Source organism: Staurois parvus, unplaced genomic scaffold, assembly GCF_062004578.1.
Source record: "Staurois parvus isolate SC_StPar_1 unplaced genomic scaffold, SC_StPar_1.0 ptg000048l, whole genome shotgun sequence".
NCBI classification, from domain to species: domain Eukaryota; kingdom Metazoa; phylum Chordata; class Amphibia; order Anura; family Ranidae; genus Staurois; species Staurois parvus.
Window position 1 is genome coordinate 15,423,687 of NW_028317844.1, and position 144,179 is coordinate 15,567,865.

At 41.4% G+C, this 144,179-nt stretch overlaps 1 protein-coding gene and 1 pseudogene across 1 annotated transcript; both read left to right on the forward strand.

The window, feature by feature from the left end:
* Positions 1 to 21,708: 21,708 nt before the first annotated feature.
* FBXL4 (F-box and leucine rich repeat protein 4) lies at positions 21,709 to 107,878 on the forward strand. Its single transcript, XM_089665238.1, has 8 exons — positions 21,709 to 21,846; positions 37,785 to 38,380; positions 42,060 to 42,405; positions 66,452 to 66,696; positions 79,966 to 80,179; positions 97,347 to 97,418; positions 101,301 to 101,613; positions 103,306 to 107,878. The coding sequence occupies exons 2-8, from the start codon at positions 37,869 to 37,871 to the stop codon at positions 103,467 to 103,469; spliced, it is 1,866 nt and encodes a 621-aa protein (XP_089521364.1). The 5' UTR covers positions 21,709 to 21,846; positions 37,785 to 37,868; the 3' UTR covers positions 103,470 to 107,878.
* Positions 26,211 to 26,367, forward strand: LOC149470363 (U2 spliceosomal RNA; annotated as a pseudogene).
* Positions 107,879 to 144,179: the final 36,301 nt, after the last annotated feature.

Genomic DNA, 144,179 nt, shown 5'->3' on the forward strand with positions numbered 1-144,179 from the left:
CACAGGGCCCCCAGGAGGAGCGGCAGGCACAGGGCCCCCAGGCGGGGCGGCAGGCACTGGACCCCCAGGCGGGGCGGCAGGCACCGGGTCATCAGGCACGACAGTGGGCATCGGGTCACCAGGCATCAGGTCATTTGGCTCGCCAGAGGGCACCGCGTCATCTGGCAAGGCAGTGGGCACCGAGTCACCAGGCACGACAGTGGGCTCCGAGTCAACTGGCATGACCGCGGGCACTGGGTCAGACATTGGATCGTCTGGCTCGACAGCGGGCATCGGGTCACCAGGCATCAGGTCATTTGGCTCGACAGCGGGCACCGCGTCATCTGGCAAGGCAGTGGGCACCGAGTCACCAGGCACGACAGTGGGCCTTGAGTCAATTGGCACGACAGCGAGCACCGGGTCATCTGGCGCCGGATCGTCTGGCTCGACAGCGGGCATCGGGTCACCAGGCATGACAGCGGGCACTGGGTCATCAGGCATTGGATCGTCTGGCTCGACAGCAGGCATCGGGTCACCAGGCATGACAGCGGGCACTGGGTCATCAGGCATTGGATCGTCTGGCTCGACAGCGGGCATCGGGTCACCAGGCATGACAGCGGGCACCGGGTCATCAGGTACCGGATCGTCTGGATCGACAGCGGGCACCGGGTCATCTGGTGTTGGATCGTCTGGCTCGACAGCGGGCACTGGGTCATCAGGCATTGGATCGTCTGGCTCGACAGCGGGCATCGGGTCAGCAGGTATGACAGCAGGCACCGGGTCATCAGGTACCGGATCGTCTGGCTCGACAGCGGGCATCGGGTCACCAGGCATGACAGCGGGCACTGGGTCATCAGGCATGATAGGATCATCAGGCTGGGTACAGACATCAGGCTGGGTAGAGACATCAGGCCGAAGTGCAGGTGCCGAGGCACCAGGCTGAACCATGGAAGGCAGGTTCTCAGACGGTAGGCTCACTGGTTTGGATACTGGCAGGATGGTACTGGTTGGAAAGAATTTTCGCTTTTTTCTGGTTTTAACTACTGGAGCACTGCAAGTAAACGCAGGTCTGCAAACGAATGGAGCAGCTGAGGACAGAGAAGAGCTGGAAGATGGAACAGAGGAGGGAGCAGCCGCCACAGAGGACCTCTCCACAGGGCCAAAGAAAGGATAGGTGCAGCGATGGAAGCAGGGGACTGGTATGTGGTAGTTAGCAGAGTATACTGGGCCGTCAGGGGGGGTGCTGTCGGGGATGCAGGAAGAGTGCCTTGAGCAGAGGAATGACGTTGCAAGCTGACTGAGGCTGGGTGCAACAACTCTGACCATGTCTGCAGTATGGGTTGAACAAAGCTGAGCTTACACAAAGCCTGTCTGGTCAAAGACTGCACTGCGTTTATACAATCCCTTAATACCTGTGGTGAACATGCAGCATAATGCTCCAAGAAGCAATCCACATCATCCTCTAATAACCACACCAGGGACTCTACCTGGTCTGCACTAAATGGTGGCAAAAAGTCATTCCTGCTTTCAGGGGTACCAGATGAAGCCAACTCTACACAAACCTGAATCAAAGGTTGCACCTCAGAGAACTCTGTGCCCTGATCTACTAGAACATGAGCGATCCGTATACATTCTAGCAGTTGATCCTGGGTATACTCCCTCAGAGTCTGATAAGCATATTCTCTGTCATCAAAAACCAGCAGCGACAAATACACAACCTCATCAAGATCCATCCTTCCCAGCAACAAGCCAAGATGGCTTCCCTGTGCAGCCACTTCTGGTCAGGATTGGCCTTGGTGTAATGTCAGGGCTCCAGGTATGACCAGAGGTATGTGAACTGACGCAGGGAAACGCAGGCTTCAGATATGTTATAAACAATATAATTTATTAATACTAACAATACAAAACGCAGTGCAATACTAAAACATAAACACAGTGCAAACGAACCAAACCAAGATACAGGGGCCCATGGGAAAAACACACACCAAGGCACAGACTGCAGGTCTGGCCATCCCTAAAATACACCTGCAATCAGCCTCAGGTGTTTGGCTGACTGCAGGGTTGAGTCTCTGATTGCTGAGAGCACCCGCTGGCCAGCCCTGGTACTGCAGCCCACAAGGCAGGTGAGTCCCATTATTATTGGCAAGTCCATTCCTGACACAGCCCCATACCTTGAGACTCCTCCTGAGAGTACTCGTCTACAGAGGATTTCCGATCCTAATTAGCTTTCTCCTCCTCTTCTTCCTCATCTTGAGGGCTATACTCTGTTACTTAATCCCCCAACAAAAAGGGAGGGAGCATCCACGCTTGTTGCCCAGACATTTCAAACCAGTGAGGAACCTTTTGCGCTGGTCATGAAAACCAGAAATGGCTGCTGAAAATTCCTCCCTCGACACAAAGGAACTGAAGGATTTTGCTCCTGAAACAGTAGAATTGCCAGATATGGGCATGTATTCAGAGATAATCCGACCACTACAGAAGCCATTACAGGGTAAACTGTGCAAGGGGTCCACCCTACCTAATAGAGGGTTAGATTAGATAGATTAAGAAGCATACTCCATCATCCTCCCCTCCTCACTTCTCTGCTTGAATAATGCCATGGTTTCCTGAAGGTCAGTAGGCCTGTAACTCCAAAATGGGAGTGGTCACCCAGCTGAGAGGCATGTCTGCTATGGCCAGACACCTAAGTTGCAAGTCACCCTCTGAACAACAAATGTTCCAAAGCACTGGTGCTGCCACACTGTAGGCGTGCTGTAGCTGTGCAGAGGCTGCATTGGAATAATGCAGGGCTTGCGCTGGAGCTGTGTCAGTACTGTGTAGCACAAACAGAAAATTTCCCAGCACACTTATCAGCTAGCCTGCAATAAAACCAAATTAGCCCTGTTTAACATTGCATGTTAAAACAGAGGTTTTAGTTGCACACATTTGCAAATATATGTGAAACCCACAGTGCCTCACCAAGGCTCCTCTCTATACTGTGGTCCTAACTCTATAGTTTTGACAGTCTCCAAGTTGGAGCATATATTGCAGTGAATAAAGAGCAGGTTTGCCTGGAAGTATCCAAGTTATCCCCATATCAAGTTCAACTGTACAGATAAGTTGCAACCACCCCAATCTATAACTAGCATTTACAGTAAGGTGCATATGGAAGGAGCCTTGTACATTATAAACAACAGAAAAATACCCAGCACACTTACCAGCTAACCTGCAATAAAACCAAATTAACCCTGTCTAACAGTTTGTGTTAAAACAGAGGTTTTAGTTGCACATATTTGCAAATATAAGTGAAAGCCACAGTGCCTCGCCAAGGCTCCTCTGTATACTGTGTCATGGTCCTAACTCTATAGTTTTGAGAGTCTCCATGTAGGAACACATAGCAGTGGATAAATTAAGGGCAGGTTTGTTTGGAGGTAGCCCAAATCTCCTTAAAGGCACAGGGACACACTGGACACTCAACAAGAGCACAACGGTTGCCGAAGGTATCCAGTGCATACTTTTTAAAATTAATATTGTGTAATAGCATACTACTGAACTAAAAGTTTCCTACCCAACTTAAATATCATTTGGGAATCACTCGATTATCACTTTTCTCACCCTCTGGTGCAAACACAAAGATACTGTACTGAAAAACTGATAAATTGCTAAACAACTTTCACATTACATTCAACTATGGCCTATTCAAACAGAACAAATATATGGGCATTTTCATTTTTGGGGGGAATGGCTATGCAAATGTAGCATAAATCGACCCCATAGTGTACCATTAAATAAGTGGATGATAAATTGACAATAAGACAATTTTGGTATCATCTATTTTTCAATCTTCCCTGTTTGCTGTTACTTGTCATGGGCGAATGACTGCCTAGCTCTACATAGAAGACAGTCAAGCAAAAAAAACATCTTTTAGAGAATAGTTTGCCCTATTACTGCTAAAATCATATATTGTTTATTTGGCAAAAAGCCAGAAACACTTTTTAGGCACAGGGTGAGCGATATCCTGGAATTAACATGATATCTTTTAAATTCTGCTCAAACAGCTTGAATCAACTCTGCAGCAAGGCAATGAGTTCAAAAGCTGTTGCATCATGTCCAGATAACCATGGTGGGATTTACTAGGGACACATTTTCAGGAAACACGACATGACAGAATCATAAACAGGACCATAGGCAGATCCAAAACATAAATGGATAAAGCATTCCTTCCCTGAGATCTGTTTCTTGTCATAGTAAGAGAATTCTAATGTCGTATCCTTGTGCACACCATAAACTGACTTGAGAGTTGATCCTAACCTCCGCCTGACAACAGTAGGGTCCATTGGTTCGAATACCAACCACGGCACTACCTGCCTGGAGTTTGCATGTTCTCCTTGTGCTTGCATGGGTGTCCTCCGGGTACTCTGATTTCCTCCCACACTCAAAGACATGCTGGTGGGCTAATTGGACCCTGTCTAAATTGACCCTAGTATGTATGAATGTGAATTAGGGACCTTAGACTGTATGTTCATTGAGGGTTAGGGACTGATGTGAATGTACAATATATACAGCTGGTAAAATAAGTATTGAACACATCACCATTGTTCTCAGTAAATATATTTCTAAAGGTGCTATTGACATGAAAATGTCATTACATGTCAGTAACAACCCATGCAATCCATACATACAAAGAAACCAAAACAAATAAGTTCAGAAATTATGTTATTAATTTATTTAATACTTCTTACAAAATCCTTTTTGGTAATGACAGCTTCAAGATGCCTCATGTATGGAGAAACTAGTCAGATGCATTGCTCAGGAGTGATTTTGTCCCATTCTTCCACACAGTCTTCAAATCTTGAAGGTTCCTTGAGCCTCTTCTATGAACTCTGATCTTTAGTTCTTTCCATAGATTTTGTATTTGATTCAAGTCAGGTGATTGGCTGGGCCATTATAGCAGCTTTATTTTGTTTTTGTAAACCAATTGAGAATTTTCTTGGCTTTGTGTTTGGGATCATTGTCTTGCAAATGTCCACCGTTGTTTCAGCTTCATCATCCTGGTAGATGACAGCAGATGTTTACCAAGAATGTTTTGGTGTATTTTTCCATTCACCCTTCCTTCAACGAAATGAAGTTTGCCAGTACCGTATGCTGAAAAACAGCCCTACACCATGATGTCCCCACCTCCAAACCTCACTGCTGGTATGGTGTTTTTGGGTTGATGTGCAGTGCCATTTGACCTCCAAACATGGTATGTATTATGGCATTCAAAGAGTTCAATTTTGGTCTCATCTGACCAGACTATATTCTCCTAGTATTTCACAGACTTGTCTAAATGTTGGGCAAAAAACTTTACATGAGCTTCAGCATGCTTTTTCTTCAGCAATGGAGTCTTGCGTTGTGAGCATGCATACAGGCCATGGTTGAGTGCATTACTTATTGTTTTCTTTGAAACAACTGTACCTGCTAATTCCAGGTCTTTGGTGGTCCTTGGCTATTGGACAACTCTTCTGATAATTCTGTTCACTCCTCTTTCAGAAATCTTGCAAAAAGCACCTGGTCATGCCTGGTTTATGGTGAAATGATGTTCTCTCCACTTCCAGATTATGGCCCCAACAGTGCTCACTGGAACATTTAGAAGTTTAGAAATCCTTCTGTAACCAATGACATCAGTATAGTTTGCAACAATAAGGTTGCAAAGGTCTTGAGAGAGCTCTTTGCTGTTATCCATCATGAGATGTTTCTTGTGTGACACCTTGGTAATGAGACACGTTTTTATAGGCCAGTTGAGACTGAACCAGCTGATATTAACTTGCACTGACAGGGGGCACGATTGCTTTCGAATAATAGATTTCAGCCGGTGTCTTGACTTTCCATGCCTTTTTGCACTTCCCTTTATTCCCTTCCCTTTTTTCATGTGTTCAATACTTTATCCCTGTGTCAATCCATTTTATTACACATAACTTAAGTTCTGAATTTATTTATTTTGGTTTCTTTGTGTGTATGGATTGAATGGGTTGTTACCAACACAAGGTGAAAATTTTACGTCAGTAACACCTTTAGAAATATATTTACTGAGAAAAATGGTGACATGTTTAATACTTATTTAACCCACTGTATATATGTAAAACACTGTGTAATTTGATGGTACTATATAAATACCTGTGATAAATAAATAAACCTTCCACTACTAATACCTTCCACACTATTCTGTAGCGTATCTCTTTATAATAATCCCTTAATGTCCAAACAACTCCACAGCAGATATAACTTTTTACCAAACATAGTTTTGAGCAAATATACCACACAAAGTGAAGTTGCTTCTTATGCCTACAGCTTATTTGAATGAAGAAAGCAACCCAGAAGTGAAAGGGGAGGATGAAGACACAAGAAGTGCCCACGAGAGGAGTTACAGGATGGTTACAATGAGAGTGAACTGCAAGAGGGAACGACAGGAGGAGGACTGTTAGGTTAAAGTTAAAAGTAAGAATGAACTTTTGACTTTGTCTTAGATCAGGAACATTGGTCTGGGGTGAAGAATCCAGAGGGAGCTGTGAGTGGATGGCATAGTTAATGGAAAAAGACATTGTTACAGTGCTCACAGTTAGAGTGTGGTCATATTCAAGAATGTTACACCTGCTGTGGAATTATTTGGACAAGTGTAGTGTAGAAGTTAATGGTATTGGAGGTTTCAATAACGGTTGAGAGCTGTTTGTGAATTGCTTTTCTGTACAGTATTATTGCCAAGTTCCCCAATGCATACTGAAGCTGCTAAATTTGGTCTGGACATCTAGGCTTCAAAGATCTCTGGTAATGAAAAGGTTAAGGAAATGAAGGAAAACAGGTCTGCCATATTTTATAAGCATCTGCTGCCTTTTAGACAAGCAATTTGTCTTTATCCAGCAGTCAACCTGTTACTGATAATATTGAACTACAGATTTTAGTATGGCTATGTTGGAACATGTTTCAGAGCAGCTTACGAAGCAAAAGGTGGCAAAGACTTCTGTAAAGTGTTATACATGTTTAACTCACTCAGCACCTCATGATGCATGCTGACACTCTACAATGTCAGACAGCTACAAACAGGTGAAGGCTCGGACTGCTAAGAAAGATTTATTACTGATCAGTATATGTTCCCCTCAGTGCTCATATCTGTAGGAACTTGATACACTGCTCAAAAAAATTGAAGGAACACTTTGAGAACACATCAGATCTCAATGGGGAAAAATATCACGCTGGATATCTATAATGATATGGACTGGGTAATGTGTTGTTAGGAACGTAAAGATGCCCCATCGTTTGATGTAAATGAAAGGACTGAATTCAAAGACACCCCAAAAATCAAAGTGAAAAAATGATACAGCAAACTAGCTTGTATGCATGCCTGACAACATCGGGCATGCTCCTAATGAGACGATGGATGGTGTCCTGGGGTATTTCCTCCTAGATCTGGACCAGGGCATCACTGAGCTCCTGGACAGTCTGAGCTGCAACCTGGCAGCGTCAGATGGACCGAAACATGATATCCCAGAGGTGTTCTATTGGATTTAGGTCAGCCAAGCATGGGGGCCATTCAATGGTATCAATTCCTTCATCCTCCAGGAACTGTCTGCACTATTGCTACGAGGCCGGGCATTGTCATGCACCAGGAGGAACCTAGGACCCACTGCACCATCATAGGGTCTGACAATGGTCCAAGGATTTCATCCCGATATCTAATGGCAGTCAGAGTGCTATTGTCTAGCCTGTAGAGGTCTGTGCGTCCCTCCATGGATATGCCTCCCCAGACCATCACTGACCCACCACCAAAACGGTCATGCTGAACAATGTTACAGGCAGCATCGATTCTCCACAACTTCTCCTGACCCTTTCACATCTGTCACATGTGCTCAGGGTGAACCGACTCTCATATGTGAAAAGCACAGAGCGCCAGTGGCAGACATGCCAATTCTGGTGTTCAATGGCAAATGCCAATCGAGCTCTATGGTGCCGGGCAGTGAGCACAGGGCCCACTAGAGTATGTCGGGCTCTCAGGTCACCCTCATGAAGTTTGTTTCTGATTGTTTGATCAGAGACATTCACACCAGTGGCCTACTGGAGGTCATTTTGTAGGGCTCTGGCAGTGCTCATCCTGTTCCTCCTTACACAAAGGAGCAGATACCGGTCCTGCTGATGGGTTAAGGACCTTCTACGGCCCTGTCCAGCTCTCCTAGAGTAACTTCCTGTCTCCTGGAATCTCCTCCATGTTGTTGAGACTGTGCTGGGAGACACAGCAAACCTTCTGGCAATGGCACGTATTGATGTGCCATCCTGGGGGAGTTGGACTGGCTGTACAACCTCTGTAAGGTCCCGGTATCGCCTCATGCTACCAGTAGTGACACTCACCCTAGCCAAATGCAAAACTAGTGAAAAATAGTCAGAAAAGATGAGGAGGGGAAAAAGTCAGTGGGCTCCACCTGTAAAACCATTAGTTTTTTGGGTCTTCTCATTGTTGCCCATGTAGTGCACCTGTTGTTAATTTCATTAACACCAAAGCAGCTGTACCTGATTAACAACTCTCTCTGCTACTTAACTGACCAGATCAATATCCCAGGAGTTTAGTTGATTTGAGGCTATACTCTGATTAAAAAGTGTTCCTTCAATTTTTCTGAGCAGTGTATGTTTCTAAACCCACAACAGTAAAATTAGATATAATGTATATGCAGTAAAGCATGCTTGTTATACTCACCATGGAACCTAAGCGGTTAATCCTCCGCATTGTGTAAACCGGCTGTTTGATCCTGTCTTCTCTGGTCCTTTCCTTCTTTTGCTCTCCCAATTCCATCTGCCATAGTTAGAGCAGCAGTGCAGTAAGTCTGTACATGCTCTGTTTGGTATGTATTGCAAAAGGTTTTTTTTCTGGGGGGGGGTGCATGTGATCAGCGCAGGGCCAATCAGCGCAGGGGTATACAGCCTCATAAGACAGAGGAGAATGAAAACACCTACAAGATTAATCAGTGCTTGGCTGGAGACTGATAGAAGGCTGATATATACTGCTGATAAGAAAAAGGCATTTAGCAGTTTATAGTTACTAAAATAATTGCATTTCCATGATCTGTGTACTGTGGAAGACCAGATATAGTAAATGCATGGTTATCGGTTTAATGTAAAAAATAAGCATTCTGCTCAATTTTCAAAGTTTGCTTTGAGTGTAGTAATGGTGTCCTAAACAGATTGCCAATACAGACTTTGTAAAGTTCATGCATACTGCTGCATTCAGGAGTTGGGGAATGTGCCCTCACTTTCTGTTTGGATAGACAGAGATTCTAAAATTTCCCTTCTCAACTAAAAAGTATTTTTATACTGGCTTGTAAAATTCTACTGTCAAGATCCAGTAAATTTTCAACCCACACTTGCTCCTTCAGCTTTACCCACATGCAGATGCCTGCCCTCAGTTAAATGGGATATGAAGCACATTGGAGATGTAATGTGTTGGGGGAAAACAGTAGATAGGTTCACCAGGCACCAAATGGGCAACCAGCAAAACAGAAGGATAATATTATTATTATTATACAGTATTTATAAAGCGCCAATAGTTCGCTCAGCACTGTACATTACAAAGGGGGACAGAACAATACCAATACAATGCAAAACATGAGGGGATCAAGGGCCCTGCTCTTTCGAGCTTACAATCTAGGAGGGAGGGGGTGGTGGCACAGGAGGAGATAGCTAATATAGTTTGTAACAGGCACAAGTTTGTGGAAAGAGATCCAAAACGGAAGAGGTCAGAAGAAAAACAAAAAAATCAATGATGGTGTCAAACTTTGGAAAGGGCGAACCTAACCTATATAGATGCAGATCAGGAAACAGAAAACAGAATTGAAAGATGATGGCAAAGGCAATCCTTCCCTAGAAAGTCAACTGTGCCATGATCAGAACGCTGGGTTTGCCAAAGAAGATGTAAAGAGTTTACTTCAAATCCCTTAAAACCGCTTACTGGTTTTCATCAAAAAAACAAAACAAACACAGAGTGAAGCAATCTAAAAGGTGGTGGGAAAAAATGCTGAAGGTAAGCTATAGAAATGTATTTATATTTGTATTTAAAGTCTGAGCCACAGGCTAGGTAGGCCAGGATTCAGGGTGAGATCCAGAGGAATAGGAAGATGTAAAACCTCCCCATTAAGGAAGATTCGATAAAACTAGAACAGTCAGAATTCACTGGTTGTAGCATATATATCATGCTTCTGCTTGTTTGTGTGCAGGTGCAACAGCTGTGCTGGGAAGTGAAATGTTGCTATTTGACAAACATTTTGCAACATTTATGCAGTTTCTGCACCAGCTTTAAGGCTCTGTTCACACCTATGCAGTTTGCTTTTTGTCTGTTTTGCATTGCTTTTCACAGTTCATTTTGCGTTTTTTTGATGCGTTTTGGTCGGTTTTTTTTCTAACGCAGAATTTTTTTTTGCTGGCCAGAATAAAAATGCAAAACGCGCCAAAAACGCACTACCATGCATTTCATCAGATTCTCCATCGAACTCTATTGTAGCAAAAATGCTGCTTTTTGCTTTTAATAAAGTCCCTGACCCTTTCCAAAAATGCAGGAGCTCAATAAAGCATAGATGTGAACATGTTCCATAGGAAACCATGGTAGATGGACTGTAGTGCGTTTCTGAAAAAAGCACTAAAAAAGCAAAGTTACACTTACGGTGACGCCTTTTCCAGGAGTCTTTCAGGACAGCACCTTGAGAGATCTCGGCTCCTCCCTACCTGAGGAAACACCTCCCCCCAGAATAAAAGTACGGCCTTCCCGCTCCTACCTCAGTTTGTGACTTAGAATCTCCAGTCACCTGGGGAGACACAATACAAGACACAAAGACAGAACTGTACCGTATAACAAAAGGCTAAAAAAGGGTGGGTAACTGGTGCTGTCCTGAAAGACTCCTGGAAAAGGCGTTACCGTAAGTATACCTTTGCTTTTTCCCTTCCCCGTTTTTCAGGACAGCACCTTGAGAGGATATGCAAGCACTCACCCCTAGGGCAGGACCACCGCTTGAACAACCTTGCATCCGAAGGTTTGCTCCTCTACCAAGACCAGGTCTAGTCTGTAACGCTTAACGAAGGTGTTGTAATTGGACCAAGTAGCAGCCCTACAGATCTGTCCTGGGGTTGCACCAGCCAACTCAGTGTAAGTGGCCGCCATGGTCCGGGTGGAGTGTGCCACGATGTCCAGGCCCGTCTGAAGTTTGCCACTGAACTGAATGATGCAGAGGAGGACTGGTTGAAAGTGTTGTGGTCAGATGAGACCAAAATCGAGCTCTTTGGTATCAACTCAACTCACAGTGTTTGGAGGAGGAATGCTGCCTATGACCTCGAGAACACCATCCCAACTATCAAACATGGTTGTGGAAACATTCTGCTTTGGGGGTGTTTTTCTGCTAATGGGACAGGACAACTGCACCGCATCAAAGAGATGATGGACGGGGCAAAGTACCATCAAATCTTGGGTGAGAACCTTCTTCCCTCAGCCAGGCCATTGAAAATGGGTCGTGGATGGGTGTTCCAGCATAACAATGACCCAAAACACACAGTCAAGGCAACAAAGGAGTGGCTCAAGAAGAAGCACATTAAGATGCAGGACTGGCCTAGCCAGTCTCCAGACCTTAATCCGATTGAAAATCTGTGGAGGGAGCTGAAAGTTCGAGTTGCCAAATGTCAGCCACCAAACCTTAATGACTTGGAGAGGATCTGCCAAAAGGAGTGGACCAAAATCCCTCCTGAGATGTGTGCAAACCTGGTGGCCAACTACAGGAAACATCTGACCTCTGTGATTGCCAACAAGGGATTTGCCACCAAGTACTAAGTCATGTTTTGTGAAGGGGATCGAATACTTATTTCCCTCATGAACATGCAAATCAGTGCATAGACATGTTAGATATGCATTTCTTTTGAATTTTTTGTTGCTATTCTGTCTCTCAATGTTACAATACACATACCATTTGATTTTTAGACTGATCATTTTTTTGTGAGTAGGCAAACATACAAAATCAGCAGGGGATCAAATACTTATTTCTTTCACTGTATGTGCCAGCAGCCTAAGAGCGATTGTTATTGGGTTAGGTTAATTACACAAATACCTCTTCATACTGCCACCACCACCTTTTTACAGAGAAGGAGGAAACTCACAAATCTTAGCAGTAACACTATGATATTAGCATAAGCGTCTGTAATACACACTGTCACCACAGACAGATATATTCAGAGGATTATTACATACAGTAGCACTCTTCAAGAGACAGGGATTTTTTAGTTTGCATTAAAAGCTTTAGAGACAGTTTCAACACTTTTCAAAATAGGATTTATTACTAAAAGGTCAAAATGGTGCAATTAAAATATTTACAGAAAAAGATTATACAAAGATATAAAGAGAACAATAAAACAACAGAGATAAAAGAAAAGAGTTCAGATAGCAGAATACTTGCAATGTCCTTGGTTTTAGCAGAGTCCAATTGTCCGAACAAAAAAATTGCCTTGGCTCTCAAGTCCGTTAGATGTTTCCTGATTGATGTTAAATGAGAGCTCTCTACTCCAGGCCTGTCAGTCTTTTTCTATGATATTAAAGGGGTGTCGCATGAGAACAACTGACCAATCATCCAGTTTGGGGATGGGGTCTAGGAGGTAACCAAGATTATGATCAAGTCGCCTTACAATTTCATACTAAGGTTAATAACCTCCAATAGGTGCAGGTGGCATCCTAGCAACTGGCAGATTAATATTCAGAATTATATTTCAAACCCATGGATACCAAACACAGCGTACCCTTGTCACCCAGGAGGGAAGAGACTGCTTTTATCCCCGTCCTACATGCTAATATAGTCATGTAAGGCCTTGATTGACTCACATTAAAACAATCCATCCAAATATATACCAAATATTAATGTGCCAAGTTCCTGCTGAACTGGCCTAACAAGATGGCTGTCACATACAGCGTCCATGTCTCTATTGCGCACAATCGACACAACCGCTACCAAGAATACTGTCTTGAGGGTCAGGATCTTGAGGGAACTTGAACCCAGAGGTTCAAACTGGGGGCCTGTCAGCACATTAAGCACTGTCGTCAGGTTCCACTTTGGAAAGGGCTTCTTACAGGTCTCTGTCTGGTCAAGGACTTAAAGAATCTAGCCACCAGCTCCTCCCTGGCTAAGGGAGACTCCAGGAAAACCCTAAGAGCCGACACTTGGCCTTTCAGCGTACTCACCGCTAGCCCCTCGTCGGCCCCCACCTGCAAAAATTTCAGGACTGCAACTAAGCTATATGTTTCCAAGGAAGACTGAGCACACCATCTGTTAAAAAGCATCCAGACCTTAAGGTAGATAGAATGGGTCTCCTTTTTTCCTACTATTTAGAAGAGTGGATACTACCCTTGCTGAAAACCCTTTGCTCCGCAGCAGCTGTTCCTCAGAAACCAGGCTGCTAGGTTCCATCTGTCTACCTGGGGAAACAGGACCGGACCCTAAGACAGCAAGTCCTCTCGGCATGGCAATATCCAAGGAGGGTAGATGGCCAGGGCCGCTAGGGTCGAAAACCAAGCTCGTCTGGGTCGGTGCGGGGCTATCAGGATCAGACACGTTTGCTCAGATCTGAATTTCCTCAGAACTGATGGCAATAAGGTGACTGGGGAGAAGGCGTAACACAGGGGAAAGTCCCACTGCTGCGCTAGTGCATCCACTGCCAAAACCCCGTCCTATTGGTTTGGAGAAGAAAACCAGAACTCTGGTATTTTGGCCCAACGCAAAAAGGTCTATGGATGGAGACCCCCACTCCCTTTTGATGGCTTGGTAGGTCTCTCAACTGAGCACCCATTCTGACTCCCTCAGCTGCCTCCTGCTGAGAAAGTCTGTCACCTGGGTTAGATCCCCCTTCAGGTGGACAGCGGATAAGGAGGCTACATTGGTCTCGGCCCAACTGAGCAATTCTTTTCAGTTCGAGGATCTGTTTCTCTCTTCTGGTAGCCAAGAACCCTGCCCCACGGACCCCTCTAGATGCGTTCCCCAACCCCTGGCACTCGCGTCCCTGGAGATGGGTAATGCCCATAACAGCCCCTGGGCCAAATTGGCTGACCTCCTCCACCACCAGAGAGTCCTCTTCACCCGGGGGGGTACCTGTATCAAGGAGTCCAAAGAGTCCTGCCGGCGATCCCAGATGTCCAGACTGAACAGCTGGAGGGGCCACAAATGCAAACCTGCTCACTGTACAGCCGGGATGGACGAGGTTAGCAGGCCCAACACTGACATTGATTCTCTTAGGGACACGGCCTGGTTCCCTAGCAGCTGCCTGATTCCCCTGCTCAACTTTACGATTTTCTCCTGGGGTAGAAAGGTTTCCTGAAGGGTGGAATCGAGTTCGTAGCCCAGGTACACCATCCTTTGGGCCAGGACCAAATTCGACTTGGATAAGTTTATTAGCCAGCCTAAATTCTCCAGATGTCTCATTACCAAGGTTATGTCCCACAACAGCTGTTCCTTAGTCTGCAAACAATAGATCATCCAGGTAAGCCACCAGCAAGACTCCCCTTAGATGAAGAGACACCAGGGCCTCGGCCATCTTTTATGAAAATCCTGGGTGAGGACGAAAGCACAAAGTGCAAGGCTCGGAGCTGCAGGTGAAGTATTTCCCTGGAGCCCCGTACTGCCAACCTGAGGAATTTCTGAAAGGCTTCTGCAATTGGAACGTGTAGGTAAGCATCCCTTAGGCCATTGAGGCCAGAAAGCAGTTGGGGTGAAGAAGAGACGTGACCGAGAAAATCGAATCCATACGGAATCTCTTGTATTTGAAGGTCTAGTTCATGGGCCTGAGGTTCAGAATGAGCCTGTAATTCCCTGAGGGCTTTCTGACCACAAAGACGTGGGAATAGAAACCCCTGCCGATCTCTGTGGAGGGGACCCTGATAACGAACCTCTGCTCTTCCAACTCCTGCAAAGAAGAGACTAGGGACACAGCCTTCTCTGCACATCTTGGGAGCTCCATCACTAACAACCTCTGTGGTGGCGGTCTCCAAAATTCTAGGCGGTACCCCCTTCTCACTTTACCCAGGATAAAGGGACTGGAAGATACCGCTTCCCACTGTGGAAGACCCCCAATCTTCCTCCCACCAGGCGAACACTGTCATTGTGATTTTTGGGGCTGCTCAGGACGACGGAAAATCGCTCATCCCTTACCCCTTCCTTTTTGACCCTAGGGCCTTTTCTGTACTTCTGTTCTAATGGCTTGCACCCGCTTTTGGGGACGAAATGTTCTACCCCCTGCGCTTCAAGCTCTCTCTTAAGGGGAAAGGCTTTTTTCCTGTCTTCGGTGCCAAAAAGAAAATCTCCTGTGAACGGGATGCCACAAAGTTTACCTTTGGAGGCAATGTCCCGGCCATGTCTTGAGCCACAGTGGGCAGGCCGCTGACCTAGCTGTCATCCTTACTGACTCCACTGAGGCATCCGCAACATAGCCCAACCCCTGTAGTAAGGTCTGGAAGGAGGATGATATGTTGTCCTTCTGGAACCCTGCCACGATATGTGCCTGTAGCTGTGTGAGCCAATATTCCATGTTCCGAGCTACCACTGTAGTGGCCATGGCAGGCTTTAAGTTGGATAGTGTGGAGTCCCAGGACTTTTTAAGAAGGGAATCCGCCCTTCTATCCATGGTGTCAGACAAGACCCCCATGTCCTCAAAGGCAGGGTCCATCTTCCTGGCTGAGAAAAAAACTGCATCGAGCTTGATGCTTTTATTCCACACCACGGACAAATCCTCATCAAATGGGAACCTGCGTTTGAGAGATTTGGCAAAGAAAGGCTTCCTCTCCGATCCTGCCATTACCTCTTTATGGTTTCTACTAGCACTACGTGGACAGGGAAGATTCTATGCTTTTCTTCCTCCATACCCTGATATATTTGATCATGCAATGTGAGGGGCTTCTTATCTTCCTTAATCTCCAAGGTAGCATAAATGGCTCCTAGTAAGTCATCAACCTCTTCCAGGGACAACTTTTATCTAGAGGCACCTCTCGACTAGCTCGAGGGACCCTCCCCTTCTGAGTCTGCCTGTGAATCCGAGTCCGGGGAAGGGTCCTCCTCCACCAACTCAGCTCTTGGACCCCCGCCTGCCTACTGGTCGCTGGGGAAACCTTGATCTGTTGGGGGATCTGAGTGCGGTCTGTGTCTGAGGCAGAGATAAAATATCAACTAGAGACCTAAAGGAATCAAAAGTAGCCAACAGTTTCCTAACCGACTTAACCAGATCCCCCTGAGAAGGAACCTCCTCCCTGATCAGGCCCTTAACACAGGACTCACACAGCACCTTCGTGCAGGAGTCCTTGAGGGTCAACTTGCATGAGGGGCACTCCTTATTAGCCCCTTGGTGCAGCTTGGGCTTCTCCCTGCAACATAGCAAACAGAACCAGGGCTCCCATTAACCAAGAGAGGGACTGGCCACCCGCCCCCCCTCCGGCAGGGCGTGGGAGACTTCTAGCTGAGACCCCTCCCACCCCCTGCTCTAGTCCCTGCAACCACCAGAAGGGTTGAGGAAACCCCCTGCTGGAGCTTGGAGCCAAACAGATAGGGGAAACAAAGACTCCTCTGAGCCACCTATCTGAGGCTGGCTGGTGCCGACGCCTCTGCTCCAGACATGTTCCAGGTAGTGGTCTGCCCCAATGTCCTGCATCGCTTGCCTCTGTAGGATGCAGCCTTTGACACCACCGAATTCCAGCACACGCTTCAAGGGACGCGCCTGAAGCCGCGTCCTGGGAGGAAATCCCGCCCCTTCAGAAGTGACGACCCTTATCATCCGGCCCGGCCAAGGCTCCATTGCCAGCACATCGTGGGGCGGTGGTACCTCTTCCTCGGTCCCCCTGGACACTGAAACGTGGGTGCCTGGCACCCCAGACCTCCCCTGGTGGGGGCCAGGGCAGAGCCAGATGCAGGTAAGGGACACTGCAGGAAACACCATTACTGAGGTCGGAGTGAGGAGGCCGTAGTTTTTTACTGGGTGAAGGTGTTTCCTCAGGTGGGGAGGAGCCAAGGTCTCTCAAAGTGCTGTCCTGAAAGACGGGGAAGGGAAAAACACATTGGTGTGACCAGAGCCCAATACAGCCACTTACCACATAAAAATGCACATTTCTGTGCAAAAACTACACCAATCTAGGCCTGGCTGGGATCCTTGCGACTGTCATCATCACAGTGTAATTAATATTATTGACAACAGCCTTGCATAGGCTTTTTTTATTGTGATGTACTGTCTATTTTCATCTTTCCATTGCAAAACTTTATGATTGAACTTTTTAACTCATTGTTTATAAACGTCCTGATGTATACTATAGTATATATATTTGTAAATTGATCAATCCTGATGTACTAGTGACCTTGTGTCATTTCTTAAGGCCCTAAAATGCCAGGACAGTACAAATACCCCCCAAATGTAAAGGAGACAATCTGAGGTATTTAGGTGTCCTTTTATGAAAGAGAGATCAGCGGCGATCCTAAGGATCGTTGCTGATCTCTGATCATTAGTGGTTTAGGAAACAGAGATGATCAGCGGAGAACATGTACTCTGCTGATCATCTCAGCACACAGACTGCCAGCGTATGAAAGAGCGATGTCAGCCCTTCACTGGAGATCTGTGTTCTCCCTCCAGATTCTCCAGCCCAGAGGTGGAGAATCGGAGGAACCGCAAACGAAGCAGCAGTAATTTACAGCTGCTTAGTAAACTGTGCTTGACTGTTCTTACTGTAATCTCACGAGATTATAGTAAAAGCAGCCGTATTCTAGCGTTCAAAGCGATTGTAGATCGCTTCTCTCATTAGGAGAAGCGATCTACACTGCTTCATAAAAAGGCATTCAGAGGAAAACTGATCCTCTGAGAATGCCAGAGAACGAAGCAGCAGTCATTTAACGCTGCATGATAAAAGGACACCATAGTTAGAGGCATTTTGAAGTTGTAATTTTTTGTCACTTTTTTGGAAAATAAGTAAATAATTGTTTTTTTGACAATTTTTTTTTTTTAATCACATACCGTCACCAGTGCAGTACTCTGTCATCATATGACTGGTGGTGTGGCGGTGATCATGGATACCGATGGTGACAGTAGGAAAAAAAATTATAATAATTTTGTATTCAATTTTTTTTTACAATTTTTTCTTCATATTCTCATCAGAGTAGTTCAAGTGATTGTAAAGGTTTTTTTTTGTTTTTTTTTAATAAAAAACATGTCATACTTACCTGCTCTGTGAATTGATGCTGCCCTCCACACTGGCTGTGATTGACAGCAGCAGGAGCCAATGGCTTCTGCTGCTGTGTCTTGGACTCCGTTCACACCTATGCAGTTTGCTTTTTGTCCGTTTTGCATTGCTTTTTCCCCAGTTTGTTTTGCATTTTTCTACATGCATTTTTGCCACGATTTTACAACGATTGTGCTGCGATTTGCATTTTGTTCAGCTTTTCTTTTCTAAAGTGGAATTTTTTTTTTACTGGGCAGAATAAAAATTCAAAACGTGGCAAAAACGCACTACTATGCATTTCAGCAGATTCTCCATTGAACTCTATTGTAGCAAAATTGCTGCTTTTTGCTTTTAAAAAAATTCCTGATCCTTTCCAAAAACGCAGTAAGTAAAAAAAGCATAGATGTGGACATGTTCCATAGGAAACCATGTTAAAAGGACTGTAGTGTGTTTTTGTAAAAAAAAGCATTGGTGTGAAAGGAGCCTTAGCCAGTGAGGAGGAAAAGACCCGGGACAGCTTCTGCTGGATTGGGCTCAAGTGAGTATAATGGGAGGGGGGGAGTTGCACACTGAAGGTTATTACCTTCATGCACAGAATGCATAAAGGTAAAAAACCTCCAGGCTTTAGTGACACTGTACTACTCTGGGGGGGTGATCATGGATTTTCTTCTACACCATTATTGCTTATAACAGTGATGATCACTGTTACAAGCAATAGTTTTAAAGAATGAGTTCACATTTCTACAAAACATAACAAATGCAAATTTTTTTATAGGTAAAAAATGTGCATTTATTATTTTTGGTTGCAGGAGCCTATAAATCATTGCACCAACGATCAGCAGATTGCTGATGCCATGCAGGTCTCCTGCAGACCTGTCAGTTTAACTACTTGCTCATACATCCCGTACAGACAAGCTGATATTTATGACAAGAATCAGTGAACTACCACAGTGCTTATAGCGTTGTGGTAGTTAATTCAGAACTATAAGCCAACAGCCGCTAAGGCTGTTGGGACTTGTAGTCCATTCATTCACAGAACACTGTGAATGAATGACGTGGCAATGTGGGCGGAGACCAACACATCCGCATTGTTTTTAAAGAGTGACAGCTAGTACGGGGAAGAGTGACAGCTAGTGGGGGTTGGGGAATGGGCGGTGGCTGCAGGGTCGGGAGCATGTTACATATTTCACCCTAAAAATGGGTGGAACATGTAGCATGTTCCCAGAGGTCGACTAATGCAGGCCAGAGACGGGTCGAACATCGGACGATTTTTCGAAAAAAAACAAAAAAACAAAAAATCGGTCGTTCGGTCGGCCGATGTTACCACCAACGGTAACAAAAATTGTCCGACAAAATCATAGAGTTCACCCCATAACTTCTGTCCCTTGCAGGTCACGGATCATGCGTGGATTTTTAATCGGTAAAACGATCGGCCGATTTGCCCATCATTGCCGGGAAAATCGGCCAATCGTCAAAATCGTCCGCAAATTTTCCAACATTACCGAAAAAAAAAATGTGCAAAAAACCCGAAAAACGGCCGACCAATTAACCCATTAACAGTGTGAAAATCGGCCGATTTTTTTTTCGCCTGAAAAATCAGCAGATTTTCGAACCATCTATGGTCGGCATTATCCTTTAATGGTCATGAATGGCTTTCATTCATGAGGGCTTGCTTACTGTTGCAGTGCTATGATTGGCTACAGATAACCACGTGGTATGGGGTGCTATTCATGTGGAAGCCATTCAGGACAGTTTTGCTTACATTGTAATCGTGATTGCTATGATTGGTGATAGCAATCACATGATACCCTGGCCAATCACAGGACTGCACTGTGCTAAGTGATGTATAGTATGTACTGTGGGCAGGTTGCAATTGGTTAAAGCGGAGTTCCACCTGAAAAAAATAAATACCGTATCTTTTGCTCCATAAGACGCACTTTTTCCCCCCAAAAAAGGGGGGAAAATGTCAGGGCATCTTATGGAGCGGCCGGTCCGGTATTCCCGCTGACGTTTCAGAATACTGGGCCGGCCGCTCAGCTCTTCTCTGCAGCAGAACCTTACCTGTTCCTCGGTCCAGTGCTGTACAGTCTTCCCGCGCCGGCATCTTTAGTGTGTTCACCCAGCTTTGTGAATGGTCCGGCGTCTTCTGGGACACGACAGCTCCCAGAAGACACCGGACCATTCACAAAGCACGCTTCTTGCGCATGCGCAGTCTCTAGTCATCTCCTGTACTGTGTCCGCAGTCTCTAGTCATCTCTTGTAGTATGTCTGCAGTCTCTGTTCATCTCCTGTATTATGTCTGCAGTCCATTGGTTCAGAATATTTTTGTTTTCCTCCTCTAAAACCTAGGTGTATCTCATGGTCAGGTGAGTCTTATGGAGTGAAAAATACGGTAAATAAAAGTCAGAAGCTACAAAAACTGTAGCTGCTGACTCTTAAAATACAGCCACCGCTGGTTTCACTGGCCATCTTCTCTCCCTGGCATCTTCAGTGTGGGCATCCGGCTTCACTGCACATGCGCGAGAAGCACTGCGCTTTGTGAATGGCTCCATAGTCTTCTGGGACCTGTCACGTGTCCCACAAGACTATGGGGAGGGAGGATAACTTCCGCTTCCGATCGCCTAGGCGATCGCAGTGGAAGTGGGAGCGGGTACCTGTCAGATTCGGGTAACCCCTCCCCCCAGCTTTCCAAAGGTGCCAATTCTTAATGGGGAGTGGGGGACAAAGGCTTAAAGCGGAACTTCCCCTTTTGGGTGGAGCTCCGCTTTAAGAAGCAACACAGTACACTTTGGGGGGGGGGGGTTATTTACAAAAACCGGAGCATTCAGAATCTGGTGTAGCTGTACACAGTAACCAATCATCTTCCAGGTTTTATTGTCAAAGCTTAATGGAACAAGCTGAAGTTAGAAGCTGATTGGTTGATTCTGTGTGCTCCAGTTGTGGCAAGTCTCCTCTTTTGCAGTGTTTCTAACAAAGAAAAGTGACATGTTCTCATCTCTCACTAGTAGGGTTGACACCTCATCCCTTTAAACCCGAACACCTTCATTACACAGGTTCTGAGGCTAATTTAATGCAGATAAGGCACAGTGTGAGTTTAATTACCACCTTAACCAGCCACAGAACCTGTGTAATTAATATGTTCGGTTTTAAAGGGATGAAGTGGCTTTCCTACTCCCTATGCCTTCCCCAATGACCCTGTTGCTAATGCCTACTTCTCAGACGGGTTCCATTGGCTTTGCCTGTAACCCAGCACCTCCTGCCTCCTATCCGTCCATGCACCTCCACCTTTTCTGGGTCCCTATACTCGATCCCTATACTCCCTCGATCTTTGGCCCATCTTTCCCCTCAGCTCTCTGCGTACGTTACTTCCGGTCTCCTCTTCTACCAATCCAACGTTCCTTCGCTTCTGGATCTGGCTGTACACGCTCCTAGGACCGCCCCTTCTATCGCCATAGCAACACATCAACAAGCCGAGTCGGGCCGGTCGCTCCCTTCCTGGCACTGCGCATGCGCGAAGCTGGTGTACAGGGAGGGGCGATGATGAGGAAGTGAGCGCTCTGTGTCTGCTGTTTTCACACCAACATAGCAACTGCATTGTACTCCATGAGAGCAGGCGAGCAGGCTATCAGTGAGGACCTTCCAAGCTCCCTGGGACTCTGGTGAGGATGGACATGTCACAAATGTGCTCTAATAACTATAGGAATAGATTTAATGTTCCTGTTTATCCTGCAGGGCCTGTTCACACTGCTGTACCCCAAACTCAGGGCACTTTTCAGTGCAGTTTTATGAGGTGCTTGGATATGTGTCCTAGTACCTTTCAGGTTGTTCTACTGCAAGGTGACAGGCAGTTTTCATGCATTTCACTTTCATATGTATGTTGTTTAGTTCTTTCCTTTGTCTTCAATAAAAAAAAATTGATTACTAAGTTTCATTTGTGTTAAAGTGGAACTTTAAATAGGAAAAATGGGCAGACAGGTGGGATTTTTACTGCAGTAACATGCTTTGTCTCTTCTGCCGAATCTGACTGAACTCCCGCCCGTGCGCAGCTCGCTGTATGGATTCGGCAGTGCCGAATCTGACTGAACTCCCGCCCGTGCGCAGCTCGCTGTACAAATTTGGCAGTGTTGAATCTGAACTCCCACCCGTGCGCAGCTCGCTGTACAAATTTGGCAGTGTTGAATCTGAACTCCCACCCGTGCGCAGCTCGCTGTACAAATTTGGCAGTGTTGAATCTCACTGAACTCCCGCCCATGCGCAGCTCGCTGTACAAATTCGGCAGTGCTGAATCTGACTGAACTCCCGCCCATGCGCAGATCGCTGTACAAATTTCGGCAGTGCTGAATCTGACTGAACTCCCGCCCGTGCGCAGCTCGCTGTACAAATTTGGCAGTGTTGAATCTGAACTCCCGCCCTTGCGCAGCTCGCTGTACAAATTCAGCAGTGTTGAATCTGACTGAACTCCCGCCCGTGCGCAGCTCGCTGTACAAATTTGGCAGTGTTGAATCTGAACTCCCACTCATGCGCAGCTCGCTGTACAAATTCGGCAGTGCTGAATCTGACTGAACTCCCGCCCGTGCGCAGCTCGCTGTACAAATTTGGCAGTGTTGAATCTGAACTCCCGCCCTTGCGCAGCTCGCTGTACAAATTCAGCAGTGTTGAATCTGACTGAACTCCCGCCCGTGCGCAGCTCGCTGTACAAATTTGGCAGTGTTGAATCTGAACTCCCACTCATGCGCAGCTCGCTGTACAAATTCGGCAGTGCTGAATCTGACTGAACTCCCGCCCATGCGCAGCTCGCTGTACAAATTCGGCAGTGTTGAATCTGAACTCACGCCCATGCGCAGCTCGCTGTACAAATTTCGGCAGTGCTGAATATGACTGAACCTCCGCCCATGCGCAGCACGCTGTACAAATTCGGCAGTGCCGAATCTGACTGAACTCCCGCCCTTGCACAGCTCGCTGTACAAATTCGGCAGTGTTGGAGCTGAACTCCCGCCCTTGCACAGCTCGCTGTACAAATTCGGCAGTGTTGGAGCTGAACTCCCGCCCTTGCACAGCTCGCTGTACAAATTTCGGCAGTGTTGAATCTGAACTCCCGCCCTTGCACAGCTCGCTGTACAAATTCGGCAGTGTTGGAGCTGAACTCCCGCCCTTGCACAGCTCGCTGTACAAATTTCGGCAGTGTTGAATTTGAACTCCCACTCATGCGCAGCTCGCTGTACAAATTCGGCAGTGCTGAATCTGACTGAACTCCCGCCCATGCGCAGCTCGCTGTACAAATTCGGCAGTGTTGAATCTGAACTCCCGCCCATGCGCAGCTCGCTGTACAAATTTCGGCAGTGTTGAATCTGAACTCATGCGCAGCTCGCTGTACAAATTCGGCAGTGCCGAATCTGACTGAACTCCCGCCTGTGCTCAACTCGCTGTACAAATTCGGCAGTGTTGAATTTGAACTCCCGCTCATGCGCAGCTCGCTGTACAAATTTGGCAGTGCCGAATCTGACTGAACTCCTGCCTGTGCTCAGCTCGCTGTAAAAATTCGGCAGTGTTGAATCTGAACTCCTGCCTGTGCTCAGCTCGCTGTAAAAATTCGGCAGTGTTGAATCTGAACTCCTGCCTGTGCTCAGCTCTCTGTACAAATTCGGCAGTGTTGAATCTGAACTCCTGCCCATGCGCAGCTCGCTGTACAAATTTGGCAGTGCCGAATCTGACTGAACTCCCGCGCTTGCGCAGCTCACTGTGCAAATTCAACAATGCTGAATCTGACTGAGCATGTGTGTACGTGACTGACATCATCCCCGCCCAGCCAATGACAGTGGCTGGCAATCGAGACCCTGAAGCTGCTTTCCCAAAGCTGTCAGTGGCTGGGTGTGGAGCTGCAGGATGCCGCATCGCTAGAGTTTAGGTGATTATTTTTCCGCTTTAAAAAAGCACATAGGAACGCTCGACTGATGTGTTTGTGTGTTACAGTTTATTTGTACAGCTGTGAAGGCTTGTAATATAATGGATAAAGTGTGTGTAAACTTTAACAACACATTTCTTTTATTTGCTCTCTTTTGATCTGTTAAAGCGATATCAAACTGCGTTACATATAAACCAAAAAAAACAGGTCCCCCCCTGCAGGCTCATGTCATAACGCACCAGTAAGCACTGCATACTAGCACATTATGACAAACTTACCTAAAAAAAACGGTCCCTCCAGCGGCAAATTGTCAGCACTGATAGGGATTCCATCCTCACCTGTCTTCCTTCCAGATTCACGGACTCAAGCCGTTTGAATGGCCGAGCCGCAAAGATGTCACTCTCGTCCATATGCATGGGAGTCACAGCTGCTGCACAGCTCTCTGAATGGACGGCATGCCTTTCTTTGAGAGTGCAGTGTGCATGTGACGGTGACACCAGCGACTGCTACATATGTAAATATCTCCTAAACGCTGCACATTTAGGAGGTATTTACTGTACCTACAGATAAATCTTATTATAGGATTTCCTGCAGGGGCAAGTTAAACCTGGGAGTTTACTACTGATTTAAATATACCATTGAAAATATTTTATTATAACTGTGCACAAAAAAAAAAAATAGTTGTTCATCCAGCCAGAAGTCTTGTGAACTGATAACTTCTTGTGCTGCCTGCCTCTGGACTGTTATAAGTTAGCACTGTTCCCTGCTATCCCTGTGGACTACAACCTCCCTTCCATTATGGTGACAATGCTTCTTCATACAGTTGTCACACTAGGACAGGAAGTATGTTAAGCTGAAGTCCAGATTTCCTGTCACCTTCAACAGTTTTTTTGGGCAAATCTGTCCCAAACAAACTATTTCTAATACTGAGTTTTTTGGAAGCTGTGAGCACTGTATCATACTGTAAGTGGTGCTGTGTTACGCAGCAGTACGGGTGACTTCTTGTCTGCTGGTGAGAAAATTGAGTCGGGCTGAGTGCTATTTCAAGGAAGCTTTTTATTTGTATCAATGAATACAAGGCTTCCTCTGATTGGTGAGGTGGCGATCATAATGTCATCCAGCCACCTGTCCAACTCAGCCAATCAGAGGAAGACCTATATTTATTTCTACAAATACAAGGCTTACCTGAAAAAGCTCAGAAGCAGCCAGCCCAATTGAGTTATGTTCCAGCAGCAGATGGGATGTCCCCCATAATGCTGCTTAAGGCCTCTTGCACATGGTACTGCTGTTTGAGCATCTGCTTTTTTGGACGTAATTTCAGGCTTTTGATTTGCGCATATTCGTATGTATTTATGCGCATATATGCGTGTACAATATATTAGGGAAAATGCATTAATATTTTCATCTGCGTGTATCTGTGTTCATTCACACACGTTTGCACGCACATGTCGTAAATTACTGACCAAAAATGCAGGTTTTCCAAAAAAAAAATTTTTTCTACTGAGGGATATGCGGCGCTTGTGTACGTGCCTGTTTGCACAGGCACATTGTTAATAATGAACTACAATCTACCTCAGTAAAAAACAAAAACTCTGTACTGAGCTTTTTCAAGCTGCAGTGTGCAAGAGGCCTTACACAGCACATCTTACTGTATGTAGATGATACTACTACAGTATTCTACATCACACACAGCTGATAAACAACTTCGTATTGGAAATAGCTTTTTTGGGCCAGCCTGGCCCAAGTGAACTATTTAAAGTGACAGGTTATTAGGTTAAAATAAAGGAGACAAATGGAGGAAGAAGAAAATCAATGCAGCCACCACATCTAAGGACCAGTGAGCTGTAATTCTATCAATTTTTGTTCTTGGGCTCAGATTCCCTTTATACTTCAGCATATACGGTATTCAGTGCACTGCAATACAGTGTGTTCTGTTCATTGTTCAGTGTGGTACAGTCTGTTCATAGGAGAGACCAAAGTAGTTGTAATTCTGTATCTCCAGCCTCATGGTTCTCACTACTTTGCTATGTAGTATAGGAAGTGACTCCACTGTGTTTAGTTCTGCATTTTATCTTCCTATATTTCCTGTTTGGTTATTGGATAGAGAAGTACAAGTGTGTAGTTGCTTCTCGACCTTTTGGCTAAGATCAAGTGTAGTATCTGTTCTTATCAGTATCCAGTAGGAGTGCTCCGCCATCATTCTTGCCTTCTGGCGAGGATGACTGGCTGTATACTATCTCTGCTGGTATGATGGGGCCTCTGAAGGTTAGTACCAGCTGGAAGAGAAACCGAGGCGCCCACTGGCTGTTGGGGCCAGGAGTAATTCCCCCGGGAAAACTGGAGGGGCCCAGTTCCTCCTGATTTGAACTACCTTGTCTGGCCAGTGGCCGGGGAGGAGAGAGAGTCCGCAGAGCAGTGCTCCCTGGTGAGAGTGGTCGCCTCAGGGGTGCTCTTAGTAGCACATGGGGATGGGATCCCACGTGTGAAAAGTGTACATGGTTACTGTTCTAAACACTTTTTCTACACTGCGACTTTTAGGGCTAGGCCTTTTGGCTAAGTCCAGGGCAATTTGTTTTGCTACGGGCCTCAGGACCTAGTCAGTGCACAATTGCATGGCCACTTATTTATTTATTTTTCCTCACTGTTTGTCACCTTTCACTTTTGTGTGTGTTTTTTTTCTCACTTGGATGGAGGGTGTGGGTCCTCAGGCCTGCCCTGAAGTCTAGGGGGAGAATGTGTGGCCATTAGGTTCCTTCCTCCCCTTTTCCTGGGGGGTCTCTCTTCGGGAGAGCTCCCTGACCTAGTACTTGGTGGTTGGCTTTGGCTAGCCACAAGGAAAGGGATCCGCCAGGCCTTTTGGCTAGGTGGACCATGTTGGAAACCCTTTTGTCTCTGTCAGGAGCCTTGCGGGGTGTGGACAACAGCACACCCCTAGGTGCACTTTTTGTGTTTGTGTTTTGCACTTGCACGTTGTTTGGGTTTTAGTTTTTTCGCACCTCCTGTGGACAAAAAAACACCAAAAAACAAATGTGTAATTGTACTATGCATTGAGAAGTTTGGAGTTTAACTACTTGCCGCCCCTCCACAGTACATTTACTACTGTGGGGCAGCACGGGTAGGCACAGTCATATATATATATATATATATATATATATATATATATATATATATATATATATATGACTGCCTGTGACCGGGTCTGCGGGCGCGTGCATGCAAGCCCCCTGTCAACCCATGCTGTGAATTGCAGCATGCGTTTGGCAGCTGAATTTAGCTAATGATTTTGGCTGAAGTCAGCTGATCGCCTGTGTCCAATGACAAAATACAGACTCTGTATACAGGGAACAGCGATCTGGCTGTTTTTTTTCTCCCTGCAAAGCAGGGAGAAAAAACAGCTATACAGTAAAGTAAAAGCAGAATATATTACACAAATTGCACACAATTAACCCCTTGATTGCCCCTAGATGTTAACCGCTTTCCAGCCAGTGTCATTAGTACAGTGACAGTGTACAGTATTAGCACTGATCACTGTATCAGTGTCACTATTGATGTTAGTCAGTTAGGGTACCTCCCAGCCAGTGTCAGCTGGCCTTCCACACTCTCACAGTTCCAGTATAAGTTCTGTTCACTGCCGTTACCACTATAGCATCAAAGCTGTGTAAATTCCAGTATATATACCATAGTTTATAGACACTATAACTTTCCCACAAACCAGTTTATATACACTTATTGGGATTTTTCTTTTACAAAAGCAAAATACATTTTGGCCTAAATTTCTGAAGACATTTTCTTTAAAACATATCCAATAAAATAAACAAAGTAGAAAATATTGTTTTTTCCCAAAATGTTTGGTCTTTTTTTAATTTAAATAATAAAAAATAAAAACCAAGTGGTGATCAAATACCACACAAAAGAAAGCTCTATTTGTGTGAAAGAAAATTATTTAAATTTCACTTGCGTATAGTGTTGCATGACTGCGCAATTGCCAGTTAAAGTATTGAAGTGCTGAATAGCAAAAAAAATGCCCTGGTCATGAAGGGGGGTAAAACTTTTCGGAGGTCAAGTGGTAAAATGTGCCTTACTGATTCCTGCTGCTGGAATTGACAGTTGCGTGCAGATAGCAGGAGTCATCGAGCCCACACACTGCAATGACAGGCTTTTGGTGGCTGCAGCTGTTCGTGCTTGTTCTCACAGCCAGCAATCAAAGCCGGACACAGGAAAAAAAATACATGTGATGATCGTAGCTAGATGTACTTTTTTGTGTGTCCAGCTTCGATCACTGCAGATGATCTCTGGCTGCCCAAACAGGTGCAACCTGCCTACTTTAAAATCTAAGCAATTGGTTAAAAGTACTGATAAAATATATGTTGCTGGAATAATGCCAGCCATAGACGGGTCGAAAATCGGCCGATTTTCGCACCGTTAGTGGGTTAATTGGGCAGCCATTTTTCGCACATTTTTTTTTTATCGGTCATGTTGGAAAATTTGCGGCCGATTGTGAAGATCGGCCGATTTCCCTGGCAATGATCGGCAAATCGGCCGATCGTTTTACTGTTTAACGTTGGTGGTAACGTCGGCCGATTGAACAAACGTTTTTTAGTTTTTTTTAAAAAAAATTGACAATTTTCGACTTGTCTATGGCCTGCATAAGGAAAACATGACCTTTCTATAACATGGTTTTCTGCTGTAGTTGTAAAAACATGGGAGCTACCTTTGCTAATGTGTTCTTTAAGGCGAAGGCTCTCGGGCTGCCATTGTTATCCTTCTTGTAAAGTTATGTGTGTATAGCCTTCAAGATGCCTAAGTGACTGTTCACATATGGTGCGGTGAATGATGTTTTTCTGCACTGGAAGAACGCCAATCACCGTTGGGACACACTGAAAACACTGTGGTGCAGTTTGCTGTGGTAATATGCACACATGCTGCATTTTATTGTATTACACAAGAAGACACCGCATGATATTAATGTAGTATCACTTTGTGAACCTAAATTCACACAAAAAAAAAAAAGAGAGCCATTTGATGCGATAAAATGTGCATCACCCCGCCCCCTACCACTGGCTCACTGCAGCCAGAGCAGAGAGCTTGCTGCACACTGAATTGCTGCGGTTTAGTGTTTGGGCAGTGTGAACAGGCCCTAAACTGTCTGTCTATTTGACAAAGACCTGATCTGTGTAGCTGAAATGCTGTTAGGAGCTGTTTGATTGTCATAAACAAGTGTTTCTGCTCAGTGCTTGGTAACATGTAAACAATCATTGATACATTGTAACTAACTGCTACTCTGATCTGATGGTGTCCATGCTCAGGCATCTGTCCCTAACCGCAGCTATCCATTCTGTGTGCAGCTACATGTAAGCAGCAGTGGCTGCTGTCAGCCCAACGTTAGAATAAGTGGGTTGAGTGGCTGTTGCTCTCTGCATAACCCTGGCGTTCCAACAGCAAGGATCCACGGATTCTTTCCGCAGGAATCTGGCACCCATCTGTGTGAAAGGGGCCTAAATTACTCTGTATTTTTTACATAGTTGCAGAAGCAGATCTTAAGGTATAACTAAAGACAAAACTTTTTTTTTTTTTTTCAGCTTTGGCTAAAGTGGAGATGGATTAGAATACCAATTAAGCTTTTATTGCTACTTGTGCCCCCCTTAGTGAGATTTACCTTCTATATTTGTTCTGTTTACTGCTATGATCAAAAGTAAAAGAAAATTCCACATTTTGGGTTGTCCCCCCAAAATGTAAGAGAGGAGAAATCTTCCAATGGGAACCCTAATCGCTAAACTCCAGGCTAAACAAATATCAAAATCAAAGAGCCGTGTGTATTCTTACTTAAGGTGAGACTGCTGTAAATATTTGTAGATTACATTTGAATATTCAAATCCCTGCTAAGGCATTTGACAGTGTGGAGTGGCCCTATCTATGCTGTGTTTTAAAGAAATTTAATCTGGGCGAGGAATTAATTGCATGGGTAAAATTGTTATATCAATCCCCTTTAACTCGACTTAGAATCAATAACACCTTAACAGCATTGATTAAATTAAGCAGAGGTACTACACAGGGATGCCCATTGTGCCCATTCTTATTTGCCCTGGCTTTAGAACCATTGGCCACAGCCATAGGTGGGGATAGTCAAGTGGTAGGATACAGGAGAGGTAAGAGGGAAGATAAACTAGCATTGTATGATTCTTTATTGTTCTTGGGTGACACGACTGGATCGATAGAACGTCTGATTTTCCTTATTAATACCTTTGGGACACTTTCAAGCTTTACTAAAACTGGAGTAAATCTGTTTTTTACCACTCGACCCTCTCCGGGATCCCTTGGCCTTAGTAGCTTCCCAGATAAATGTGGTGGAAACTTTTTGTATATCTAGGGATTACAATACATAAAGATGTCAATCAGTATGTCAGTTTGAATATAAATCCCCTGTTGGTTAAATTTAAACAGAAGACTACTAGCTGGTGTATGTTACCACTCCCAGTAGTAGGAAGGGTGAATTTAATAAAGGTGATATGGTTGTCTCAGCTACTATGTTTACCCATGTCTATCTTTAAATGAATTGAGACTATATTTCGTATGTTGATATGGAAAAAGCTAGTCCAAGGATCAAATTAGATACATTACAAAAGGCTAGGGAAAGGATGGGGGGTAGCAGTCCCAGTCCTCTTCTTACATTACTTGGCGGCAAAGTTAGAGGATGGAAAGAGGACTTGAGTGTAGATCTTATTAAAGAAATTATATCAGGGGTATTGAGAGGCTATAGTGTGGTGGATAGTTTGGAAGCAGGATAATTTAGGAAAGATAAGCAATACCATACGTTGATCATGATTAATAAAAAAATAAGATTAAACCATATTTTGAATATCGGGGGATATCCAGATTATATCCGTATATTTCAAAATTTAACTGTCCTGAATTATTAAAATTATAGGGATTTGATCAGTGGTGGACACGAGGCTTGGAATATATTCCGCAGTTATATCAGGGTCAAGTTTTGAAGGACTTTTGTACCTTACAAAATTAATTTACCACCTAAGTGTTTTTACCAGTATTTGCAGCTCAGACATGGTATACAAACACAGTCTAGGTTGAAACAATGGATTTATACTGTACATTTAGTGCTAAAAAAGAGTTTTAACTGCAACCTTGAAGAGGGGTCAAATATTAACAATATATAGGGCATTATTACAGAGAACCTCAAAGACAATATCATTAAGATGAAGAATGCAGTAGCAAATGGATACAGATGTTATAGGTGATGAGGATTAATTGAATATACTTGATAATGTGGAGAAAGTGTCCGACTAAGTCTCAGAAGCTTACGCAATTGTTCATCATCCATCGTTTGTATTGAACTCCCCAAAAATTGTTTAATTGACATTGGAGACTTAGTCCCCCTGTGTCCACGGTTTGAGCAGAAGGAGGGTACACTAATACACCTGATGTGGAGGTGCTCCAAATTGTTCAGATATTGGGCACAGATGATGGCCGTGATTAATAAGATATTTAGGTATAATATTTTGAGGAACCCTAGGGGGTGCTGGGGTGGCTGGATAAAAAGCTTCATCCAACACATGTTTGGATGGCTGTTGGCTGACTATTGTTTGTGGTAGGGAAACTGTACACACAGAGATGGATGCCCCAAGACCCCCCCAGCTTACTCACTATGGGTCAGTGTGGTAAGTGAAGTGTTACAAAAAGAACAAACAGTATATTTGCATAGAGGAAATTTAGATAAATATGGTAAAATATGGGGTAAATGGTTCAATAATGGTTCAATAATTTGGTAGTAATGCCTTTATAGTTGGTAAAGAAAAGGTTAATGGATAGTGGAATATTGAGGCCTAGAAAGTTGAGATTCTGAGGTATAATGAACTTGATGTATATAATTACCTGGATAACTTGAGACAGGTAAAGTTATAATGCCACATGTTGGTATCTATGATGTAAGATGTGTAATGTCGTGGAAAAAAGGAACAATTTTATATTCAATAAAGAATATAAATTAAAAAAAAATTAAACTAAACACACACTTTAATTTACATTATCCATAGAGAATTTCTGCCAGTCAAAGGCTGTATTACGCCCCTCCAGCCTGTATCTTAGTATAACAGGGAAGCAAAGCCTCCATCAATCAAGATGTAATATCCCACCCCAATTGTGTTTAGCTGGTTAGTGGGCATGGAGGAGGAGGGAGTGGGCTGTCGTTTACCACTGTGTGTATGCTCACATGTGGGACTCTATAGTCACATGGACTGCTCAGATTTGAAATAGAGGAAATGTTGAGGGCAGAATATACATGGAAAACTGAGCATGTGCAGTAGCTGCCAACACTGCTCTGTATAATCCCCAACTGCTTTGGATACATGGACAGAAGGTGGAGATAGAGAACAACAAGGTAATATCTGTGTTTGCAAAGGTCTTTGCTGTACACAAAGTGGTTTACATTCTCTGTGGCCACTGAGCAATATATTTGAGAGTTTTGTTGTGCCTGTGTTCAGGATTCATTAAAAGAAAATTTATAAATAGGTGGTTCCCTAACTAACCCTGTCTAACTCCTTATTCTTCTACCCTCTTTTGCTTTTTTTTTTTTCTAAAAACATTTTTATACTGTTTTTACAAAAATGTTTTTGTGTTCATTTTGGTTTTGTAGCCTGTGTGGGAAAAGAGAAGGGGGAAAAATACACAAAATTGAAAAAAACTACTATTTGTCACATTTACAAGAGATATATTTCTAGAAGGGGTTTAACTGTCTAAATACAGACTTTCATAGGTTATAACAGGCTGACACCCTGCTAGCTTGTTCTGTGAAAAGTTATTGCTGTGTCTGTTTTCTTTTTGTCTTATAGAACATCCCTATTGTTCATCCTATAGTGCAGCTCAACTGACTAGCATGTTTTTTTACCCTTTTTTTAAATAATGCAGGACCAAGTGCAATAACCCAAAGTAACCGCTCCGATGTTACCTTTTCACAGTAAGAAGTAAGAAAGATTAGTTCTGATCTTTTGCAATAGGTAGACCAGTTACTACCCCCAAAAATCAAGATGTTTGTGAAAATGCTTGTAAAAAATATCATACATAGTGAATACATTTTAATAACATTTTTAGACAACTTTGTGCACAGTTTACAGCTAAACGCTACATAAACAGCTGGGGAAATGCATATAAAGGAGCTCTTCTACCTGCCAAAAACTTGTATTTATGTCTATCAAGTTCTAAGGTTTAGACACCACTCCTCACCACCCCTCCCTATGACTGGGCAGTAAAAAAAATAAGCAGACTGATGAGCGTATATCCATCTCTCAGCATCCTCTTTCCACTGCAGCACAACTCATAGGCTCTTTGTGCTGCCTTTCCCTGCCCCAATTTGAGCTCTGCTGTAAAAGGACTATGAGAGGCCAGTTCGAAGTCAAATTAAAATAGAAATCCAGGCAAATCCTAACTAACTATATAAATACAGTCAGGTCCATAAATATTGGGACATCGACACAATTCTAACATTTTTGGCTCTATACACCACCACAATGGATTTGAAATGAAACGAACAAGATGTGCTTTAACTGCAGACTGTCAGCTTTAATTTGTGGGTATTTACATCCAAATCAGGTGAACGGTGTAGGAGTTACAACAGTTTGCATATGTGCCTCCCACTTGTTAAGAGACCAAAAGTAATGGGACAGAATAATAATCATAAATCACACTTTCACTTTTTATTACTTGGTTGCAAATCCTTTGCAGTCAATTACAGCCTGAAGTCTGGAACGCATAGACATCACCAGACGCTGGGTTTCATCCCTGGTGATGCTCTGCCAGGCCTCTACTGCAAATGTCTTCAGTTCCTGCTTGTTCTTGGGGCATTTTCCCTTCAGTTTTGTCTTCAGCAAGTGAAATGCATGCTCAATCGGATTCAGGTCAGGTGATTGATTTGGCCATTGCATAACATTCCACTTCTTTCCCTTAAAAAACTCTTTGGTTGCTTTTGCAGTATGCTTTGGGTCATTGTCCATCTACACTGTGAAGCGGCGTCCAATGAGTTCTGAAGCATTTGGCTGAATATGAGCAGATAATATTGCCCGAAACACTTCAGAATTCATCCTGCTGCTTTTGTCAGCAGTCACATCATCAATAAATACAAGAGAACCAGTTCCATTGGCAGCCATACATGCCCACGCCATGACACTACCACCACCATGCTTCACTGATGAGGTGGTATGCTTAGGATCATGAGCAGTTCCTTTCCTTCTCCATACTCTTCTCTTCCCATCACTCTGGTACAAGTTGATCTTGGTCTCATCTGTCCATAGGATGTTGTTCCAGAACTGTGAAGGCTTTTTTAGATGTCGTTTGGCAAACTCTAATCTGGCCTTCCTGTTTTTGAGGCTCACCAATGGTTTACATCTTGTGGTGAACCCTCTGTATTCACTCTGGTGAAGTGTTCTCTTGATTGTTGACTTTGACACACATACACCTACCTCCTGGAGAGTGTTCTTGATCTGGCCAACTGTTGTGAAGGGTGTTTTCTTCACCAGGGAAAGAATTCTTCGGTCATCCACCACAGTTGTTTTCTGTGGTCTTCCAGGTCTTTTGGTGTTGCTGAGGTCACCAGTGCGTTCCTTCTTTTTAAGAATGTTCCAAACTGTTGTTTTGGCCACGCCAAATGTTTTTGCTATCTCTCTGATGGGTTTTTGTTTTTTCAGCTTAATGATGGCTTGCTTCACTGATAGTGACAGCTCTTTGGATCTCATCTTGAGAGTTGACAGCAACAGATTCCAAATGCAAATAGCACACGTGAAATGAACTCTGGACCTTTTATCTGCTCATTGTAATTGGGATAATGAGGGAATAACACATACCTGGCCATAGAACAGCTGAGAAGCCAATTGTCCCATTACTTTTGGTCCCTTACCAAGTGGGACGCACATATGCAAACTGTTGTAATTTCTACACCGTTCACCTGATTTGGATGTAAATACCCTCAAATTAAAGCCGACAGTCTGCAGTTAAAGCACATCTTGTTTGTTTAATTTCAGATCCATTGTGGTGGTGTATAGAGCCAAAAATGTTAGAATTGTGTTGATGTCCCAATATTTATGGACCTGACTGTATATATATATATATATATATATATATTTATATTCAGGCCAATCCAGTTCATTCACGTGATCCCGATCACCTGTGTTTACCAGTGCTGCAGCAGGGGAGAGGAGGGAGAGCCAACAACAGCTGAACCGTTGAAGCCTTTGAGTGACGTCACACTCCCAGGCATTACCTTCCATTGTCGGAGCGCTGTCTCCCCTGCATCTGGCGCTGGCTAACACAGCGAAATGACATCATCAGTGCAACCTGAAAGTGGGTAAGTATATACATCCTGTTTATTTATTTTTATATATATATATATATATATATATATATATATATATATATATATATACACACAGGTTTGTCAAAATAGGTGCTAGGTGGGGGAGGGGACAGTTTAAGATCAGTTGAAATTTTACTTTAGGGTACTTACACTGTTCAAATTAGAAAATAAATTTAAGAATGTGTTAATGAATACAGAACTGCTGTAATCTGTGTAGTCTATGTTGTCTGCTTAGAGTTTACCTTTAGAGCGTATTGCTTGTTATAGATTCCCTGAAGAGCACAAGGGTATTTCTTGTTTATTAGCAGCTAAGTGTACCCTAATGTATATTGCAGCCTATTGGGCACATTAAGAGTCTAATTTACTAAAACTGAAACTTCTATTTTTGGTTATTTATTTTTAGGTTTTAAATTGTGGAAATTTTAAATGCGTGTGATTTAGATATTTGAAACCAAGAGTGTAAAATACTGTTGTAGATAAACAAGAATTGCTGTCATCTGACAGATATCTGCACCAGTATTGATAGGCCAAGATGATTCAGTTCATGCTGGGTATTCCTTCTTCATATGTACTACATCTTTGTCCATGCCTCCTGGTCCCCAATATGATGCAATAGTTCATCATCAGTGCTTAAGGTTTGGATGGTTGGATTTGTATGTCTGCGCATTACAAACCCCTTTTTTTTTCTCTCTTCTTTACCTTCCAGTATTCCAATTCAGACCCCATGCCTTACTCTCTTTTTACCTCACTTCTCCCAGTACATCCTACTCCATACTTACCACCATTGCTCTCACACTACCCCTCTCAATAGTTCTTTGCTTCATTAACATCCCCTTTCTTCCTCTGATCACAATCCTAACTACCCCAAGCTCTCTGTCCCCAGTACTGGACTGGAAACTCAAATGATTCCTATGAGCTTGAGCCGTTAAACTGGCACTATTTTATCACCCAGTTTAGTGGTCCTGCTTATTTCCACCTCCCTGGACACATACTCACCCAACCAACTCTCCCTTTCCATGATTCCCCTTCATTCTTCATGCCACCTATCCCAACCCCTTCCCAATACCCTACCCATTCTCTGTAAATCTGCTGGTCATTCTTAACTTACCCCTGTGATCTCTAGCTACCCAACCTCTATACTGTACGTGTGTGTGAAAGTTTGAAATACTTTTCACTTTTTGCTTATAATGCTGTTAGGCCCCATTTACACTCGAGTGTTTTGTAGCTCGAAACTCCAAAATACTCAACATCCAAAAATCCTATGTTTTTCAATTGTGTCTTGTCACACCTGGGCGCAGTCACTTGAAGCCTGTAGCTCAAAGAAGTACATGAGGTTCTTTTCAGCTACAAGCTCCATACATTTTTGACTCCAAGAGACTTCAATGTGAGTACATATCATGCATATTCCCTAATAATATTGAGCTTTGCATTGAATAAAAATAATAATTAAAAAAATGCTCAAGACACCTGCAAAGACGCTTGTACGGACGCTAAAAAACAAAAAGTCTGCAAAACATCCCAATATGTCCAGCTGAATCTTGAATGCATCCTTACTGCTCTATCCCTCTGTTGTAAATATGCTTGTTCTGTACCCTGATATGTCATAGTTCTCTTGCATTTAAAAAACAAAACTATAAAAAAAGTAACCGTAGTTCTTGGTTGGAAGATTGTATCATATATACGATCGGTTTATAGTGAAGAAATGATCATATTCGATATTCAGATAAAAAAAAAAAATCATACATGGAATTGTTGATTTAGCATAAATAATATTTCATAGTGGTTATTATATTTATTAAGCTTAAATTATTTTGATTAGCCTTGTTTCTGACAGAACATTTCCTATAGGAAAGAATTTGTCCCATACACACTAGTGATATAGTTACATATTATACATGCTATTTCTGTGTGCCATAGTATTGATTATATCTCCTAGATTGTAAGCTCCAAGGAGCAGGGCCCTCATATCCCTCTTGTATTGAACTGTATTGTTACTGTACTGTCTCCCACCATAATGTAAAGCGCTGAGCAAACTGTTGGCGCTATATAAGTCCTGTATTATAATAATAATAATAATGTAATTGATTTTGTTCTCCTGAAAATGAGCCGCTCCTTACTCCTCTTCCTTCCAAAAGTGTAAAGGAACACTCGGTGACCTTGGGTCACTTAGTAATTCATCCTTATTCAAGCATTCACCAGAAAGATATCTTGTTTGTATATTGGCTAGTCATCCAATGGTATTTTAAAGTATAACAATGTTTATACACTTAATAGCATTTGTGTGGTTTTTTTTTAACGATGTTCAGTGCACTTCTTAATTGTTTTCTGTTTGATTCTAGGGATGTGTTTACCGGGTCATCTCTCAGTTACCACCACACCCAAGTTAGACCACACCATTTGTTTTTCAATTCTTTTTCAGCTACATGTCTTCTTGGTTTCCCATGCTAACAGTTCTGAGCATGTTTTACTACATTTGCCTCAGACGCCGGGCCCGGCTAGCTAGTAGGGGAGATATGATTAACAGCCGTAGAGCCATTGAAACAAACAGCCGTGCTTTGCCAATGTGTGTTGAAGCTGTGCAGTATGCCAAAGAAGTCCTGGATTTCAGTTCTCATTATGGAAGTGAAAACAGCATGTCATATACCATGTGGAATTTAGCAGGGGCTCCCAACGTTTATCCAAGTTCAGGGGATTTCACGCAGACAGCTGTGTTTCGGACGTATGGAAAATGGTGGGATCAATGTGCTAGCCTCCCACCTTCTTTCAAGAGAACATCACCAAGCTTCTTCAGTAGGGATTATGTAGAGCTTGCATTTGAAGAACCTGTTTATCCTACAGCAGTTCACATTTTAGAAACGTATCATCCTGGGTCAGTGGTGAAAATACTTGCTTGTTCTGCAAACCCATATTCTCAGACTGCACCTACAGAAGTCAGGTAAAGCCTATCCTCATATCATTTTAGTACCTTAAATTGTACATGTATTATGTGTGTCATTCCTTTACTGTAATCTCTTTAGAACTACTGACTTTATTTTTTATAAAAAAATGAAATCTTACAATTACTCATCATAAAGGTTGTGTATCAAAAATTGTGAACCCTTTATTAATCAGTATTCTTTTAGTCAGCAGTCTCCATAAGAAGCCAGAAAGTATTTGTTGTTTTTATTAGCCGTAAAGAAGTCCTGAAATGAGACTCCAATAGTCGTTTTAGAAGGATTGACTTCATAGCTACTGGGATTTGCCCATTCATAACGAAAGACATATTGAAAGCAACTGCAATAGTTATGTGGCTTCACGTGGTTTAAAGGTAACCACCCACCCCTACTACTAGATTATGTTTAGCAATAAGACTGTGTACACCTCACTGAAGTAAATGCAGTCAATATTTTTTTTTCTAAGTAAGGCAGCTTATTCCATTATATATACTGTATATCACTGCACAGATTGACCTTTTCACTATTAATTGATGTGTGTGGTGATGCACCCTCCCCACTATGAATTAAAACCAACTTGCACCAGATCACCTAAGTGCCCAGAAATTACAAATAAACATTTTCTAATTTTCTCTTGTAGTCTTTGTTGAAGCCTATGCCTTTTAGCTTATTCTAGCTGCTAAACTTTACTGAAGAACCTTACATTTTCACTTATCATTTTCACATCCTTGTCCAGTGATTCTCATTGTGCTTGGTGTATTTTTTTAAAGCACATGCATGCTCCATTTTTAGCATGACGTTAGATTCTGGGAAACATAAATGGACCTTAACCTCTAACCCTTTGTTTGTACACAAAGTCATGCGATTACCATGTCAGTGCTTTCTTAACCACTTGCCCTCCAGAGGATTTACCCCCCTTCCTGACCAGGTCATTTTTTGCGATACGGCGCTGAGTCACTTTAACTGACAATTGCGTGGTCATGCAACGCTGCACCCAAATGAAATTTACGTCCTTTTTTTTCCCCCCATAAATAGAGCTTTCTTTCAGGGGTATTTGATTGCCTGTGCGGTTTTTTTATTTTTTGCGCTATAATAAAAGACCAACAATTTTGAGAAAAAAAGTATTTTTGACTTTTTGTTATTAAACATGTCCAGTAAAAATTCTGGTACAGTACATGTCTTTGCTGAAAAAAAATCCCAACACGTGTAAATTAATTGGTTTGCATGAAAGTTATAGTGTTTACAAATGGCGGTATATATTATGGATTTTTTTTTTTTACTAGTAATGGCGACGACTTATAGCGTGACTGCGGCGGGCATTCTGACACTGGGGGGAAAACTTGCTAGGTGTCACTGGCATCCCCAGTGACACCAATACAGTGATCAGTTCTAATAAAAAGCACTGACACTGTACTAATGGCACTGGGCAGGAAGGGGTTAACATGGGGCGATCAAAGGATTAACTGTGTGCTGTTTCACATTATGTGCTGTGCGTGTGTGTGCTTCACTGTAAGCACTCTGCTTTGTATGGCTCTGCTATGCAAAGCCATACAAAGCAGTGTGCAGGAGCTGACAGGGGAGAGAACTGTATTGTTTACATACTTACTCGGCGATTACCGGGTGCGTGCGAGTAATCACTGGCCGAGACCTGGTGATTGACAGCCGAGGCCGCAAATGACGGAGCGGATCTGATAGGGCACGCGTGCGCCCCCTACCCGGAACTGCAAAATCACGTATATATATAGTATTTCTGCTATAGGGTGGACAGCAAGCAGTTAATGATTACATGGATGTGTTTATAAACAAAGCCAAATCAGTGGCATGGCTTTGTTTAGAAACAGCATGAAACAGTTTTAGACAAATCAAAATGTGGCCAGTTCAGCAGGTACCAGACAAATTTTGATCCATCTATTGGCATTTCTGTTCAAGAGTAGCCAATCCAATTGGCTGCAGTGCTGATCAGTGTATTCTGATAGCAGAGGAGTCCCTCTGTCAGAATACAGTAGCTCAGCGGCGAGGTCTGGATGGGGGCATCTGATCATTTTGTTTTCGATCAGCCTACTGGCTGATCGAAAACAAAAAAAATAATCTGTGTATGGCCACCTTAAGCCATGTTACTTCTATATAATGTAATGTGTTTTTTCCTAGCAGTGAATCTCTTTCTGTATTATGTAACTACTGATTCATTGTACAGTGAACCAGACAATTGACAGAAGACACAATTGACAAAACTGTCTGAACAGAATAAAAATCCATTGGTCAGGAAAAAAAAGTGACAAGTGACTTATATGTTTTGATTATGTATGTAACAGTTTTTCTGGATTTCATCTTTTCACTCTTTAAGAGAGCATAAGGGGCAATGCTAAAATACAATACAAAGTCAGAATTGATTTCAGATCTGACTATAGTAAACTGGTTTTGGGCACACAGGTCTCTAGTGCCATTAACACATACATGAAACTAAGTGATTCTGATCAGTAAATAGCATAGGGTATGTAAGTGTACATTATTGTGTTCATTTGGTTTCTGGCTATGCCCACTCTCACCTAACTGTGATTGAATTTGGCGATTGGTCTTGGGTAGGGTGTTTGTGGAAGACAAGACTCCTATCTTGTGGTGTTTGCTGGATGGTGCATTTCAGTGGTTTACATTAAAGCAGTTCTTTATTCCTTTATGTGAAAAATAAAAACAGCAGCTACAAAAACTGTAGCTGCTGACTTTTAAAAAAATAACCACTCACCTGTCCAGAGATCTAATGCCATGCTCACTCCAACAGGTTTCTTTACTGCTCTTTGGTCCCCGGTGCCGGCTTCTTCACTGTGGGCAGCCAACTATTACTGCTTGCGGCACAAGCTGCGCTGCCTCTTGTGAATGTTCCCACGGTCTCCTGGGACCTGACACGTGTCCCAAGAGGCTGCGCGGGGGAGAAGTGAAGAGGTGAACTTGGGAGCGAGTACCTGTCAAATGCCAATTTTGATAGAGGAGGGGGATGAGAAGAAACAGTGGAGCTTCTAACTTTGCGTGAAGTGTCCCTGCACCCTGTTTAGCTATTATCAGTGAAGCTCCAGAAATTTTGTAGCAACCAGACTTTTTTTCAGAGTGGTAGGTGTACTAACAGCTACAGGCCTTTACATGTCTGTTGAAATTAGTGAACCAGAGGTTGTGTATAACAGGATCTCTTCCCATGATGGGAGATTGATATTTACTTAGCCCCTTCAAAGAGAACCTATACTGAGGATTCATGGAGGCTGTCATTGCTGAGCTTTCCTTTTGAAATCACTAATAAGTTGCAGCCATGTTCATTTAATGGCTTGATCACGTTTTCACTAACTGACCCAAAACGAGCACCAAGAAAGTAATGAAGTCAGAGACATCCAAGTGCTATTAAGTAGAAACCTTAAATTTTTGACTGCATAGGTTTTCTTACAATGGTAAGTTATGGCAATATAAATATTAAACTATACGTTAAATCATCTGAGTGTTTACCAAGAAACAATCAGAATCAAATATACTCCTATGTTATATTTAGTATTAGAAACGTTCTGTGATTTTTATCACTTGTTTCCTTTTTTTGTGTTACTTTATTTTAGTTATGTAAATGAATAGATGCAGAACAATAATAGAGAGTTAATTTCTCTGATTAATAGATAGAAGTACTGATTGTGTCTGTGCCATGTCTAGATGGGAAACTATCTGGTCTGGAGAACCTACATGTGTGAATTCACCTCAAGCTCGTCAGTTTACACCATGTATAAAGGAAATAGATTTTCCAACAAACCTTCTTCGCCTGGAAACCAACAGTACACTTTTGGAATATTACACAGAACTAGATGCGGTTGAATTACATGGAGTGAAAGAGAAACCTATGCTTTCCTTAAAAACAGGCAAAATTGACATGAACGATTTGGATGACGATGAATATGAGGGTAAAGACGGCTGTGGAATAGACTGCCTTAGTAATCAATTTAGTAGCTCCAGCCTCAGGGAATGGACAAATAACGGCTACTTTGACAAGCTGCCTTACGAGGTAAGAAAAAAAAATAAATATAACTATATATATATATATATATATATAAATTTCTAAGTAATATAAAAGTGTTATAAGAAAATAAAATATGTCATTTGATTTCATTAACACAGACCAAACAGTGGTTGTATTAATTTACACAGGAACAAGGTTTTTGGCATAGTTGAAAATATTTTCATTAACCCAATCTTTTACGTGCATGTCTAAAAGCCTAGAATGTTTAAAAATTTGTAATCAATATATATGTAATTTACGTAAACCTTGTTGGCTGATTACATATGCAAGGTCTTCTTCCTGCTTATCAATACTACATAATGATTGTTCTTCAGTGGTCCTCTCTTTTTAAAGTAACTGTATGGTTAAAACTGTCATAAGAGAACATATTCTATATGCAACATACAGCGCTATCCATAATTTAATATATAAAAAAAATTAATAATTCCTTTAGCAAATAATGTATACAAATAAAAAGAACTGCATTAAATCAATAAATATATAAGCAAATTAAAATATTCCTTAACAGGAAATGCTGTACAACTGAATGCAGTGAAAAATAAACTGTGTAAAATCAGTCCAATTATATATAATAAAATACATAGAAGCCCATCAAACTGTGCAGTGTTTAAAGGCTAAGTTTACACCCACATTTAGGGTGTTGCATGCTCAGCATCCTCCCACCACAGGCCCCCCCACACTTTTCTCTGTGACAGTGGCTTTTCTCTTGCAGCCCCTGACCCATTTTAAAAACAATGCAGCTGTGCAGGGCTCCGCCCACACAGCATCATTCTTTAACAGAGATCTGTGAATTATTAAAGTACAAGTCTCACTTACCACTGCGGCAGACGGCTTATAGTTGTCAATAAATTATGAGTGCACTGATCAATGTTCTTGTAGTTCACTGACACTGCAGCTTAGTAACTGTCTGCCCGTACCGTCATGGCTACGAGCTGTCGGCAGTGTTTGCAGGAGCCTGACATTGCACCTGCGATTCTCCAATCTCGGAAACAATAGTTTGCAGCCTGCAGTGTAAAGGAAAATAAAATGTAGTCTTTTTTTTTTTTTTTTTTTTTTTCTTACTACAGGTGAACTTAGCTTTTAAACAAACAATATTACCCTGCAATATTTGACCATTTTGTAAAAAGTGGTCGATCAAATCTTAGCATTTAAACAAACATCTTCCACAACATGATTAATGTGATAGCAAGTCTTCAATGTGGTAAAGTGCCTGTGTTTCACAGCCTTCATGATACAGGTGTGTATCATAAAGGCTGTGAAACACAGGTACTTTACCACATTGAAGACTTGCTATCACATTAATCACATTGTGAAAGATGTTTGTTTTAAATGCTAATATTTGATCGACCACCTTTTACAAAATGGTCAAATATTGCAGGGTAACATTGATCAAAAGCACAGAAATCACTTATTTCTTATGATCTTCAAAACACTCATTAAAAAAAAGTGCAAAAGGAGAAAGCTCTCATAGTGCTTCACAACTTCTTTATTAAAAGGTCACATTAAAACAATCCAGAAATACTCACAAAGAGAGAGTGCTCAGCCCAGAATTGTAAGTGAAAACTTTTAACACTGCGCTTTTACTGAGATTTACTGGCACCTGTCCTATGTAACAACGTAAAATCAGTTAGAGCAAAGATTCTAATATTAATTTAAGGGTAAGCGAAGGACACTGTCAAGGTAAAGTGATTGTAAATACAGGCTTTCCATTCCATGAAAAACCCTTGTTTGGGGTAGAACTAGACTCTTATATAGGCATCCTACTCATAGAGGAGCGATGGCTCACTCTTCAGAAGCTTCCTCTGTGCAGGGATTTTGTTGGTCTCAGGGCTCATCTTCTAGAGGAAAGCTTCAGGGCCAATTTCGCAGGGAAAGTTGTCCCCCCTAAGCCAGGGCTCAACAGATCCCAGGCGCCAGGTCACCATGGTGACTAGAAATTGCATCCTGGTGCCTGGGCTTTTGTCAACCCATTCACTGATGGGTCTCCGCCCTCCCTGAGCTAGTGGCCGCTGCCCACACTCTCCCCACAGCTTGGGCCAGCTCAGCCTTGCTTTCACTTTCCATATGCTGGCTGCCCAGTACAAGGCCTTACGGAGGATTCCTGAGTGCGGGAGAGGAACGGGGCCTGTGCTCCCTTTCTACACCAACTCCCTTGGGTGCTCTCCTGCAGGGCCGCACCAGCATACAGGAAGCTTAGGCAGCTGCTTGAGGATACTCAGCTACGCAGGATTCCCTATCCACTGATGAATCTGTATTGCTGTCTCGCATTCCGATATCTTCAGGCAGCCTCTCTCTCCTGGGAGTCCAGGGACCCCCGGAGTCACCTCCATCCTTCCCATTGTGCAGAGCCCTCTGGAGCACACAACAAACTTCCTGCACACTGGTGCAGCCATAAGAACCTGCTCCCCGGAGGACACCTCAAGCTTGTCTGCCAGCCCTCCTGTCACACAGGACTCTCCCCCAGTCCAGAGGGACCATGGAGCAGAGAATGATCCCGAGTGATCAGTACTGTCAGCATGAAAGCAAACTGCCAATGAGGGAGCCTGGACAGCCATGGATGAGTGCCCAGAGGGCAGCCAAGGTTGTCAAGTCCTGTGTCCTGTGACAGCAGACAGCCCCATCTCCAGTAGGGCTCCTTCTTCCTTACAGACAACCATGTGCTCAGGATGAGGTGACACACGGCACAGCCAGACACTGAATTCCATCAACCTCACTCTGCACCTCAGTTAGTGAAACAGCCCCATCTTCTCCATACACCACCCCATCTTCCCTAGGGACAGGGATCTCATCTCCAGACAATGCTGGCTGGCAAGATAGAGGAGGGGGGCACTAAAATCCAAATCCCTAGCCACTTGGGGATGGGTGTGTGTGTGTACAGCAGTACAAGCACTGAGTGGCTTGATGCCAGGGGGCTGTGGGGGGTGGTTGGGTACAGCAGTACCAGTGTGGGATAGCTGGAGCAGAGGGTGTATGCGGTGGAGGGGTACAGCATTATCAACGTGGGGTGGCATGGATTGGGTTGATGGAAGGTGGTTTAGCAGTACCAGCGTGGGATGGGTGGAAGATGGCGGGGGTGGGATAGTAGTACCTGAGTGATATGATAGAATGGTGGTGGTGGCGGTGGGATAGCAGTACCAGCATAGGGTGGCTGGAGGATGGGGGGGGGGGTGAGGGGTTCAGCAGTACCACCATGGGGTGGCTAGAGTCTGGGGGGTTGGGGGGGGCGACAGCAGTAGCAGTGTAGGGTGGCTGGAGGGGGGGTGGGCTAGTAGTACCAGCATGGGGTAGCAGGAGAACTGTTGTGGGGGCGCCTAAATGGACCATTGCCTACGTAGATACAAATCCTTGCACTGGCCCCGGGAGCAGGTGGCATGGAAAAATTGTCTCCTAAGCAAGTTTGTCAAGCCCTGACCTAAACCAACAAAGTCAGATGTTGATTTGAGAGGCAGTGTCTCGAGGTTACAAGTTCCATGCTTCATGTGTTCAAATGTGTTTGCAAATCCGGAGAAAAGATCTTTGCTTTTTCAGGCACTACACCATCTTCTATTGCAAAGGGTGATCAGGACGGTTCCCGAGGCCAAGAGATTTCAGGGAGTTTTTTTTAATATATTCATGGTCCTTACACCAGATGGCAACGTGTGTCCAATTCTAGACCCAAAGGAGCCAAACAAGTTCCTTCAGATGAAGAGTTTTGAATGGAGTCTGTAGAAATGGTGGCTGCCGTTCTACAAACAGAAGATTTTCTGGTGTCCATCGACATAAAGGAGGGTGCTTGTCTGTATAACCCAATATTTCCTTCTCATCAGATGTTTTTCCAGTTTGCCATAGAGGACCAGGATTATTGGTTTGTGGCCTTGCTGTACTGTCTGACCACTGCCCAGCGGGTCTTTACAAACATTCTGGCTCCTGTCCTGGGGCTCTTAATGATCCAGGGGGTGTCCATTCTCGGATACTTGGTTGATCTACTGATGAGGAAGCAGTTGTTGGTGCATCTACACAAGGTGAACCTCTTGGTTCAGACTTTTAGATTTTTAGGTTTTCAATCGACAAAAGGTGGTGCTACTTCCAACCCAGAGACTAGAATATTTGGGCCTGATCTGGGATACAGTTCAGGCAAGGGTTTTTTATTCCTCCGGAAAAATGCGTGTCCCTGGGATGCAGGTAGCTTCTCTCAAGGAGATGAATCCCTCAAATTGTGTTTATATGTGGGTACTAGGGAAGATGGTAGCTTCTTTTGAGGAAGTACCTTTCGCTCAGTTTCACTCCAACCTCTGTAGCTGAATATTCTGTCATCTTGGGACAGGAGATCTCAGTGGACTCATAGATATGTCTGCGGTTCTGCAGTCACTACATTTGTGGGCTTTACTGCAGGTGTTGGAGACAGGGAAATCGTTTCTTCCCATCTCATGGAAAGTTCTAACCACAGATGCCAGTCTTTTGGGATGGGGAGATGTGTTTGGATCATCTGTCAGTACAATGGACGTGGTCCCCACATGAAAGGTTGTTGCCTATCAATAGTCTTATACAGTCAGGTCCATAAATATTGGGACATCGACACAATTCTAACATTTTTGGCTCTATACACCACCACAATGGATTTGAAATTAAACGAACAAGATGTGCTTTAACTGCAGATTGTCAGCTTTAATTTGAGGGTATTTACATCCAAATCAGGTGAACGGTGTAGGAATTACAACAGTTTGCATATGTGCCTCCCACTTGTTAAGGGACCAAAAGTAATGAGACAATTGGCTTCTCAGCTGTTCTATGGCCAGGTGTGTGTTATTCCCTTATTATTCCAATTACAATGAGCAGATAAAAGGTCCAGAGTTCATTTCAAGTGTGCTATTTGCATTTGGAATCTGTTGCTGTCAACTCTCAAGATGAGATCCAAAGAGCTGTCATTATCAGTGAAGCAAGCCATCATTAGGCTGAAAAAACAAAACAAACCCATCAGAGAGATAGCAAAAACATTAGGCGTGGCCAAAACAACTGTTTGGAACATTCTTAAAAAGAAGGAATGCACCGGTGAGCTCAGCAACACCAAAAGACCCGGAAGACCACAGAAAACAACTGTGGTGGATGAGCGAAGAATTCTTTCCCTGGTGAAGAAAACACCCTTCACAACAGTTGACCAGATCAAGAACACTCTCCAGGAGGTAGGTGTATGTGTGTCAAAGTCAACAATCAAGAGGAGACTTCACCAGAGTGAATAGAGAGGGTTCACCACAAGATGAAAACCATTGGTGAGCCTCAAAAACAGGAAGGCCAGATTATAGTTTGCCAAACAACATCTAAAAAAGCCTTCACAGTTCTGGAACAACATCCTTTGGACAGATGAGACCAAGATCAACTTGTACCAGAGTGATGGGAAGAGAAGAGTATGGAGAAGGAAAGGAACTGCTCATGATCCTAAGCATACCACCTCATCAGTGAAGCATGGTGGTGGTAGTGTCATGGCGTGGGCATGTATGGCTGCCAATGGAACTGGTTCTCTTGTATTTATTGATGATGTGACTGCTGACAAAAGCAGCAGGATGAATTCTGAAGTGTTTCGGGCAATATTATCTGCTCATATTCAGCCAAATGCTTCACAACTCATTGGACGCTTCACAGTGCAGATGGACAATGACCCAAGCATACTGCAAAAGTAACCAAAGAGTTTTTTAAGGGAAAGAAGTGGAATGTTATGCAATGGCCAAGTCAATCACCTGACCTGAATCCGATTGAGCATGCATTTCACTTGCTGAAGACAAAACTGAAGGGAAAATGCCCCAAGAACAAGCAGGAACTGAAGACAGTTGCAGTAGAGGCCTGGCAGAGCATCACCAGGGATGAAACCCAGCGTCTGGTGATGTCTATGCGTTCCAGACTTCAGGCTGTAATTGACTGCAAAGGATTTGCAACCAAGTATTAAAAAGTGAAAGTTTGATTTATGATTATTATTCTGTCCCATTACTTTTGGTCCCTTAACAAGTGGGAGGCACTTATGCAAGCTGTTGTAATTCCTACACCGTTCACCTGATTTGGATGTAAATACCCTCAAATTAAAGCTGAGAGTCTGCAGTTAAAAAACATCTTGTTCGTTTCATTTCAAATCCATTGTGGTGATGTATAGAGCCAAAAATGTTAGAATTGTGTTGATGTCCCAATATTTTTGGACCTGACTGTATATAAAACCAGCGCACTGTTTGTCATTCAATCCCCGCACAATCATGGATCTACATATGCTCTCACCAGATTCCTCATATCTAATGCGCATTGTATACAATTTAATCTTCCTTTTCTCCTCTTCTTTACCATCCATTCCACTGCTCATACTCCCCAAAAAGCAAAAATAACCTTCCTCATAGGCGAAGTCAATTTGCCAGAGGAAGTAACGTCAGACGCAAACCGGAAGTGCCGCAGTTGCCATGTTGGAAAAGGGTGTTTTGTATTTAGAATCCATGATATAAAGAGATCTAGAGAAGAGACAGCGGAGACAGAAAAGAGAATTTAAACAGACACATACTTATGTATGCAGGGTAAGGTGCATGCCCTAATGGGGAAGTGAGGAGCACGATTGATGGTTTGAACACTGGAGGTGGGTGGTGCACTTCATACATTAAGAAGAGATATATATATATATATATATATATTTTGCACGCCATAATTAAATACTGGAGGGTAAGAGTACATATTGGGAATAGTGGTTGATGTTGACTAAATGGTAGTTTTGGATCATGTTATGGTAAGCATAAGCACGTTATGGTTTTTGCAAAGTGAGCACAAGCAAAGTGTGATGTTTCACACCATAGAGCCAATCAGCACATACTACACTATATTGCTTATTTTTTTTTTTTGGGGAGTACTAGCAGTGGAGTGCGCAGTAAGAAGAGGAGAAAACAAAGATTGAATTGTATACAACGCGTGTTTGATATGAAGAATTTGGTGAGAGCATATGGCGATCTATGATTGTGCGGGGATTGAAGGATAAACAGTGCTCTGGTTTTATATACAAGACTATTTAGTCTGCCCAGCGGGGCAGGTTTATTCTCAGCTGCAAGACTTTGTGACTTGCGGCAATGAGATGTTGTCTATCAATGTTTTGGAATTGCGAACGATTTGCATGGTGATTCTGCACTGGGTAGATGGGGCCTACCAGTGAGAGTTCAGTCCGACAATGCTATGGCCATGGCATATGTAAATTATCAAGGGGGCACCAGGAGTCAGCTGGCCCAGGAAGAGACAGATCTCATTCTGTCCTGGGCTGAGACTCATGTTCAGGCCTTATCCACATTGCACGTTCCATGGGTGGAAAATTGTCAGGCGTATTTTCTCAGCCGGTCGAGGCTGGCTCCTAGGAAAATGGTTCCTCCATCCAGAGGTTTTCAAGGCGCTTTGTCAGTGTTGGGGGAATGGCAGATGTGGATCTGTTAGCATCCAGATTCAACACAAAGCTAAGGAGATTTGTTTCCAAGACCAGGGCTTTTGCAATGGATCCCCTGGTGATGCCTTGGGATCAGTTCTCACTGAATTTTTTCCTCCGATTCAGCTTCTTCTGCGTCTGTTTCACTGAATCTGAGTGGAGAACATGCCAGTAATTCTGGTCGCTCCTGCTTGGCTCAGTAGGGCTTGGTATTCCGACATAAACCTGATGGTGGACTGTTCCTGGACGCTTCTGTCACACCCGGACCTTCTTCTTCAGGGTCCAATCTGCCATCGTTCTTTACAGTCACTGGCTTTGACGGCTTGGCTATTGAAGTCAGGGGAGTGTCTAGGGCAGTTGTCTCCACATTACTGAGGGTGAGGAAGGAGTCCTCCAAGGCATATTTACAAAAGTACTTGAAAATCCTATATAGCTTTGTGTGAGGCTTGGAAATTACATCTCCGTGAGTATGTTTTAGGACACATTTTTTTTTTTTTCAGTCTAGAATAGACTTAAAGCTGGCCCTGAGTGCAATTAAGGGGCACATTTCGGCATTCGTGGTATTTTTTCAGAGGCCAATTGCTTCATATTTGTTGGGGTTACCCGTACGGTCCCTCTGATTAGGCCTCCATCACCATTGTGGGATCTAAATTTGATTTGGTAAGTCATGCAAAGGGTTCCTCTAGTGCTTTTGATCAGGAAAGTTGTCTTCTTGGTTGCTATTACTTTGGCAAGGAGGGTGTTGTAACTGGCAGCTCTTTCTCATAGAGAGACACTTATAGTACTTCATAATGACAAGGTGGATCTTTTGTCCTGTTCCATCATTTTTGCCAAAGGTGATATCATCTTTTCATCCTAATCAGGATATTGTCTTGCCATCTTTTTTTTGCCCAGGCCTGGGTCGTCAGGGGACAGTGCTCTTTCCACACTGGTTGTGGTACATGCCATAAGGGTGTGTTTGAAATGATCTGCTGCGATAAGGTAGTCCGATTCATTGCTTGTCTTTCCAGAAGGTTCCAGTCAGTCGGCTACGAAGTCAAATATTTTGCTTTGTATATGGCAGCTGATTGCTAAGGCCTATAGCTTGAAGGGTAGGAATCCACCATTTCATGTGACGGCTCACTCCAGTAGGACTGTAGAAGGTTCTTGGGCTATCTAACATCAGACCTCAGCAAAACAGGTATGCAAGGCTGCTACCTGGTCATCTATTTTTTGTAAGGTGGATGTAACTGATGCTGCATTTGGTCACAGTGTCTTGAGGGCAGTGGTGTAGCTTTGGGCCTGGCGGCGGTGGTTGTGTTCCTTCCCGTCATGAGCAGTGATTTGGGACATCCCAGGTGGTCATGATTATTAAGCCTGCTCTGTGTCCCATGATGTACAAAAAAGAAAACTAGATTTTTGTACTTGCCTGTAAAATCCTTTTCTTCGTGAGCAGCACAAGACACAGAGGTCCCTTCCTTCTATTTGGGGGTATCGCGTGCTACAAAACTGATGCTTCCCTGGAGAGGTGGGGTTATATAGAGGAGGACTTCCTGTCTTTTGATACCAGTGTCCATTCACCTGAAGGTGGTGCATAACCCAGGTGGTCATGATAATTAAGCTTGCTCTGTGTCCCGTGGTGTACTCCAAAAATGGATTTTACAGGTAAGTACTAAGTTTTTTTAACTTGACATTCATAAGCTGGAAAAAGTTGGAAGAAAAATAGAAATTAAAATATGTTTGTATTTATTAAATAAACCTCTGCTATGCCTATTCAAGGCAAAGAAACAGGTGCACTTTAAGGTTGGTCCCACGAGTCACACATACTCTGCTCCACCGCTGCGCTGTTTGAACTCTGGGCGAAAAGAGAGAGAGCTTTTTGCTGTCTGTAAGCTGTGACTTACAAATGGAAAAAAATTGCCTCCCTCTCCACCCTGTGACAAGGCTGGGTGCCGGAGTGTCCAGTTGCCTTTTCAGTGGTTGAATGGATTGGCAAGGGGGAAAGAGCAGACTGCTGCTGGCAGGATTTTAAGATATTTTTTTTTCCTGGGGCGGTGGAGGGGGGGGGGGGGGGGTTCAATCTTAGGCTCCCAGTGGAGAATAACTAGGAGGCAGGTGTAGCATGCTGTGGTGAATTTCAGCAAATTTGGCAAAAGTGCAGTGGGAGGGGCTTAAAATGTGAGCCTACTCACTATGTACACTGTAGCCTATGCCACAGTCCCTCTGCCTCAGTGGCTACTGTGAGCCAGTCGCTGTTGTACAATATAAAGAGTGCAGTGGTCAAGAGAATAAAATACACAGCATTGTGTATAGGGATAGAATGCAGGGGTAAAGAGCATGTAACGCACACAGCACAAGGGTTAGAAGTGCGTAACACGTAGTTGAGGACAGCTTCCCTTGCTCTGAACTGACAGGCATCAGGACCAGCACCTGCAAGTGATTTAGTTGCATGGTGGCGATCCATGATAACTGATGCTCTGGAGGGAATTTTGACCCCCTTATGCCCCCTTTATCTACCCGCCCGGTTGCTATGGAGTGAAGTTCCTGAATGAGAAAAGCATAGATTTGAATTCTTCATTTTGTCAATCAGCCTGTTGCAGCTGTAACAGCTTCATGTCTTTTGGGATAGGCATGAACTGGCTTTGCCTGCTGTTCAGGACAGCTTTTGCCCCCACTATACAAATAGTTATTGTGACCCTGGCAGCTTTTCATGAAGCCGGGCACCAGAAAGGTACACAAATGTAGTCTACTTTTAGTAGGTATGTGGTAACCACAGGTGACCATGTGCTGACAGGGTCACTTTAAGTATGGCAGAGGTAGCATTAAGTTGCCAGGCTACTTTTTATCAGTAGGGACTAGGCACTGTGTCTGTCTATTATATAGTCACTGAATTATTAATACATAACCCTTATTTGGCTCTCGGCTCATATTTTCATATGTTCTCAGCAAAAATGCAGGCCAACAATCCTGTTTATAACTAATGTTCTTGAACAGCAAGAAATGCCTATACTAAAATGGCAAAATAATCCTGTTTATTTTTTATTCATGTGAAAAGAAAATGATGCAAGTTATGTTACCATAAAAAAAAAAAAAACAAACATCTGGTCCATTTTAGTCGTATTTCTGATTGGCAGGAGTTGTCTTGCTGCCAGTGTCTTCTGGAACGTGGCCACAAAGCAATTATGACACTAGAATGTAAATAACTTACGTCTGCGCAACTGCAGTCTCTGGCATCTGTTTTCTGTAGAATTAGACTGAAGCATTACAACTTTATCTATTCAAGAACTTTTATAGGAAACTCCTCTTGTAAGCAATATGTAGGCTAACATCCTTCTGAAGCATTTAGTTGCCTGGCTCTTTTGCTGTGTGTTTTTTTTTTTTTTTAACCTCAGTAGTTTCAGAATCCCTAGCTTGTAACCAGCAAACAGGTATTCAGCTCCTAACCTGGATACTTGTTCCAGGTCAACTATTCAAAGTCTAGAGCTCCTAATGACAGCCATAAAGCGATCATATTTAGAGGCCTGCAATTTTTCTCCATATATATTTTTTTTCCTCCATATATACGTCCCTATTTCGCACATAACAGGTTATCATTAAGGATACACACAATTATAAGATGACAGTTGCCTGATCCAGCTGTATGTGGCTAGGTCAGGTGAAGATTTCATGTCTATAGCTGGCCCATAATCTACCTGTCCCGCAGCCACTGCGGAAAGCAAGCAGGTTAGAAAACCTTTGACAAATTGTATTGTTCCCTATCTAACAAGTTGGCACCAGCAGCCCCTTTTCTCTTCATATAAAAGCTGACCTTACATGGTAAATTGTATATTAGAACACAGCAAAAGACATGTGAAGGAATGTGTAGCACCACCAAATGTCTGCATTGTCTCGTTTAGTACTGTTGTGTTACTGACAAGTTTACTTTACCTATAAGTCCGTTTGAAGTGTATACATCTCTGTAAATTGAATTGGTTCAGTTGTTGCCTGAAGTTTCACTTTAAAAACTAAGAAAGAAAAAGTGTACCCAGTCAAACATTTGCTTCTATATAATAAAGCGACTCTGTCAGAATAAAAATATAAAAAATTGTCCCCTGCAATAAAGAGTTAATACTTACCACCATCTTGTGTTTGTATTGATAAGATGGGCTTTGAGGGCTTTGCATAAACTGCTTAACCCCTTGGATTTTTCCGCCATTTGCAGTATTATAAATGGGAGTTTAGGTTAAATCTCTTTTTAATTTATTTTGTAATAAGATGGGAAAACATATCATTACGTGTAACAAAAAATGGGAGGGATTGGGGGGAAATATGAAGAAGTGTGACAGGGATCATTATTCATGTCAGAATTCTATGTCATGCGGGTGCAGAATTGGGTAAAACTTGTACAACATTGTTGAGATGATGTGATGACATGAGGTTTTGGAAAGCCTTTGAAGTTCTTATCTGAATTTGCAGCTACCAGACTTTCCAAAAACTGGAATTTTAAAAGTGCTTTTTTAAATTGTTTTAGAATTGTATATCACTTACTTGTACAAAATAGTCAGTAAAAAGTTAGAAGTAGAAAAAAATGTTGTTTACAAATTGAAAAATGTGTATAAATCTGTAAAGTCTTAGTTGTATAAGTTATTCTGTATTCTCACTAAACTAAGCTCCTTCATCCTTATTAAAGTGATTGTAAAGGGATTTAAAAAAAAAAAAAAAAAACATGTTCTACTTGCTCCTGGCTCCTCCGCCCTTATGAGTGCCCCATGGCAAGTCGCTTGCTATGGGGGGCACTCATGCTGGCTCGATCCAGCAGTGCTGCTCAGCCCTGCCCCCCACTCTCTCTTCACAGCATGTGATTGATTGCAGCATGAGCCAATGGCTCCTGCAGCTGTCTCCATGTCCAGTGAGGAGAGAGAATGGAGAGAGTCACTGCTCTCCTGGAGCTGAGGTCAGTATTGGACTGAGATCAGGCTCAAGTAAGTATAAGAGGGAAGAAGGGTATCAACACAGAAGTTTTTTTAACCTAATGCAGATAGTACTTGGTTTGCGTTGAAAGCAGAAATTATGTAACATTCTTTTGCTTCCACTGTGTGATGAGACACCTAGCTAATAGCTGGGAAGCCTCACTTTTGTAATTCACTGTGTGCGCTGCAAGTAATACAGAGTCATGTCAGAGATTACTGAACTTCAAAGAGGTCAAATTGTTGGTGTCTGCTTAGCTGGTGCCTCTGGTGACTGAAATTGCCAATTTATTTGCTGTTTCGTGAGGTACATTATTAAAGGTTATGACAGCATATACCAGTTTCCAGGAAAGTGTCGTCTGATAAGCATAAACACTGTCGATGTGGTCAACTGACTGAAAGAGACAAAAGGACATTGCACAGAATTGTGAGCCAGAAAACAACTGCCACAAAAGTGACTGCATAGTTCAGTCTCATTGTTCCAATGCTCGTGTCCACAAAAACTGTGCAGAGAGAACTTCATAAACAAAACATTCACAGGCAAGCTGCAAATGCCAAACCACTAGAGACCCTTATTAATGCTCAGTAGAGGAGAGAGTGGTGCAACACCCATAAATTGTGGACTCGATCAACGGAAGACTGTAATATGGCCCGGTGAATCAAGCTTCACACTATTCCCAACCACCGGACATGTTTATATGTGGTAAAAATCATCCCAAGTTTACAGACAGGACTGTCTTGTGCCAATGGTAAAGCATGGTGGGGGTGCAATCATGGTTGGGGCAGCCATAAGTTGGTATTCTTCAGGCCCCATCATCACCTTGAAAGGCAGAGCCACTGCCAGCGACTGTGTACAAATGTTGGCCGACCATGTACATCCCATGGAGCAGACATTGTTTCCCGAAGACAGCGCCTTTCACTAAGACAATAATGCTTCGATGCACACAGTTGTGTTGTCAATCGTGGTTTGACTAGCATGCAGACGAAGTCTCATACCACCCTTGGGTGCTGTAGTCGCCAGACCTCAATACCATAGAGCCACTATGGTCCATTTTGGAGAACAAGGTTTGGGTTCATTTTCAGTGGTGTCCATTTGTTTGGTAGGGTGTACCTTCTTAAAGTATTTGCAAAGGCTCAATGTTTTTTTACTTTCATGCATTCTATGCATGACAGAAAAAAACCTTCTGTGTGCAGCAACCCCTCCAACCCCCCTAATACTTGCGTGAGCCCGATCCTGATCCAGTGGTTTGCATGAGAGCCGGGTCTCTCCCTCCTCATTGGCCATTGTAGCCATTGGCTTCCGCTACTGTCAGTCACAGCCAGTGAGCCAATGAGGAGAGAGTGTGGGGCTCACTGCACAGAGCAGGTTAGTATGACATGTTTGTTGTTTATTAAAAAAAATATTACTTTAAGCTAGTGGCTGGATACTGTGCATCAGGTGAGGTCCACCATTTTATCACGCTGATTTGTTTTTCATGCACTGTTCTCGGCCAACCCCCAGAATACCAAAATATGGCTGCCCCACCCCTGATTGTGCCACCACCATGCTTCACCATCCCCTCTAATTTGCCACCACACCTCCCTAATCTGATTCTGCCAATCCCCAAAGTTTTGTAAACACTAAGGAGAGTGAATGAATGACAGGACTCTGCCCACATAGTAACATAATGTAGGCAGAGTCTAAGAGGCAGAGCTGAGCAACTGCTACATCACATATGAAGTGCATATCAAGTGTTGGGCGACATGTGTGAGAGGGGTGGTCTTGCTGCCCTATTACAGCAATGGGACTTAATCTGCACATAGCAGGATTATGCTGGGGTACATGTGACCCTGGGATTTACCTCAAAGTGCTGGATAGTTCCACCAAGTCCTGGACTATTGAGATGTATTGTATTGTATTTGTACTGAGCACATGTTAAAATTACAAAGCTCCAATGTATGTCATTTATATAAGAACTGTTTTTTAACAGTACTATAACACTTCCCACTCCCCCCAGAATTTAAACTAACCCCCAATGTGAACCTTCAAAGCTTAACTCCAAGTAACCACTAAATCCACAGATGAAATACACAGATAAGAGATGTTTTACCTGGCAAAGGATTTGTATTTCTGTCCGTCCGGTCCTCAGATTTACACAGCTCTGCCCCACAGCAAAGCCCTGCCTGGTGGAGAAAGGGACCTGATCTTTTGCTGCTGCGGTTTGTTTTACTTACAGGTTCCTTACCTACTCACTCCCTGTGACTGAACAGTGAAAGGTGAATCAGCAGCATGAGGTGAGCTCATCATTTTGTCACCCTGCTCTCTCCTCTTATCAGCATGCTGTTTACACTGTAGCACCCGATCGGCTCCTTGTTCTTCTTCCTCCGCCTTTTCTCTAATCTTTTTTGTACAGATTGTACAGTAGACTTCAAGAGGCTAATACAGAGTCAAATTCAGATAGTTGCACTGTTTGTTTGCATTAAGAAAAAGTAACAATCTATTAATAACAATAACGTTTGTTGCACTAATATGTGCCTTTTTTTAATAAATTGTCATGAATTCAGCCTACAAGGGAGAGTTTACAGTGTATTTTCAGTTGGTGCAGGTTACCATTGCAGTGTTTCCCTTAAAGTGGTTCTAACGGAAAACTGTTTTTTTACCTTAAAGCAGAACTCCAGGCAACACCTTCTTTACATGTCCTTGTTGCTGATTTCCTACGTTCACTGAATATGTCATTCATCTTCTGGGTCACTCAGTAGTTGATCTGCAATAGCCTATTTATTTTCAATTCAAACTGTTAATTCTCTTTGGTTTCCTGTTTGTAAGACTAGTGGCTTCTACGCCACCTGTTCCCCCAGCCACTGGTCTTGGCGCATCCCTTCTATAGTTCTTTCTCCAGGAAGCAGTGATGTAATTAAGCCCCACTTGTAGTGGTGTGCGGACTGAGATTCTCAGACACATTCAACATGTACAGGCCTAGTGTACCCACCCACATTTTCTAGAATTTCCTGTGGTTGATGGGAAATGTGGTTTCCTTTTACTGCAGAGAGAGAGAGGAGTGGATATGATGTAATCTTTGCTGATACACCTCCTCCTTGGCAGAGCAAATGCTATTATCTTTTGAATTACAGAGATGAGGTCATGAAAATTCAATTAGACGTTTCAACTATATGGTAAAACTTTTCAGAATTTTATTAGCTGTTTAGTGTTTTGTGTAGGGGGAGTGTACTAATGGGTGATTTCTTTTGCCTCTTCCAGAGTTCTTCCCTAATAAATTTTCTGCATTCAGGTAAAAAAACTCTGCCATTGGTTCTCGCTGCTGTCAGTCAAATCCTGTGAAGAGGCGGCAGGGCAGAGTCACTCTGTGTGTGTCTGTGGTCGCGCACAGCCCAACTCAGAATGGAGCCTGCACAAGTGTCCTCATAGCAAGCGGTTTGCTATGGGGACAATCAGAGAAGAGGAGGAGCCATGATTGCTGGCAGGGGACTCCAGAAGAGAAGATTCAGGGCAGGAATATAACATGTTTATTTTAATAAAACAAAACTTTACAGTCACTTTAAATTAATTTTAAATAACTAGCAAAAGCATGCCCAAGTACAGAATGAGAAAAATTGTATGTAATAACTGTGTTTTAAAAAAAGTGTTAAATTTAGGAAAGTAAAGATAACCATATTTACGAATGCAAGCTGCATAGAACACATCAAACCCATTTGCTTTCATCAAACCATTCAGGAGCTGTGTTGTCCAGGCTGAAAGGAAAGCTAGGCAGGAGCTGCAGCTAAGATGGATCTGGCACGCTAGTTTAAAAATTGTTTTTTCTTCCACTGCTAGTGTTAGCCTCACCACCAACAGTTGCTGAAGCTGCTTTTAAACAGGCTACCACAAGTCTGCCAGGTGTATTACATAACTAAACGAATGAATTAAACATGGCCAAGAAAATTATCGCAACACATCCATTATTTATACTCAATTTTGTAATACACATAAAAACAAGCTGGGACTTTTCAGGTGATACATGGACATATTTTAGTACACCTTGTATCTTCAAAAAAATGTTTTAAATTGTATTGAGATAATCACATGTGTTAAATGCTTTCTTAAAACAAGAAGAATCTTTACCCTGAGAAAATTTTATGTTCAATTTCATATAATACACCTCTTTCAGAAATTGCCCTGCTTACTCTTCCCCTCAGAACTTCACACATATGCATAAGAAATCATTGTGTTCTGTCATGCTGATTGCAGTGATGGGGCCTGGGTAAATTGTTGACGCGTTTCTCAGGTCACTTGATTCTTTCATTAGCAGCTGTGAAAACAGTACCATGTTGGAAAGAGGCAACTACATGCAGTTAGGTCCATATATATTTTTAGGCACAATTTTTCATACTTTTGGCTCTGTATGCCACCAGAATAAATTAAAACAAAACAATCCAATCCAGATGAATTTGAAGTGCAGACTTTCAGCTTTAATTCAAGGGGTTGAACAGCAATATCAAGTAAAAATTTTAGGAACTGCAACCATTTTTATATACAGTCCCTCCATTTTCACGGGCTCAGATGTAATTGGACAAATGAATATAATCATAAATAAAATGTTAATTTTTAATATTTTGTTGAGAATCCTTTACTGGCAATGACTGCCTGAAGTCTAGAACCCATGGACATTACCAAAGACTGGGTTTCCTCCTTTCTGATTTTTTGCCAGGCTCTAAATGCAGCTGTCTTCAGTTGTTTTTTGTTTGTGGGTCTTTCTGCCTTTAGTTTTGACTTCAGCAAGTTAAATGCTTGCTCAATTGGGTTGAGATCAGGTGACTAATTTGGCCATTGCAGAATATTCCACTTCTTTTCCTTCAAAAACTCCTGGGTTGCTTTTTGCAGTGTGTTTTTTAGATCATTGTCCATCTGTCCTGTGAAGCACCGTCCAATCAAATTTGCTGCATTTGGCTGAATCTGGGCTGACAGTATATCTCTAAACACTGCAGAATTCATCGAGCTGCTTCTGTCTTCTGTCACATCATCAATAAACACCAATGACCCAATGCCACTGGAAGCCATGCATGTCCATGCCATCACACTGCCTCCACAGATGACGTTGTGTGCTTTGGATCATGAGCTGTTCCAAGCCCTCTTCACACATTTTTCTTCCCATCATTCTGGTACAGATTAATCTTAGTTTCATCCGTCCAAAGAATGCTTTTCCAGAATTGGTCTGACTTTTTTTAGATATTTTTTGGCAACGTCTAATCTGGCTTTTCTATTCTTCAGGCTTATGAATGGTTTGCACCTTGTGGGGAATCCTTTTGTATTTGCTCTTGTGAAGTCTTCTATGGTTGTAGACTTTGACAATGATATGCCCACCTCCTGGAGAGTGTCCTTCTTGTCTGGATGTTGTGAATGGGTTTTACTTTACTGTAGAGAAGACCCTGTGATCATCCACCACTGTTGTCTTCCCTGGACGTCCATGCCTTTTTTCAATGTTGCTGAGCTCACCAGTGTGTTCTTCTTTCCTCAGAATGTACCAAACTGTTGATTTGGCCACTCTTAATGTTGCTGCTATCTCTCCCATCGATTTGTTTTGTTTTTGAAGCCTTACAATGGCCTGCTTCACTTGCATGGACATCTCCTTTGAACGCATTGTGTAGGTTCACAGCAATAGAATACAAATACCACACTTAGAATCAACTCTAGACCTTTATTAATTGATGAAGGAATAACAAAGGAGTAGCCCACACCTGGCCATGAAACAGCTTTTTATTCAATTGTCCAGTTACTTTTGGTCCTTTGAAAAAGGGGATATATATATATATATATGATTTTGTATTTCCATTGGTGGCCGCGGCTGTCAATCACTGGGTCCCGGCCGGTAATTATCCGCCGGCACCTGATGATTACCGAGCATCTCCAACGGGGAGGAGAACTGCTTTGTTTACTAACAGTCCTCCTCCCTGTGGGCTCAGGTACACTGCTCTGGATGTGCTGTGCACAGCCATCCAGAGCAGTGTGCTTACAGTGAAGCACCAATACACTACACCCCAGTAAAACACTCCCAGCACACAGTTAACCCTGTGATCGCCCCTCATGTTAACCCCTTCATGCCCAGTGCAATTAGTACAGTGTCAGTGCTTTTTTTTTTTTTTTTTTAGCACTGATCACTGTATTGGTGTCACTGGGGATGTCAGTGACACCAAGTCAGTTCCCCCCAGTGTCAGAATGCCTGCCACAGTCCCACTATATGTCATTGATCGCCGCTATTACTAGTAAAAAAATAAAAATTCCAGCATCTATACCGCCATTTGTAAACACTAAAACGTTCATGTAAACCAATTAATTTACATGTATTGGGATTTTTTTAGCAAAGACGTAGCAGAATACATTTTGGTGTAAATTTATGACGAAATTTGATTTTTAACATTTTTTTTTTTACTGGACATGTTTAATAGCAAAAAGTCAAAAATATAGTTTTTAATCTTCAAAATTGACGGTCTTTTATTTTTTTATAGTGCAAAAAATAAAAAATGCATAGGCCATCCAATACCACCAAAAGGAAGCTCTATTTGTGGGAAAAAAGGACGCAAATTGAATTTAGGTGCTGCGTTGCATGACCGCGCAATTGTCAGTTAAAGTAATGCTGCGCCGTAACGCAAAACATGGCCTGGTCAGGAAGGGGGGTAAATCCTCAGGAGGGCAAGTGGTTAAGGATCAGATTTTCAGAATGAAATTAGGGGACACCCTATTGATAATGCCCACTTTTAACTCTATCCATACATTTGTAGCCACAACCACAAATTCATAAAAAGTTAATATGGCTGTGCAATGCTTAGGAAAGCTGTCCTGAGACTATTGGTGCACATGTGTGACTGGCTCCAGCAGTGCCATATTGGGGTGGAACCTGCAATTCTTACTAGACATGGCTACATGGCAGAGAAGATGGAGAACTCTGGTGTTGCAAGGATTGTAAAAGACCTTGGGCACTCTAACAAGAGCAATGATGTATCATGTTAGTTAGAATGGTGGGTGTGGCCAGATTGTGCCAGTTGGGGCGGTTAAAGGGGTATGGATAAATAAAGCCTGATTAAACAAATACCAGAGGCTAGCAGGCATTTAACCTAAGACCAAGTATGGTTTTAAAAGTCTCCTTTACTCAAAAATGATACAAATGATAAACAAGTATAATAGCATCAACACATGGATTAACCCATAAAAATGACATTGTTCTTAAAAACAGCACCCTGTGGTTCAGACATCACTCATACGTTACACTATGCTGTCAATCATAAAATCACTATTTACTCAAGAATTGGTGTATCCCTCTCAGATATACTTAGTTTTAGCCAATTTGCTGTACGTCTCCAAATACTAGGAAAGCACAGTGCATTAGTTCAGGAAACTGAGAATCCAGCTACTGCGCAGGGATAATACATTCTCCTCGCTTACTACTACTATTATTTTCTAAATAATTCCGAACCCTGTATAAAGATGGTCACAGTTAGTCGAAAGTCTTCTCCAGCCTTTTATTAGCTGCTCCATACATCACAATCACAGCCTGCTTTGATGGCTAGACACAGTCAGACGAAACCTCTGGGACATTGGGAAAACCTGTCACAGATTAGTTTGTGAGGCCAGTATAGCAAACACAGTAATTTATGTTTAAATTGGGGGTAAAAAGCATTTCAGCTTGGGGCACACTTACCTCTCCTGCTGGATTACTGCTGTGCTTCTCATTGGAAGATTCCCCCATGCATGTGGTTACCAGTCCTGACTGGCTCCTTACTGTGCGTTCCTGCTGTGTTGGTTTACATACAATGCCCGACAGCTGTTGGGTTCCCAAGCAGGGGCGGACTGACCACTTGGAAACTCAGGCACTGCCCGAGGACCTGGGGTCAGTAGGGGGCCCAATGAGATGCCCTTTGTACCTTTTTCATAGGCTTTTTTGAGTTTAGGCAAGGACACAGGGGCCCCATGATCCCCTATTGCCCGGGGGCCCCATGAGTTGTCAGTCTGCCCCTGTTTCCAAGTGAACAGCTGCTGGTGTAAAGAGAAGTAGAGGTTGTGCTTAAGAAGAGCATGCCATATATCCCATATGATTGTAAAAAAATGTGACTGAGGGAATGGAGACACCCATCAGGGTTCGACCCCCTCATACGTATCTAAATCTGTAAAGGTGGGATGGGTTGACCAATAGCAAGTTTTAGGAGAGGGTGTAGGCCCATTTTAGCGAAAAGAAAAAGCATATAACTTTAACCTTTTCCCTGCCAGGCCCTGTGCTCTTTCAAACCCAGCTGGCCGGACCATTTTTGCAATTTTCCCATTGCTTTGTTATTTTTCCCTTTCAGCTTTCAAAGTTTGTAAAAGAACCCCAGACAATATATTTTCTGAAAGCACGTGACTAGTAGAATAAAAATGAGTTACTGATTTTTAAGGCTCCTCAATATTTGCGCTAATGTTTATCAAAGCAATATTTCTGCTGAAAATACACTAAAATCATTACTAGCAGATAAAAACACAGCAAATTTTACAAAATTCCTGCTAAATATAAAAGTTTAACCTGTATTAAGTTAATAAATAACAGATACTTGTACATTTTAAATTGCGCCTTTTTGCGAATGGTGAAAATTTAACATATGAAAAAATGTACATATCCAAGTTTCTCAAAAAATCTGAAGGTTTTCATTTTTCACTTACAGCTTTCAGAGTTTGTGAAATATGCCCCAAACAATATATTTAAGCAATATATTTAAGCATGGGACCAGTAGAATAAAAACAAGGTGGTACTGATTTTTTTAGACCCTGTGATATTTGTGCAGATGTTTATCAAACAATATTTTCGCTAACAATACACTAAAATCATTGTTCGTGGATACATACATGGCAAAATTTATTAAATTCCTGCTAAGTATAAAAACTGTATTGAGTTAATAATTTACAAATGTCCCTTTTTGTGAAATCGGAAAAAAGGAAGGTATGCAAAACTGTAAAGAAAAACAATTTACTCTACAAATCTAGAGGCTATTTTTCACGTACAACTTTCAGGGTTTGTAAAAGGCCCCCAAAACCATATATTTTCTGAAAGCAGATGACCTATAAAATAAAAAAAAAATGTGCTACTGATTTTTTTAGGCCCCACAATAGTTGCGCAAATGTTCATCAAATCACTATTTTCACTTAAAATACACTAAAATAATTATTGTGGATACATACATGGAAAATTTTGCAAAATTCCTGCTAAATTCCTTCTAAATATAGAAGCTATAACTGTATCGAGTTAATAAATAAATATTTGTATATTTTAAATTGCGCCCTTTGTGAAATGAAAAACTGTAATTAAAAACAATTTAGTCTCAAAATCTGGAGGTTTACATTTTTCACTTACAGCTTTCAGAATATGAAAGGACCCCCCAAACCACACATTTTCTAAAAGCACATGACATGTAGAATAAAAAAATGTGCCACTGATTTTTTTAGGCCCCACAGTAGTTGTGCAAATGTTCATCAAATTACTATTTTCACTAAAAGTACACTAAAATTGTTATTATTGGTGCACACAAACACAAGCTAACTTTTTAAAATTCCTGCTAAATTACTACTAAGGCCCTGTTAACATGGGTGTACTAAAATCTATGCCCATGGAGGGCTGTGTTTACCCTTATGGGAATGCCCAGGTGTTCTGTGTATCCCCGTGCATGCAGTCCCATTCATGTCAATTGGGATGCAACAGCTGCATGGGCATAGCCGCTGTTCCCAATCTGACATGGGTGTGGGTACACGACCCCAAATGCAGACAGTGTGAGCTCAGGGATGCGCACCTGGACCCACATGGATGTCATATTGGAAGCGACAGCTGTGTTTGTGCAGGTGCTACATCCCAAATGACCTCAATGGAACTGCCTGCAAGGGGATGCTCGGAACTCCTGTACATCCCTGTGCAGGTAAACATGGCCTTGCAAGGGCATACACTGTGCAGTGGTGTATTTAGATTTTCTGCTGCCCTAGGCAACACAAAAAATCTGCCGCTTCCATCCCCGCTGCCCACCACCTGCAACCTGCGACTTGCCCCCGCAACCCCCCCACATACCACGTTCCCCCCCCCCCCGGTAGAGAAGGAGAGAGACTCAACATCACAGCTCTTTGGAATTCTGGCTCCCTTTGCGGAGTCTTACGGGTGTTCCCCTCACTCCCCTATTCCACTGGTGCCTGCCGCCCAGCCCCAGTACCCCTCATAGCCTCCTCGGCAGGACGCAGGACAACCAGCGTCCCTTCTTCCAGGGGGTGGCACCGACCCCCTGAAAAATGCTGCATAAAGCAAATGCCTTGTTTGCCTTGTGGCAGATACACCCCTGATACTATGTATGCCCTGTGTTTACTATGTTTTCTTTAGAAAAAAAAAATGTATTTATTTACAATTTTATTTTTTAATACTTTGTACTTTTGAGATATCAGATGTCTTTCTTTTTTTTTTTTTTTGAGACAGAGAAAGAGACTAAAGTCCCTTTCTCTGCAGTCTAATCTGCACATTACATGAATGAATGAGTAGTCTGTATAGAGACTCCTTTTCATTCATAACCTGACACTTTATTAATGGATACAGGAGCAATCAGTAGTGATCACTGCCTGTATCCATTGAAGGAAAGGGAGGGGGCTGGTAATCCCCCACTGGAGTGACCATGAGCTTATAACAGAAGGAGGAATCTGGTCCATACATACTGACCTGGCCAGCTGGAAGCAGTGCTGTAGGTCCATGCGCCGTATGGACCTGGCAATGAAAGTATTTATTCACACCATGTCCCCTGAGCTGCATTCTTTGTGCACCATCACACATGTATGTACAGTTATTTTCTGTGTGCCCTGTATACAGCTCAACGGACATTGTGGGAACAAGCCCTAACTGTTGACCACTTCCTAGAGCTGAAACCTAATCCACTAAATTCTAGCCCTTTTACCGATTTACCTAATGCCTAAACTAATTCTTAACATTAAAATAACCCATCTGCATCATACTTCTAATAAATCTGCACACGGGCACGTCACTGAATCACAGGATCTATGCCAAAAGATACTAGTGCAAATCACCTGGAGCTGGTAGCTAGTGATCCTGGGTAGAATAAATTGCTCTCTAGTTTAATGTGTTTGAGTTTGCTCTGTAACCAGAGTTTTGTGTCTTCCATTCCAGCCAGTGTATTACACTGGCTACACCTGATGCACTATGCCAAATATGTAGTGCAGGCCACTGCACGCTGCATGCTGTGCATTGTATATACTCCATGGTGCGCTGATCTGTATGCTGTACTGTATACTACCATACTACTGATAATTATAGTATTGACTCATTAGCAGACAGAAGTTAACTTAGGATTTTGGAATTCCACCCTGTTGATAGACACACCTTTGCTGGGTCAATTTATATCAGTTAGTTGTTAGGTCCTGTAATTACGCTGTTGGAAAATGTTGCTGATTAGACAAAATCTGAACATTTGTGTCTATCCTAGCAATACATACAACTTTTTATTGCATTTTTTGTTAAATTCTTGAGTGCTACATTCCCTTAGCATTAAATTTGTCGAGTGTCATACAGTGAAAGGAAATTAAGTAGGGAGACTCCTCTCTGTTTTACAATAGGACATTGATCGTAATAGAGAATTTCCTGTGGTAGTGTAGAATTGTGCATAAATGAATTGCATGACCGCTAATTTTTCTAATGTGTTTATATATTTTATCTTGCAGCTAATACAACTGATCATTAGCCACTTAGCACTCCCAGACCTGTGTCGCCTGGCGCAGACATGCAAACTACTTTATCAGCACTGCTGTGATCCTCTTCAATACACTCACCTAAGTTTACAGCCTTATTGGGCCAGTTTGAATGATGCTTCTTTGGAGTACTTATTGCCACGATGTACACTAGTGCAGTGGCTCAATTTATCTTGGACTGGAAACAGAGGCTTTATCACTACCTCAGGTTTTAGCAGGTAATATCTTTTTTTTTTTTTCCATTTGGCCTTGTGGTTTTTTTTTTTTTCTTGGATCGCTATCACACATCAAGCCAAAAATTGTTTTATGGTAGTAATGATATTTTAGTTTCCAGCAACTGTGAATTTAATGTATCCTTTTGGCAATGTGTGGTTAGTTTAAAAGGGGTGTGTTTGCGTACATTTGTGTGTGTGTGTAGTAAATCAACATGTAGGCTTGACAGATATTACAAAGTGTTCACAAAAGACACCTCAGCAAAATATCCTCCATATAGGAGTATGCTTCTGCCAGAATGGTGTGTCATTAGTCCAGAGTACAACAAAAAAACATGACAATGCATTTATTGGGATCAGATGCACAGTCTGTTGTCTTTATCTGGTGCAAAGGTCAATGGCCACACAGGATATTTCTTGGGAAAGTATGTGGATAAATAAGTTGATTTATTTTTTTTTGACTGATGAATCCCAGTACCAACTGTAGTGGAGTGGCACAAAACTGAAATACATTATCTGTACAGGGGAACATTTGCACTCTCATGCACTGATACCTGCTCAGGAGGCTTTACCACAAAGATATTACAATATCCATGTGGATGTTTCAATGGCCTGTCTGTTATAAACGCCAAAGATTACTCGTGTAGCACTAAATGGGATGTTTTATTTTTCTTGCAATGAAATTAATATTTGGCATTTTATAAAAAAGGTTCTACTGTGTCTTGTTAAAATACAGTTGTAGATACCAAGATCTTGGTATAAGGGTTAAGGTAGGTAGGCCAACAGGGACATTTATTTTTTTGACCACAGAAAATATTTTTTGCCATTTTCTTGTTTTAAATCTTGAAGATTAAATTCTCTTAGGGCTGGTTCACACCAGATGCAGTCCAGCGTGTCTTTGTTCTGTTTAAAAAATGCATGCACAGTGCTTTCCATGTGTTCCAATGGCCCTAGTTAACACCAGTGCAGTCAGTTTCAGTCAGTTTTTTGGTGAAGAAGAAAAAGTAGAACATGCTGCATTTTTTCTGCACAGAATTGAACTGGAGCACAGTAAAGTGCATACAAAATGCACCGGAACAGAGTGTGGTGTGAACTGTAAGCAAAGATGCATCTTTGTGGTGTGAACTGGCCCTCAAAGTGAGTTAATATGCAACCTTTTTGTTTAGCATATTCCAGGTCTATCATCTGACATGACCTAAATTTTCCAATGAGAAAATATGGTTGATTTATTAGAGGCAAATAGGCTGTTCACTTTGCATGGTCATTTTCACTTTGCAAGGCTTGGTGAATGTGGTAACAAGTCACTTTGCAAAAAATACACAATCATGTGTAAGGAAAATAAAATGCACAGTATTTTTGTTTGCATATGTTTGGAGAAAGAAAGTCAGCAGAGCTTAATAAACAGATTATTTGCCTTCACTAAATCAACCCAAATATGTCATGATGACCTGAGGTTCTGCACATAGCTAGCTTACACATTTCAAAAACTGAAGGCCGAGCTGGCACATTTCTGTTTGGCTGGACCATGATAATGATTTCCTGTTCATTTTAAAAGTGTTTAAATAGGGGACAGGGCCCAGTGTCCAAATTACCATTTCAAATGAGAACTCTATATATGTTTAGTAACAACCATCAAATTTAGTTTTTTACTATTCTGGGTGTTTTCCCTATGCAAGTTTAAATCATATTGAAGTAATGAGACTCAGGACTGACCTGTTCATATCTTTTGGATCTATGGTACAAGCATTCATTCTTCACAGCATTGCAGTAGCATGTTAGTGCTGTACATTTCATGTGTTATAGAGATTCCCAGCCTTTGTCAGCAGTTAATCAACTTTTTGAATGTGGTAATGATCTGTATATAAAAGTAACATGTGCTCCACTTTAGGTATTCTTATTGTTTAATCATTTCATAGAATTTTAGATATTCTCTGCTCGACTTTAAATACCAAGTAACTGTTGACAGGCTTTTGGGAGCAACATCAGAGGTAACCAAAACCCTCTACTTTAAAGGATAACTAAACCCAAGAACAAAAGTTAATATATTGGAGCTTACAAGTTTGTAGATGTGATGACTGCATTAGTTTTCTTTTTTCAGGTTAGAAGCATTTTTAAGTATAGAAAATACCTTTTGATCTTGCCAGAAATGCAGTGTCCTTGTCACATCCTATGAGCAAAACAGAAAGCACAAACAATCTTATCTTTCTTTTGTAAAGTGCTAGTTCCATCAGCTTTCAGGTAATGAAGATGCACAAAGGCAGATATGTTTGAAGTCTAGCGTGGGTGACAGCCATGGCTCATTCGATAGATACAGTGGAGGAGTGAGTATAGCTATGAAGGACCAGAAATGCGTTGTTCACAAGATTAGCAGGTGAAAATAAAGCGAGAAAAGCCAGAAAAAAATGAATCCACCAAATATAAGAACTGGTACGCTGTGATGTATTACATTTTTGTTTTAGATACACTTCACAGTGTATCTGAGCCTAAAAAAATATGAAAAGCTTTATAACTTTCCTTAATGACATTTATATATCTGATTTTAAGCCTTTTGATTGCTGTCATTGTAAGTAGCTATTAAATATTTGATGATTCTGCCAGTATCATCTTCTTAGCAACACTTTCTGTGTCAAGGTTCAGGGTCTGAAACTCCCCTGGCAGCATTGTCAGCCTGCGTGGTCTCCCCCACACTGGGAACAAGAGGATGCTGTGCCAATGTACAGCATGCCTGCAAACCCTTTGTCAGCCTGTGGCACAATAGACTGATATACCTCCTGCTTGACAATGGCTGTTGTCTGACGTATCGCTGTTAAACGTTTCAATACAGTCAGTCGGCCTCTTCTGGCTAAACTAGGTGTGCAGTGGGCATGCGGCAAAGGACCATTTGACGTTGTTTCCCATATAGCTTTGCAGCCAACAGCTATGTCACCAGCAATGGCTGGGTGCTATAGCTTGGACCATGTCTCCTGCACTTGCAAGCAGCACTGAGCCCATAGCTATTGCAGTCACATGATGTGGCTATTTGCATTGTTTGAATGTAGCCATGAGCTGTAATTGTGCATATCTTTGCTTATAGAAGAAGACTTTAATTGACATTTCCTATGTTCATTTCCAAAGACCACATTATACTTTTTCACATACAAGCAAGTGTTTAATTGGTCACCTAAGAACGGATTAACCGTTTCAGGACATGTTGTTGTTCTGCTTTAATTAATCCCCTTGGGCTGCTTTTTAGAAAACATAATGGCCTGGTTGCTGATTTCTGAATAGTTTTGTGCTGATACCAAAATTGCTTGAGTAACTGTTTTGGGATGCAGTGTCTCTCCAAGCTTATAACCTTGGCAAGGCTCCTGGACTCAGCCAGAGGCAATGACATAATAATTAAAAATCACATCAGTCTTTTAACAAAATGTGAAATGGTGATTATAATTTAATAGACGTTCTAGAAGATTTTGTAAAAAGTTTAACCACCTTGCTATTTTCAAACCATCATATCCTCTAGCAAAGTAGTTTTACATACTTTATATTTTGAACGTTAGTATTGCAGAATGCAGACACAGTACACTGCTTCAGGCATGTAAATATCCAGAGGCTAGACTGAAGGATATTTAACTTATTGATGATTTTATTTATTGATGAGATATATATCTAATTTGGCATAAATAGATTTCCAGCCGTATGAGCTCACCCTGCAACTTAAAATAACAACTCTCCTCCAGCTTAGCTGAATCCTAGCTGATGTCAGCATGTTGTATATAGGTAGTATGGTAGTTGATAACATTTTTAAGCATTAGGAGGAAACGGTAAATCTCCAATAAGCACCAAATAAACAAGCAAAATGTCAAATTACAAACATAAACTGCAATAACTAGGGTATATAAATATGTTTTATATATAATTCTTTATCTGTTTAGATGCAACTTAAGTTACATTTTCTACGCTTTTATAGTTGTAAATGAGCAATTTAATTTGGATTTGATAAAAAAAAATGCATATACTGGAGGCACTGCTTGACACTTCTGCATTCACAAAATATGTTCTGGGACTACATGATACGCTATATGACCATAAGTTTAAGGATGCCTGGCCATTACACCTGTATGATCTTCATGGACATCCCATTTTAAAATAATTGGCCTAATTATTGGGTCTACAGGAATTTGCGCCCTTTCAGCAAAAAAAAAAAAAAAAAAGCATTTGCGATTTCAGATACTGATGTGGGATGAGAAGGCCTGGTTCACAACTGACATTCCAGTTTATCCAAGTAGCATTCATTGGGGTGGAAGTCAGAGTTCTGTGTCAGACCCTTTGAGTTTCTCCACAGAAAATTAATTAAACCGTATCTATCGGTAATGCTGTAGCATTAAAGTAAATGTAAACCCAGCATTTCTTATTCCTGATATATGCCTGCTATACCATATACTTGTATGAAAAAGTATCCTGTTCTTTGTATTGCTTCCTTTGTGTGAAATCCCTGGTGTTCCTGCCAGTCCCTCTGCTTTCCTATTAAAAACTCACTACACTAGGCATGAGAGCACAGAGTGTTCAGTTCTCTAGCTGTGTTGGGAACGCGGCCTGCTCACCTCCAATGATCAAACTTGTCCTGATGCACTCCACCTGGTCAGACAGTCACTGGGAAGATCAGTGTGCTGCTGTTTCTCCTACCTTAGCAATTATGCAGCTGAGAACAGAGGGAATGTGATCACTTATAAAAAGGGGGGGGGGGGTGTATATAATGTTTTATTAACTATACACACGTTTTGCTGTTCATTTCTATTTTAAACTGAATAGGTTGTTTTAAAAGATGAGGGTTTACAATCACTTTAACATTACCCTTTACTGGAAACACCTGACCTTACTAATTTGGAGGGGAGTGTACATCTATTTGGCCATATTGTGTGCAGGGTGTGTGAGTTTGTCTGAATTGATGGTGGTGTATCCACAGAAGGGGTTTTGTGCTGATGCCCAGGAACTTTAAAACCAGGTATAAAGCTGATCATTATCATACTGTATTATTGTATTGTTTTGCAATTTTTGTTATAGGTATGCTCCTTCAAAATCTACATATTTTGAGCATTTAATATGCTTCTAACTGTGCCCGCAGGATTATCCCTGTACTTACGGTTGGGCTGGGGAATTTGACATAAAGTTATTAATCCAATTGAAGTTTTTTTGTCTTTGCTGTTGTCTACATACTCCTAGTTGTTAACAAAAAACAAAAAGAAAACAAAATTGCTTACGTCAGACAAAATTTCTTATTACTGTCAACATAACAATTGGCTCTGGACCTTAATACGGACTGTCTAAGGCAAGAACAGGGTAAGCCCTGGTTCATACCAATGCGTTTTTTTAGTGCTTTTTGCAGAAGCGCACTACAGGCTATTTAACTATGGGACACCTTCACATCTATGTGTTTTTGAACCGCTACATATTTGGAAAGGGTCCAGGCATTTTTTAAACATAAAATGTTGCATTTTCAATTCAATAGATTTCAGTGGAGACACTGCAGAAAATGCATATTGTGCATTTTTGATGCTTTCCGTTTTTAATTTGCCAAGCTACAAGTTGGCTCAAAAAATATAAAACTCATAAAAAAAGCATCAAAAGCGCATGTGCAAAAACGCAAAATGCACTGCACACCAGACAAAACACAAACTGCATTGGTGTAAACCAGGCCTTAGACAGTCTCTGTGGCCTCATTGCAACCAACCAGTAGAAATTGGTATTAAATCTGATGGGCTACTAGAAGAAATGCAAGCTTTGTAAGGGGCAGATTGTCTCAATCGTTGATGTTGATTTACAGGTACTGAAACAAACAAAACTGGAGCAAGCTGGAGTAGCAACCAATCAGATTTCTTACATTTATAAGATGAAATCCCATCAGCTGGTGTGGGCATTTGCTTCATATTGGCTTACTTTCCTTTCCCCAGTTTCTGTAAATTACTTCCATTATTGATAAATAAGGTCCATTATGCTGTTTTCCTGGATCATTGGGCATTATTATTTTGTGCCGTTTTTGACAAGTCTACACCAAGTCAACATTTCTGTGTTTTAATAAATCTTACATTACTGTATATATTATGCAAAGTATACATTCACACTAAACAGCCAGCAAAACCACAATCAGTTCCTTATGTCTGACATGCTAAACATGTTTAAAATAATAGCTGGCTAAGCAAACAGATGTAAATGAAAATCTGTTTTTGTCTTCTAATACTTCTTCTGTCAGCCTGTAATATTATGAAGTGTTTACAGTGCAAGTTTCCCCAGGGCAACATATTACTTGAAGGCTTTACCTATTTCTCTTATTGTTGAGGAAAAAACTATCATTTGAATTTACAAGCACAGTTATGAGACCCACCAGAGCTGTCATTTTCAAGACCAAGCTGAGTGGTGCTTTGCAAGTAAAAAATACATTTAGGAAGCACAGTGAAAATGTGCAATTGGCAGCCTTACATAAAGAACAAGCAGGTCTAGGAGGTGTGATCACACCATGAGTGTGTTCATGTCAGGAGATAGGAAGGTAAGCATTACACCTTTAGTAATTAATTCTTTGACAAGTTTCTATGTTGCACAAGGGATTCATTTAAAAGAAATCCTAGTCCATACATTAGCATATTTACCTACTGACCCCCACACTAAACTGATGCTCAGTTCTCAGAGTAAGCATGCTGTTTACCTGAACTTCCATCCTTGCTTTACACAATGATGTCTTCACACTCTTTTATCAATATATAGGCACAGCTTTGATAAGAAAATAAATAGACTGTATTTTACCATTCAAATCAGAAATCTTCATTTCTTTCTATTGAGCATAAAAGAGAATTATCCAGCTACAGAGTTGATGATGATTATTAATATACAGCGTTTATACAGCGCCAACAGTATGCATGGTGCTTTACAAAGTAAAGGAAGACAGTACAGTAACAATACAATTCAATACAAGAAGATTAGGAGTGCCCTGTCAATGAGAGCTTACAAATTAAAAGGGACGGGCAACTGATATAAAAGGTAATAACTGTGAGAGATGAGCTGATAGAGGAAACAAATACTGGTGTAATGCCATGGTGGCTCCAGAGATGTCCTGGAGGAGAGCATAGGAGATAAGGGAGCTAGAGCAGCAGGAGATACTGGGAGGAGTAAAGTGGATGGTTTGGATGAGGATGGCTTTGTATGTGATTAGTATTTGTAATCTTATACCTGTATGTTGGGCTAGTAAAAGCCAGTGGAAGGATTGACAGAGAGTGAGCCATTGGTAAGGTGGATAAGTCTAGCAGGAGCATTCATGAGAGACTGGAGAGGAGATAGCCTGTGTAAAGGTGGACCTGTGATCAGGGAGTTGCAATATTTGATAAGTTTAAAATAGATAGCTATCAAGTTCAACTGGTTATGGTAACCTCTGATAACTACTAGATAATTTATGCATTAAGCTAAAGTTGTAAACCCCCAAAAAAATCAAAATTGAAATGACCAGTCTACCTCACACAGCATAACAGCAGAAGTCATTTGTCCGTAGTCTGGCCAAGAAAGGAGCAACTAGTCATCTGAAATTCTCTCTGCTTTCCTAAGTAAAAAAACCCGACACATGAAAAAAGAAAAAATTGTGTTGCCACACCCCCTCTCCTGTGACTGACAGACTAATTAGGAGTCTCATGCATGAGAGAAGGGGGCGTGTGTCCCACAGCCATCCACACAGATCACTCCCAAAATAGCCTAGTTCGCTAAACCGTGCCTACACTGTGTGCTTATTTCTACTAACAGAGGAGGAGATGAGATACATGCTTTCACAGGTCATCTTTATCAACTAACGGGGTGTCAAACGGCCTCACACAGATTTAACCCCACAGCTACCAGGAAGAAAGGAGGATCACAATTAACCCCTCAATGACTGGCCACTTCTACTGTGTAACTATTGGGCGTTACTTGAAAGTAGGGCACTACAGTGAAAGTGTCCAACCGTTGAGGGGTTAATTGTGATCCTTCTGCTCGGCTCCCTCCTTAAATCTGTGTGAGGTTGTTTGGCTCCTGTTAGTTGATAATAATGACCTGTGAATGCATGTATCCCCCTTCCTCCTCCTCCCTTAGTAGAGATAAGCACATAGTGTCAACAGGGTCCTGCTGAGTAATTCCCAACAATTGCTCAGCTCCCTCCAGCCTATGAAAGTCTACAGTCTCCTGTGCCTGAAATGCTGTGTAGTGTTTATGGGATTAACTGTTCTCTCAGTCTCCTCAGGCTGGAGCTGACTCCTAATTAGTCTGTCAGTCAAAAGAGAGGGGGTGCGGCGACACATTTCTTTTCATGTGTCGGTTTTTTTTTCACTTTAGGAAAGCAGAGAGGCTGCCTCGGCTGTCATTCACCGAATCCTGCCCTGTGATGACTGATTACTCGCTGGCACTCAGTGATCAAGGAGCATTACCGAGGGGGGGGGGAGAGAACTGTAAATAAATAATGCAGTTCTCTCCCCTGTCAACTCCTGCACAGAGCCATGCAAAGCAGTGTGCTTACAGTGAACCACAGGCAGCACACAGTAAAACAGCACATATGTTAACCTCTTCCTGCTCAATGCCATTAGTACAGTCTCAGTGCTTTTTATTGGCACGGATCACTGTATTGGTGTCACTGGGGATGCAAGTAACACCAAGTCAGTTCCCCCCAGTGTCAGAATGCCCGCCGCAGTCCCACCATAAGTCGCTGATCACCACCACCATTGCTAGTAAAAATAATAAAAAAACAAATCCTAGTATATATCCTGCCATTTGTAAACGCTGTAACTTTCACTTAAACCAATTAATTTACATGTATTGGGAATTTTTTTTAGCAAAGACATGTAGCAGAATATATTGTGGCCTAAATTTATGACGAAATTTTATTTTTTTTATTTTTTACATGTTTTAATAGCAAAAAGTCAAAAATATATTTTTTTTTTCTCAAAGTTGTTGGTCTTTTTTTTTTTTTTTTTTTTATAGTGCAAAAAATAAAAAATGCACAGGCCATCAAATACCACGGAAAGGAAGCTCCATTTGTGGGAATAAAATGACGTAAATTTCATTTTGGGTGCAGCGTTGAATGACCACGCAATTGTCAGTTAAAGTAACGCAGCAACGTAACGCAAAAAATGGCCTGGTCAGGAAAGGGGGTAAATCCTCTGGAGGGCAAGTGGTTAATACCTTTTATAGATTGACAATTTCCTTTAAAATAATCAGTAACAAACCTCAGCTTTGAAGATAGCAAGGATACCATTAATCTTTCATCATCATTTAGGCTATTTTTTATATATGGTTGCTCATGCTTTATGATATTAGAAGCTTCTTGTTTTGGTATTCTTCCTTCCAGTTTAGAAGCCATTAGGTGTTTCTTAATTAAAAACAAGCAATACTGCTATTTTCTTCCTGTACCTGTCAACATGTCTTTAATACAGTACAGTATTTTGAAAGAATTTAATTACTCTGCGTGAAACTGGCAGCAGGAATTTACGACAAAGAAATTCTATAACACTACACATTGTTTTCTTATACAAGGTATTGTATGTGTGCTTTTTCTTTCTGTTAATTGAGGAGTACAATTAGGAGATCAACTCTAAAATTGGTATTAGTGACATAAACACAGCATGATACCTATAAAACATCTTATATCCATGACACTATACAACAAATTCTTACTAAATATTTAGTCTTCTTGTAGGGTTCACTTATTTCATAAAATGCTAATTTTGGATTTTTAAATGCCCAGATTAAATTCATACTGTGAGGCTAAAATTATTAATCCCAGACATTTAGGGGTTTATTTACTAAAGCTGGAGAGTCCAAAATCAGACTCCCTTCTGCATAGAAACCAATCCGCTTCTAACCTCAGCTTGTTCAATGAAGCTTTGGCAATGAAACCTGGAAGCTGATTGGTTTCTATGCAGAAGGGAGTCTGATTTTGGACTCTCCAGCTTTAGTAAATAAACCCCTTAACGTCTGGTGTCCAGGCAAAGAGCAGTTGCAAGAACAGTTAGCTTCTGCACTGTTCCTGTACAATATATTATTGATTTCTGCACCAATGATTTCTTAGGTCTCTGTATCAATATATACACAACCAGTCAAAAGTTAAGAATAACCCAATTTTCCTAGTTTTTATTGAAATTTATGCTTTTTTTGTCTCAACATACTATGAAACTAAAGCACAGAACAAATAAACAATAGAAAAAGCTGATCTCCAGCATTTAGTGAAGCTTAAATATTTTTTGGGACCAAACTGGTCCAAACAAACTGTTTATTGCACTAAGACATGCAGTGGCTCTCAGCTAAATGCAGTATACAGCTAAATACAGTATATAGCTAAATACAGTATACAGCTAAATACAGTATACAGTGCTGTGTTTCAGTAGTGAAATGGGAACTTTCCTTCCCCACTCCCGAAACAGCGCTCAGTCTTTCACAGGAAGCTTTGGATTCTACAAATGAATACAAAGCTTCCTCTGCGTGGCTGAGTTGATGGACCTTATAGTTAGAAATAAGGTCAAACCTGCTTTTTTTCCTTCACATGGGAATCAACACAGGCACCAGAACCGGCTTGTAACTCTTTAGGCATATTGCTTAAAGATGTCCGTATTTTCCCCATGACCTTCCTGTGTCCTTTAATGTAAAATAAAGAAAGCAGGATTTTTGTCTTCCTTTTAAAATTGTATTTTCAGACTCTTTCAGAATGAAAATCAATATTGTTTGCAAAGCTCTTTCCAATACTATGGAATACTAAAAGTTTGAACAATATGTTGCCCTTGTAGGCTGCAATTTTTTTATACCTTTTGTCCTGTTCATTCCAAACCAACATTAATGGGGTCTAGGTGTGGTTGCTGTGCAGTCCATGATTTGAGGTCTACTGTCTTGTTTTCTTCAAAGATAATATTGACATGGCCAGGAGGTATGTGTTCAGATTTAACAAAAACCTGAAGTGGAACTCCAGCCTCTCTTGTTTCTGTCCCATTTTTTCACCTCTGGTGCTTTGTGTGAAACTGTGCTGCTCTTTAATATTCTCCATTGTATGCATCTGAATATTCATTGAAGGGTATTGCAGCAGGCACACTTTCTGTCTTGTGATTCCCATCCTCTCACAAGACATACTAAGTGTCATTGATATGCCCCAGAGCTACAGAGGGTATCCGTCACTGTTGCTGTTTCCTGTGAACACAGTTCCTCTACAGCCAGATTAATCTGGATTGGAAAGAGCCCGTCTCCTCTGTTTGCATTCTGAATCCTTGGACTCGTGGATTTTTGCAGCCTTTTTTAAGTTGCTTAGAGTAGGGTCTGTGCTGTGTGATCTGGACTGAAAACACAGGTAACAGCATTCTTGCTTCATCTAAATGGGGAAGCGTTATTTCCAGGCATCTCCCCACACCCTGTACAATATGTAGTTGCCTTGATCTGTGTGAATGCAGTGTTGTTTCCCAGTACACTATGTGTGCAGTGTTTCTTATTGTATTACCTAATAATGTGTACTGTGTTATCCACTCATACAGAAGCAGGGAGTATGTATGGAAGGGGTATCTCACATTAGTATTTTATGCTGTGTAGTATAATCTGGACTGCAAACGCACAGCTTCTGCTTTACAGGTCACGTTAGACAAATCTGTGTAGTAACTTGGCATGATATCATCAATTCAACTTTAGACCTCATACAAATTGTCCATGAGAGGCTGAAAATATGTGGGGTGGCAAATTCCAGCTCTTCATCTTCTACACTCAGGGAGCCACTGGTGTCACGTGCAACCTGCCATACAAGTGATTGGCTATACACAGATGGGCTCTTCTAAATACCAATGCCTCCTTGCATCAGTATTTACCCACACATGTGCTACATGTTTCTTGAACGCAAAACTTCCGTATTTGGAAAATACATCATACACACATATACAGGTAAATACCGCTGCAGAGAAGTATCATTTTTATAAGTATTTAGCCACATACAGCTATTCACTTGTATGGCATGCTGTACAAGGCACCTGCAGCGTCCTGGGCTTGGGAAAATGCATGAAATTTTACCCCAGCATATTTTCAGCATCTTGCAGTCCATGTGCATGAGGCCTTAAAGGTATTAAATTTTTTTTTTTTTACACACTGCCTTCCTTCACCCTATTGACTCTGGAAGCCACGGCACAAGCTATTTACAAGCTACAGTATATACTTAATCTAACTTGAGTAATCAGCAGCTAATTTAAAGACTGTCCTCTTCAAGGATTTTTGGATGAGTGGGGAAGGATTTTTTTTGCTCTTAGTACCATTGCAGTGACCAGTGTGCACCTTTCCTATTTTGGTGTTCTTTGGGGATTAAAAGAATAAAGGAAAATCTACTACTGGTACTTATTTCTCATTCCATTTAACTTAAAAAATTCTGCCATATCTGAGGCTTTATTCAAATGGTGTTATCATGAGGTTGAAGGAAAAAAAGAGACAGAAACAAACTCCATATTCAATATAGCAAGTCTCTGCAGTATTTGTATTCAGACTTCCTTAGTATGCTGCTCTTCATCTACTTTTTAATTCCAAGAACACATTTTAAAATAAAAAGAAATTTCAGCGCCCTTTTTGTGGTAAACTCATTTGTGTTTGAAAAACAGATTTAGAGTTCATTTTGACTTGAGATGTGAGGTGCCAAGGAAATGTTTTTTGTTTTTTTTTTTGGCAAGAGGTATGTAAGTACAGCAGCTGTAAATACTGGGCAACTTGCCTTCTCAAGTACTGTATAGACCAGCAAACGGTACCCTATATGTTTTTGCCATTAGAGGTTTACATTAAAGGAGACTGACAGTCACTGGCTCTCTGCTCACGGAAAATCTGAGAACCGAGTGATCAGTAGTCTTTATCACCCAGTTCTCAGTCCTAGAGACGGAGGGGGACAGGTGCAGCATTGGAGTGATGCTGCACCCACCCAGGTGAGTATGACTATTTTTTATCTATCTATCTATATATATATATATATATATATATATATATATATATATATATATATATATATATATATATCCACCCCACAGTTCTCTTTCAAGAAACTGAGATGATTTAAATGATATTTTCAAACATCAGTATATGTGTTATCCCTCAAATAAGGTTCTGTTAACGATATATTTCACTGATGCCTGGAGTTGTTGCAGTGCTTGCTGGTAAACTTCACAGTGCCTTTATCATTTGAGAGCTACTTGTATTTCATATTTATTAGCAAAATGAATAAACCTTAACGACCACCTTTGTTTTACTAATACGTAGCTATGGTAAAATTTCCCACCGTCTGTTCTTTCCTAGACTGTTAAATGTGTGTGGCTTGGAACTTGTGCGCTTGGAGTTGGCCTGTGGCCACTTTTTAAATGAAGCATGCCTGGAAGTCATTGCAGAGATGTGTCCAAATCTTCAGGAATTAAATCTCTCCTCTTGTGATAAGCTGCCACCTCAGGCTTTCAGCCATATCTCCAAACTCTGTGGATTAAAACGCCTTGTTCTCTACCGGACAAAAATAGAGGTAAAGACGGTCTGTTAATTTTAACTAGTTGAAAGCATTTATCACATTATGTTTGTGTAGAGCAACAGAAAAATGTCTTTGGAAAAACGTTCAGCCTTTGACATAAGCAGTCTTTTTTAATTAAAATTTATTTAGCAACTGGCAAACCTTTGTGTTTTATATTATATGATGCCATTAGTTGAATTGTACTCTTTGCAGTCTTGTATTGAGCTTCAGGACATTTTTTTTTCTTTCAAAATGCCATGAAGACAATGCATCTTTCTTATCATGCTAGATATCTATACTGTTATGGACTGAGTAATGTGTTGTTAGGAACGTAAGGATGCCCCATCGTTTGATGGAAATGAAAATTATCAACCTACAGAGGACTAAGTTCAAAGCCACCCCGAAAATCAAAGTGAAAAAAATTATGCAGTAGGATAGTCGATCTTGCTGAAATTTCATTGCAGCAACTCAAAATGGTACTCATTAGTTTGTATGGCCCCCATGTGCATGTATGCATGCCGGACAACGTCCAGGCATGCTCCTAAAGAGATGATGGATGGTGTCCTGGGGTATTTCCTCCCAGATCTGAACCAGGGCATCACTGAGCTCCTGGACAGTCTGAGGTGCAACCTGGCGGTGTTGGATGTACTGAAACATGATATCCCAGAGGTGTTCTATTGGAATTAGGTCAGGCGAACATGGGGGCCATTCAATGGTATCAATTCCTTCATCCTCCAGGAACCGAAGACCCACTGCACCAGCGTAGGGTCTGATGATGGGTCCAAGGATTTAACCCCCAATAGCTAATGGCAGTCAGGGTGCCATTGTCTAGCCTGTAGAGGTCTGTGTGTCCCTCCATGGATCTACCTCTCCAGACCATCACTGACCCACCAACAAAACCATCATGCTGAACGATGTTACAGGCAGCATAACATTCTCCATGGCTTCTCCAGACCCTTTAACGTCTGTCACGTGCTTAGAGTGAACCTGCTCTCATCTGTGAAAAGCACAGGGTGCCAGTGGCGGACCTGCCAATTCTGGTGTTCAATGGCAAATGCCAATCGAGCTCTGTGGTGCTGGGCAGTGAGCATAGGGCCCTCTAGAGGACATCAGGCCCTCAGACCACCCTCATGAAGTCTTTTTCTGATTGGTCAGAGACATTTACACCAGTGGCCTGCTGAAGGTCATTTTGTAGGGCTCTGGCAGTGCTCGTCCTGTTCCTCCTTGCACAAAGAAGCAGATACCGGTCCTGCTGATGGGTTAAGGACCTTCTACGGCGCTGTCCAGCTCTCCTAGAGTAACTGCCTGTCTCCTGGAATCTCCTCCATGCTCTTGATACTGTTCTGGGAGACACAGCAAACCTTCTGGCATTGGCACGTATTGATGTGCCATCCTGGTGGAATTGGACTGCCTGTGCAACCTCTGTAGGATACAGGTATCACCTCATGCTATCAGTACTGACCACTGACCCTAGCCAAATGCAAAACTAGTGAAAAACAGTCAGAAAAGATGAGTAGGGAAAAATGTCAGTAGCCTCACCTGTAAAACCATTCCTGTTTTGGGGGTCGTCCCATTGTTGTCCATCTAGTGCACCTGATATTCATTTCATTAATACTAAAGCAGCTGAAATTGATTAACAACCCCCTCTGCTACTTAACTGACCAGATCAATATCCCAGGAGTTTACTTGACTTGATGCTATACTCTGATTAAAAAGTGTTCCTTTAATTTTTGAGCTGTGTGCGTTTGTGTGTATATGTATACACACACACTATATTGCCAAAAGTATTGGGACGTCTGCCTTTACACGCACATGAACTTTAATGGCATCCCAGTCTTACTCCGTAGGGTTTAATGTTGAATTGGCCCACCCTTTGCAGCTATAACAGCTTCAACTCTTCTGAGAAGGCTGTCCACAAGGTTTAGGAGTGTGTCTATGGGAATGTTTGACCATTCTTCCAGAAGTGCATTTGTGAGGTCAGGCACTGATGTCGGATGAGAAGGCCTGGCTCGCATTCTCCGCTCTTATTCATCCCAAAGGTGTTTTATCGGGTTGAGGTCAGGACTCTGTGCAGGCCAGTTAAGTTCCTCCACCCCAAAATCACTCATCCATGTCTTTATGGATCTTGCTTTGTATACTGGTGCGCAGTCACGTTGGAACAGGAAGAGGCCATCCCCAAACTGTTCCCCAAAGTTGGGAGCATGAAATTGTCCTAAATTTCTTGGTATGGTGACGCCTTAAGATTTCCCTTCACTGGAACTATGGGGCCAAGCCCAACCCCTGAAAAACAACCCCACACCATAATCCCCCCCACCCCCCACCAAACTTTACATTTGGCACAATGGAGTCAGGCAAGTACTATTCTCCTGACAACCGCCAAACCCAGACACGTTCATTGGATTGCCAGACAGAAGCGTGATTCGTCACCCCAGAGAACATGTCTCCACTGTTCTAGAGTCCAGTGGCGGCATGCTTTACACCACTGCATCCAATGCTTTGCATTGCACTTGGTGATGTAAAGCTTGGTTGCAGCTGCTCAGCCATGGAAACCCATTCCATGAAGCTCTATTCTCACTGTTGTTGTGCTAATCTGAAGGCCACATGAAGTTTGGAGGTCTTTTAGCTATTGACTCTGCAGATAGTTGGCTACTTCTGTGCACTTCAGCATGCGCTAACTCTGCTCTGTCATTTTACATGGCCTGTTGTTCCCAGTTGCTTCCATTTTGTTATAATACCACTAACAGTTGACTGTGAAATATTCAGTAGCAAGGAAATTTCACGGATTGACTTATTGCACAGGTACCACGCTTGAATTCACTGAGCTCCTGAGAGGGACTCATTCTTTCACAAATGTTTGTGAAAGTGCCTTGAAAAGGTACTCGTACTCATACCCCTTGTAATTTTCCAGCTTTGCACAACTAGAGAGTGAAAACCATTTATCATTTTCCTTCCACTTCACAATTGAATGTGCCACTTTGTGTTGGTCTATGATAATATCCCAATAAAATACATTTTACGTTTTTGGTTGTAACACGACAAAATTTGGAAAATTTCAAGGGGTATGAATTCTTGTTCAAGGCACTGTATACATACATGCATGTGTGTTGTGTGTTTTTTTTTTTTTAAGAAATACTTCTCATTTACCACTGTCGCCATGAGTAAAGACGCTGATATAATGTCTGGTACCTGATGTCATGACACTTTGCTATACTGCTGTGCTTTCATGTAATGCAGTGGTGTCACTTTACAAAACTGTGATCTGCCTCCTTATGCAGCTACAGTCCGTGAAGAATGGAAAAATAGTTTACACAGATGAAAGCAGGGTAGAATGGTAAGAGTAGGATTTTCATAGATATGTTTTTTGATGAACACCTATTTAAAAGAATCTGGGTTTGTTAACATACAGTGGGGATCAAAAGTTTGGGCACCCCAGCTAAAAATTTGTATTAATGTGCATAAAGAAGCCAAAGAAAGATGGAAAAATCTCCAAAAGGCATCAAATTACAGATTAGACATTCTTATAATATGTCAACAAAAGTTAGATTGTATTTCCATCATTTACACTTTCAAAATAACAGAAAACAAAAAAATGGCGTCTGCAAAGGTTTGGGCACCCTGCAGAGTTAATATCTTGTACTGCCCCCTTTGGCAAGTATCACAGCTTGTAAACGCTTTTTGTAGCCAGCCAAGAGTCTTTCAATTCTTGTTTGAGGTATCTTTGCCCATTCTTCCTTACAAAAGTCTTCCAGTTCTTTGAGATTTCTGGGCTTTCTGTCACGCACTGCTCTTTTAAGGTCTATCCATAGATTTTCAATTATGTTGAGAACAGGAGATTGTGAAGGCCATGGCAAAACCTTTAGTTTACGCCTCTTGATGTAATCCCCCGTGGATTTCGAGGTGTGTTTAGGATCATTATCCATTTGTAGAAGCCATCCTCTCTTTAACTTCAGCTTTTTCGCAGATGGCATCAAGTTACCATCCAAAATTTGCTGAAATTTTATTGAATCCATTTTTCCTTCTACTCGTGAGATGTTCCCTGTGCCACTGGCTGCAACACAACCCCAAAGCATGATTGATCCAACCCCATGCTTAACAGTTGGACAGAGGTTCTTTTCATTAAATTCTGTGCCCCTTCTTCTCCAAACGTACCTTTGCCCATTCCGGCCAAAAAGTTCAATTTTAAACTCATCGGTCCACAGAACTTGTTTCCAAAATGCAGCAGGCTTGTCTATATGTTCATTTGCAAAGTTCAAACGATGATTTTTGTGGTGAGGACATAGAAGAGGTTTTCTTCTGATGACTCTTCCATGAAGACCATATTTGTACAAGTATCTCTTTATAGTGGAATAGTGTACCACAACTCCAGTGTCTGTCAGATCTTTCTGGAGGGATCGTGCAGTCAAACGTGGGTTTTGAATTGTTTTTCTCACAATCCTGCGAGCTGTTCTGTCTGATATTTTTCTTGGTCTTCCAGATCTTGCTTTAACTTCCACTGTTCCTGATGACTGCCATTTCTTAATTACATTCCGAACATAGGATATTGACATCTGAAAACGCGTTGCTATCTTCTTATAGCCTTCTCCAGCTTTGTGAGCGTAAACTATTTTCAGTTTCAGTTTTCTAGACAACTGCTTAGAAGAACCCATGGTGCTGATTGTTGGGGCAAGGTCAGATGAGTCTGGGCATTTAAAACCTTTGAGATTGACATCACCTTGTCTTCCCAGACGATGATTGAGAACAATCCATGACACTGGCAGGTCTCAGCTTGGCAAAGGGGGCAGTGCATGCTATAAATTCTGCAGGGTGCCCAAACTTTTGCAGACGCCATTTTTTTGTTTTTTGTTATTTTGAAAGTGTAAATGATGGAAATAAAATCTAACTTTTGTTGACATATTATAAGAATGTCTAATCTGTAATTTGATGCCTTTTGGAGATTTTTCCATCTTATCTTGGCTTCTTTGTGCACATTAATACAAATTTTTAGCTGGGGTGCCCAAACGTTCGATCTCCACTGTATGTATTCTCCTTGCCTCTATCTGCTATGGTATATTTTTACCTTTGTGAATAGAGGTCAGAATGTACTCTAAATTTGGCTGATTCCAACTTAAACAATTTATTCACAAGCATTTGCAGGAATTGAAGACATTGGTAAATTGGTCCATCGTTTATATCAGTTTTAAGCAGTAGATGAATTGGATTTTATGAACTGTATATGGCTTCATTTGAGAGCAATTAAAGTAGATGTATGGAGGGCTCAATCAATTCTTCCTGGGACATATTAACAAGTCTTTCCAGAAGGAAAAGACCTTATAGGGCAAAAATTTTCCCAAAACCCCTGGAGCCTATATATCGGTGGTTCTCAAGCTTCCTAATGCCGCGACCCTTTAATTAAGTTCCTCATGTTGTGGTGACCCCCAACCATAAAATTTTTTACCCCGTAATTATAATTCATGAAGTGTCGTTTTACCTTCAATACTGCTGCTTTCAGCACAGTAGCTGCTTTCAACACAGTAGCTGCTTTCAGCACAGTAGCTGCTTTCAACACAGTGTCTGCTCTTTACACATCAGAAATATGTGTTTTCTGATGGTCTTAGGCGACCCCTGTGAAAGGGTCGTTCGACCCCCAAAGGGGTCGCGACCCACAGGTTGAGAACCACTGCTATATATGAAAAGGAAGCTAACAAATAAATGTGTGCTTGCCAATGGTGACCGGTCACAATGCTTGTTTCACTTTCAGTTCTGCACAGTAAGAATTTAGATTTTGAATGCTGATTGATTGTTATGGACGATACGCTTCTTATACACATGCCCCTATGCGTTTCAAGCATCACGCATTATTTGTGGAAATAAGCAAGGCTTTCATTGAAGTCTTATTTGCATACCTAAATGTTACATGTATTTCCATTTTAGTTCAGTTCACTAACAAGTAACAGCATCTAACACTAGCTAACTTCAATATTTAAGTTAACTTTTTTCAGTGTTTTTTGAAAACATCACAGAGACCAATGCATATGAGCATTCTCCCATCCACAGCAGAGCCAATGACGAAAACTGTTTATGGCCATGGCCCCTAACAAATTGCATATACCTGATGGCTTCACATATGAACCTGCAGTAAAGGTTTATAGACATCCCACTAGTGTCTCTACTATGCAAACAGATGATCCACACCTCTGTTCTTTCCTGGGGGAAATGTCTGATTCCTTATTTGAAGATCTCTAATTTGGCAAATTACACCCAGCCTTTCTGAGCCCAGGTTCTTTTTCAGTGGTCCTGACCATCTGTGCACTCTTGACCTCCCTGTGACCATAGTCAACCCTCTTCTTAATAATGTTCAGACCAGATGTGCTTTTATGGTTCTTATGAAATGAGGACTGTCTAGACTACTGGAGTTAGTATCTAAACTTTCTTTAGTGGAATGTTATTCTATATTGTGGCAAATGAAATACAGCAACTCTTTATTTGTTTCACCTTCACTCTCACGTGGGTTTGAAGTTTCCACAGGAACACTTTCTTTCCTCCTTGCAATGGTACCTTCTCATCTGCTAACTACCAAGGAGAGACAGAACACTTGTGCATACTGTGTATATCTATATATTGCTACCCTTTTAGCCCCCCAGAGAAGCAGCTTGATGTAGGGATTATTCTGTCTTTCCCCATTGACCTGTCCTGGCTGAACCCAAACGCCAATAACACAGCTGGTAGCTTAAAATGAGCTTTAATAATAAACTCTGCAGGAAAAAAGGGTTAACAAAAACACGATAGTGTAGCAGCAAATATAATAGTGGTTGCAAACTAAGCATGACTGTAAAGATCAAGAGTCCTAGCTATATGGCCTATCTACAGTGGGGATTGAAAGTCTGGGCACCCCAGCTAAAAATTTGTATTAATGTGCATAAAGAAGCCAAGGAAAGATGGAAAAATCTCCAAAAGGCACCAAATTACAGATTAGACATTCTTATAATATGTCAACAAAAGTTAGATTTTATTTCCATCATTTACACTTTCAAAATAACAGAAAACAAAAAAATGGTGTCTGCAAAAGTTTGGGCACCCTGCAGAGTTAATATCTTGTACTGCCCCCTTTGGCAAGTATCACAGCTTGTAAATGCTTTTTGTAGCCAGCCAAGAGTCTTTCAATTCTTTTTTGAGGTATCTTTGCCCATTCTTCCTTACAAAAGTCTTCCAGTTCTTTGAGATTTCTGGGCTGTCTGTCACGCACCTCTCTTTTAAGGTCTATCCATAGATTTTCAATTATGTTGAGGTCAGGGGATTGTGAAGGCCATGGCAAAACCTTCAGTTTACGCCTCTTGATGTAATCCCCCATGGATTTCGAGGTGTGTTTAGGATCATTATCCATTTGTAGAAGCCATCCTCTCTTTAACAGCTTTTTCACAGATAGCATCAAGTTACCATCCAAAATGTGCTGAAATTTTATTGAATCCATTTTTCCTTCTACTCGTGAGATGTTCCCTGTGCCACTGGCTGCAACACAACCCCAAAGCATGATTGATCCAACCCCATGCTTAACAGTTGGACAGAGGTTCTTTTCATTAAATTCTGTGCCCCTTCTTCTCCAAATGTACCTTTGCTCATTCCGGCCAAAAAGTTCAATTTTAACCTCATCGGTCCACAGAACTTGTTTCCAAAATGCATCAGGCTTGTCTATATGTTCATTTGCAAAGTTCAATCGATGATTTTGTGGTGAGGACATAGAAGAGGTTTTCTTCTGATGACCTCCATGAAGACCATATTTGTACAAGTATCTCTTTATAGTGGAATAGTGTACCACAACTCCAGAGTCTGCCAGATCTTTCTGGAGGGATCGTGCAGTCAAACGTGGGTTTTGAATTGTTTTTCTCACAATCCTGCGAGCTGTTCTGTCTGATATTTTTCTTGGTCTTCCAGATCTTGCTTTAACTTCCACTGTTCCTGATGACTGCCATTTCTTAATTACATTCCGAACAGAGGATATTGACATCTGAAAACGCTTTGCTATCTTCTTATAGCCTTCTCCAGCTTTGTGAGCGTCAACTATTTTCAGTTTCAGTTTTCTAGACAACTGCTTAGAAGAACCCATGGTGCTGATGAGTCTGGGCATTTAAAACCTTTGAGATTGACATCACCTTGTCTTCCCAGATGATGATTGAGAACAATCCATGACACTGGCAGGTCTCAGCTTGGCAAAGGGGGCAGTCCATGCTATAAATTCTGCAGGGTGCCCAAACTTTTGCAGACGCCATTTTTTTGTTTTCTGTTATTTTGAAAGTGTAAATGATGGAAATAAAATCTAACTTTTGTTGACATAATATAAGAATGTCTAATCTGTAATTTGATGCCTTTTGGAGATTTTTCCATCTTTCCTTGGCTTCTTTATGCACATTAATACAAATTTTTAGCTGGGGTGCCCAAACTTTCAATCCCCACTGTATATATAAGAAGTCCTGCGTGTTTCACTGGTTAGTGGGTTTATGTACTGTGTGTGTGTGTGTGTGTATACAGTGGGGCAAAAAAGTATATAGTCAACCACCAATTCTGCAAGTTCTCCCACTTAAAAAGATGAGAGAGGCCTGTAATTGGCATCATAGGTAGACCTCAAGTATGAGAGACAAAATGAGAAAAAAAATCCAGACAATCACATTGGCTGATTTGGAAAGAATTTATTTGCAAATTATGGTGGAAAATAAGTATTTGGTCAATATCAAAAGTTCATCTGAATACTTTGTTATATATCCTTTGTTGGCAATGACAGAGGTCAAACGTTTCCTGTAAGTCTTCACAAGGTTGGCACACACTGTTGCTGGTATGTTGGCCCATTCCTCCATGCAGATCTCCTCTAGAGCAGTGATGTTTTGGGGCTGTCGCTGGACAACACAGACTTTCAACTCCCTCCAAAGGTTTTCTATGGGGTTGAGATCTGGAGACTGGCTAGGCCACTCCAGGACCTTGAAATGCTTCTTACGAAGCCACTCCTTCGTTGTCCGGGCGGTATGTTTGGGATCATTGTCATGTTGGAAGACCCAACCACGTTTCATTTTCAATGCCCTTGCTGATGGAAGGAGGTTCGCACTCAAAATCTCACGATACATGGCCCCATTCATTCTGTCCTGTACATGGATCAGTCGTCCTGGTCCCTTTGCGGAGAAACAGCCCCAAAGCATGATGTTGCCACCCCCATGCTTCACAGTAGGTATGGTATTCTTTGGATGCAACTCAGCATTCTCTCTCCTCCAAACACGACGAGTTGTGTTTCTACCAAACAGTTCTATTTTGGTTTCATCTGACCATATGCCATTCTCCCAATCCTCTTCTGGATCATCCAAATGCTCTCTAGCAAACTTCAGACTGGCCCGGACATGTACTGGCTTAAGCAGGAGGACACGTCTGGCACTGCAGGATCTGAGTCCCTGGCGGTTTAGTGTGTTACTGATGGTAGCCTTTGTTACGTTTGGTCCCAGCTCTCTGCAGGTCATTCACTAGGTCCCCCCGTGTGGTCCTGGGATTTTTGCTCACCGTTCTTGTGATCATTTTGACCCCACGGGGTGAGATCTTGAGTGGAGCCCCAGATCGAGGGAGATTATCAGTGGTCTTGTATGTCTTCCATTTTCTAATTATTGCTCCCACAGTTGATTTGTTCACACCAAGCTGCTTGCCTATTGCAGATTCAGTCTTCCCAGCCTGGTGCAGGTCTACAATTTTGTTTCTGGTGTCCTTCGACAGCTCTTCATGGTCTTCACCATAGTAGAGTTTGGAGTGTGACTGTTTGAGGTTGTGGACAGGTGTCTTTTATACTGATAACAAGTTCAAACAGGTACCATTGATACAGGTAATGAGTGCAGGACAGAGGAGCCTCTTATAGAAGAAGGTACAGGTCTGTGAGAACCAGAAATCTTGCTTGTTTGTAGGTGACCAAATACTTATTTTCCACCATAATTTGCAAATAAATTCTTTCCAAATCAGCCAATGTGATTGTCTGGATTTTTTTTTCCATTATGTCTCTCATAGTTGAGGTCTACCTATGATGCCAATTACAGGCCTCTCTCATCTTTTTAAGTGGGAGAACTTGCCCAATTGGTGGCTGACTAAATACTTTTTTGCCCCACTGTGTATGTGTATATATATATATATATATATATATATATATATATATAAGTGCACTAGCACGGGGGCCCTGGATCTCCTGTTGGAGCACTCAGCTATGGTCACTGTTTTTGTGGATCTGCCCTGTATTCTGTTTTCTGCATTAAGAGCTCCCAAAAGGCCAATGTCTCTAGTCCCCACCCTGTAGCTCTCCACTGTTCTTAGTACAGCACAGTTGCTTCTCAGACCAGCAGCCTTCCTGGAGACCGTTTTTCTCAGGTAGTGCTGTAAAGCTTCTCTCTGGTTCACAGCTTAGCTCGTCCCACTGTAGCTCAATTCACAACATAGGACTGTAACTCGGTCTGCCCTGTTTCTAACCTGCAGTTGCAGTCTACCTCCCAGCAGGGTTCAACCACCCAGTTTCTCTTTCCTCCAGGCCCCTGGTTCACTTTTTTCATCAAAAGCTCTCCTGCCTCCTTCTTACGTACTGGTGGGACAAGATTTCAATCTGGGCATGGCTTTAGCCATTGAGAATGCTTCTCTTTTTTCCATTTTCTTTTTCTGGCTGTGTCATATCTTTCTGTGGGAGACAGTGGAAAAGACTGCAGTATCTCTAGAGTGCCTGGACTTCAATAAATCTACAGCACCACTGGCGTTAATCTCTCTTTTTAATGTATTGTGCCAAATTCAAGAAGCATTTGCAACACTTTTGGTTTATGTACCAAATTCATATAGTACTAAAATGCGCCACTTTTGCATTGTGTCTCATTGAATGCACCACTTTTACATTGTGTTGCATTGAATGCTCTGACCTAATTAAGCACTTGCCCTCCTGAGAATTTACCCCCCTTCCTGACCAGGCCATTTTTTGCTGTTCGGCACTGCGCTATTTCAGCTGGTAATTGCGCAGTCATGCAATGCTGTACCCAAACAAAATTTATGTCCTTTTTTTCACACAGAGCTTTCTTTTGGTGGCATTTGATCACCTCATATATTTGAAAAAATATATATTTTTCACTTTTTGTTATAAAATATATCCAATAAACTCAAAGTTAGTCATATATTTAGGCTAAAATGTATTCTTCTACATGTCTTTGGTGAAAAAAAAAAATCTCAATATGTGTATATTAATTGGTTTGTGTGAAAGTTGTAAGCGTCTACAAACTATGGTATTTATATTAGAATTTACGTAGCTTTTACTTTCTGTCTGCCTATAACATTTCAAAACCCCCCAAATGACCCCTTTTTGGAAAGTAGACACCCCAAGAATTTTGTAGAGAGGCATGTTGAGTCCATGGAACATTTTATTTTTTAGCCACCAATTTTTTTGAATGACAATTCTTTTTTTTTTTTTGTACACAAAGTTGTCACTTTTAATTTAATGATATATTGCTCATGCATGCCATGGATATAGGTGGAATAATACCCCAAAACATTCTTCTACTTCTCCCCGAGTATGGGGATATCACATGTGAGAGACTTTTTGGCAGCCTAGCTACATGCAAGCCCCCAAAATCCAATGATTACCTCCACACTTTCAAAGGGCATATTTCCTCATATCACTTCCCCACTACCTACCACAGTTTCAGAGGCTCTAACATGCTAGGATAGTACAAACACCCCCTCCCCAAAATTACCCCTTTTTGGAACATAGACACCCCAAGGAATTTAATAAGAGGCATGGTGAGTATTTTACATATTATAATTTTTGTCACAGGGTTTTGAAAAAGAAAAGAAAAAATTAAATTTTTTGTTTTCTTTCTTCATTTTCCAAAACATGGAACAACAAATTAGATCTTTAAAACACTCACCGTGCCTCTTAGCAAATACCTTGGAGTGTCTACTTTCCAAAAAAGGAGTCATTTGGAGGGGTTGCTTCTACTATCCTGGCATTTCAAGGCCAACATTAGAAGCTTATGCCACACATAACCAACTCTTGAAGACCAAGCCATTTCTGACACTTTTTTTGTTCACATGAAAAAAGTTTTTTTGCTAGAAAATTACTTTGAACCCCCAAACATTATATATATTTTTTAAAGCAGAGGCCCTAGAGAATAAAACGATGGGTGTTGAAATTTTTTATGCATATCTTTTGGGAAAAATACACTTTTTCAAATTTTAATGCACAAAAACACAATATATTGCCCAATTGTTTGATAAAATATAAAAGATAATGTTACACTGAGTAAATATATACCAAACATGACATGGTTTAAAATTGCGCATGCCTGTGCAATGGCAACAAAGTAATACATTTTTATTATCGATAGGCGACGCTTTAAAAGCCTTTACAGGTCACCAATTTATATTTACACAGGAAGTCTAGTGCTAGAATTACTACCCTCAATCTGACGTTCGTGGCGATACCTCATGCATGGTGCAACCACTGTTTACATACTGGCACGGGGTCAATGCTTGCGCATGAAGGTGCGCGCGTGCAGGGGGAGCAAGGGTGCTTTTTTTTTTTTTTTTTTTTTAGCTGATTTTTTAAAATTATTTTTATATTGTCCCTTTCATTTTTTTTTATCACTTTTAATGCTATCACAGAGAATGCAAATATCCCCTATAACTTCAATGGGCATTGTCATATATTCTTTTTTTGAGAAATCTGGGGTCTATCAGACTCTCGATATCTGCTCTGCCCTTACATTATCTAATCTCACCAAGATCGATGTGATCAGTTGTTTTCCCAATTTACAAATGGCGCTTTATATATCCTGTGAAACTGAAGTGATGAAATGCTCACAGCTTCCGATTTCTTAGACTATAGAGATGATTGGAGCCATTCTGGTCTCTGATCAGCTCTATGGTCAGCCAGCAGAACTGCCAGCTGCATTCTCGGATTCCCCTGTGGGACCGGAGAGCCCAAGAAAACTGTGGAATGCAGCAGGAGGGGGGGATGTCCCTTCCCGCTGCTCGTAAAAACAATTCAGCAGCTAACTGGCCACTAGGATTGTTTTTACATGAAAGCCAACCACCGGCTGAATAAAACGATACCAGGATGATGCCTGTAGCTGCAAGCATCATCCCGATATAACCACTCAAAGTCCAGCGACATACCAGTACATTGCTGGTCCATGTTGGGCATATATGTAACAGCAGAGAACACAGGCATATGATGAATTGGCTCTGTGGATCAACATGACCGCAATTCATTCTTTTCTGTAATGCCCATGTTGAGGGTTAGGCCCAAAAGCGTTTTAAATTCAGAAACCGTGATTGGTTTCCATGCGAATTGTCTGGCAAGAGCTGAATTTGGTTGGGTGGCCATGTATTGTTGTGTGTATAAATTGCCTTGGCCTACGATCAATTGATACAAATCTTCTGTGAAAAACAGCAGAGGGGCTAAACGCTAGTGCTGGCAGCGAACGAGGCCAATCCTGCTTACTCTGCGTTTTTGTGGACACTATACAAAGGAGCCACTAATATAGTTCTGTACATGATCAATATATTGATTCGTACAAACATTAAACTAGTAATGGCGGTGATCAGCGACCTATAGCGTGAGTGCAATAGTGCGCAGGCAATCGAACGCTAGCTGACCCTGGCTGTGAGGGACGCTTACTGACCCTGACGCTATCTGATGTCACTAGTGGCATGAATACAGTGATCAGTGAAAAATTATATATATTGCCACTGTACTAAAGGCACTAGCTGGGTGACGGGGTGATCAAAGGGTTAATAGGGGCAATCAAAGGGTTAAATGTGCTAATCTAACGCATGCGTGTAAAATGTGGTGGTTTTACTTGGTGCCGTGTTCCTGTGTTCTTTCTTCTCTCCCTTGATTGTGTGTGTGTGTGGGGGTGGGGGGGGGGGCAGTGGGGGGCACAGGTGCGTTCACACCCCAAAATAGGAAGCAACGCATGATTACATGGCTTTGCTAAGAGCTGCTGCTTGCCCGCAAAATGCGGGTAAGCGGTTGGCAAGTAGTTAACAAAAACAAAACACTTAAAAATAATTTCTCCTGCAATGCAAATTAACTGCCATGAATGAGTTAAGTTTTGACAGCTCAGGATAGTGATCTGTGTTTGGCTGGAGCTGGTAACATGGTACAGGGTGGTGTGATTGGCCCCATGTATCATGTGACAGCTGTGGGCCAATCACATATCACTAGGAAGAAAAGCAGAGCTGTTATGAATGACATTGATTCATAACAGCTTTGCTTACATAGTGATCATGTGATCACATAGCGACCCCATGATCACCGGGTCCCGTTCACCAGAATCTTCAGTCCACTGTATCCGCTGGACACAGCAGTCGCGGTGAGAAGCACGCTGCGCGCTTGCTGGGGCACACAATGCCTCCTTGTGTTAGTACAGCCAGAGAGATGTACGGGTACGTCGCTTTGCCTGTAGCTGCTGTCCGGCTGCAGCACATGGCAGGCAGGCGGGAAGTGGTTAAGACCAGCTCTCTTTCGGCGTACCGAGAGAAAAACTGGCACACGCAAATTTTGCGAAAATGTCTCACATGCCTTCTAAAAATGGCGCAGCTTGAGCCAGATTCAAGTACCAGTTCTAGACAGGAGGTGCATGAATTTGGTGTATTCTTTGCCACTTTCAGAATGCATGAGAGACACTTTTGCAAAATGTACATGTGCCAGACTTTATGAATTCTAGGGAGTGTTTTTAGAGGAGTTAACACCATGTACTGAGATGCTGTCTAGAGTCTTTTCCACACCAGGTGTTATTAAACTGTATCCCCTCAATGACTCCAAATTGCTGCAAGTCAGAGTAAATAAATAACTTGAGTTTTAGGGCCCAATTTTCAAACTGTACATACATTTTGTATGACGTTGGTGTTGCTCTGTACACAGAGTTACTGTATAGTATAAAATATATCAGTGAGGTGGTAAATCAAGGTACCACATCCGCAAATGTACAAGAATCTTTACAAATAAAAAACACTGAGGTACCGAATTGCAACAAAATGTTCAGTATAAAGAGCAGGAATTTATTTTGGCACAAAAAGACGTAAAATTACATGAGATCACATATCATAAAACAGGTTTTTGTTTTTTTTTACATACTGAATAAATTTAATAGCGCTAGACTGTCTATATCCAGCACCCTATACACCATTGACCAGTTATCTCTGTACCAGTTGGATCTCCTACTTTACACAAGTGTGTTACGTTGACATTGTTTGCACATCAAAGTGCTAGTTATGCAGTTAAATTTGGGGCAAGCAAGTTTCATATGCGATTGGTAAATCTTTTTGTGATGAAAACAAATGTTGCGCTTTATACATTTTATTGTAATTTCATACCTCAAAGGCCTATTTCTAAAGAATTGTAAAGGTTTGTAAAGATTCTTGTCTTGAAAAATGTAGAAGTAATGATGGCGCTTATCAATAATGTGGGTGAGAAATGTTATCAATTTCTTGTTGTTCTATGCTTCAGATGGTGTCAAGCATGGGGCATCCTCCAGCTCCATGATGTCGTCATGGAGGAGTTGAAGAGGACTCCAGTGGCAACCAGTGAAGCTCTGGTGAACTCCATGCCCAAAAGAGTTAAGGCAGTGCAGGAAAATAATGGTGGCCACACAAAATATTGACACTTTGGGCCCAATTTGGACATTTTCACTTCGGGGTGTACTCACTTTTGTTGCCAGCGGTTTAGACATTAATGGATGTGCGTTGAGTTGTTTTGAGGGGACAGCAAATTTACACTGTTATATAAGCTGTACAATCACTACTTTACATTGTAGCAAAGTGCATTTCTTCAGTGTTGTCACATGAAAAGATAGAATAAAATATTTACAAAAATGTGAGGGGTGTACTCACTTCTGGGAGATACTGTATGTGTGTGTGTAAATAAATATATATATACACACACACACATAGAAATAAATGTACTTTTTTATCTACTAAGTGCTGCAGCAAGGGTTAAAAAAAAGAGTTGCAAACTCAAGAAGCAGCGGAGCTTTCTGACATGCCTCCTGAATACAGGCTAATCAGTATCACTGTTCCGAAAGAAAAAATGGTGTTGTTTAGACTTGTATTCAGAAAGGTGTGTTGATCAAAGTAGTGCTTGTGAGAGATCCACTGAACCCTCATTGCATCACTTAGCTGACAAAAATAGACCCTTTTTTACTGTATATACAGTCTGGTATAATACAATAAATACTAAGAGGGTTCAACTGGGCTTTACATAAAAAGTCCATTTTATGTATATTCTTTTTACTGAAAGTTGATTTCTGATCAATCTAGTTGCTGTGAATTACTGTTTTTTTGCATGTTTTGCTTTATTAAATAAACCTTAAGGGAATGGTTATTTGTACATTTGATTTTCCTTTTGCACAGACCTTTTCTAGTGTAGAGGTTATACCCAGTTAGAGACTTTTTTTTTTTTTTTTTTTAACTTGATAACAATGGAGATAGCACAATATGCGGTAATCCATACCAACCAGTCAAAATTATATCTACTTTCCTGATAAGAGTAAATTGGAATACAATTGTTTTCCATGGGTTACTTCACATTGCCTGTGGTCATTGCACTATTAATGGCTTTAATAAATAATTGCAGAATTGTCTGGAGATTATTTCTCAACTCTGTAATGCTTGTAAGTAACTGCATAAAACAGTTCTTGTGCTTAACATCGGTATTGTAGAAGTGGGTAGACCTTCAAGTGGTATCCTTGTCAGCTCATTCAATCCTGAGACACAAAGGTCAGAAGCTTGCTGCTGATTCTCTTCAGCCTTATTGGCATTTCTATCAGTCTTTGGATAAAGATGTCAGATATTCCATTGCCTGCTCTTCTGGGATGCTCTTGGGTATCTTCTCTTATGACCTGGCCTCACTATATCTTTGAACTTAACTGTTCTTTTTAAAAGAGATCCTTTGGGAAAAGGCTGCCAAACTTAAAGGAAAATATGTCTTTAGGGAATAAGAAATCACTTACAAAGTGACAGACATTTTGGGCTGTAATGATTTTTAGACTATAAACTAATCAATGTTCAGGATGCCTGGGGACTCATTAAATGACTTGTGTAATTTTTGTAAGGGAAACCTAAAGCTGCATTATAAGCAAGGCAGGTGATGACCTAATTGACCCTTTCTCTTTTTTCTCTTTTTCACATTTGTTTTTGCATGATTCAATGGCAGCAAACCGCTCTACTTAGCATTCTTAACTTCTGCCCAGAGATACAGCACCTTAACCTTGGAAGCTGTGTTTTGGTAAGTACTGAAATGGTAGTTTTGGGTTTTGCTTATTTGCGTTTCATCATTATTTTTCTTATTTTTTTATTCAGTTTAGCTATACCATTGGTGTTGTTTTGGCTCATTGTTTTACTTTCACCATTTTTTTTAATTTTTCCTAAATCATATAACTTGCAATATCTGAATTTAAAGAAAACTGAGAAAAGCTTTGCAGCAAAATTAGGTGAACTGAGGTGAAACGAAGAAATGATTTGATAGTCTTAAAGTTGATCTCCAGGTTTTATTTAACTTTAACCGCTTCCCCACCACCCTATAGCAGAAATACTGCTACAGGGCGGCATGGGTGTGCAAAATCACGTGTGTGTGTGTGTGTATATATATATATATATATATGTGTGTGTGTGTGTGTGTGTGTATGTGTGTGTGTGTATATATATGTATGTGTATATATGTATGTGTGTGTGTGTGTGTGTATATATATATATATATATATATATATATATATATATATATATATATAATTTTGCATTACCACCCACCCTACCCTCGCCACCATTCGCGGCTGCCAATCACCGGGTCCTGGCCGGTCATAACTCGCCGGCGCCCGGTGATTACAGAGGGTCTCCGACGAGAAGAACTGTTTAATTTACTAACAGTTCTCCTCCCTGCCAGCTCGTGCACACTGCTTTGGATGGTAAAGCCATCCAAAACGGTGTGCTTACAGTGCAGCACACAGACACCACCCCCTAGTAAAACACACCCAGCACACAGTTAACCCTTTGATCGCCCCTCATGTTAACCCCTTCCTGCCCAGTCCATTAGTACAGTGACAATGTTTTTTTTAGCACTGATCACTGTATTGGTATCACTGGGGATGTCAGTGACACCACGTCCGTTCCCCCCAGTGTCAGAATGTCTGCCGCAGTCCCGCTATAAGTCGCCGATCGCCACCATTACTAGTGAAAATTTTTTTTTAAATCCCAGTATATATACCGCCATTTGTAAACTCTCTATACCTTTCACGTAAACCAATTAATTTACACGTATTGGGATGTTTTTTAGCAAAGACCTGTAGCAGAATAAATTTATGACAAAATTTTATTATTTTTTATTTTTTTACTGGACATGTTTAACAGCAAAAAGTCAAACATATTGTTTTCTTCTCAAAATTGTCGGTCTTTTTTTTTTTTTTTTTTTTTTTAGTGCAAAAAATGAAAAAACGCACAGGCGATCAAATGCCACTGAAAGAAAGCTCAATTCGTGGGAATAAAAGGACGGAAATTTCATTTGGGTGCAGCATTGCATGACTGCGTAATTGTCAGTTAAAGTAACACAGTGCCGTAACGCAAAAAATGGCTTGATCAGGAAGGGGGGTAAATCCTCACGAGGGCAAGTGGTTAAATAGTTGTTTTGGAAAAAGATGGTCCAAATTAACTATTTACTGAACTAGCATATGCAGTGGCTGGGAACACTTCGTAAAATGTATTTAAGCTTTAAGAATGCTTGATAAATGCCCATGAAGGTGTTGCTTTTCTAGTAGGAAGTCATATAAAGGAAATTATCTGCTTTGAGACATGGTTAGGTAGTGCAATAGCAGACATTTTTTGTGAATTCTGTGCAAGATGGATTTGTATACTTTGTTCTCATTGTCCAGCTCAATTTTGCTGAAACAAAAAGCTTTGCCACTGGCAATAATGCTCAGTGCCTCTGCTCCTACCTGACACTGTTAGTATTGCTGTCTGGCTTGATGCTTTTATCTACACACAGAAGCAAAAGGTGTTATCACATGGCTGCTTTATACAAAGAGGAAGCTGCTAGAGCTGCTTTGTCCTAGTTCTCTGTTTCCCAGTGCATTCTGTAATACAGGAATTGTAATATTCCCATTGTATTATACAGTATATTACGCATTGTAATATCCATTGCAGGTGGCGTTTGAAGCGTGGTTATGACGCTATAAGAATCTGAATAAATGCTGCCTAAACACATGTAGTGATGCACCTGTGAACGAGCCCCACACAAACTATTTACTTCACTAAGGTCACACGTGTCAATACCTTGTGTTCAAGTGGCATTTATATAGCATTTTTAAAGCGTTATAATCGCCCTTCAGTGCATGCAACAAATACAACAATGGGCACCACACAGTGCTGTACACACAGAAGCAGTAGCTCCTGCATCATGAGGCACCGATGTTTCTCAGCTTCCCTTGTTCCATTGTAATGTTCTGTAACTGCACCTTAACAGCACGTTTTATGGCATGTTATTTATGTATTTATAAAGCATTAGCTTGGCACTGGGGGAGAGGCAGTGGAGATTCCTGTATTCCAGAATGCACTAGGAAATAACACAGAACTAGGACAGGGCAGCTCCAGTCACGTCTCGTCATGCAGAACAGCTGTGTGGTAACACCATTTGCTTCTGAATGCAGGCATAAAAACATCACGCCAGGCAGCAATATTGACAGTGTCAGGTAGGAATAAAGGCAATAGGCATTATTGCCAGAGGCAAAGCATTTTGTTTCAGCAAAGCAGATCATTTCCTCTATATCACTTCCCCTTTAAGCAATGCCCACTAGAAAAGCTACACTTTCATGGACATTTATCAAGCATCCTTGAAGCTTTTTCAACACTTCAAAAACATAGCAAAGACACATCAAAAACGTCATATATACTATGGCGCATGAGCATTGCTTCATTTTCCATAGTGAGCACACGTGTGAACGAGCCCTTGGACAGGCTTGGTCCAAACAAACTATTAAATTTAAATGAAACCTGCAGATCAGCTTTAATACATGCATACATTTAAAATAGATCAGCAAAATAATTACATTGAGTTTATTGTTCATAATGTTATTCTTCAAATGCCTTTTTGTGAATATATGGTTTGGTTAGCAACAAGTTTGGGCATTTGTAAAATTCAGCTGTGTTGAAGCTCTACTTATCACAGGCATTACATGATACATGATTGCATGAATAATTGCTTGCTTTCTCCCTGGAGACATTACACTCTGGAGCAGCCATATTTGTGTATATTCATGTAATCTCAAACTGCAAATAGAGATGTTACTTTATGACAGTGGGTTGGGTCAGGCAGTCAATTCCTACATTTCGGTCCATGTCTGGGCAACATGGTGGTACAGAAGTCCATCTAGCATTTAACTTCTGTACAGTGATTCCTCCATCCACGTCAAATTTGTAGATGGGGGAATTGGCCCTTTTTTTTTTATTTTTAGTTTAGCCCGCTGGTTGAACAAAAAAAGGTATGATGTATGGCATGCCTTAGATGGACATGTAGTCTTCACAGGGCTGTGCTTTGTAAAAAGCTACAAAACGTTTCATACGATTTCTTAAAGATGTCAAGGGTTTTTCTTCCTTTCATTTGTATTTCAATGGTTTTTATTAATTTTATAACAATTAACACAGGAGCAACAAATCACGCCCACGCAGGGGCTATCAATTGCACATAGAGGAACTAGAAATTAGAGAAATCAGTGCTCTAACACCAACAGGGCAAAAGATAAGCCCACGCAGGGGCCATCAATGGCACTTAAATAACAAAACATAAATATAACTCGGATAATAACCCAGACTAAAGGCAGCTATCCACTGCTTCTCCCTTTCATTTAACACTTAATTTACAACTAGCAATGGGTTTATTCTATGAATTATGTTGTGACTCTAATATTTCTACCTTTAGTCTGCTTCAAGATAATAGGTATACAGTCAGATAATTTGTCATTCTGTGCAGTGTAATTAACATGTTTAACAATGTTGAATCAGGGAGAAATTGTACTGATGTTACTGGCATTTTTGTACTTCCATTAGTAATGTAAGCAACCCATTGACATGCAGTCAGAATTAATTAATAATGCTGACCTCCACCTGTTTTTGTTTTTCCCAGATTGAAGATTATGACCTAATAGCTTCTGTTATCGGAGCCAAATGCAAAAAGCTACGTTCTCTAGACCTGTGGAGATGTAAAAATATTACTGAAAAGGGGTTAGTAGAGCTGGCTGCTGGTTGTTCCCTTCTTGAAGAGCTTGATCTTGGATGGTGTCCTACGCTGCATAGTGGTACTGGATGCTTTACCAGTCTTGCCCGAAAACTCACAGGTCTGCGAAAGCTGTTCCTTACAGCAAACCGTTCTGTTTGTGACTCTGATATAGAAGAACTAGCTGCAAATTGTCCACATCTTCAGTATTTAGATATACTAGGTATGTAGTAGTAAGGTTACTGTGTATGTAAACCTGATTAAACAATCAGAGTTTGTGTTGTACCAAGGCTTTTTCTAATCAGTCAAATTCTCAACCTCTGTTACCTCATTTAAAAAAAAAAAAAATAATAATTTTGTATTTTAGCAAAAAAAAAATTAAAGAGAATGTCAAGGGTTAAAAACAAAGGTCTAGTTCAGCAGAAACACTCTGGCATGTGCATTGAATTGTGCATACCATCTATAAAGCATACCATAAAATGTCTTCTAAAATCATGTCACATGATAAACTATTTTCCTTGCTCCTATTTCAAACATTGATGGCCAGTTTATTAAAGCAGAACTTCACACTCTCAATCAACATTATATTCTTATTTTGGATCCAGTGATGTGATCACTGGGTCTCTCTGCTTCACTATGCGATGCAGGCAGGTCATGGCTGGTAGGAGGGACCAGCAGGGTGTTATACAAAGCTTCCTGCAAACTTTACAGCACCCTGTCTTAGTATTTCAAGAACCCTCAGCCCTGATGCAAGCAGTGAGTTGGCTTTTCGGATCAGCTATGCAGTCTGGAGGATTGCTGTTGCTAGACATGCTGCATTTGCATGCACACTGCCCCAAGGTAACACCGACATGTTACATGAGCATTCACGATTGAAAGAACTGAAATACAATGAATGAAAAAGTGGGGGTCAGGATGGAAAGGCAAGGGCTAGAGGTGAGGCTGGCTCCATCTGACTTGCTGCGACTTCAAAAGCCCATTATGAGTAAGAAAGTTCAGTTGAGGAAAAAAGCCTCTACAACTCTGTAAGTCTGAAGATGAGGCTGGCATTCAACTTGAAGGCTAATTTATCGTTGGGTGGAGTTTGATGCGTTAAAGCAGAACTTTTCTGTGACGTTTCATAACAGTGATCTTTGAGCTGGGTAGACTAATACAGTAACATTCAATAGGTAAACGAGTAATATTATAATTCTATTATACAGTATATTAATTCTCTTATAATTCTCATCTTCTGGTTACATAACTCAGTTAATCTAGAGTCATACAGAATTGAGAAGAAGTGAGAGATTTCTCTTTTCACTAAAGAGAAAATGTATTTTTATACACTCCTGCCTGATTCAGTCAAATTTTGTTTCAACTGAAAAAAATGGCCAGAGATGTTTGTGTATAGTCATAAACATGAGATCACAGACCAATATAGCCAAATAATGCTGGCCATGCCCTGCTTGAAAGTCGTCCGATTCCTGCTAAATCAGCCAAATTTCAAACTGCAGGGGGCTCTGTCAGCAATACTCAGCTTGACAAACTTCAATCTAAAAATCGGAAGAGCTGGTCAGAAAAGCTTCGGCCGAACAGTGACTACAACAACTTTCAGAATACAATAGCTGGCAGGGCAGATTCCTCTATACTGTTGAGCATGGATGAGGGAATCTATTGATTTTTCTTTAATGCTTTAAACATTTATGCCAGTGAATAGGCAATGGATGGTGAGAATTACAGGATGACTCTTGTATTTCTGTAAAGTGTTATCCCATCATAACACATTAATTACACTGTATATTTTTAAAACAACATAGCATGAGTTGAAAAAAAATATTAGTCTGCCTTAGTATTTTAGGCCCAGGATTGAATTATTTAAAAGCTTTATTTTCTGAGCATACACCTTTCATTTCTTGTGTTTTTTTTTTTTTTCTAGGTACTAGAATGGTGAGCTCCACAGCCTTGCGAAAATTGCTGGAATGCTGTAAAGAACTTATTCTAGTGGACGTGTCCTTCTGTTCACAGATTGACAGCCGAGTAGTACAGGAATTTACCTCACGATTTCCGAATGTGTCCATCAAAAAGAGTTTTACTCAATGAATAGAATGCTGCAGCATATTTTTTTTATTTTATAAGAAACATAGATCTTTTCTTCTGTTTTGACAACCGTGGCTCTTCCAGTCTCAGTAGTGTGCTCATTGGGAAATCTATTGATTTAGATTAGTTTAGTACAACATTTGAAATTTTAAGGGTACATCCAAATCTTTTGGCCTAAAACAGGGGTCTCCAAACTTTCTAAACAAAGGACCAGTTTACTGTTCTTCAGACTTTAGGGGGGGCCAGACTGTGCCCAGTGGGAGTAAACAACGCCCCATCTTTGGCATTGGGGGGAGAAATAGTTGAATTCAATGGCAGTAATAGTGCCCTATTGTTGGGTTCAGTGGCAGAAATAGTACCCCATTGTTGGATTTAATGGCAGCAATAGTACCCCATTGTTGTCAGTGGAAGGAATAGTGTCCCATGGTTGGTGACAGTGGCAAAAGTAATGACTCAAAGGCCAGATAAAGGCAAGCAAAGGGCCGCGTCTGGGCCCCCGGCCGCAGTTTGGAGACCACTGCTCTAAATCACACATTTGCTTACTATATTTCTTGGAGGTCTGTTGATGAAATGTTGCCGATGCTCCCAGGCTACATCATTCAATCTGCAACTTTCCCTATACACTAAAAGAATAAAATATTCAGCAAGGAGAGTGAAAAACTGAAGCTTAGAGAGATAACATTCAGGGGCCCTGAGAGATATAGGAAACTATTTGGTAGTTAAACATGCTGCTATCTGCCCCAAAATTATAAAGACAGTTTTGGCCTTTTATGACTATTTTGATTAACTATTATTTTCTGTTTTTAATAAAGAAAAAAAACAAGAAAGAAAATACTTCACATTACAAAATAGCACTCTCCTGTGCCTGTGTGGCCAATGCACACAAGAATTATTTAGCAATAGTTCTCTGTATGCCTTTTATTTATTTATTACTCCGATATAAATAATTCTTTTTTTTAATTGATAATACTAAGTTATACAAAGTGTATTTTAATTTTGCAAGTTGAATTTGCAAAATAATATGAAGCTTGGTGAGCTGGCACTGCACAGGCAAGTTTTGTCCACCACTTGAATGTGTGAATAGATTTGTATCTAGTGTATGCAATTTATGCTTGTTGATATAATGTGATAGCATTTAAAGTTTTTTTTATGATGTCCATGGATATCTGTGTATGATGCAGCATAAATATATATACATATAGGTTGTTTGGGAATGAACAGCACAGTGTGGCTGTTCATAAGTAGAGATTTTGATTTTTTTTTTTTTTTTTTCTTGCTGCCTTCCACATCTTTTGAAGGAACATACAAACTTGTTTGTGAAGAAGCCAAGAGTAGATCGCACCTTACAGGTGCACTCTGGGTAAAATACAAAATACTAGTTATCAAGTCTGCTTTTTGTTTTTAGGAAGCAGTGTTTACATGATTAAGTAAATACAGTATGCATAATGCATATTCTTTACTGTAGTTTGTATGGAGTTTAGTGCATTTCTGATGTTTTGTAGCACCGAACAGAGGGAGGAATTCTTTTCAGTTTCTGTTCACATGTGAATAATTTACAGTAAAAGCAAAGTGCTGTGTATGTTAACCAATGGGTTTAAATACTGAAATAGAATTGCTTATGTATGTTTTACTAGTTATAAACGATGAGGGTCAAGCAAGCAGTCAATTAGTAATATCCCAGTATGTGGATTGCTGCGCCTCCTGTGCTGAAAAGGTCCCAACCTATTAATATTCTATCAAATAAATAAACATCCAAATTTTCATATCAAGCATTTATCAGTTCATAAAATTCAGTGTTCATAAACTGTAGTGCAAATAAATATAAATTATTATTATACAGGATTTATATAGCGCCAATGGTTTGCTCAGCTCTTTACATTATAGTGGGAGACAATACAGCTCAATACAAGAGGAATTTGAGGGCCCTGCTCCTTGGAGCTTACAATCTAGGAGGGAGGGGTGAATGGTACAGTAGGTAGTCACTGTGGGGGATGGAGTGGTTGGAAGAGTAGAGGATTCCAGAATTAGCAGAGGGTGGGATAGGCTTCCCTGAAGAGAGAGGTTTTCAGTGATCGCCGAAAGGCAAGTAGAGTAGGTGATAGTCTGATTGATTGGGGTAGGGAGTTCCAGAGGATAGATGGCGCCCTGGAGAAGTCTTGGAGACGAGCATAGGAGGAGGAGATAAGGAAGCTAGAGAGTAAGAGGTCTTGCGAGGAGCGGAGTGTGCGGTTTGGGTGATATTTAGAGATAAGATCGGTTATGTAAATTGGGGCAGTGTTGTGGATGGCTTTATATGTCATTGTTAGAGTTTTGAATTTTATCTGTTGGGCAACTGGGAGCCAGTGGAGGGATTGGCAGAGAGGGCTGGCGGATACAGAACGGTTAGTGAGGTAGATGAGTCTGGCAGCAGCGTTCATGATGGACTGGAGGGGGGATAGCCTACGATGAGGTAGACCAATGAGGAGGGAGTTACTGTAGTCGAGGCGTGAAATGACAAGGGAGTGAATAAGTTGCTTAGTGGTTTCCAGGGTTAGGAACGGTCGTATCTTGGAGATGTTGCGGAAGTGAAGTCTACATGATTTTGTCAGCGATTAGATCTGGGGCTGGAAGGACAGATTGGAGTCTAGGATTACATCTAGTACCCTGGCATGAGGGGATGGACTGAGGATGGTGTTCACGATATTTATGGTGAAGTCAGTGGGGGTGGCGCGGGCAGGGTGGAATACTAGGAGCTCAGTTTTGGAAAGGTTGAGTTTGAGGAAGTGGAGTGACATCCAAGCCGATATGTCGCTTAGTAGGCTAGCGATGCGGGTGGAAACTGAAGGGGTAAGGTGAGGGGTAGACAGATTTGCGTGTCATCAACATAGAGATGGTAATTGAAGCCGTGGGAGTTTATCAAGTGACCAAGTGAGGAGGTGTAGATGGAGAAGAGAAGGGGCCCGAGGACAGAACCCTGGAGGACCCCTACAGAGAGAGGGAGTGAGGAGGAGGTGGCAGCGTTATAGGTAACACTGAAGGAGCGCTGCGATAGATAGGAGGAGAACCAGGAGAGAGCGGAGTCGCTGAGGCCAAAAGAGTGTAATTTTTTGAGGAGGAGGGGATGGTCAACCATGTCAAAAGCCGCGGAGAGGTCGAGTAGTAGGAGTATATAACTAATAATCCGTAAATGTCTCAATTCATAAAGTATGCATATATTTCTTCAAAGTGTCCGTGTTCCACCTCCTATGTTTACTTCAAAACATGCAAATATTGTGCTTGCCACCATCATTCAATGCTGCGCTCACCTCCACTCATATGGATTGAGTACATTTTTCTGATTATTAGGTATTAATATTTGTATATACTACAGTTTGAGCACTGAATTGTTCAATGCTTGATTTGAAAATTTGGATGTTTATTTGATTGAGCAATAATAGGTTGGGATCTTTTCATCATGGGAGGCACAGTAATACACATACTGGGATATTAACATTTTATTGTGGGAACACTTTTGTTGCTTTGCAGCCACCCCAGTTCTACTGAACACTAGTACTATTAATATTATTTTAGTTATATAGTCTGAAAGGCGTGGGGTAATTACACATTGCACAGTCAATAAATAATAAAATTAAATTACTACTTAAGGGAGCCTGTGAGGACAGAATATGGGATCTTCCATTTCTTATTTATTTTTTAAAAGGTACATTGTCCAGGGCTATCATACTGATCCTGGCTTCACTACCTAGCAAGTCAATAAACTGCTATAGGCATTCATAATGAGAGTTTTGATTTCAATGACTACATGCTTTGTTCCAGTTCAGTGGCTTGATAGACGGTATAGTTAGGATCAGAATGACAGATCTGCGGCTTTTAAAATCAGTCAGCAATGGTTGTTTTCAAGTATCTTTCCTCACAGGTGTTCTTTAAGAGATATGTAATATTATGCATCATGTATAGGGATGATGTGGTTGATATATAAAATTTATCAAAATATGCATGGATACATTGCACAACTAGTCTTTGGAGAAATGCATACTGTATTTGTGGAACATAAGACACACCTGTAAAGTAAACCTGTCATGAGAGAAATATAAGGGCCTCTATTACTGAACTATTTCTGAAAATTCTAGGTGCCTGGCTCTCTCTGGCTTCACTTCTTCTTGATCACAGTCCTGGATTAAATAAGTAGCAAGCAAGAGTCAGATAAAAGTAACTTTTCTTTTTTATACTTGTATAGGTTAATTGCCTATATGTCTCTCGTGATTTGTTTCCTATAAGACCCATTGGGCCTAAAATATTTGGTACTGGCAATCTTTGTTATTACCAAAATCCTAATTCCTTTTTGTGCTTTCCTTTTCATTGATTCTTTTCTTTTATGATCAAGATGGTGTATGTACGAAGGCTGAAATTAATTAAAATGTTTGTTGTACTAAGATTGCTTCCTTTTCTCTATTTTTATGTTTTGGAAATTTTCAGATCTTCATGTATCTATTTTTTTCTTCTACTTGTAGATAGTGAAGGTAGTAGTAGGAAAGAAAGAGCAAACAGAGTATATAAAGTGCTATAAATCAGATCATTGAGAAAAGGAAGCGAAGAAGAACACATATAAAGAAAATTAACATAGAAAAGAAAGGCTACAGAAGGTATACAGTGAAAGAAATAAGTATTTGATCCCCTGCTGTTTTTGAATGTTTGCCCACTCACAAAGAAATGATCAGTCTAAAAATCAAATGGTAGGTGTATTGTAACATTAAGAGACAGAATAGCAACAAAAAATTCAAAAGAAATGCACGTCTAACAAATTATGCACTGATTTGCATGTTCATGAGGGAAATAAGTATTTGATCCCCTTCACAAAACATGACTTAGTACTTGGTGGCAAATCCCTTGTTGGCAATCACAGAGGTCAGACGTTTCCTGTAGTTGGCCACCAGGTTTGCACACATCTCAGGAGGGATTTTGGCCCACTCCTCTTGGCAGATCCTCTCCAGGTCATTAAGGTGTGGTGGCTGACGTTTGGCAACTCGAACTTTCAGCTCCCTCCACAGATTTTCAATCAGATTAAAGTTTGGAGACTGGCTAGGCCACTCCAGGACCTTAATGTGCTTCTTCTTGAGCCACTCCTTTGTTGCCTTGGCCGTGTGTTTTGGGTCATTGTCATGCTGGAACACCCATCCACGACCCATTTTCCATGCCCTCGCTGAGGGAAGAAGGTTCTTACCCAAGATTTGACGGTACATTGCCCCATCCATCGTCCCTTTGATGCGGTGCAGTTGTCCTGTCCCCTTAGCAGAAAAACACTCCCAAAACAGAATGTTTCCACCACCATGTTCGACAGTTGGGGTGGTGTTCTTGGGGTCATAGGCAGCATTCCTCCTCCAAACACAGCGAGTTGAGTTGATCCCAAAGAGCTTGATTTTGGTCTCATCTGACCACAACACTTTCAACCAGTCCTCCTCTGCACCATTCAGATGTTTAGTGGCAAACTTCAGAGGGGCCTGGTGTGCGTTCTTGAGTTGAGGGACCTTGTGGGCACTTCAGGATTTCAATCCTTGTCGGCGTAGTGTTACCAATTGTTTTCTTGGTGACTGTGGTCCCAGCTGCCTGGAGATCACTGACAAGATCCTCACGTATAGTTCTGGGATGATTCCTCACTGTTCTCATGACACTCCACGAGGTGAGATCTTGCATGGTGCACCGGACCTAGGGAGACTGACAGTTGTCTTGTGTTTCTTCCATTTGCGAATGATTGCACCAACTGTTGTCACCTTCTCACCAAGCTGCTTGGCGATAGTTTGGTAGCCCAGTCCAGCCTTGTGTAGGTCTACAGTCTTGTCCCTGACATCCTTGAACAGCTCTTTTTGGTCTTTGCCATGGTGGAGAGTTTAGAATCTGATCGTTTGATTGCTCCTGTGGACAGGTGTCTTTTATACAGGTAACAAAATGAGATTAGGAGCACTCCCTTTGAGAGACTGCTTCTAATCTCAGCTTGTTACCTGGTAGCCAGAAATCCTGCTGAATGATAGGGGATCAAATACTTATTTCCCTCATGAACATGCAAATCAGTGCATAATTTTTTAGACATGCATTTCTTTTGAATTTTTTGTTGCTATTCTGTCTCTCGGTGTTACAATACACCTACCATTCGATTTTTAGACTGATAATTTCTTTGTGAGTGGGCAAACGTTCAAAACCAGCAGGAGATCAAATACTTATTTCTTTCACTGTATAGGCATAAATTAAAAACATAATAAACATGTTAAAATAGGTCACATCAGCTTTCCTATTTTTTTACGTGATTTTTGAATAACAGGTTTGTTGTGGGCATTTCATGTTATTTTGTTTTCAGATAGATTTTGTCTGGTAAACTGTCTGTCAGATACCAGGATCTTTAAGGCAAAACTGCAGACACACACATACATATATGTACTATACATAAAAAGGTTTAAAGCACACACATATACACCTCAGTAGGATTGTTTATATTGTCTTTTACAGTGCCTAAAAAAAAAAAAATTAGAATACTATAGATCTTACGTGTTTTAAAGAATAAGATATAGGGAAAGACCATATGAAATTTGTGTTTTAAAATAAAAAAAGAATCCCTTAATGTTTTGCATATATTTCCTTTCTTTATTATGTCTTTATTATTATTTCTTTATGTCAAGCACAAAAAATTCTAAATAAACATTTACATTGTTTTAGTCAGGCAAATATGAAATAATGCAGATAGTTATGTTATGTTGACATTTCCAGGCAGCAAGTGGGAAAAATTATCTGCTTACAGGGCTCAATAACTCGATCTGAAATCTACTGAAGCCAAAATTGACTTATTAATTTGTTCCCTTTCCCTCCTAGGCTGTTTCGATGAAACGAGGAGTTCTTGTATAAGAGAGAGAATGAAAGAGAACATCTTAGGATAACATCCTTTGATGTGACTACAATGCTCATGATCCTCTGTGACTTTATGGAGAATATTTACTACAACAGGAAAGTGCAAAATCTGGTGCAATTCTGCATAGAAACCAATCAGCTTCCAGGTTTTATTGTCAAAGCTTAATTGAACAAGCTGAGGTTGGAAGCTGATTGGCTACATTGCACAGCTGCACCAGTTTGTGAGTGCACCCGTTTTTGTAAATCTACCCTTCTGTGTCTTGGGTACACCCTGTAATGTCAACATAATTGTAAAAACTTGTACAATATAAGTTTTTAAAACAAATTGTTTTTCTTTGGGCATATAGATGATTTTAGCATGAAAGAAAAACCAACACATTGTGTTGTGATTTATCTATGACTGTAGCATATGGATGGATTGTTGTATTGGCTTCTTTATGTTATACCAGACTCTCTCAACCTTTCAACATAGATTCATCCTTGAAATAACTTTCCAGTCTCAGTGAACCCCTGCTAAATATTACTATATCTTCAACACATGATACATTAGTGTGATGGTCAGTGGGAAGAATGCTCCTTACACTTGTGGTCATTGGGAAGAATTACCCCCTTACAAATCGCTAAAAAGATTAATGGTGTCAGTGGGAACTTATCTGAGAAGCAGAAATTGCTCATTGGTCAAGGAACCCCTAGCAACCTCTGAAGGAACCCTAGGATTCCATGGAATCCTGGTTGAGAAACCATTATTATAATTCAACTGGTTAATTCAAAAGTAGTTTGGAATCTGTGTGACTGTATAAGAATGTAAATTGGGCTAAAATTGGTCCGAGATTCTCTAAAACGGTCAAAGCTTTGTCCACAGAATCTCTGTACATACATGACATGTCTTTTGGCAGTTTTCATTTACCAGCATTTGTAGTGGTGGGCAGGAAGGGGAGACTACTTTCTTCAGTTCCCCAATGTTGTTTTTATGAATTGGTGCCCAAAATTGAACTGAATATTCCAAATGAGGTCTTACTAATGATTTGTACAGGGGTAATATGATATATCTCTCTCTCTGGAGTCTATACCTCTTTTAATACAAGAGAGGATTTTGCTCGCTTTAGAAACCGCAGCTTGGCATTGCATGACATTATTAAGCCTGTGATCTACCAGAACTCCCAGATCCTTCTCCACCATTGATTCCCCAAGTTGTACTCCTCCTAGTATGTATGATTCATGCATATTCCTAGCCCCCAAGTGCATTACCTTACATTTATGAACATTAAACCTCATTTGCCACATAATTGCCCAATTAAACAGTGCATTGAGGCCGGCTTGTAAATTGGAGACATCCTGTAAGGACGTTATTCCACTGCACAGCTTGGTGTCATCTGCAAAGACTGAAATGGGATTTTTAATCCCAGACCCTATATCGTTTATAAATATATTAAAAAGTAAGGGTGCCAACACTGAGCCTTGGGGTACATCACTAACAACCCTAGACCATTCAGAGTATGAATCATTAACCACTACTCTCAGAATACGATATTTTAGCCATTTTTCTATCCATTTACATAAAGATTTTCCAAGGCTGTAAACTTTTTACCTTGCACATTAGCCGTGTGTGGGGAACTGTGTCAAACGCTTTTGTGAATTCCAAGTATACCACGTCCACTGCCACCCCTCTGTCCAAGGTTTTGCTCACCTCCTCATAAAAAGAAATCAGATTTGTTTGACAACTTCTGTCTTTCATTAATCCATGCTGTCTGTTGCTTGAAATATTGTTTTATTAAACTCTCCAGTATCTTCCAACTATAGATGTTAAACTAACAGGTCTATAATTACTTGGTAAAGATTTTGACCCCTTTTTAAATATAGGCACCACATTGGCCTTACACCAATCCAGTGGTACTATGCCAGTCATTAAAGAGTCCCTAGAAATTAGAAACAATGGCTTTGAAATTACAGAGCTCAATTCTTTAAGGATCCATGGGTGTATGCCATCTGGTGCAGGTGCTTTATTCTGTGTAAATTTTTCTGGATCATATCAATTGTGAGTCAGTGTGGATCATCTGGAGCTGTGTCAATACCATGCCCCTTATGGACCAGAGCTCCCCCATGCTCCTCTGTATACACAGAGTTGAAAAAAGATATTAATAAATGTGCCTTCTCTTTGTCCCCAGTCACCCACTCTAGATTATTTTGTAAAGGACATACATGCTCAGACCTGACCTTTTTACTATTAACATATTTGAAGAATTTTTGGGGGTTTGTCCTGCTATCTTTTGCAATCTGTTATTCGTTTTCAATTTTTGCGGCCTTATTTTCTTTTTGCATATTCTGTTATATTCTTTGTAATGTTTAAAGGATGATAGCGTTGCTTCATTTTTATATTTAATAAAAGCTCTTTTCTTATTATAGCTTTTTTAACTTTGGCTGTAATCCACATTGGTTTGATTTTTAGCCTTTTAAACTTGTTGCCTATGGGAATATATTTTGCAGTGTGTTCACATACAGTCTTTTTGAAGAACTCCCATTTCTGTGTTGTGTTAATCGATGCCAATATTCCCTCCCAGTCTAATTCTTGGAGAGCAGCTCTCAGCCTTGAAACATTAACTCTCTTAAAATTGAGCGTTTTTATTTTTCCCGCATATGCTTGCTGTTTACAGCTAACAATAAATGAAATCATGTTATGGTCACTGCTACCCAGATGTTCTTTTATATTGACATTTGTAATAAGCTCTGCATGGTTTGAGATTACCAGGTCCAGCAGAGCAACAATCCTAGTTGGGGCCTCTATGAACTCTGCCATAAAATTGTCCTGTAGTAGGTTTATGAATTTTTGCTCTTTAACTGTTCCTGCAGTACCATTACACCAGTCAATTTCCGGGTAGTTGAAATCCCCCATTATCACTGTCCCAGCCCTTGCAGCCCTTTTGATCTGTGCAATAGCTGAGTCTCCACCTTCTCATTAACACTGGGAGGCTTATAACAAACTCCAATGATTACTTTTGTAGTATGCACCCCCATGTGCAGTACCACCCATATTGCTTCAGCCTTATCAAACTCTCCATCAACTAGGTCCTCTTTCACGTAAAGGGAGAATAAGCAGGCGCATGGATCATGCAGTCCATGTAGTCTATTATAGGATGGAGTATGCTCCAGATCAGGCAGAAGGTAATCCAGTTGACAATAGGGCAGGCTGTGGTAGAGTGAAGCACGCTCTAGAGTAAAAGAACAGAAGCAGAGGACACAACGCCTTTAAGTGTAAACTGTATAACAATTTTACTTATGAAAAGTAAGTTTGTCAACTCACATCTTCTAAAAAGTATACAGGCTCATAGGGATGAAGTGTAGAAAACGTCTATCACCAGATGTTGGTAGGTGCTCTGGAAGGGATCAGCGGCCAATCAGGAGGCACTGCACATGGAAGGGCATGGGTGAAGGAGCCGGCTGAGTTACTGGTATGTCCAGAGCTGATGGTGTTGGCTTCTGACATCATCAGAATGCAACAAGTTTCTGAGCATGCACAGGGACCGCTAGGAACTGGCGCACTCTTTCCTCAGGCATAGATCATAGACAAGGGGGAGAGGGGGAGCCTTATATGGGACAATGACGGAATGACAAACAGGACTAGGGGCAGAGAGAAGGGGAAAAGGAGCAGGGGGGCTGGTACACAAAGAGTCAGCGGAACGATGGGCACATATATGAATAAATAAAAGCATAAGGCAGGGGACCAAATAAATAAGCAAAACAGTGAATAAATACATATGTAAAAATGGGACCGGATAAAAAGGAATGAACAATAGACGATGATACAAGATTAAGAATGGCAAATCATAATCAGAGTAAGGAAATACATAAGTACATATAAAATATGATGTAACAACCAGGAAGTATAAGTATTATGAGTAAATGGATATGCATCAATGGGTATAAAGTCAGGTCCATAAATATTGGGACATCGACACAATTCTAAAATTTTTGGCTCTATACACTACCACAATGGATTTGAAATGAAACGAACAAGATGTGCTTTAACTGCAGACTGTCAGATTTAATTTGAGGGTATTTACATCCAAATCAGGTGAACGGTGTAGGAAGTACAACAGTTTGCATATGTGCCTCCCACTTGTTAAGGGACCAAAAGTAATGGGACAATTGGCTTCTCAGTTGTTCCATGGCCAGGTGTGTGTTATTCCCTCATTATCTCATTTACAATGAGCCGATAAAAGGTCCAGAGTTCATTTCAAGTGTGCTATTTGTATTTGGAATCTGTTGTTGTCAACTCTCAAGATGAGATCCAAAGAGCTGCCACTATCAGTGAAGCAAGCCATCATTAGGCTGAAAAAACAAAAAAACTCATCAGAGATACAAGAGAAGACTTCACCAGAGTGAATACAGAGGGTTCACCACAAGATGTAAACCATTGGTGAGCCTCAAAAACAGGAAGGCCAGATTAGAGTTTGCCAAATGACATCTAAAAAAGCCTTCACAGTTCTGAAACAACATCCTATGGACAGATGAGACCAAGATCAACTTGTACCAGAGTGATGGGAAGAGAAGAGTATGGAGAAGGAAAGGAACTGCTCATCATCCTAAGCATACCACCTCATCAGTGAAGCATGGTGGTGGTAGTGTCATGGCGTGGGCATGTTTGGCTGCCAATGAAACTGGTTCTCTTGTATTTATTGATGATGTGACTGCTGACAAAAGCAGCAGGATGAATTCAGCCAAATGCTTCAGAACTCATTGGACGCCACTTCACAGTGCAGATGGACAATGACCCAAAGCATACTGCAAAAGCGACCAAAGAGTTTTTTAAGGGAAAGAAGTGGAATGTTATGCAATGGCCAAGTCAATCACCTGACCTGAATCCGATTGAGCATGCATTTCACTTGCTGAAGACAAAACTGAAGAGAAAATGCCCCAAGAACAAGCAGGAACTGAAGACCGTTGCAGTAGAGGCCTGGCAGAGCATCACCAGGGATGAAACCCAGCGTCTGGTGATGTCTATGCATTCCAGACTTCAGGCTGTAATTGACTGCAAAGGATTTGCAACCAAGTATTAAAAAGTGAAAGTTTGATTTATGATTATTATTCTGTCCCATTACTTTTGGTCCCTTAACAAGTGGGAGGCACATATGCAAACTGTTGTAATTCCTACACCGTTCACCTGATTTGGATGTAAATACCCTCAAATTAAAGCTGACAGTCTGCAGTTAAAGCACATCTTGTTTGTTTCATTTCAAATCTATTGTGGTAGTGTATAGAGCCACAAATGTTAGAATTGTGTAGATGTCCCAATATTTATGGACCTGACTGTATAGTGGACAAATAGTGTGTTGTGAGTAATATAAAGAATACAGAGATGCATATATGTATATTTAAATTATATTACCGTATTTTCCGGCGTATAAGACGACTTTTTACCCCTTGAAAATCTTCTCAAAAGTCGGGGGTCTTATACGCCGGTATACGGCATGCTGACACTTTTTAGGGGGGTGGCGCGGTGCCGCCGCCCCCCCCTTCCAAGGGACACTAAGTACAGGGCTGGTGCAGGGGCTGCTGTTTCTTACCTGGCTCCGGTCCCACAACGATCCGGTCCAGGAAGCGCGGCTGCTTCTTCATTCGGTTCGGCTACTGGATGTTCGCACAGCTGCTCGGCTCCGCCTCCTCACTGGTGATTGGCCGCCAGGCACACAGGCGGCCAATCACCAGTGAGGAGGCGGAGCCGAGCGGCCCCACGAAAATCGAGTGAAGGAGCGGCCGGTAAGTGTGCCGTACAGAGGTGCTGCTGCAACCACATATGCTGGCTGCAGCAGCACCATACTGGAACAGGGGTCAGCAAGTGTCATTGGTGTCAGTGGGAGGAATAGTGCCCCATCCTTGGGGCATTATTCCTCCCACTGACACCAACGATGGGGCACTTTTCCTCCCCCCCCACTGACACCAACGATGGGGCACTATTTCCCCCCCCCCACTGACACCAATGATGGGGCACTATTCCTCCCCCCCCACTGACACCAATGATGGGATACTATTCCTCCCACTGACACCAATGTTGGGACATTATTCCTCCCACTGACACCAATGTTGGCACACGATTCCTCCCACTGACACCAAAGATGGGGCACTATTCCCCCCACTGATACTAATGATGGGGCACTATTCCTGCAACTGACACCAATGATGGGGCACTGTTCCTGCAACTGATACCAATGATGGGGTGCTATTCCTCCCACTGACACCAATGATGGAGCACGATTCATCGCTCTGACACCAATGTTGGAGCACTATTCCTCCCACTAATACCAATGATGGGGCACTATTCCTCTCACTAATACCAATGATGGGGCACTATTCCTCTCACTAATACCAATCATGGGGCACTATTCCTCCCACTAATACCAACGATGGGGCACTATTCCTCCCACTAATACCAACGATGGGGCACTATTCCTCTCACTAATACCAATGATGGGGCACTATTCCTCCCACTAATACAATGATGGGACATTATTCCTCCCACTAATACCAATGATGGGGCACTATTCCTCTCACTAATACCAATGATGGGGCACTATTCCTCCCACTAATACCAATGATGGGACATTATTCCTCCCACTGACACCAATGATGGGGCACGATTCTTCCCACTGATGTGCATTGGAAGAGGGGTAGTCTTATACGGCGAGTATAGCCCAAACACTACATTTTAACAGGAAAAGTAGGGGGTCGTCCTATACGCCCAGTGGTCTTATACGCCGGAAAATACGGTATATTACAGGAGGAGGCTAATGGGTATGAATGGATAGATAAGTATATATGGATGGGATTGTAGTTGGACAAGTGATGCGTAAATAGTTGGATGTATGGATAGATAAACGTATAAGAAATAACGTAAGACATAAAAGAATGGGAAAAAAGTGCCCATTTATGCATATCCATTTACTCATAATACTTCCTGGTTGTTGCATCATATTTTATATGTACTTAGAGGCGCTGTGTTCTCTGCTTAGGTCCTCTTTTCACACTCGCTATGAGTCCTACGGACACAGCTGATCATGGGGTACGGTAATTGGCCAATCATGGTGGCCTTTTACCACGTGGATAGCTGTGTCCAATGATACAGCGATCACCGGGTAAATGCAGTTGCCGGTTATCGGCTGCACTTTCATCACGCTGTCACAGCATGAGGAAAGTACTGCTGAGAACCAGCAATTGTCAGCTAAGGGAACGGCACTGATGATCAGTGCCCTGATGATCAATCCCCAGCAGTGACGCCCACCTGTGCCACTCAGCAGTGCCACCCACCTGTGCCAATCAGTGCTGCCTATCAGTGCAGCCTCATCAACGCACATCAGTGAAGGAGAACAATTACCTGTTTGCAAAATTGTATATTCGATACAAAGAAAAACTTTTTTTTTCAAATTGTTTGTTCTTTCTTTGTTTATAGCGCAAAAAATAAAACACCCAACGGCGATTAAATACTACCAAAAGAAAGCTCTATTTGTGTGAAAAAAATATACAAATTTCATATGGGTACAATGTTGCATGACCGCGCAATTGTCATTCAAAGTGCAACAGTGCTGAAAGATGAAAATTGGCCTGGGCAGGAAGGGGGTATAAGTGCCTGGTAGGCAAGTGGTTAAGGTATGTAAACTGCAGTTAGGCTCAAGGTTCAACATGCAACAGGAGCCCATGTAGAAAACACTATCACAAGCCAAGAGCCATTGAATTGTGACATTCCAATAAGGTGAAAAGCACTGTCAGCCAATGGGAGCCAAGGACACTAGGCAGACAGAAATGACCCCCTGCCTAGGAATAAGCATGAAGGGAGCTCTGCTGCTTGCCAGTAGGGGCTGAGGAGGCATTGGCAGTAGAGTGGAAGCTGTGGCCAGGCAATGAATGCACAAGAGTGGCGACCTGTGGAGGCAGGCAGCAGAGTGGGAACTTGCAGGCAGATGGGCATTTTACATTTGGTTATGGTATATAATACTAGTGTAATTCAGCTGAAAGTTTTTTTTTTTTTTCACTTCTGCCTGTCTTATAGTCCATGAGGTTTCTATTACTGTCTGTGCAGAGAGGGTGAATGGGGGAGATTCACTCTATTTGTCCTGTTTACTATTATCACCAAAAGTAAAAGAAAATCCCAAATTTTGGGTTGACACCAGAAATCTAAAAGGGGAAATCTTCCAATGGAGACACTAGGTTTGGTGACTGGTCATACAGGAAATTCACTTACTTTGGAGGAATTTCCCCTCACTTTCTGTTTAGACAGTGAGACAGGAAGTGAAGGGAAATCTCCCCAATGGAACACAAGTAGCAAACAAAAAAAAATAACCGATGGAGATTATAAACTTCCCTTGCTATATCCAAAATGTAAAAAAGTTTTGCCTTTGTTACACTTTAATGCAAACGTGATTTTCAACTTGTAGAACAAACATGAACTCCTCACCACTTTGTGCACTATTTGTGAATCTGTACCTTGGAACTGATCCCAGATGTAAAAGAGGTCACAACAGGCAGTATATGGTGTGAACAGAAAGTTGCTCCTTGTCTCCACCCACAATGGAAACTGGGATCCTGCCCAGAAATTTTGCTGCAAGCTCATCCACAGGTTTTTGATCAAATCCCTCAATTGCCCTCCAAAATAATAAAGCTACATCTAATGCGTGTGTACATCATAGGGATCATACAAGCAGAGGAAACTAGATAATCTGCCTTTTTTTTTTATTTTATACAAAAACTTCTTACATCATGTATACAGAAATATTTTTTATCTAATCCAGTGGCAGAGAAAGATACAGGTTCTGGGAAAATTGTTAGTGGACTGAGGAATAAGGCAGTGATCAACCCCCCAGTGGTGGATAATACATTTTTGGAAGGTTTTAAAGATCTGGTTCTTGATGGCTTAGAAAACTTAACATATAAAAAAAAGAATTGGATCCCAGTGACATACAGAAAGGCATCAGAGCTTTGGAGCGCAGAAATCTTATAATCAGACCCGCAGATAAGGGAGGAGGTATAGTAGTCCTCAAGAAAGAAGATTATACAGTATAACTGAAAGGAACAGATTAGTCAGTGATAGGAAAAGTATGAAATACTGGAGAGGAATCCCACTATTAAATATAAAGGGGATTTAAAAGAACTAGTAAAGGATGCAAAAAGAAGCTTTTGAATAAAAAAGAAACAGTATTTAGTTCCCTGTGCTTGTAGGATCCTACACAAGTATAAGGATAAACCCCCAGGAGGGCCTATTGCAAATGGCATAAATTCCATCAGTTCCAGGATGAGAGAATATCTTGACTTTTTCATTCAACCATTGGCTCAGCAGACAAGATTATATAAACAATACCAGATTCAGTATAGGGACTAAATTTGCCCAAAGTATTGCCAGCATTTTTATGGCAAAATGGGAGACTGAGTGTGTTTTGGACGATAGACCTAGGGACCTACTATACTAAGAATGCTTTATTGATGATATTTTGATTATTTGGAATGGCAGCTAGGAATCTTTAAAATAATTTTATGGCTGAATGATAGATATATAGTACTGTCATGGAAAAAAGACCTTGAGAGTAGAGATTTTTAAATCTGTCCCTTGCAGTAGTAGATGGAAAGTTTGTTACAGACTTTTCTTTTTTTTAAAGCCACAGATAGAAACGTATATATCCCATAGGACAGTTATCATCACGCAATATGTCCATTGTAACACTGTTTGTTTGTGTTTTCATGGATGTCCGCCATCCTCTGATGAAGTCACCAAGCAGGAATGCAACTTTTAAGGGTGGAGTTTACGGAGTAAGTTAATCGCGCTCGCCGGCTCAGCTGTGATGAGCGAGCATCATTTCTCATACAAGTTTTTACTCAAGGCTGTTCCCAATCTCCAGATAAGTGTTTACACTTGACTATTTTTAATTTTTTTTTTTTTTTAAATGGAGAGCATTAGATGTGATTTTATTATTTTGAGAAACAATTGAGGGATTTTATAAAAAAAAACTGTGGATGGGCTTGGAGTATATTTTCTGGATAATATCCCAGTTTCCATTGTAGGTGGAGATGTGGATAAACTTGCTGTTCACACCATATACTGCCTGTTTTGACCTCTTTTACATCTGAGGTCAGTTCCAAGGTGAACAGATTCACAAGTAGTGCACAAAGTGGTGTTGGTAGAGGAGTTTACATTGAAGATCACTATTGACTGTTGGTTCACATTAATTTAGGACTGTTATTTGCATGATTTTACACTCACTATTCATTTAATATTGGAGTTATAGAATACATATAAAACTTCATGGATTTATATTAATGGTTTTATACACATTTATGTTCTTGGGTGCACAGTTTCTGAATGAATTTTAATTTGAAAATGAATTTTTCTATTATTTATTGAACTGTTGATTGATTAGCGCTCACACAAGTTATTGTTTGAAGTCTTAAGTTCTGTGAGTGATACACAGAGTGTGCTAGCTCACTCGCTTATGATTAATTTGTTGCGTGGCCACATATAATTTTTATTTTTCATAAAATACAGTAGTTATATTTCATTACAAAGGTGTTGTGAGGTGGTGCCATATTTGGCCAGAGCAACGATGATGATGAAAGTGTGGTAATGCCATTTCAGTTAAGGGTAGATGATTGCTGTCTAGTTTCTGTGGCTTACTATTGCTTCTGCACATTATATTTGCCCACATTGTCAGTCTAAGCCTAGAACCTTAAATTACTAAAATAATGAATGAGGTGGTAGTGATGAAAGAAGGCTCAGCTTAGACGCAAACTGTTTTGAGTTTCTCATTGATTGTAATATTTTGTTGGCTTTAAAAAAAAAGTAATCCACCTGAATAGTAGCTTTTACAGATATTCTTCAAATATATTGCTCATCCCTTTGTTTGAAGCACATATTCAGTTACTCCACATTAACAATTCATTTACCGTTGCTTTCTTTTGTTTTTTCATATTGTTCTTTGAAGTGCACAGACTGGGAGCCAAAGAGAAATTGTACAGCCTTGCAGAACATGTAAAGAAGTGCAAACACTTGTCTATGCATCATTTCAATTATTTTAGTTATTTGATGACTCCTAAACTTGCATTTATCCACAAAATTATTTGAAATGAGTAAATTAATAAATGGTTTACTCTCATTTGTGTCCAGCCTTTTAAATACATGATTGATGATCATCAAATATTGTATGTTATACTTGACATATATAAACCATCAGTTACATTATCGATCTGCAAAATACAATGTTTAAAGCTTATGTGTGAAAGCCTAAACAGGTCCAAAATCCATTAACTATGCGATGCACAGGTTTCAGACACTGCAGCAAAGGCAGTGCTGTCGATCCAGATAGCCATGAGCAGAACTAGCAGTGGCCAACTATAGATTGACGAGCTACAGGTTTGTGAGCCAGCAGTAATGATGCTGATAGCCATTCCCCCTTCTTTTTCTTTTCATTTCATTGTACTTCAAGGAAGCACAGCCTACATGAAAGTGACAGTGTTGATGCACTTTCAGGAACAGTTAACCACCTCCCGCCCGCCATATAGTAATATAACGGACGCAAGGTGGTTCTCTTGTTCTGGGAGGACGTCATATGACGTCCTCCCATTCTCACCGTGCATGCGTGGCTCAGGGAGCGCACAGCGTGGCTATCGGCGGTGCGCTGTGTCCCTCGGACACAGCGGATCACTGATCAACGGAAAGAGCCGAAGATGTTGGTTCAGTCATGTGATCAGCTGTGTCCAATCACAGCTGATCACACGTAAACAGGGAAATGCCGGTTATCGGCATTTCTCTCCTCGAGCTGTCACGATGACCGCTTGAGAGGAGGGAAATGCCGGTTATCGGCTTTCCGCGGAGGGGACATGTACACTGATCATCAGGACACTGATGATCAGTGTAGCCCCAGCAGTCCCACCTGTCAGTGTCCATCAGTGCCTTGTGTCAGTGCTCATCAGTGCCTCGTGCCAGTGCCAAATCAATGCCACATATCAGTGCCTACCAGTGCACATCAATGCCACATATCAGTGCCCATCTGAGCTGCCTTTCAGTGTCACCCATCAGTGCCAGTCAGTGCCGCCTATCAGTGCGCATCAGTGTCAGTCAGTGCCATGTATCAGTGCTGCCTTTCAGTGCCCATCAGTGATGCCTGTCAATGCCCATCAGTGCCACTTACCAGTGCCCCCTCATCAGTGCCACCTATCAGTGCCCATGACTGCAGCCTCATTACCGCACATCAGTGAAGGAGAAAAATCACTTATTTACAACATTTTATAACAAAAACTAAGAAAAAACTTTTTGGTTTATTTAAGAAAAAATAAAAAACCCAGAAGTGATTAAATACCACCAAAAGAAAGCTCTATCTGTCACAAAAAAATGATAAAAATATCATATGGGTACAGTGCTGCATGACCGTGCAATTGTCACTCAAAGTGCAACAGCGCTGAAAGCTGGAAATTGGCCTGGGCAGGAAGGGGGTATAAGTGCCCTGTAGGCTAGTGGTTAAACAAGGTCAACAGTATAGCAAGCTGGTAGACTTTACGGTTGGATCAACAAGAATTTGCATGGGAACTAATGTAAAACTGGACGTGTGCCATTTAGATGCTACAGCACATTTTAGTTTTAGTTCAACTTTAAGCAGGCAGTCATAGTAGCTATTTTACCCTGGCCTTAGTAACTAAACTACAAATCTCTTTAATACAATTACAAAACTATGCAAGAACAGGAATTTAAAAAAGGGGTCATTTATGCTTGCTCCTACTTCAAGCCAGCCACTTTAACATGCTTTTTTGATGTGTTTTTGATGATTCTGTAATGCTTCAATGATGCTTCAGTTAATGTTTTTTAAGCGTTAATGGCACTTGGCAAATGCCGTGTGTGTGTTGGTTTTATATTTGTTTTAAAGGGGCCCAGTAGAACCCCAGCACAGTAGTACCGCCACTCAGCAGATCCTCAGCTCATTAGTACCCCTATTCCGCAGATTCACAGCTCATTGGTACCTTCGTTCAGCAGATCACCAGCTCATTAGAGCCTTCATTCAGCAGATCCCCTGCTCTGTAGTACTCCCAGCTGTGCTGATCCCCCACTCATTAGTAACCTCCAGCTCTGCTGATTTCCCCACTCAGTAGTAACCACCAGCTCTGCTGATCCTCCTTTCTCTCTGGTCCCTGCTCACCTCCCGCTATATTGCTCCCACACTGCACACCACAAGTGATATTACTAGTTTCTCTGATCCTCCAGCTCTGCTGATCCTCTGCCGCTCAGTCCTCTCTCTGGTACCCGCTCACCTTCTGCTATAGCGCCCCCATGATGCACACCATGTATTTTATCTGCTAGTTGCTCCACTCCGGTCTGGACCCCACTCACCTTCCTGCTGCTCCACACTGCACACCAGATCTGACTTCTGCACCAGACACTTCCAGAATATATACACATGAACTGGAAGTGACTGCTGATGACGTCTTTCCAGTTCACTTATTGGTTTCACAGTGCATCCTGGGATATCTCATACCTGCAATACCTCCAAAACAAAGCAAAGGTAAAGCTGAATAAATGCCTCTCGAAAGCTGCAGGTGCTGCTAGCAAGCTACGTCCTAGACTCCTGTGAAGAGCTTTCAAGGGGCTTTGAAGCACCAAGAAAGCGACATGGGATATCATTTTTGAAGCAAAGCAAACACAATGTGTAAACAGGACTGCAAGCTCACCATTTTATTTAGTGACAGGTGCTTTGATTGGCATTCAGAACACTTTAAAAAAGTATGACCAATGCCACATTTTGAAGCAAATGTAAACAAGCCTTAAAAGTATCGTAACAATTAGAAACTGCATTAACCATTTTCTGGCTGCCCTATAGCAGTTTTACTGGTACAAAACGGCCGCTCTGTGCAAAATCACGTAAATATATGTGATTTTGCATATCTGGGTAGGGGGAGCGCGCACCGCCCTACCCTTGCTGTCATTGGTCAGTCACCGGGTCCCAGACAGCGATTCATGCAGGGACTCGGTGATCGGCGGAGCAGCTGAGAGGGGAGAGATCTGAGTCTAAGCAACACATCTCTCTCCTGTCACCTGGGATGTGCTGCTTTCTGTCTCTTTGCAAAGCACATCCCCTAGTAAAACAGCACACAGTAAAGACAAAACTGTACAGTTAACCCTTTGATTGCTCCAGATGTTAACCCCTTCCTGCCCAGTGTCAGTACAGTGATCAGTGCTTTTTATTAGCACTGATCACTGTATTCGTGTCACTGGAGATGTCAGTGGCAGTCAGTTCTCGCCTTGTGGCAGTCAGTTAGAATGCCCATGGCAGTCCCGCTATAAGTCGCTGATCACCGCCATTACTAGTTTAAAGAAATAAATTAATAAAAATGCCAGTATATATATACCGACATTTGTAGACGCTATAACTGTCTTGCCGACCAATTAATATGCACTTATTGGGATTTTTTTTAACCAAAGACCTGTAGCAAAATACATTTTGGCCTAAATTTATGCCAAACGTTTTTTTTATTCTTTTTATGGGGTATGTTTTATTGCAAAACCTAAAAAATAAAGTTTTTTTAATTTTCGCTCTTTTTTCATTTATAGTGCAAAAAATAAAAAAACCCAATGGTGATCAAATACCACCAAAATAAAGCTCTATTTGTGTCAGAAAAAATATATAAATTTAATTTGTGTACAGTGTTGCATGACCGTGCAATTTTCAGTTAAAGTATGGCAAAAATGGCCTGGTCATGAAGGGGGGTAAATCTTTCAGAGCTGAAGTGGTTAATATGGCTTGTCATTTCAGTAGCCTACTCTATTAGTAACCCACAGGGGAATACCCTTGTTGATGGCAATGATGGAAACAAGGCACAAGAGAACTGCAGTAAAAATCCAGGCAAACACATGCTCTGCTGAAGGTATGCAACACACTCAAAGCACTCAAAGTGATGATGGTTCCCTTGCACTGGGCCAGGACCCTATTTTAACACTGGTCTATTCCTTCAATTGTATATTAGGACCACGTTCTGGCAATACACTTACAAACATTACCGTCTGCTATACTTCACGTCTCTTTGGTGATGCACTGGATAAATTAATTAAGGAGATCACAGGATGGATGTAAGGTACTACTTCCATAGCTGAAATCCCTTCTACTTCCCCTAAATGAAAGTGACTCATTGCTCTCATTGGTTTATCTTTAAAGCCAAAATTCAGCCTTTCTTGCAGATTCAGAACTTGGAACAAGTTCTTCCCCCATCCTCTGGAACTCTCTACCCCAATTTATCAGATTATCGCCTACTATGCTCAATTTTAGGCGATCTCTGAAAACCTATCTCTTCAGGGAAGCCTATCCTGCCCTCAGCTAATACCGGCATCTTCTACTCTTCCAACCAGTCCATCCCCCACAGTTACTACCTTTTGTACCACTAACCCCTCCCTCCTAGATTGTAAGCTCCAAGGAACAGGGCCCTCAAATCCCTCTTGTATTGAACTGTATTGTCTCCCGCTATAATGTAAAGCGCTGAGCAAACTGTTGGCGCTATATAAATCCTGTATAATAATAATAAAAAGTCTGCCATTAAGCCATCTCCACAATGAAAGGACAGCCTCACTTTTAAAAGTGTGGGGGTGGGGAAGCGTGTGTTGCAGTTTGCATCCATTTGGATCACAGACATTGAAGAATTATGGGTTCATTTGGTGGTTTCAGACAGGTACAATATATAGTCTAAAACTCTACTACCTCGCCGTTTTTTCTTTTCTTTAATCAGCCAGAATCTGCTAAAGGACAGTCAGATTTGCAGACTGTCCTGAACCATCACTTGTCCCAGGGAGTAGTCATTCTGGTCTTTTTAGAGGACAGGTTCAAAGGATTCTATTCAAACCTATTCATGGTACCAAAACCCAGTGGGTGTAATCCTTACAGGATGTCTTCAATGTACAAGCCAACTTCAATGCACTGTTTAATTGGGCAACTATGTGGCATAAGAGGAGTAATGTTTAATGTTGATAAATGTAAAGTTATGCACTTGGGGGATAAAGTATGCATGCATTATACATACTAGGGGGGGTACAACTGGGGGAATCAGTGGTGAAGGATCTGTGTATTCTGGTAGATCATAAGCTTAATAATGGCATGCAATGCCAAGCTGTGGTTTCCATAGCAAGCAAAATCCTCTCTTGTATTATAAGAAGTATGGACTGCAGAAAGACAGACATCATTTTGCCCCTGTACAAATCATTAGTAAGATCTCATTTACCTTAAGGTCATCGGAGAGGACAAGGGGGCACACTTTACGTTTGGAGGAAAATTAATTTCATCTTCAAATACGGAAAGGCTTCTTCACAGTAAGAGGGGTAAAAACGACACCTTCAAGTGTTGGCTCTGGCTAGTTCAGTAGGTTGGTTTATAAAAAAGGTCTGGATTCTTTCCTAAATGCAATATATTATAAATGGATTCAAATATTTATAGGTACAGTGCATCCAGAAAGTATTCACAGCGCTTAACTTTTGACACATTTTGTTATGTTACAGCCTTATGCCAGAATGGATCACATTTATTTTTTTCCACAACATTCTACAAACAATACCCCATAATGACAACGTGAGAGAAGTTTGTTTTGAAATCTTTGCAATTTATTAAAAATAAAAAACGAAAAAAATCACATGTACATAAGTAATCACAGCCTTTGCCATGACACTCAAAACTGAGCTCTGGTGCATCCTGTTCCATCTGATCATCCTTGAGATGTTTCCACAACTTGATTGGAGCCCACCTGTGGGAAATTCAGTTGATTGAACATGATTAGGAAAGGCATAAACCTGCCTATATAAAGTCCCACAGTTAACAGTGCATGTCAGAGCACAAACCAAGCATCAAGTCCACGGAATTGTCGGTAGACCTCCGAGACAGAATTGCACAGATCTTATGAAGGGTACAAAACAATTTCTGCAGCATTGAAGGTCCCAATGAGCACAGTGGCCTCCATCATCTGTAAATGGAAGAAGTTTGGAATCACCAGGAATCTTTCTAGAGAGGGCTGCCCAGCCAAAATGAGCAATAGAGGGAGAAGGGCCTTAGCCAGGGAGGTAACCAAGCACCCGATGGTCACTAAGCACCCGATGGTCACTCTGAAAGACAGCGACAGCGTTTCCTTGTGGAGAGAGCAGAACCATCCAGAAGAACAAACATCTCTGCAGCACTCCACCAATCAGGACTCTATGGTAGAATGGCCAGATGGAAGCCACTCTTCAGTAAAAGGCAAATGGCAGCCCACCTGGAGTTTACCAAAAGGCACCTGAGGGACTCTAAGACCATGAGAAACAGAACTCCCTGGTCTGATGAAACAAAAATGTAACTCTTTGGATGAATGCCAAGCGTCATGTCTCAAGGAAATCAGGCACCACTCACCACCTGGCCAATACCATCCCTACAGTGAAGCATGGTGGTGGCAGTATCAAGTTGTGGGGATGTTTTTCAGTGGCAGAAACTGGGAGACTAGTCAGAGTCAAAGGAAAGATGAATGCAGCAATGTACAGAGACATCCTTGATGAAAACTTGTTCCGGAGCGCTCTGGACCTTAAACTGGGGTGATGGTTCATCTTTCAACAGGACAATGACCCTAAGCACACAGCCCCATAATAAAGCAGTGGCTATGGGCCAACTCTGTGAATGTCCTGGAGTGGCCCAGCCAGAGCCCAGACTTGAACCTGATTGAACATCTCTGGAAAGATCTGAAAATGGCTGTGCACCGACGCTCCCCATCCAACCTGATGGAGCTTGAAAGATACTGCAAAGAAGAATGGGAGAAATTGCCCAAAAATAGGTGTGCAAAGCTTGTAGCATCATACTCAAAACGACTTGAGGCTGTATTTGGTGCTAAAGGTGCTTCAACAAAGTATTGAGCAAAGGCTGTGAATACTTATGTACAGTTGTGTTCAAAATAATAGCAGTCAGACATCACTAACCTGATCAATCCATGTTTTTGGTAGAAATGATATTTCTACATGGCAAATAATTTATTAGCAGGTGTAGTAGAGTAATAGAAATCCAACAGACCCGACAGTCATGACATGCATGCTGCTGATTCTGTGTCATTGAATCACTAATTGAAAGGGGCATGTTCAAATAATAGCAGTGTGGGGTTCTATTAGTGAGGTCATTCATTCTTTGAAAAACAGGTGGCAATTATTGCTCTTATTTAAGGAAGGAAGGCAGCAAATGTTGTACATGCTGGTTACAGTGCATTTATCTCTGAAATTCTGAGGAAAATGGGTCGTTCCAGACATTGTTCAGAAGAACAGCGTACCTTGATTAAAAAGTTGATTGGAGAGGGGAAAACATATAAAGAAGTGCAGAAAATGATAGGCTGCTCAGCTAAAATGATCGCAAATGCTTTAAAATGGCAACCAAAACCTGAAAGACGTGGAAGAAAGCGAAAAACTACCATTCGAATGGATAGAAGAATAGCCAAAATGGCAAGGACTCAGCCAACAATCAGCTCCAGGAAGATCAAAGAAGGTCTAAAGTTACCTGTGAGTACTGTTACAATTAGAAGACGCCTATGTGAAGCCAAGCTATCTGCAAGAAGCCCCCGCAAAGTCCCACTGTTGAAAAAAAGACGTGCTGAAGAGGTTACAATTTGCCAAAGAGCACATTGACTGGCCTAAAGAGAAATGGTGCAACATTTTGTGGACTGATGAAAGTAAGATTGTTCTTTTTGTGTCTAGTGGCCGGAGATAGTTTGGCTTGAATTCAGTGTTTGTGGGTCGTCAGACACAGTACACTGTGAAGACAGTGAAGCATGGTTGCGCAAGCATCATGATCTGGGGATGTTTCTCATACTACGGTGTTGGGCCTATTTATCACATACCAGGGATCATGGATCAGTTTGAATACATCAGAATACTTGAAGAGGTCATGCTGCCTTATGCTGAAGAGGAAATGCCCTTGAAATGGGTGTTCCAACAAGACAACGACCCCAAACACACCAGTAAACGTGCAACATCTTGGTTCCAGACCAACAAGATTGACGTTATGGAGTGGCCAGCCCAATCCCCAGATCTTAATCCAATAGAAAACTTGTGGGGTGACATCAAAAATGCAGTTTCTGAGGCAAAACCAAGAAATAGATAAGAACTGTGGAATGTAGTCCAATCATCCTGAGCTGGAATATCTGTTCACAGGTGCCAGAAGTTGGTTGACTCCATGCAACACAGATGTACAACAGTTCTCAGAAACAGTGCCTATACAACCAAATATTAATTAAGTGATTCAAAGGAAAGCAAAATCTTCAAACATTTTTCAGTTTATGTAGTGAATGTTTGAGTTTGTAAAGAAGAATACAAACACTGCTATTTTTTTGAACAGTCTAATATTCACTTTTCTTCATTTTTTTTTTAGAGGAACAACACAAATTTGATATATTTATCTTCATGTTTTGATTTGGAATAGAATGTGTAGTGTTCCCAATGCATTTGTGTGTATAGAAATAAAAGCTATTAGAAGGATTTTGAGCTTTATTCACTTTTTTCAACACACTGCTATTATTTTGAACACAACCGTACATGTGGGTTTTGTTTAGTTTTTTATTTTTAATAAATTGCAAAGATTTCAAAACAAACTTTTTTTCATGTTGTCATTATGGGGTATTGTTTGTAGAATGTTGAGGAAAAAAATTAATTTAATCCATTTTGGAATAAGGCTGCAATATAACAAAATGTGGCAAAAGTTTAGCGCTGTGAATACTTTCTGGATGCACTGTAAAGTTGATCCTGGGAATATCCGATTAAGGGGAATACCTTGCATCAGTAGACATTCAAGAGGCTTACTTGTACATTCCCATTTACCCACCTTTCATTGCTTTGTAGGAGACAAACATTTTCAGTTTGTCACACTGCCATTCAGGTTGTAGGATACCGAGATGACTTTCTTCTGAAGGATTCATCTCCATCAAAACTATCTGCATACATCTAAATGACTATCAAGATTTTTTTTTAGGACTTATGCTGGGTTGTAATCAGCTTAAAAAAAACCTGCTCTACAACCCTTCCCTTCATTTAGATTACATAGGCCTCATTTGAGACATGGCCCAGGCAAAGGTTTTCCTTTCAGCAAAAAGCTTGCCTCCCTAAGATCCCATGCTTGGACCTTAAAATCAAAATACATTTCTCAGTGAGATTTCCATGAGGGCCCTGGACTTTGATAGTCTCCTCATTCAAGGCTGATTCTTTCACTCAGTTCCACTTAAGACCTCAAAAAGTCATATTCCTTTTCTCAATCTTCTTAAGCTTCTCTCCAATCAAGCAACAAGCTCCCTAACTTGGTGGATTTTGAACCCAGTCTTGGAATGGGGAAAGTCCTTTTGTTCCACTATCATGGAAGTTGATAACAACAAATGCCAGCCTCAGGCCGGTAAGGAGTGTTCCAATTTCTGAAGCAAAGGAAAGCTCCCCATCAACATCTTGAAGCTCAGAGCAATAAACCTAACTCTGTGCCACTTGACCACCCTTGTTCTGGTACACCCAATCAGGGTGCAGTTGGATAATGCTATGACTAAAATATATAGCTTTAATGCTATAGCTTATGTCAATCATCGGAGAACCAGGTGTCAGGCAGCCTTAACAGTTTTGCTGCCAGAACTGTTTAAGCAATCTGAAGATTACATAAAACCCCTGAAACATTATACTGTACATATTCGGAAAGCAGACACCCTAAAGAATAAAATAATGGTAGTTCCAATTTATTATGTCACATAATATTAGTGCAATAGTTTAAAACACAACATTTTTGTCAAAAATTGATGGGGAAAATTGCATATTTCATATTTCCTTATTAGTTGGCTCACAATATCTAATAATGAATTCCAAGCCTTGGTTAGCCACTTGCAGACCAGCGATGTATCCGTATGTCACTGGACTTCCTGCAGTGGTACCATTTTTTAGAGTCGGCAGTCATTTCTCATGTAAATGCAATTGGAGTGGCAAAAACTGTAAGCTGCTCGATTGCTTTTACAAGCAACGGGAGGGGACATCTACCTCCTCCCACCTCCTTCCATGGCTCTCTCGTCTCTCCGGGAGACTTGAGTGACCATCCGACATGTCCGCTGGCTGTCCACTATAGTAACTCAGAAGCGATGACCTGACATCACTTCCGGTGTACACTGAACTAAACGGCGCCATTTTTTAAAAAATTTAAAGCATTCAAAAACACTGAACTTGATGTTTCTAATGTTTTTAAGGACAGATGAGTACCTCTCACATGCCTATTGCTGTCGCAAGGATGTTTACATTCCTTGTGAAAGCAATAAAAATGATTAAAAAAAATTAAAACAATAGTGTAAAAAGAAATAAAATAAACAAATGTGAGGTATCACAGCGAATGTCAGATCATGGGCAGTAATTTGTAGCAGTTGACCTCCTCTGTACATCTAAAGTGGTAACCTGTAAAGGTTTTAAAGCACCGCCTATGGATAGTAAAATGTAAAAGGGGAGCTGGAGAGGCAGAGTCAGTCTTGAAGTCAGCACCAAGGATGAAAGTGGGTATTTGATTGATGAGAAAATACGGCAGCTAGGCAGAGAGGTTGTCAAAGAAGCATGACATTGGTCACAGAGGACGATAAATTACAGAAATCCTTAGAGAAACTGGAGAAAAAAAGGGAATAGAGCTTCAAAAGAGGAGAGGGAGGTGCATATAAACTTGTCAGCTTACAAATGCTCTTAACCCCACTAACCCTCTTTAGCAGAACAAACTGCCACTCAATAAACAATGTATTCAAAACAGATGGCCCCACACCTTGACCCACCTACAGTCAATTATTTTGTTCCTTATCAGAAGGATAAGTACTGCTTCCCTACAAGAAGAATACTTTTCTCTGCCTCTTACACTTTCTACCTTTTTCTTACCTGTACAAGGTACACTGACTCACAATGGCTTTAATAGTTCAGGCCATGTTACCCTAACTTTAACTGCTAATGGTATTTGTTAAACAAAAACAATATGTCTGCCTCCATTTATTAGGTAAGTTTGCTTATGCACATTGTGGGACTTTCATGGTTATATTGTTACTGTAACTCAACATTTCATGTTTATGTTCACCTTCAACATTATTGTACTTTGCTTGTGAGTTATCTATCTTGTTAGAGCATTAAAACACTATTAAACCACCAAACAAAAATGTATTACATTGGAGCTTACATTTCTTAGATGTGTTGGCTGCATATATTTTCTCTTTTAGTTTTTTTTTCTTTATTTTTTGCTGTTTATCCTTACAGTAAGTCTGTTTTAATACCACTTTTTGTAATACTAGAGTCCTAAAAAACACCCATGTTCTAATAAAACTACGTATATGAAAACCCACAAATACTAAAAACAATGAAGCTGCTGCTCAAAATTGACAAAAAATTTAAACCCTGGTATTAAATTAGAAATGTAAAAACTGAGCAGCACTGAAAACTACCCAAAAGAATACGATTTCATATCTTGAAGTAAACTCAAGCTTAAACCATTGAAATCACAAAGTGCAACCTTGTAAAATGCAGTGAACCAATCAACATGTGCAAAACATACTAAACAATATGGTAGTGTGACCAGAGCACCCCTACCCAAAAAAAGGAGGTTATTAAATGATCCACGCGGAGTAATATGGGTTCAAAGATTACAAACAGTATTTTATTCGATCACATGGATCATAGGGAGGTTAAACATGAGCACGGTGTACATATCAAACAATTAAAATAATTTTAAAAGCACTTGGCGTCCTCATTTCTGGGTCATTTTGGCAAGTAGAGTACCATATAAGGCAATATAAGGTAGTGGTGTGGTTTTGGTTCTAGGTTTCCATAGATCTCCAGCTTGTATTAGGATAAACCATATGTTCGGTAAGTATATTTTCAATATGAGCCAGGGTGTATAGAGTAGCCTTCTGGCCCGTGGAAACTGGAACATAAAAATAGAAATAAGTATATATAAAGATGTAGGAGCTAATCACAGCCAAGCCCCACCAGACCTCCCTATAAAGTGGTCAATGAACACTTCATTACCTTCTCAGTTGTAAGCCTGTCATACCCGCTTCTCAATTGTGGAGACTTCCTGGGTAGCTTTAATATCCCCACCTTCTACGTAATCCCAAAAATACATAAAAATCCTACTCAACCACCGGGACGCCCCATAGTATCTGCTATTGGTGGTCCGCTGGAATTAATAGGTAGATTTGTGGATGACCTAATTAAGGATCTGGTCTTGGGACTTAGATCCTATGTAAGGGATACGGGAGATGTGCTGAAAAAGATTCTAAATGTAAAAGTACCTAAGGGTGCACTTCTGGTGGGTATTGATGTAGAATCACTATATACCTCCATCCCACACATTTGGGGATGGAGAGCTGTGGCCTATTTCTTGGAGACACACTTCCCTGAGATGGAAGCTCAGAATGAATTTATATTGGACCTGCTGGAATTTATGCTGACACATAACTGCTTTCAGTTCCTGGGTTCTTTCTATCAGCAAATATGCGGTACCTCCATGGGAGCACCTTGGGCCCTAGCATTTGCATGTCTACATCTAGGCCTATGGGAAGAGGAGTGGGTGTATCCCTCCACTCCCTTTAAGCAACATGCAAAACAATGGCTACGATATATTGATGATGTCCTGATGGTCTGGGATGGAGGTATGGACCAGTTGGAAAAATTCATGGAATTCCTAAATGAGAATGATAGAAACATCAAACTTACTTATACAGTAGATAGAGAGGTAATAACATTTTTGGATCTATCAATCTCAATACAAGGTAATAAACTAGCTACTAAAATGTTTAGGAAGGAAACAGCGGCGAATACACTCTTACATGCTAATAGTTATCCTAGGAGCTTAAAACAGGGAATACCTATCGGTCAGTTTCAGAGAATAAGAAGGAATTGTACAGAAGAAGCCCAATATAGAAATGAATCTATTCAGCTCTATAAGAGATTTAGAGAGAGAGGCTACTCACATAGAACCTTAAGAAGAGCGAAAATAAGAGCTCTTGGTAAAACAAGAGAGGAGTTCATAAATAAATCTAAACCAAAGACTGAGGCGAACTCGGTAAATCAACCGATAAGATTCATAACTAAATTTGGACAACAATGGGGGGAAGTCAAGAAGGCCCTGGACTCTCACTGGCACTTATTAACTCAAAACCCACAGATAGCAAGAGTGGTAGGTGAGAGCCCACAAATGGTAGCAAAAAGAGCTCGGAATCTTAATGACATACTAGTACAATCAGAGTTTCAGAGGGCTCCAAAAAGGAATTGGTTAACTAGGAGGACAGGCCTATGTGGTATGTTCCCATGTGGCCACTGTCAAATTTGTCCATTTGTACATAAGTCTAATCAGTTCTCCAATAACGATAAATCCAAGGTGTTTCAGATACGAAGCTTCATTAATTGCTCTAGCAGTAGAATAATATATATGATAGAATGTCCATGCAAGAAGATGTATATAGGAAAAACGAAAAGGAACCTCAGAACTAGAATTGGTGAACATCTGAGAGATATTAGGAATGAGAATAGGAACGTAGGGAAGGGAGAAAAAGAGAATCCACTGGCACAACATTTTAGAGAAGTACATGGGGGGAAAACAGAAGGCTTAAAAGTGAAAGGGATCTTTCTGCTGAATATTTCAGCTCGACGGGGTGACTTTGATAAAGTCCTCCTACAAAAAGAAAAATTTTGGATTTATACCTTGGGTGCACTTGTCCCATATGGACTAAACACAGAACTCAACTTTAAAGTTTTTCTAAACTGAGCTTTTTGGAATCCTTATTATCCCTTGAGCTATAGCCTGCACTGAGTTATTATGTATGGGAAGGAAATATGGACGTACCTGGATAGGGTATGAGTTTAACCCCGGGGCCCTCTCTCTTTTTCCCTATCATAGACTGAATTCTTATAATAATTAGAATAACTATATAATAATTAGAATAACCTTGAACCGGGTCTTGATGTTCTACCCCTTGAATTACAATGATTACCTTTCTCTACTATCCTTTTTAAAGATGATCTGGTTCACTCTAGTATGGTCCCTCTTCTTTATTGCCAGCAGTCAATTTAAAATTTAAATACATGCTTTTTAATTCACTTTTGATTTTTTGAATGTAGTGATATTTTTTGAACACAAGACATGGAGACTCACTGGTATGCAATTAGTGCACTATATAAGGCAATGGAATGAAGTCCCCTCCTAGTTCTGACGAAGTCTTCGGTGATTGGCGGACGAAACACGTCAACGTAATGACGTCACTACGCTCGGCGTCTTCATAGGGTGCGGCGCCCACGAGGTGGGAAGGAACGGCGGTGTCACAGCTCCCTGCTAGGAAGGCACGAGGCCCTCTGAAAACTACCATAAGGCTACTATTACAGCGGTCCGCAAACGGCAATCCCTCATGGGAATATATCTTCCACCGGTGGCAAGTTATTTTAGCTCACTGCTGTTTAGACTCATAGAGCATATATGGAGTTAAGAGGGTAGGTTCTATGTGCCTAATTTACCCTATTTTTTCGGGGAATGTTTTGGTAATCCTCTTTAGAGGATTAAAAATATATATATACATATGCAATCCTATTTGAGGCACTGTTTGCTGTGACAAAAGCCATATCCTATATAAACCGCTTTATTTTTCTCAGATTGAGTAATTTTTGGAAACCCTTCATTGGGTATATAGACTCAGGTACTCACGGCCTGTTACATACATTAAATTTGTGTTGGGAAATTACGTATTGAGACCACCTGGCTTCCCACCCCCATATGCATCTTTAAACAAGCATCAAGGACCTGATCCTATTTCAAGTCGACGGGAGTCCTCTTGATCCTCATTGATGGTAATATACCCATATTTTGTTTCTGTTTTCAGGGTTTAATTGATGCTTTATGTTCCATATTATAATGTTTATATATATCCCCAGAATCATTTGGTACTGTGGACTTTTTTTCACTTGGGGTGGCTACCCAGGAAGTCTCCACAATTGAGAAGCGGGTATGACAGGCTTACAACTGAGAAGGTAATGAAGTGTTCATTGACCACTTTATAGGGAGGTCTGGTGGGGCTTGGCTGTGATTAGCTCCTACATCTTTATATATACTTATTTCTATTTTTATGTTCCAATTTCCACGGGCCAGAAGGCTACTCTACACACCCTGGCTCATATTGAAAATATACTTACCGAACATATGGTTTATCCTAATACAAGCTGGAGATCTATGGAAACCTAGAACCAAAACCACACCACTACCTTATATTGCCTTATATGGTACTCTACTTGCCAAAATGACCCAGAAATGAGGACGCCAAGTGCTTTTAAAATTATTTAAATTGTTTGATATGTACACCGTGCTCATGTTTAACCTCCCTATGATCCATGTGATCGAATAAAATACTGTTTGTAATCTTTGAACCCATATTACTCCGCGTGGATCATTTAATAACCTCCTTTTTTTGGGTAGGGGTGCTCTGGTCACACTACCATATTGTTTAGTATGCAATTCCTTTTGGGTTTATGGATCCACACTTACATGTTAAGTGAGTCGGAGATATGATTATGACACTAGTTATTAGTGTCATTATAGGTGGCTTTCTTTAGTCTATTTTTTGTGATGTGCAAAACATAACATACGTGCACCAGATATCAAATAGTGCTTATGGAATAAGATGCTGTAAAAAGTCCATCCAAAAATAAGTGTGCCCATTAGAGCAGTGTTTCTCAACCTTTTTTCAGTCAAGGCACCCTTTAAAATTATGAACAATATCAAGACACCCTCTAAAATTATGGACAGTCCTGAGGCACCCTTTAAAATTATAGACAGTCTTGAGGCACCCCATTCTAAAATGTAAAAAACTATTCTAATAGTTTTATATAATGCAGCAACATCCATACACGTAGGCCACCCAATGTTAGAGGTGATTCCAAAGCAAATACACTTTTACACACTGGTCCTGACTAGCATTACAATGTTTCTCTCAGTTTTTCTCCATCACGCAGCAAATGTGACCCCAGCACTGACGAAGAGGGGCAGGGGAAAGTCAAACAAGGATGCTGTGCAGGCAACCGACATCCTCCTTATCAACTGATGATGTCATTGGTTGTCAGGACGCCGGTGGCTAGAAGGTTGTAATGGTACACAATGAAAACCTGTGGCTTTGTGTAACTAAAAGGCAGGCTTGTTTTACCCTCTGGCTTCTTTACAAGTTTTGGGCAATTTTTAGACATTTTGCCAAGGTACCCCTGAAGAAACCTCAAGTCACCCCAGGGTGCCCGGGCAGCCTGGTGGAAAAAGGCTGCATTAGAGGAATCACACTGTGCTTCTCAACACCTCTCCACACCTGTGGGTGTGGACCACTTATTACCAATGTCACCAATGTGCCAAAGAAATTATTATCTCTCCGCTATCAATTTCCTCATGGTTCCAATCACAGAGCCTCCAGGGACATCATAGAGATAGTGCGATCCATATTCATATAATCATAAAACAGGTAGACCAGAAAAATAAAACAGCGCTACAAATCTTTATTTTATAAAACCCCAGAATGACAAAAGTACTGCCTCGTGGGTGGGGCTTCTGGTAACGTCACTTCCGCTTTCTGTAACACATGCTGGACAGCATAGTGGTGGTTTGTTTCATTTTGGGTTTGAGCTCAAGCATTTTATTTAATTGTAAGTGCATTACAATTTTTACGTGGGTTTAATAAAAATTATACCTTACCTTAAAGGGACAGAGGAGCCTTGAGACCACACAGGTGGGGGACCCAGTGTTTGGACCTTAAAAGGACAAAGGATCATTGATCGCCTGACAGGGAACCGAACACATGATACACCGGCTGAAAAAGCGCAGTTTGACTTCTTTTTACAAATAAATCAACAACATCCAGTGGGTGTGGTGTGTGGGGTAGAGCATGGACGAGAGAGGACACTTGGTTTTTGATCACAGCACGTTTTTTGGATTTGTTTTACACATGGTGCATTTTTATCAGGTGGACTGATTTACTGCAGTTGTACAATAATTATTGTTGATATTATTGCACATTGGTATATGGTGTGTACTAGCACTGTCTTCCCTAGGTAAACGACCTGTTTGTATGATTGGGAAGTTATATGTCTGAATGACTACAGCTTTTTTTTTTTGTTTTATTTCTTTTACAATATTGTTCATTGAACACATACAAAAATTTTGTGTTGCACTTGTCTAAATGACACTTATCATAGCTTAATTATCTAGTAAGTTTTAGACCTGGAAAAAGCATGCACCAGTGAAGTCTAGAAAGTGTCAACTCTCATCCTGTCTACCTACATTAGGCTTTTTAACTCACTTGGAGCCAAGATCAAGATGACATCCATGGGGCTTACAACATTGAAACAAGATAGGAATAGCAGCTCCCATATTTTTGCTTTTTTAAATTTAAGGCCTCTTGCAGACTGGATGTTTTTACAGCTGCTTCGTTTACCGTTTTTTTCCTGCCTCTAAACTCCCCTGCATGTTAACCTATGTGCCCATGCACATATAGGCTTTTAGCAATGTTTAGTGACTGAAGCGTTTAGAGGCAGGATAAAAAAACACTACCAGTGCGTCCAGGAGCAGCAAACTTTGGGCAGACATAAAGCTTGAAGCTGATAAACATGTAAACACATCTAAATGGGCGTTAACACTTGTTAATTGTAAGAATAAATGATCCTGGCCAATAAAATGAATATTAATTAAGCCCAATTGCCCAACGAGGGTGAAAGCAGCTAAAACTTGTTACACACTTTTACAAGGTGTTTTTTTTTTACCAAAATGCTGCTGCCATAAGGAAGGTTTCTAGGAGAGTTTAAAAAATGTCCAGTGTGTATGAGGTCTAATTTGCCTCTGGTTCCATAAATCCACTCTGGAGAGAGCACCTACATGGATGTTTTTTCTATCTCCTGCTACTAAGCAAATTAAACATTTGCATGAGAGTCCCTTTATCTGCAAGACTGTGATTGGAGTGAAATAAAAAATCATTCATTATCAGTACCAATTTAGTATTCTGGTGACTACTCACTTTTATTCTATTTTTTGATAATCCAGTTGTTTTAATATTCAATTTGATATATGAAAAATCATGAGATCACTTTCAATCATTTCTTGAGTTTGAATCAAAAGCAAACCATCTGACAGATATTCTATTAGCTAGGTGAAATGTATTGGAAAATTAACATTATATTATCTTAAAGTAGAACTATAGGCAAAGCATTTTTTTTTCATTTTGGATTGAGTAAGGGAGGGTTATAACCAGGGGCGGACTGACCATTCGGAAGCTTGGGCACTGCCTGAGAGCCTGGAATCAGTAAGGGGCCCCATGAGATCCCCTGGTACCTTTTGTAGGCTTTTCTGGGTGTGGTTTGAGTGTTGGCGAGGACACAGGGGCCCCATGATCCCCTATTGCCCAGGGGCCCCATGAGTTGTCAGTCCGCCCCTGATTATAACCCCTGTCTTTTTTCATTTACAGTGGGGCAAAAAAGTATTTAGTCAGCCACCAATTGTGCAAGTTCTCCCACTTAAAAAGATGAGAGAGGCCTGTAATTGGCATCATAGGTAGACCTCAACTATGAGAGACAAAATGAGAAAACAAATCCAGACAATCACATTGCTGATTTAGAAAGAATTTATTTGCAAATTATGGTGGAAAATAAGTATTTGGTCAATATGAAAAGTTCATCTCAATACTTTGTTATATATCCTTTGTTGGCAATGACAGAGGTCAAACGTTTCCTGTAAATCTTCACAAGGTTGGCACACACTGTTGCTGGTATGTTGGCCCATTCCTCCATGCAGATCTCTTCTAGAGTGGTGATGTTTTGGGGCTGTCCCTGGGCAACACGGACTTTCAACTCCCTCCAAAGGTTTTCTATGGGGTTGAGATCTGGAGACTGGCTAGGCAACTCCAGGACCTTGAAATGCTTCTTACGAAGCCACTCCTTCGTTGCCCGGGCGGTATGTTTGGGATCATTGTCATGTTGGAAGACCCAGCCACGTCTTCAATGCCCTTGCTGATGGAAGGAGGTTTGCGCTCAAAATCTCACGATACATGGCCCCAATCATTCTGTCCTGTACATGGATCAGTCATCCTGGTCCCTTTGCGGAGAAACAGCCCCAAAGCATGACGTTGCCACCCCCATGCTTCACAGTAGGTATGGTGTTCTTTGGATGCAACTCAGCATTCTCTCTCCTCCAAACACGACGAGTTGTGTTTCTACCAAACAGTTCTATTTTGGTTTCATCTGACCATATAACATTCTCCCAATCCTCTTCTGGATCATCCAAATGCTCTCTAGCAAACTTCAGACTGGCCCGGACACGTACTGGCTTAAGCAAGAGGACACGTCTGGCACTGCAAGATCTGAGTCCCTGGTGGCGTAGTGTGTTACTGATGGTAGCCTTTGTTACGTTGGTCCCAGCTCTCTGCAGGTCATTCACTAGGTCCCCCCGTGTGGTCCTGGGATTTTTGATCACCGTTCTTGTGATCATTTTGACCCCACGGGGTGAGATCTTGCGTGGAGCCCCAGATCGAGGGAGATTATCAGTCGTCTTCCATTTTCTAATTATTGCTCCCACAGTTGATTTGTTCACACCAAGCTGCTTGCCTATTGCAGATTCAGTCTTCCCAGCCTGGTGCAGGTCTACAATTTTGTTTCTGGTGTCCTTGGACAGCTCTTTGGTCTTCACCATAGTGGAGTTTGGAGTGTGACTGTTTGAGGTTGTGGACAGGTGTCTTTTATACTGATAACAAGTTCAAACAGGTGCCATTGATACAGGTAATGAGTGCAGGACAGAGGAGCCTCTTAAAGAAGAAGGTACAGGTCTGTGAGAGCCAGAAATATTGCTTGTTTGTAGGTGACCAAATACTTATTTTCCACCATAATTTGCAAATAAATTCTTTCCAAATCAGCCAATGTGATTGTCTGGATTTGTTTTCTCATTTTGTCTCTCATAGTTGAGATCTACCTATAATGCCAATTACAGGCCTCTCTCATCTTTTTAAGTGGGAGAACTTGCACAATTGGTGGCTGACTAAATACTTTTTTGCCCCACTGTAGGTCCCATTAGGGAGACTTACCTTCACTTCCTGTCCCACTGCAAAACAGGAAGTGAAAAGAAATCCCTGCAAATTAAGGGAATGCCTTGGGGTCCACCAGTACTAGGGTCTCCATTGGAAGCTTTCCTCAATATTACTTTTATGAGGACAACCCAAAATTTGTTATTTTCTATTACTTTCAATGATAATGGTAAACAGAACAAATAGAGAGGGTGAATCACCCTTACGGGGACACAGACAGCAATAACAATCTAATAGGTGTTTTAATCCATCTCCAAAAACTAAAAAAAATGACCGTTACTTAAGCTATACTTAATGAGGAACTTTAGTCTTTCCCCATCGCCCCCCCCAAGCTTACCTTTTAATTTCTTCAGCACAGTAAACATATTTGCTTAGCCAGCGGATCCAGTGTTGAGGTACTGGAATCCTCCTCTCTGCAGCCCCTGCATGGGTCCGGCGCTGCCATGTTCCCTGTGACAGTTACTGGCTTTTCTGGGTGCAAGTACCACTAGCTCCACCCCCTCCTCACTGAGTAAGACTACATGTCATGCATCCCAAGAGGCACTGGTGGCATCGTGTCATTCTTCAAGGCGAATTCCAGAAGTCAGGGGCCGGACTGGGCCAAGCCTTTGAACTAAAAAAAAAAAATAGTAAGTAAACAAGAGGTAAAAAGTAAATCAATATCAGCGCAGCAGGATGGAGAGGAGGAGAGTGCCGTGGGAGAGTGATGGTCTGCTTTAACTATAGTGGGCATTTTATATGCTTACATTTTCCTATTTTTTTTATTACTTGGTGTAGAATTTGGATTTATTGTCCAATAGACCTGTTTTTACTATAGTTTGTGTTTTTTCTGTGAGGGCTGATCTTGCTGTACCTTCATAGACTTGATGCTTTCCTTAACTTGGTGTGTGACTCTCATTTGTATAATCTACTGTAAGAAAACTGTACTTGGGACTGTACTCAACTTTAATTCATACATCATGGATCCAGATAGGAGTATAGACATTCCACATCAAACTTCAAAGACCAGGTCTCGCATGTCTGGCTCCAGAAATTCAGTGTGTTCCAGCAGATCATCAGTCAGTTCTGCAGGCTTCAGAGCAAGAGCAAAGGCAGAGGCAGCAAGTGAAGAGACCTTATATGCTCAAAAAAGAAGCTAACTTGATGAGGCAGAAAGCAGTTTTAGAAGTCACCTTCTTGAGGCAGAAAGCAGAGCTAGAAGCTAGCATGAATGTACTGCAGACTCAAAGGGCCAAATCAAAGCAGAATCTAGAATCTGTAGCATACGAAACTGTGATTGGTTGGAGATCTGCTACAAGATATTGAGGAAATAGCACCCCACGATTCAGTGCAAAGGACTCAGGAATATGTACAGAACCATGCTCCAAACAAAGTTAAGATAGAGTATGCTTCTATCAAGCCTATCTTCAATACATTCCCACAGTTTCCTGACTTGAGATACCGACAGCCCCGCCCTGCATTTCACATTAACTTTGAAAATGTCCCAGTACCAATGGTACACATTCAAGAAAGCAACAATGATCTTAACCCTCAGCATCCATCACGCCACGTGGGTTATCATGTATCCTCCTTTGGAAATAGCCTGTTAGGATCTTCGGGGACAACTGACCTAGCACAGCGCCTAATTCTGTGAGAATTAGTAAGCACCAGGCTACAAACATTTGATGATCGCCCCGAGAACTATTGGGCACGAAAGATATCTTTCCAAGGCATCATCAGAGATCTCAGTCTTGCAGCTTGAGAGGAGATAGATCTGCTAACAAAGTGGCTTGGGCCATTGTAATTTCAACAAGCCAAGAGGATCAGGTCTGTACACATTCATGATCAAGCTGCTGGGGTTAAAATGGTATGGCAGAGATTAGAGGACTGTTATGGCAGCCCTGAAGCTATTGAGAATGCTCTGTTGGAGAAACTGGAAGACTTCCCTAAAATCTCTAATAAAGACAACCTAAAATTAAGAGAACTTGGTGACATGTTGTTGGAGGTCAGTGCGGCCAAGACCAAAGGCCACTTACCAGGACCTAGACACAGCATGTGGGATTAAACCAATAATTGAAAAGCTTCCATACAGTCTGCAAGATAAGTGAATTTCTTAAGGCTCTAAGTACAAGGAAGATCATCGTGTCTCCTTCCCATAGTTCAGTTTCTTCACCACGTTGATCACTAACCAAGCAAAGATTGGAAATGAACCAAGCTTCATATTCTCAACGTGCAGTAACCAGATGCCAGAAAACACAAAGACGATATGAGCAAAGCATGGTAATAGACCATCAGTGTCAGTGATAAAGAGGTGTCAGCCACTGATGCAGCTTTACATCTTAACAACTCTTAAAAGAAGTCCATGGACCCAGACAATCCATGCCCAATCCATAAAAAAAACACACTGTCAATGTGTCCAGGGTTCAGAAGCAAGCACATTGATGAACGTAAAGCTTACCTGAGAGATAATGCTAACTGCTTCAAAGTTGTGCATCCACCAAACATATTGCTGAAGACTGTACGGTCAATATAAGATGCAGAGAGTTTAATAGTGACCAACATACCTCAGGACTGCATCCAGGTCCAGCCCATTGGGCAACAGAGACTACAATAATCAACAAAGAGCGAGGCGGGGAGGAACCTACCCCACTGACTGTTATATCCAAATGTATGGAGGTGCATACAGAAGGGATGAAGCTCAGATCAAATTCAAAGATTTGTTTAGTGACTGTATAAACAAAGCTGACTCTTCTATGAAAATGTATGCAGTGTTAGATGATCAAAGTAATC

Bases quoted from the DNA above. Each gene is read 5' to 3' on its own strand.
- FBXL4 (XM_089665238.1), top strand. From the start codon at position 37,869: ATGTCTTCTTGGTTTCCCATGCTAACAGTTCTGAGCATGTTTTACTAC. The intron at 42,406-66,451 runs GTAAGAAAAAAA...TTTATCTTGCAG, and splicing joins TTGACAAGCTGCCTTACGAG to CTAATACAACTGATCATTAG. The intron at 101,614-103,305 runs GTATGTAGTAGT...TTTTTTTTCTAG, and splicing joins TCAGTATTTAGATATACTAG to GTACTAGAATGGTGAGCTCC.